Source organism: Rhodamnia argentea, chromosome 6 (assembly GCF_020921035.1).
Source record: "Rhodamnia argentea isolate NSW1041297 chromosome 6, ASM2092103v1, whole genome shotgun sequence".
In the NCBI taxonomy this organism is placed as follows: domain Eukaryota; kingdom Viridiplantae; phylum Streptophyta; class Magnoliopsida; order Myrtales; family Myrtaceae; genus Rhodamnia; species Rhodamnia argentea.
The window spans coordinates 1,670,698-1,814,876 of record NC_063155.1 but is presented as its reverse complement, the minus strand read 5'-3'; the positions used below and the strand labels follow the sequence as shown (position 1 = coordinate 1,814,876).

The window sequence follows — 144,179 nt, the reverse complement described above, 5'->3', positions numbered from 1 at the left end:
CTCATGGATCTAGCCCATTTAACAAGCACACAATACCCTAATAGTAGCTATTTTCATCGATTTCACTTATAAATTTCGATTTTAATGGAAAAATGTTTGGGAATCTTTCAAATGTTTCTCAGCCCACGCATAATCGTGTAAAGCATTTCAATTATTTTCAACTAAATACATGTTTTTCTTGAGGGAACTCGTTTTTTTTTTATGTAGCCCAAACAATTACTTAATCAATAGTTATAGCTAATTTAAGCTCCTCACTTTCGTGTAAAAGAGCACATTGCAACTACGTACATTAATACAAGCATCGTGCTTCTAGGCAAAGCAGTGGAATGCTGCACCACTAAAAAAGAAAATCATTTAAAAAAAATAGAATTCCCTCAAAACACGATACCAAGGTAAACTCATGTAAATACTCTAGAAAATGCCCTAAACCAATATTCGAGTATCAGCCTCCTATCGGAAAGTCTTGAATTAGACCAATGGAATTTTATGCAATACTAATAACTAAAAAAATAGTTTCACATGTACCTAGGTAAGATACTCACCATCAGGCCAAGAAATGATAAATTTTCTTCCATGAAGGAAGGTTCATCTCACTATTAATAAAAAGCAAACTCCAACTATATCCAAGCTCAAACATGAATAAGAAAAACTCTTAAAACTCCATTTACTTAGGCAATTTTTTCATGTAGTGTTCTCTTTTGTCTGATGGGCAATTTGGTTCTCAAACGTTTAATGTGTCAATTGTCCTAAACCTTTTGAAAATTTGTCAATAAACCTTTCAATTGTATCAATTTGGTCCCAAAACCTTTTGACAATTTGTTAATTCTGTCCTAAACCTTTTGAAAATTTGTCAATTTAGTCATTCCGACCAATTTTGATAGGAAATCGCTGTCATGTATGCCGGTTATTATATGTAGCACGACCAACACAGACTTGAATAAGTTTTCCATTTTTTTATAATTTGTCTTTGAATTTTTTATTGTTCCCTTTTTCTTTTCTATTTTTTCACATTTTCTTCTTCCTCTGGCCATCGAAGTAGACTTTGATGGCCTCGAGCAAGGCTCAACCTCATAGGCCTCCCTCTAGCAAGGTTGGCCTTGCTCGTCCAACAAGTCTCGATCCTCACCTAAGGCTAGCGAAGCTCAATTTTGATAGATCTAGTGAGGGCGAGCCTCGCCTAAGTCGGCGAGGCTGAGGCTAAGGTTGCCATTGGCCAGCAAGGCTCGACTCTTGCTAGCTCGCTAAGGCCCAGGAACCTGTGGAGGAAGAAAGAAAGGAAAAATTCAAAAAAAAATTCAAAAAATTGTACAAAAAAATATCCATGTCAACGTTAGTTATGCCATGTAGAACGGTCAACGCCGACCGGACCTTCGCATTACTATTTCTAACCAAAACTTACCCAAAGGACTAAATTGGCAAATCATAAAAAAGTTTAGCACTAAATCGGTACAACTAAAATATTTATAACTGAATCGGCCACTTCTGTTTATTACATTTTGGATAATTTTTCCTTTTACCAACAACTGTAAATGACTCAAAAAGGTTTGGGAAGATTGCCATTTTGCTTATTAAGTAGTTATTAAATTCAGCAGCGCAGTATATGACACGACATTCATCGAATAAGTGGACACCGAACCTCTTGCTCACATCGTTCTAATATTCAAAGATCATTTGAAGTAAAGAATAATAAATGTATTCAAAATTGAATAACTCTAATTGTAAACTCCCCAACTTTCTAGAATGAGTACTCTGAGTAACCACATAAGTTGGTGTCCATCCTTATCCGAGCATGCTAGCTAGGTCATTGTAGATGGCATTGGGTAGGTGTCCCCGTCGGTAGATGTGTTATTCGTGGATAAACTAGACACATATTTAGAGGTGGCAAAATGGGTCTAGAACCCATATTCAACCCATATTTGATGGTGGTGGGTCAAAAATGGGTTAGCTTAAGTGCTTAAATGAGTCATAAGTGGGTTATTTAGAAATCTAATGGGTTTTAAATGGGTCATAAATTAGTCAAGTAAAACAACTATCTTAAGAGAGTTAAAAATAAATTTTATGAATATTTCAAAAAAAATTCGAACATTTAATATTTTATTATAATATTAATTTTTTTCTTTTCTTTTTTTCTTTTTTTTTTTCTCTCCTGCCTTGGCCGCCACCGGCCTACGACGGCCACCGGCGAGCCTAGGGCGAGCTTGACCGGCTGAGATCTAGCGAGGCTCGAGGCTCGACCGAGGGCTGGCGACGACCATCGGCGAGCCTAGGGCGAGCTTGGCTGGCCGAGATCTAGCGAGCCTAGAGGTTCAGCCGATCTAGGCGACTCGAAGCTCGGCCTAAGCGTGCAAGCCTAGGCGAGCTCGAGTCGCTAGTCGGGATCCGATCGGGGTGAGCTTGTACTAGCCTAGGCGAGCTCGAGGCTTATCGGGATCCGGCCTCAAGTTGCCGGTTGGAATCGAGTGAGGCTCGAGCTCGCCAACATCGAGCTAGCTCGAGGCTCATCGGGATCCGGCCTCAAGTCGCCAGCCTGAATCGAGTGAGCCTCGCTGGGAAGCGGTCGGTTGCCAAGCTTCCCGCCGTCACCGAAGCCCTAAATATCGATGGACGGAGGAGGGAGGTTGCAGACGGAGTTGCAGACGTAGGTTGCAAACAAAGTTTGCGGACGAATGAGGGATGAGAAAGGAGGAAGGAGAAAAAAACAAAAAAGAAGAAAAAGAAAAGATAAAACGAAATAAAAATTAAAAACATTTTTTTGTCGAGAAATTAAAAACATTTTATAAAATTACAAAATTTAAAATATATATAATAAAAAAAACTTTCACAAAATTTGTATTGTATGATTTAGTTAAATATCATTTTTTTTATCCGGTATGATTTGGTTTAATATAGAATTGTTTAAGAAATACGAGTTGGGTATGGGGTGGGTCGAGTATGGGTCATAGAATTTGCATTGGATAAATATGGGTCAAAACAGGTTAAATGGGTTAATATGGGTCAGACTATATTCGACCCAACCCAAATCCGACCCGATCCACCCATTTGACACCTCTACTTATACTCAATCGGATGAGTAAGCGATGAGTAATCTTTGGGGCGAGAGGGCCTGAACAAGATGTGTCTCCTGATAGTCTTCTAGAGCGGTGTAGGGGATAGGAATAAACTAATCAACACATTAACTAGGGGAGTGCCGCTGCTGATACGAGCGTACAATGATAAGGATATCAATAGTTTAAGAGTGGGAGTTTGTGATTTATGACACCTCAAATCCAACATGGACGGCTATTCCTTGTGATATCATTCAAAGCAAACACGAACCTTCAATCAAAGTAGTGTATTTTTAGGATTTGTCCCACATGGATTGGACCTTGTCGTTACAATAATATCTTAAATAGTAAAAATTTAAATGAGAATCAATAGCTAACACAAAAAGACGTGAGCTCATTGACGAAGCAAAAAGCATAGCAAAAAGGTCATTTTGCTTCAAACTTTAAAGATGGTGGGACAAGTACAATACTTTTAACTTTGGTCGCTACTTATCTGTAAACACACGATTCTAAATTTTAGACATTCAAAATAATTTTGGTTGGTCCAAATACATTAAAAAATTAGTTAATAAGTACTTTTTATAATTAAACATAACATATCCAGAATATTTATCTACGACATAACTATTAGATCTAGTCGATCATACTACTACGTATAAGAAGAAGTATAATGTAATTGTCTATCTACATCTATTGAGATTTAAAGATGTTTCCTTTTAAACTTTCGCTTTGGCAAGATTATACATTTTTGTTTGGAAAAAAATGAAGGGGAAAATTTAAAACAAGGGCATGAAGTACCTTTATTTTCTCAAATAAGGGTCTAAAGTGGATTTTATTTCAAATGATAGCCTGAAGTGCTTTTATTATTTCAAAGAAGAGCCTCACCGAAGGATATTTTCGCCCTTTACTTTTTTTATTTCTTTTTCCTTTCTGTTTTCCTTTCCTTTTCTTTTTTTCTTTTTCCTATCTCTTTCCTCTCCCTTCCCCACGCTATAACCGACCTCCGAGGCCATTCTATCGAGCACAACAGTTGCAATAAATGTAAGAAATATCCGCCGATTGAATGAAATTATTACAACAAGATCATTTGTTCTTCATGGGATCCAAGATCCTAGAAGTTATACTAAATATTGAAAGCCAGCTCCATATGTTGCCGTCTTGGCTCTGGACTAGAGAAATACCAATTATTGGTAGTGCAGAGAAAAATGTAAATCTTAGTTGCCCTTGCGGGCATCGTTGCGAGGGTCACCCTCGCCTAGGCGAGCGAGAGCCGCTCTCGCCATTGGCACCCGCATTAACCCAGCTAGAAGTATTGGTGTTGTGGTCATTTTCAACTGGAAGAAATCTTGGGATGACCAAGTAATTCAAAATCATCAACACCCACCATCATAACTTTTCTTCTTGGTCATTAAATTTTGTCAATCATGTCATTCCGTTTAGTTTTCGCAATGGATCTTCCGGGTTGGACCTTTCATTGGGGCTGCAATAGCTGCATTCCATCGATTCGTCTCCAGAAAGCGATGAAGAGAGGAAAGAAACAAGAAAAAAGAGAATAACATTCAAGGCATATAATCGGGTTCAAGGCATATAATTAGGGAAAAGTACACTAAAAGTATCATAACTTTTGCACGGCATTCACTTGAGTGCCATAACTTTCAAAACGTTCACTTAAGTGCCATAACTTTCAAAAAGCGTTCACTTGAGTGCCATGTTGATGTGGACCCCGGAAAAGATGACGTGGCAGCCGGAAAACCGACGTGGCTCGCCGGAAAGTTGACGTGGCACGCTGAAAAAGTTACTGTAGCACTCAAGTGAACGATTTTGCCCCGATGTGACACTCAAGTGAACGATTTTTTAAAGTTATGGCACCTAAGTAAACGTTTTGAAAGTTATGACATTTAAGGGAACGCCGTACACAAGTTATGGCACTTATAGTATACTTATCCCCATATAATCTATATCGGTTGGTCCTCAAAGCAGGGGCCATCAAAGTACCAAGGTCTTGCTTGGACGGGCCATGAAAGCCAAAGATGGGGCGCAGAGTTGGCACAAGCTGCTTGGGGGAGTGTCAAAGTAGGGGCAGAGAGTTAGCTCTGATCAGCAGCCCAAGCCAACATCAAGGAGGCGGAGGGGAGCCTGCGGTTTCCAAGCACCGTGAAGTGGTCACGAGAAGCTGGGAAAGGGCAACGACGGCCCGAAACTCCCCCATAACATTTCTTCTTGTGGAGCTCTGCTGCTCTGGTATCGTCCTCAAGTACTGTGGTATCATACCGAAGACGGACGGGAGTCGGCAGGATAGGCGGGAGTCCAACGAGCGGATCTTTTGAACGACTAGTGAACAATCGATTGGTTGAAAACGGAGGAGGAACTAGAGGAGATGTGGAGGTTAGACGGGACGTGAAGGGGGTGGTCGAACAGTTTATTTTGGTTCAAGCGGGCAATGGCCAGGGGAGGAGAGAGGAAAAGGACAAAAAATAATGAAAAATAAAATGAAATAAAAATAAAAAATAAAAAAGTAAAGGACGAAAATACGCTTCGACTAGACTCTTCTTTGAAACAATAAGGGCGGTTCAGGCCATTATTTGAAAGAAAAAAAAAAAAAAAAGAGTCCACTTTACATTCTTATTTGAGAAAAAAGACACTTCATGCCCTTATTTGAAATTTTCCCAAAATGAAGTGTACTTTGCAGAGTCTTTTATCTTTAAAAATTTGTGAAATATCTTTGAAATTGGAAACGTTTCTTCCTTAGTCTTGCCTATTCAATTTGGATGAAGAAAAAAGTAAGTACTTCTATGTGTTTGCTACACAATTTTACGAATAAATTTAAATATAGATTACATTTTTCCAAACCCACCTTGAATAATAAATTCTTCATATACTTGTATTTGCATAGATGTATGTATGTGTTTGTGTATTAGATTAGCACATTCTCGTTTTCTTAAAAGTCAATAATCGAGCTACTAATGGCAATCGTCAAGCTAAAATTTTGGAAAACATTACTCAATCAATCTGAAGTTTATTACAAGAATGCCAATTCAATCTTGAACTTCTCGATCTTTCCAATTTAATCCTAAATTTTTGTGTGAAATTTCAATGTAGCTCTTCTAGCCAATTTTCGTTGAAAGTTGCTGATATGGCTATCCAATAATCACCGGCCATCCTACGTGGCACACCGTCACGTTAGTGATTTTTTGCAAAAAAATGGCTTGAAAGGACTAAATTGAATTTCGTGCAAAGATTTAGAATTAAATTGGTAAAATCGAAAAGTTTAAGATTGAATTAGCATATGTGCTTACGTTTACGAATGATTGGATAATTTCCCCAAAATTTTATGCAGGGGGCTATAAAGAAAAAAGAAAGATCAGTTTTATTTGGGAGAAATTACATCCACGACAATATAACTTTTGCCAATTAACCCTCGATCATTAAGAATAGAGATTTATGTTCCTAAACTTTTCTTGTACGTTATTTTCCCCAATGATCTTCATTTGCATTGCACAGGGCTCAGAATTTAGCCACTAGATTAAGTTCGCCACAAATGGTTTCATAACCCTAGAAACTACTGCCACAGTGACCTTTGAGTATGAATATCCTTGGAGTTTACGACACGTTAAAGTACTTTAAGTTCAATGAAAATTAGTGTTAAAAAACAAAAATTACCCAAGAATTTAAATAATAGTTCTTTCATGCTATAAGTTGCATTGCAATCTACTTATAAAATCGACATAATGATATAAACATAATCTAAAATATATTTAAATCCTCGTAATGACTCACATTTTTACAACTTATAATTAGAGACTGAATACCAAAGTTTTTTTTGTCAAAACTGTCGCACAATGTCTTTGAACCAGGAGTACATCGTCGACAAATCGGTTCAAAGACATTGTGCAAAGCACAGATCGACGACGCTTGAGTCGAAGCTTCGATTATTCACCCCAAGCGTGGGACGCTACTATACAACCTTACTTGGATGTAGTCATCCGAAGATGAAGTAAAGTCTACCTTCCCACCATCACTTTCTAAATTGCGAGAAAATATTTTTCTTCTCTTCATCCCAAAGAATACCCCCAAAATATTTTTTGTTTCAATAGGACTCCATATGAGCGGTATTTCTATCTACCATTTTCTAAAAATAATCAAGTTATTAATGACTAGACGAAACCAAGAAATAACACCTCACGTATGAAATTATAAAAGATCCCATTTAAGATCATATTATTTCATCGAACTAAGTGTAATTATATGCGTGATAACATCTACTGTATCGGGAATATCAATGAATCTAATTATTACAATTGCTTAGGAAACCCTTTTTTAGCTTCAAGAATTTATTTCTTAGCTCAAAATCCCTCTTACAAGTTGGAATCAAAGAATTAGTAGATCTGCTTTGCCCAAAATGAAAATGGGGTAGGGTTATGAACTTATAATCCATAATCCGACTATCGAGTTAATTCCATAATTATAAGTTCATAGGAAAATTCCAATTAAGAGCTCCAAGTGTCTTGATTTTGTCAAATAAAGGCACGAAGTAGATGTTGTTTCAAATAAGAGCTTGAAATGCACTCTTTACTCCTAGCCGAAGCGCATTTTCGTCCTTCACTCTTTTTGCAATTTTTTCTCTTTTTTTCTTTTTCTTTTTTCCTTTACTTTATCTTTTCCTTTTTCGTCTCCCCTCCCCCCTCCTCTCCTCTCCTCTCCTCCCCTCCCTTCCCCTCCCCCCACCATTGCGGGCCTCGGGCGATGATCGCTCTTCTGGCAAGCAACCCTCGCCCTCCCGCAGGCGAAGAAAGAAAGAGCAGTAAACTATCCAGGGGCCATCACTCCCTTAAAGAATCACAATGACAAGAACTAACAAAGAAATTAACAAAAGTGAGGAGAAACCCATACCTCATGTTGTTGAAAATGCAGCTCTTTCTTTCTCCGCGGTGATCATAAGAGGAACCAAAAGAAAAACAAGGCAACGAGGGAAACCGAAAGTTGAAAATGAAAATATGAAGGCAAAACCCATACCTTAAACGCTCGGGCTGGCATCGGGCGAGGGAAGCCTTAGCAAGGCGAGGGCTACCCTCGCCCGATGCTTGCGAGGCAACCCAAGTTTGAGTTCAGCAATGGCCATGAAAGAAAGTGGGAAAAAGGGAGAGAAAAAAACAGAAAAAGAAAAGGAAAACAGAAAAAATGAAAAAGAAAAAAGAACAGAAAAAGAAAAGAAGAACAGAAAAGAAAAAAATAAAAACTTGCAAAAAAGTAAAAGACAAAAATGTTCTTTGGTCGGGCCCTTATTTGAAGTAAGGTCTCGTTTAAGCCCTCATTTGAGAAAATGAAGGAACTTCGTGCTCTTATTTGAAATTTTCCCTAAATTCATTCCATACCAAACTTCTTTGGTAACAATTCTATTCTCGGGAACAATTTCCGAACAGAAATGGTTTTTTTAATTTTGTTCCCTGGAACATAGAAGTAGATTATTTCTTCTTCTTTTTTCTATTCCAAATCAGTTTTCTGGCCATTGATCTGTTCTTGGAATATAAGGATTAACTTGTTAGCGGTCTACCCTAGGAACTAATCAAGGTTGATGCTCTAACATTAGTTATGGATTAGGTTGTGTCGAAAAACGACATTCACTATATTTAGGTAGTCATAATATGTTGTTAGAGACCGCTTATGACTTGTGAGTCAAAAAGAGTTTTAAGCATACTGCTAATGTTTAGTGAACTTATAGGGTCGCACACAATAGCGAACTCGGTTTATATTTTCTATGTGCCTTGATCTACTTAAGAAGTATATTTTAATTTATTCTCATATTTTAAATATCTACGTGATCGTGCATGTTATGAGATAACGATAAAACGCACGATTGGAGATAGATGGTTTCGCGGGCCTGAATCACCCGGCCCCACTTCTTTTATTACGCGTAAATATTGAGGCTATATATAGACGTGGAAAAACCCTAGAGATGTCTATGAGAATAAAAAAAAATACAGAGAATCGTTCTCTGTTTTTAGATCTTTGAGAGAGTCTCGAACATCAAAAAGACGATCAAGGAAGAGGAGCTCCAAAATCTGTAAGCTAGCACTTGGATCGTTGGAGACTTCGGTTCGTGTGTGTGGATATCAGCAGAGGCGCAACACATGGGGCGCCGATCCGGACACAACCGATCGTCAATTTAACTTCGATATGCAAAAGGTACGCCTTGAACTTCTATTGATTTCAATATACGCATGGATCTTGTCTAGGGTTTCGGTTTAAATTTATATTCTACTGCGTTTTGACAATCCCAAAACCCCATCATAACTAACGTTACTAAACATATTTCTATTCTTTTTCTGTTCTCGGGAACAGAAAAACATGAATCAGAGAAACATAAACATTAGCAATCTAAGCGCGTGTTTGGCAACGTCTCCGTTCCTGGGAACAATTTACGAGCATAAATGATTTTTTTTTTAACTCCGTTCCCGAGTAGAGTTTCTAAGCAAAAAAACTTGTTTGGTAACAAACACGAAATTTCTATTTCATGAATAAAAAAAGAACATAAATGCATTTGGTACGCCCCTAGAAATTTCCATTCTCAATTTCTTTCATTTAATTATAAGAATGTCGGTAGAGGCGGTAGGTACCGACGAGTTATGGCAACAACCAGAGATCGACAATTGGCGGCAGCGGCAACCAACGATTGGATGCCGGTAATCGGCAAAAGTGGCGACCGGAGACCTGCTAGGGCATTGGAATTGTTAAGATGAGTATTAAGTTATGCTAAGCTTGTTTTTTAGAATGGCAATATTTAGTCTGCTCTAGAAAAGAAAGAAGCTACTTTTTTTTTCTTTTTGCTTATCTTCCAACTCCACTTGGAGGAACATTTTTGTTTTTGAGAATAAACATAATAATTGACGTTATTAAATAGATTTTTATTTATTTTTCCTCCTGATATTGAAAAAAAAAGGGGGGAGAATTTGTAATGTTTCAAAAAAAATGCCCTCAGTTGGGAAATAGTCCATCCAACGAGGAAAACATCCATAAAACCCTAGCAAAGAACGGAACATGCAATTGCAGGGCAACACTACCGTCGCGGCAAACCTCTGAAGAAGCTCAAATTCAAGAACGCGCGATGAGGACGCTGGACGAGAAGGAGACGACTCAGGTGTTCGAGAAGCTCTTCAAGTTCACCGGCAACAACCTCAAGAACATCGTCGAGAGCCCCTCCCACGAGGGCCCCGACCCGGACCCTGGCCGCTACTGCTTCCGCCTCTGCAAGAACCGGGTCTACTACGCCAGCGAGTCGCTGGTCAGGCGCGCCACCAACATCGGCCGCCACAACCTCGCCTCCCTCGGCACCTGCGTCGGCAAGTTCACCAAGGGCGGGAGCTTCCACCTGACGGTCCAGGCGCTGGGCATCTTGGCCGCGAACGCGAAGCACAAGGTCTGGCTCAAGCCCACCTCGGAGATGTCGTTCCTCTATGGGAATCACGTTTTGAAGGGCGGGTTGGGGAGGATCACGGAGAACATCAACCCAGGTGATGTGTCGATCTCCGCTAAGAGATTCTGCGAATTTTAGTTTTGCTAGGGTAATGTAATGTTTCCGCTTGAGGTGTGGAGGGGTTGTGTCTGGGTTTTGGAATGTGAGAGCGATTCAAAGCGGTGGGGTAGAAACTTAGATGGAAAGGAACGTCATTGGGGTAGCGAAATGAAGGAACTTCATCTGAAGTTTCATATGCTATTGTGTAAATTGAACTTGGGATTTTCACTTTGTGCTGATAGGGTATGTAGTCAATGTTTAAACTGGTGATGTACTGTGTCTTCCTGCTCTTTTTTATGGGGTGAAGAAGTATCTGGATAGACTGAAAATTCAGCTTGAGTCCCCTGTTTTTTCGGGTAGGTGTGTTAGGTTGAAGAGCCCGGTCAAGGCAACCCAGTTGATGGGAACATTTGCACATAGAACCGTAGGGAAATCTCATCCTTCGAGGAGGTTACAATATGATGGATCGACTGTAATTTGCTTGTAAAATGTAGCCTTGACGGAGATGATGGAAGGAACTCCTACTCTGACTAAAGTTGCGATATGTAATCGGGATTTTCAGGCATCTATCTCTTTTCTTTCCATGGCTCTATTTCTCTTGGCTTTGTCTCATTGTCCGTCTTGGTCATTTGATTCCGTCCAAATAAGCTCCTACTCCTCTTTTTACTTTACTCTTGACCCCTTTTTCATGTAACGTTTCTTGCTATGTGATTTTTTGGTTTGTTTTGCGAAATGTTGTTTTATTTCTGAATATTAAGCACCCTCAATTAAGTGAGAGGTGAAGATTGAGATTTTCTCTTTGTAGAAATTAAGGTTCTAGTCAGTTTAAATTGATTCACCTCTGTTTTTGTAGAAATTAAGGTTCTAGTCTGTTTAAATTGATTTACCTCTGTCTTTCTGCTCTTGGTTTTGGTTAGTCGCATATCTTGGTTCTTAGACAAAGGAAGATAGATTTTTTTCTGTCAAGATGAATGAAAACTTAAAAGTACAGTTATATCACTTGATGTTCAATATAAACTTCTGTTTATTGTTATTAAAGAATGACTAGTTGTAGCTTTGATGATGTTTGTTTTCCGCTTGTATTTAGACTTCTTAAAACTTGGTAAAATTAGGGACAAGAGATATTAAAGAATGACTAGTTGTAGCTTTGATGATGTTTGTTTTCCGCTTGTATTTAGACTTCTTAAAACTTGGTAAAATTAGGGACAAGAGATTAGGCCTCCCAGACCGATACTCAAGGAGTCCCCATTTCAGTTCGTCTTCCTCATCTACTTGTGTTGGGGAAAAATGGTTCATTAATCTATTGAAAGAGATCTGATAATTGAAGACAAATGTTTTGACAGGTGATGGAGTCGTGGTTTTTTCAATGTCCGACGTGCCTTTGGGATTTGGGATTTCGCAAAGATCGACACAGGATTGCAGGAAGTTGGATCCAAATGGGCTTGTTGTGCTACATCAGGCAGATATTGGAGAGTACTTGAGGATGGAGGATGAACTTTGAATGTGGGTTTGCTTATACATTGGTTTGTTTTGCTACTGTTGTTCAGATCTTTGTAAGAGCATTGTAACGGCAATGAATGACCATGATCTTGAGATATAAAAGAGATGAATTACGCAGTCATTCATTTTTGCCCTTTCCAACCTCGTGGAGTGGCTATATAGTTGGTTTTGCACCATGTCGATTTCTTTATAATTCATCTTTGCCCTTTCCAACTTTATGGAGTGGCTATTTTGTGGTTTTGCACCATGGTGATTTCTCTGACATGCTTCAAAGAAACATATTGTTCCAATATTATGGAATGATTGAGGCTTTAGAGATATTATTTGTCATGAACATTGCTTAAGATGCTGAGATATGCAAGTCTGGTAGATCTTTTTTATCATGTCGCTATGCCATGGAGTTAGCCAACTCCTGTTTTTCAGCTTTTTAAGTTGAAGATCATACTTTTGGGACGTTCAAACTTTTCAGCTCTTGGCAAACTGGTCGATAGAGCTCTTGCTTGCATATGCTCAACATGATTCTGTTAAGGTCTGTACTTCCAAAAATACAACTCCACAGTTCTTTAAAGGAAAGTTTAGCAGTTTTAAGGTTGCACTGCAGTGTGGTTCATGGTTGGTGTAAAAGTGGACATATGAAACTTGACTTGGCCGCCTTCATTAGTATGATGTGCTTTACTAGCCGAGTCTTCTGCTTCTTTTGTTGATATGTCTAAGAAAAGGGTAACCTACACTGGTCGGACCAAGTGGTGCAGGAAAAAATACAATCGTACAGCTACTGGCTCGCTTTTACGAGGTTTGTGATTTTTAGCATTTCTATCTTTTTTCTAACACTGAATCCTTATGCCATCCTTGGAAAATTATTTAATTGTTTTAATTTATGCAGCTGACCAAAGGTCGCATAGCTGTTGCAGGAGAGCATGTACAGACATTTGATAGATGTGAATGGGCCTGGGCTGTTTCCATGGTAAATCAAGTATTTTTGTCAATCTTTCATCTCTGATTTAGGATTTAAGCACCATATGAATCAAATGGGGGGATTACTTAAATACCATCGTCAATCCGTAGTCTCCATTGTGATTTAGCTGTCATCTGCAGTGACTGTTGTCTGACATTTACAATCAGCAATAAGAAAAGAAGTAAAAGAGCGTGGGTGTCCAAGAAAAGAGGTAAAAGGGTATTGATTTGCATTAACATTGTGCTGTAAGAAGAGAGCTATGTCCATGTACTATCCCATAAATGAGCATCACATGCTCACTGATGTTTATGTTTGAGAACATAAACATTTAAGTAGGATGGCTTGGTTCTAATGGTGACAGACCCTGTATTTGTGAGGGGGCGAACATGAATTGCACAAATACCCTATTAAAAAGAATAAATTCTTAACTTTTGAATATAAGTTCTAGAAACTAGTGTCTGCGTTTTGGCAAAATCTTTAATTCGACATGTCATCCTACACACTATCATGGGTTTAAAGAGTTGTGCTCCCTCTCCTTAGCTTTGCGGGTGTCTCACCTCGGAGGAATTGATGGTTTAGTTACCTTCTTTCTTGCCTTTGTAAAGCATTTGGAAACCAGAGTGCAGATGTTTGCAAGGTATTGCTTATCCTCCTATATCATATATCCAGCATCTTAAACCAGTTGAAGAGAGCCAATGGGATCTGGCTATCTTAAACCGGTCAAAGGGTATTATCTCCAGAATTTGCTCTTGTTAATCCTGTGCATTGCTTTTCGAAGGCTTGGAGGATGCATTGCTTTAGTTAGATGACTTGCTTTACAGGTGTTGAAGAGCTCGTCAAAAGGCCAACATCGGCATGAGTTCCGATGATACCTTTCACGGTCATTCGGCAACTATCAAGTGTAAGTTCCACATGCGGCTCCACTCATTCCTAATGAGAAAGCAAAGTGATGCCAGTCCTCATTTGAAGAAGATACCGCATGAGAGGATAGGCGCTTCAAGTCTGTTCATGCATGGTGCAATGGGTGTTCATCGATCGGTTTGGTGTCATCATATTGAAGTATACCTCTCCAAGTGAGCTTAAATCTGAGACTGTCAGATTTAGTCTCTCTGCAGTATCCGACTCTACTTTGCACTATTGGACCCTCTTCTCTTTAGTTAATGACTATGGAAGATTGAAGGATGTGTTAAGTCCTTAGTTACACAAGATGTGGTTGATAAATTTAAGGAACAAGCGTTTCCACGCAGGTTCATGTCCAAAATCTTGATATGGGCCTAAATGATCAGGTGATTGCCAAAAAGGCCCGAGAAAATCTCTGTCGACCGTCCGATTGTCTAGTGAGATTACAGAGTCATAACAACTTGTACAGTCACAATTCATTTTAAAGGGTTATTATTTACAGCCTTATATATAAGCATGTCAATATTTTTGTTGGCGACAATGAATGAATCATTCATTCATTTCGCTGATACCACCATACTATAGGTTCTCAGATTGCTATTCTCTTTGTAGTATTCAAAATGCATCTATTTACATAAGATAAAATTCACTGACTAATTATTTCATGAATGTTGTTAGCATATCTACGGAGATATGATGCAACACCAATTCTTCACTAAGTGGTTTTTCCCAGCACATTTTGTTTGACAAAATTAACATATCTGAATTCGTAATATAGATTTTTAAATTCGTGATAGGACATCTACCGTTGGTCATTGGATCTCAAGTCTTCATAATCTAGTAAGTATAATTAAGTGCCTATACCAATATGATATGTCAGATGTGTTTATACAATACTATTATCCGTAAATTCAAGAACGATTTTAATTTGTTGAAATTAGTACACTGAAGGGGTTAAATTTTATTCTTCACTCATTGTATTTCGTGCATCGCGTGTCTCGTTCCAGCATTAAATTAAATTAGTAAAAAAAAAAAAAAAGAGGAAAAGTGAGTATTGGCGGGGTGAGCGACATGTGTCAACTGTCAACTAGTTAGAACTCTGCTCTCACAGTATAGTGAAGATGAAGCCTTTCGGGCTAGAGCCCAGAATAACTAGCATGTCCAGATATTCCATCCTCCATTACCAAAGTAGGTGAGACCTCTTTCTCCATGGAAAAGTAACAATAATATTATAAATAAAAAAAAACCATGATGTCTTGTCTTAAATTCTTTTGATTCTAGATCCTCCATCTTTAAGACATTCTTCTTTTCCACGAAAATCGAAATACATAAAGTCGTTCGTTCCATTTCAAATGATAAAATCAATGATTGCTCGACGTAAGTTTTACGTATTCCACGCTTTCTGTCCTCCGATATAGTTAATTGTATATATAAAGATCTTGTCACTCTCATTCAAGCATGGAATTTTATCACCAAGTTATCCTAATATTCATTAGGGAATAAATACTACATTCCCAATGTCTAGTACTTTATTCCTTACATCAATGTGATTTTCCATCGTTATTATAATAAAAAGTTGGGCATAAACCCTACGCTAGAGAAGCAAAGTCTTTCTTTATTAGCTTTAACCATATTCCCTCCACAAATGCTTCTCCACAATCCAAGAATACCCTTATCATTGCCCAATAAGGCTTAGCAACAACTAATAATGAGTATTATGGGGAACAAATTCATATCCTTCCATAAGGGGCCCCAAATAATCGAATTAAAATTAGGGTTTTGCAATGAATTGTAGTGGAAAATTATTATGTGGGAGCTCACTTTAAAGGGAAAAATTCTCTTTATATATATAATTGAATTTTAGTTGCATAGTAATGGTGTATAGGTGCTTCAGTGCCACATATATAAGCTTTGAGTGAGAAAAATTACCCAATCAATCCCAAATCTATTATATGAGTGCCAATTCAATCCTAAACTTTTTAACTTAACAAATTTGGATCTAAACCTTTATGTGAAATTCCACTAGTAAAATAGTCGATATGGCGGTCCAGTATTCCCGATTGTCCTATGTGGCACACCACCACGTCGGTGATTCTCGACGAAAATTGATCAAAAGGACTACATTGAAATTTCGCATAAAGAGTTATGACTAAATTGAAAAAATAATTGAAAGCTTATGATTGAATAAATATCTGTACAATATGTTTAGGATTGAATGGACAATTCTTTCATTTTGAGCGCGTGGGAATCCAGAAAGGAAGCGGGAAAATGCACAAGGGAAACTACATTCATGGAACTCACATGGATTGGATACTTCATGTAGAATATCACTTGATGTTGAAATTTAAATTTTGTTAGAATATCACAATTTACAACCTAAACGTTTAGTGAATTAACGACATACGAACTTATGAATTCCTATTAAATTATATTGAAGTGTCTGAATCCTAAACACGAGTTTTTTTCCCCTGTTCTTCACCCAGCCGCTGCTTGCCTCCATGACTACCGCCAATCGCGCCTAGTTTCGAGTTGTCGCTGCAATCCACTGTATTCCCTTCATTTTTACATTAAAAGTTTCATTTTTGTCTCTAAACTTGTGCACTTTTTTTCCGATCAACTCCTTTAACTTTAAATTTGTCTACAATTTTTCTAATTAAGTCTCTCTTGAACTTGATTATATTGTGTAGTGTTCATCTTTGGGTTTTTTAGTCCAACGCATTAGCTGGTCAACATCGGACGTTTTCGGGTCAGAGGGACGTGTTAACTTTAATTAATTGGATGTAACGTCGGAGATATGCAATTAGAAAATTTATGCATGTTCAGTTAGGACGTGATTACACAAATTAAATGCGTTCAAGGACTTGATTGGAAAAATGCGCTGACTTCAGGGGCCAAAAAGGACTTTGATCTAAATTTACATCGTAAAAATTAATCTTTAGAAGAAGGTGCACACATTAGCTCATATGATTTCATCTGTTCAGATACATCATTTTGGTTTTCTTTTTTCCATTCTTCCTTTGTATTCCTCTCTCTCTCTCTCTCTCTCTCTCTCTCTCTCTCTCTCTCTCTCTCTCTCTCTCTCTCCGAGATCGCCACCTTCGGAGATCCTCGATAGGAAACCCCAAATTAGAGGTCGGTGGTCGTGACCACTTTGCCTTTTTCTTTTTTTTAGATAACGACGCAAATGGTTCCTAAATTTTGGCCAAATGTGCAATATGATCTTTAAACTTTTAATTTATTCCAATGTGGTCCTTAAATTTTGACCCAATATACAATATCGTCTCTAAACTCTTAATTTGTTCAATATGGTACTTGAACTTCTAGTTTATGTTCAATATAACTCTGAATTATATGAAAATGTTCAATATTGTTGTCCCTAAACTTGAATTAATGAAAGGACAATATTGAACAATTTCATATTATTTATTAACTAAATTGAATATATATAAAAAATTCAAGAGCTACATTGAACAAGTTTAAAGTTCATGAACCATAATGCACATTGGGCTAAAGTTATGGGACCGCATTAAACAAATTAAAAGTCTAAGGACCACGTTGCAATCGGACCAACATTCATGAACCAACTGTGTCATTCTTCCTTTTTTTCGACGAGAGAGAGAGAGGGAGGGAAGATTTTTCTTTTTGGACTTGTGTGTGTTACTTCTTTCGAAAGTGCGAGTGCATTTTGGTGAAGTTGGGTAACTAGATGATGTCATTGAATATGGATTGCCGTCGCTTAGGTTTTGTCGATGTACCGATCATAGATGGTAAACTTCAGTCGTAAACATTCCTTTCAAATTTTAGAGGAGATCAATTGCATCTTTTTCACGTTGATATTCAACGCGTAACCGTGTGTGAAGAGTCAAAATTTTAGAGAAGATTTTTCTTTTTGGACTTGTGTGTGTTACTTCTTTCGAAAGTGCGAGTGCATTTTGGTGAAGTTGGGTAACTAGATGATGTCATTGAATATGGATCACCGTCGCTTAGGTTTTGTCGATGTACCGATCATAGATGGTAAACTTCAGTCGTAAACATTCCTTTCAAATTTTAGAGGAGATCAATCGCATCTTTTTCACGTTGATATTCGACGCGTAATCGTGTGTGAAGAGTCAAAATTATCAGAAGAGGCATCCCAGCACGCTAGTACGTAAAGCCCTAATCGTGCTCGAAAGTCGAAATCAAGCATTAAGCACGAAACCAACAAGAATTCTTTCAGGACTGCGATGGATCATTGCTTCTTCCTTTTTTTTTGCCCCCTAGATGAGAAAAAGAAGAGGCCAATATGGAAAGGCATATGCTCTAAAAGGACGATACCCAGTATCTTGCTTAGATAATTTATCGGACTTCAAGTTTGGCTTTTTCTAAGGGACAGTCACATGGGCTTGTACTGACCCACTTTTTAAAATCTTTTAGGTGTAGATTGGGTTTGTACTTTTAAATTTTGTTCCCTTGGACATACAACTTCATTCCAATAAAGACAATGACTGCAACAACTCATTTTTATTCCCCCCAAAGAAAAGTGGGCATGTCTTGGAACTGATTTGATTTGCGCCACCTCATCCTGGTAAGTTCTGTTCTTGATTATTTATTCCTTCCGTAAGGGTTAGTGCATAAGATGCCAGACGGTATTCCAGCAAAAGGGAGTTCGTTGAAGGAGATGAATCAGAGAAGTTCATGTTACATGACATTATCGTCATGCTTTATCTGGTGTTTGTGGAGGTTAGGGTACTGGAAACTACAATGAAATCAAGATTGTGATTCCTTAGTTTTGGGGATAAGAACAATAGGATTGTCATAATATTCGTACGGTGCTCACTTAACGGCCACAACACTTAAGTGCCAGAAATTTGAAAAATCGATCATTTAAGTGACATCGGCGATTTATCTAGTAGGAAAATCCGATGTGATATTGCCAGTGCTAATATGGATAATTTTTCAAAATTTGTAATCTATTTTTCTTTTCTTTTCTTTTTGGCTTTTTGTATTTTGGCCAACGAGCGTCACCAGCTACCCTCGCCGGACACAAAGGTCCGAGAGAGGCCCCAAGGGCACGACGGCTCTCGCTAGATCCGGGAGAGGCCGCAAGGCCAAGGTGGCCTCGCCCGGATCCGGCGACAGCTACCTCGCCCTCATACGGGGCTTTCGTGGGTGATGAGGTTTGCTAACACCAAAAATAAAAGAAAAATCAAAAATAATAAATCAAAAATTCAAAATAACAATAAAAAGCCACGTGGTAAAGTTTTTATTTGAAAAATTTCACGTCAAATGAAAATTAAAGTAAAAATCCACATAGGTTAATTGGCTGAAAATGGTACTCAAATGATCGATTTTACTGCTATGTGGCACTTAAGTGAGCGAAAAAAAAAGTTATGGTACTCAAATGAGCTTTGTACATAATTAATAATACTCTTGTTGTTCTTGTCCCTTTAGTTTTGGAACGATTTGGAAAGTAGGGGTGTGCAACCGGACCGGGTCCATCCGGAAACCGGACCACTTGAAAACAGGTTCGGGAATAGGTTCTAATTTTTGGAAACCGATTGAAGTCAATCGTAACCAGTACGGTTCCCCGTTCCAAGTAAAGACCCACACGGGAATCGGACCGGTTTATTTACCAAAAAAAAAAAATCGTAGTCTAGCTCGCCTCAACCTCACCTCCTCTAATTAGTTTTTCCCAGCTCTTAGCCTCTCTCTCTCTCTCTCTCTCTCTCTCTCTCTCTCTCTCTCTCTCTCTCTCACACACACACACACAACGGAGCAAGCCAGCACCACAGGGAGGCAACCTAGGAAATAAAATCATATTATTTTGTTGGAATAAATGAAATCAGGAAAAAAAAATACACAAAGAAAACAGGTTCTCGAGTAAATCCTAAAACCGAACCGAAAAAGCAAGGTAGATTCCAAAACAAATTTCGAGACAAAAAGAGTTTTCATGTGTCAAAAGCTGAGAACTAGTTATAACGGGATCGGTTTCAGGTTTTAGATCTGGAACCTATCCATCCGGACCATGCTCACTCCTACTAGAAAGGGTCACTTTATTTTCGGAATATAGGTTTCCATTGATTAATACTCTTTGTGATCACTTTTATAGCCAAACAACTTTTTTGAGCTAGTGTATTCTAAATTCCATAGTTACATATATTGTAAATAACCGGGAAAAGTACATTAGAAGTATCATAACTTTTGTACAGCGTTTACTTGAGTGCCATAACTTTCAAAACGTTCCCTTAAGTGCTCTAACTTTCAAAAATCGTTCACTTGAGTGCTATGTTGACGTGGCAGTAGAAAAAGCTGACGTGGCAGCCAAAAAGTTACCGTAGCACGTCGGAAAGCCGACGTGGCATGCCGGAAAAGTTACTGTAGCACTCAAGTGAACGATTTTTGAAAGTTATGGCACTTAAGTGAATATTTTGAAAGTTATGGCACTCAAGTGAACACCGTACACAAGTTATAACACTTCTAGTGTACTTTTCTCGTAAATAATCTTATCTTATACATACATAAAATATGAAAAGATGAGGAATTGTGCAGCAAGTTGGACCACATCACATAAGATTTACAAACTAAAATATTGAGTCTATGAGACTGGTATTCACGTGAAGACATCTATGTCGTTTATTAGAACGCAATCATCTAATTGTGCGAGTTCGACAAATTATCCGTGAATGAATAAGTGGAAAATTCCAAAAAGAGGGCTGAAATTTCTTTATTTTCTTAAATAAGGGTATGAATTGGACCTTGTTTAAAATAAGAGCCTGAACTACCTTTATTGTTTCAAAAAAGAGCTTGATCAAGGGCATTTTCGTCATTTTCTTTTTTATGTTTTCTACTTTTTTTCCTTTTTTTTCCCTTTTTTTTTTCCGGTAGCTCCTCGCCGGTGGGCGGCTAGGCCGACGAGGACCGCCCTCTACTCTCCCAAGTGAGGCCGGTGAGGGCAGCCCTTGCCAATGGTCGGCCTTTGAGACCGGTCACCGCCTAGAAGCTAGGGCAAAAGAAAAGGAAAAAAATAGAAAAGGAAAAAAGAAAAGAAAACGGAAAGGAAAAGGAAGTAATGAAAATGCTTTTAGTCAGACCTTTCTTCAAAACAATGAGAGCATTTCAGTCCTTTATTTGAAATAAGATCAACTTCAGTTTCTTATTTGAGAAAATGATGGAATTTCAAGACCTTATTTGGATTTTTCCATGAATAAGTGAAGTGGCAAAGCGGTTGATAGACAACCCAAGATTCAACTTATGATTATATATGATTAGATATAACTTGTAGTTAACATTTAAACTCACTCGTACCTCTAAAGTCTGCACGTTCCATTACAGCAAAAAGCATTAGACTCTTTTGAGCATTGGTATCCTCATGATCAAGATCTGTCTTCCAAGTTAAGGCATCAATCCATCATCTATCAATCTATGCACTACTCTCAATCGCCACACCATATGAGGACCCGCCAATGCTACATTTCATACAAAACCAGCTAATAAGAAACCTCATTGACTTTCTTATAGGATTTTTGTTTGGACCAACCCCCCAAAAGTAAACATTAGATAGAAAATTCGGAGGTGGTCCAATTATAACAAGATCAGGAAGAATCTAGGAGTGTCATAATTAAATGGGTCGAATTGCACACAAAAACCAAGCACACAGATCCTTGTCAAGGCAAGAGGCAATGCTGGCCTAAAGAGGGTCAGTGAGAGCATGAGGAGGGCCATGTGTCACAAGGATAGTGAAGAAAAAGTTGGAGCAACTAGGCGACAATCTTGCTGGATAAAGAGAGAGTGCATACACTAAAGCCGCACACTCGCACACATCACCTGTTCCCCCTTGTTTTTATTTTATTTCTAGTGATTGGATATGTTAGATTCTACCCCCCCCCAAAAAAAAAAAAGGAAAGATGAAATGGTGTTAACTTATAAAGTATCAACATCATACTCTAGTAGTTTAAAATGGTAAAATGGTAGAGCACTCAAAACTTCACTATGGTATTGGAGTCGGACGTCTCGAGCTCAATTCCTCATGCCCACCTTTCATCCGTTTATGAGTTGTTGTTTTATTGTACACCGGGCTAAAATTTAAAGACCACATTGATCAAATTCAAAGTTCGGGGACCACATTGTGCATTTGCCCAAAATTCATGAACTATTTGTGTCATTTTTCCAATATTTTTTTTCATTTGCACTTGTGCTAACATGTGACTTTCCAAGGACAAAACTGTGACTCTTCTTATATTATAGTTAAGAATTGGTAAAACCACATTTTGTGCCTACACTTTTAAAATATATTGGACGATTCATAAGGTCAATGGTTTGGCAGGATATATAGTTTGTAGTTCTTTTCACTTTCGTTTTTTTTCTCTATTTAGGTAGGGGCATCTTCAACATGTCGGCAATCAATTTCAATTGGCATCTTTCTTTTTAACAACGCAGGCAAAGGTCCTAATCGTCGACCGACAACAAAGTAAACTAATTAGGGTTCTTCTGCGGTATTATTACCGGCCAGCCATACGAAATAAATAAAGAAAAACCAAGGGTTCTTCTCAAGTTTCCCTTGGAATAAGATATATATTTGAGAATATCATGCATGAATATTTTTTTTCTTCAACAAAAAGGTTATAACTTCTAGAGATGTTTCTCTTTTTTGCTTGCACGATCAATGTGAAAGGAAAATGCCGGAGAGAAGAAACTTTTCAGCTAAAGATTGCTACAAAAACCAATGAAAAGGAGCAATACTATATGATATATAGAGTGTAAATTAGTCAACAGTTAGGCAAAAACATGCATACGGGTGGCCAGACATTGGTACATAAATAACTAATATTCTGTAAGGCAAACCAAGATTTGAGAGAATCTCTTTCAATTTGGTCCACCCCCTCGTGCCAAACTGTGGTACATGATCTTTCCGGGCAACCATTCACACTTTTGTGGAAAAGGAGACACTGCCTTTCCTCCTCCTAACTCTCTCAATGGCCTGAGAATCACCTCCTTTTCCAGTTAGGGCATAATATTCCAGCGTTATATTCAATACTTTGCCTTTCCTATACAGTCATACAATACTCAAAAGTTACTGGAGTACCTTGCTAGGGCATAAAGATTTGTGTTTGCAAAACAATGTGCTGAACTCTTATGAAGTGTTTGAATGTGTCTCACTCGCTCGAATGCTCATTTTGAAGTAATCACTTCAGAAACCAACTTTTTTTAAGGTAAAACACCTCATTAACGGTAGTGCTTCTAGCATTATCGACCTTTTCTTTCTCATGAGTTTCTAGGTGGCTTTGAACCAAACTCGATATCTATTCCGCTATATATCATCTTAGGCTGTATTTGGTCATCAAGATAAAAATCAGGATATGATATGTTTTATCATATCCCATATATAGTCTGGAAAAAAAAATCCTAAAGGAGGGGGTGGGATAGGCTTGAATAGGATTTCTCAAGAGAGCAAACACGAGAAAATCCAAGTTTCCACTATCACCACCTCTCCTCCGCGTTGGGCCACCTTTTCATGGTGTCGGGCTACCTCTCCACGAAGGGGAGGTGGGTGACCGCCTCTCTAGTGGTGGCGACCGTAAAGTGTGGCCGCCTCTCCGGCGTTGCCATGCTGGGTTCTCCGGAAGTAAAGTCAAGTATCTCCACGACCTCGTTCTTTAATTGATAGTTTGTCGTGATATGAGATCGCATCCCTCATTCTTTAATCATTTGAACTTTTTCAACCCTCGAAAAGTGTCTCAATATGTTATGAAGAACTTGAGGTTGATCATCGACTTTCAAGGTAACTCTCTTGGACAACCTAAATGAATGCATCTTCAACTTACGAAAAGAGACTGAACAATTTCATTTTTCAACACTTGTTTACTCACTCGACAAGATAATGAGCAAAGCCAGCAGGTCATTTTCAAAGGATTCGACTCCAAATCAAGACCTTGGTTCTACTGGGTTTGCTCGATTGATCACGTGCCCGAATTTAGATGGCACAAATCTCTGCTCAACAATAACTCACTCATCAAAACTCATTACTGAATAATTTCTAAAGCATTTTGATGTTTCAGCAAAACATAGTCGATCTTAGCTGTGCTTTACCTCTACTTAACCGACACGATATATGTAGTTCACCAAATAGTAGATAGAATATAAAATCTTAGGGTTTCTCATCCTGTCCTATCCAGTTCTATCCTGACTAAAAATCCGGATATTTAGTAGGTTAACAAATGGGATGAATTTGATGTTGGCATTGACTTTTTTCTAGAGTGAATTTTCTACATGGTTTCTCGACAAGGAAACTCATTAGCTCGCGAAATAAGCTCTATCCTTTGGTTCCTAACTAAACCAAACCAACCACCACCACACCAACCCCTCCCCCACTTCCCCACCCCCCCGGGGGCGCGGCGGGGCAATGAGGCCATGGCTTATCTAGGCATTAATTTGGGCTAGGAGACTATGAGGTTGCTGGTCATGGTGGTCGGCAAAAGGTGGCTGGTGGCCTCTCTGAGAGAAGTTGGTGTTTGTCAATTGTTTCATGTGAATTTTTCATGTCTCTTATTATCACGAAGCAAAATTTAATGGAAAGCCTATAAAAAGCTGGTGGTTTCACTCAATTTTTTGTCTTTGATAGATGTATGGTAAAACTTGTAGGATTTATCCAGTTGAGAAAAAATTTCCATTAATGTCAATAATCTACGTGTAGAAGAAAGGAGGAGAATCTCTACAGTCGGGAGATATGCATATATGGACCATTTCCAATGACCAAACTATCCCACACACTTTTCTCCCTCTCGTTGTCTCCCTTTGCCTCCCCTGCTCGTCACTCTCAACCGCACCTCGCGAGTTCACCATCATTGTCACCCATCGCTCACATCCTACCGTCATCTCTCTCTCTCTCTCTCTCATGCCAAAGATATCTTAATATGGGTTGCAATCGGGGAGTGGGAGAGAGAGAGCAATGACAGCGATGGTGGCTGGGGAGGTGTTGGTGGTAATGGCCAGAGGTCGCAGCATTAGCCGTGGCCGGAGGCAAGAGTGCAGAAGGGTGTTTGCAATCCATAGAGGAAAATTGTCAAAAAAGTTTTAAACCTTTCACACTATAGCCATTTTAGTATTAAACCTTTTAAGTTTGTCGATTCAGTCCTAAACCTTTTTACTTTGTGTCGACTCAGTCCTATTCACCGGAAATCACCGACGTGGACATCGGCCGTCTTACATGGCATCCCCGATAATAATTTTTAATAATTATTTAAAAATTTTATTTAAAAAAAGTCAATTTTTTTTTATTCTTTGGTTTTCCGGCTTTAAGGCCGGCGACCCCCGCCGGATTCGGGCCGACGGGGATCGTCGGCCTCCGGACAAGGAGTGGCGGCGGGAGTCGCCAACCCCCGGGCGAGAACCGGCGGGGGCCGGCGACCCCCGCTGGTCCTTGGGTGAGGGCCGTGAATCCCTCGTGGCCCAAGGCGAGGGGTCGCGGCCTCGCCCTCGTAGGCCAAGGCGAGGGCATCGTGGCCCTCGCCTACCCTCAACAAGGCCGGACCTAGGCTGGCGGGGGTCGTCATGGCCAAATCGGGGCACGGCGAGGGCTGCAACGCCCTCGCCATGGCTCGCAAGGGCGAGGGATTCACGTCCCTTGCCCGGGGACTCACGGGGAACGCCGGCCCCTACTAGCTCTTGCCCGGGGGCCGGTGACCCCCGCCGCTAATTGCCCGGGGGTCGGGGACCCTTGCCGACCCTAATCCAGCAAGGGTCACCGGCCTTGAAGCCAACAAAGGAAAAAACAGGGAAAAAAAACAAAAAGAAAATAGATTTTTTAAAATAAAAATATTTAAAAATTATTCACGTCGGTACGGGCGGTGCCATGTAGGACGGCTGGCATCCACGTCAACGATTTTCGGAGAATAGGACCGAATTGGCGCAAAATGAAAAGATTTAGAACTAAATCGACAAACTTAAAAGTAGGGATGTGCATGGTCCGGGCCGGTCCGGTCCCGATATGGAACCAGGGACCGAACCGGTAGTCCCGGTCCCCAAATTTTCAGGACCACGGACCGGACCCGGACCGGACGAGACTCGAACCAGGCCGGGATCGGACAAGACCGGGACCGGTGGTTCGGTCCGGTCCCGATCCCCGCCCAGTGGGACCGCTAATATTAGCTACTTATAAAAATCCAACTCTTTGAATACAATATGCTTCAATTGCATGTTAATTTACAATCTATACCCCCGGTTGAATAAAAAAAAAACAAGTTGGAATATCATCATCTTGCTATGGAAAATGACATCACGTTAATGCTCTAGAAGTAAGGCTTCTAAATGGAAAAATGTGAAGGATCTTGAAAACAATGTAATTGCAAACATCAAAGTATAAAGCGCTAACAACATGGAGCGAAGAAATCAAGCATAACCATGAATTATTTAGTACATCTCCAAGAAATCATGAGATTCCGAAAGTTGACTATTCAGAACCTAATATTGTGATTCAAAGAGCAACTTCTCTAATGTTTATATTGATTATACTATTAAGTGATTATAGGTAAAAAAAAAGGCAATGAAGCAGAATTCCACAATCCAAAATATATATATATTCGCAATCCAAATTTGAAAGCAGAAGATTATGCTCAATTTCAAAGGCCAAAAGAACTAGAAAATTGATGATCTTCCATGGCTATTTCACCTGACGCTAAAAGGGCAAAATCTCACCTTTTTTAGTGGTTGAAAAAGGGAATTCACTAGGTTAGAGTTTTACTGATGTACCGATGCACAGTTGCACGGTTCGTGAAGATTATGTAACCCTTGCAAATCGAGAACCGCTTTTCGAGGAAAAAAGAAAAATGAAAAAGTTCCGCCATTCAATGATTATGGGGTTTTTACCCGAGATCAAAGCAAAAAAGTGAGGATGAAGGCAAGGAGAGGATGGAGCGAGAGGAGCAACGAGTTGATGGGAGGCGGGACTGCAAGAAGAGCAAGCGGAAAGGCGAATGTGAGACGTGAGCAGAGAAGCAACAACGAGACATGAGCGGAGAGGCAACAAGGAGACGCAAGCGAAGAGGACTTAGGAAAATTAGGTTAACTAGTTCATGTTAACTGATTCTTTTTTTCTTTTTTATTATTGGATTATATTGTTTGAAGTTAAACATTTCAAATTATTTTTATAATTTTACGAATCTATATATATATATATATATATATATATATATATGTTGAACGGTCCAATCCGGACCGGTCCCATCCACCATGGACTCGAGGACCGGACCTCCCGGTCACCGGTTCCATTTATTGGGACCGGGGACCAGACTGTCCCCCTCAAGGACCGGACCAACCTAGCCGGTCCAGTCCGATCCCGGTCCGGTCCGGTCCGGTTTGCACACCCCTACTTAAAAGGTTTAGGACTGAATTGGTAAAAGCGTGAAAGGTTTAGGACTTTTTAAACAATTTTCCCCAATCCATAGTGGGAAAAAAAGAGGTAGGAGGAAAAAAAAAAAAGGGACAAAACAACTTCAACGAGGTTGATTTGTCAATCGTATGGATAATATAAATTTACACTCATATTTCGGAAATCCAAATCTTAGAATGTATTACTTAGTATAATCAAATCTCTTCAAATGTCATCAAATGATGGTGCTTGTGTAAATAAATAGTCGGTGTATCCGTCAAATATCTTGATATAGTTAAATTAGGAAAATGATACTAATATGTTATAATTTTTGTTTGCCCTTCTCTTTGGCGTCATATCTTTTAATCACAGGAAAATTTTCCAAAAAGTCCTAAATCTATTGCACTTGTGCCAATTCAGTCCTAAACCTTTCAATTGTGCTAATTCAGTTCTAAACCTTTTGATAACTTGCCAATTCAGTCTTAAACTATTCAGGTATGCCAATTTGGTCCTAAACATTTTAACAATTTGCCAAACTAATCCTAAACCTTTTCACAAATTACCAATTTAGTCCTTCCGGCCAATTATTCAAACAATAGGTTTATGACTAAAATGGAAAAACTAAATTGACAAAATTTCAAAAGGTTTAGGATTGCATTAGCATAATTGAAAGGTTTAGGACTGAGTTGACATAAATGCAATAGGTTTATGACTTTTTTGGTAATTTCCCCTTTTAATCACTTAAATGCCGTAATTTTAGATTTCATTGACGATTTCTCTATATGAAATTTCTTACTTGACATTACATAAAAATAAATCATCCAATGTGGCTAGCCAAAGAGATGCTGACATCGAAAATGTTTCAAACCAACGACATGTAAGCCCTTTCTTGCCCAATTTGGGGATTTGAAACTAAATTAGGTTGCAATCCAAACCCTAACCCTATCTCTCTAGTCGGCGGTGCACACCATTTCTCTCCCCACAACCAGCCTCGACGTTGAACCTTCCAACAAGGCTCATGTTCGATTTCACCAATGCCTCACTAGCCGCGGGAAGATGGCCGCCTCGCCGCTAAACAATCCGTCCGGATTGAAATTAGAATTTGTGAATAGGGTTTTTGAAAAGAAAATAGGTTCATACGTAATCTCCTGTTTTCGGGAGAGATTTTGGGTTTAGGGTTTCGTTTATGTAGCAAATTAAACCTAATTTCTCAATGCCAGGTAAATTTGTGTTGCCAAACGACGTCATTTGATTTATATCTTAATGTCTCCATTGAGACACGTCAGGCGATTATTCTAAAGTAATGTCACATGTGATTTTCTTGTGCTTAAATTATCGCATGAAATATTATGACACCAAAGTGAAATCGCACCAAAGTTATGATACAGTAGTGTCTTTTTCCTTACATAAACCTAACACACAAACAAACAAAGTCACTTTCTTTGGTTGTCCTCTTCTAGAATGAGTCTCAATCTTTTTTTTTCCACCTCCAAACAAAGATTCTCATTGTGGGTTCTATGGCTTAGGAAAAAGAAAGATGGGATTCTTCTCAATCCGATCACGCCCATCTAAGATGGCAAAGTGTGTCCCCAAACTCCCTGACCCAGGATGTATCCTTTGACTATAAAATTCCCCTGGTGAGTGGAACTCCGAACCCACACCCAAACAAGGCACTTAACATGTATTTACCAACTCAACAATTATCATTAGAGAAATGACTATATAAGGATTTTTAATATACCGTAAAAATAACAGTCTGTTTTGAGTCACAAAAAATTAAATAATAAATAATTAAAAATCGTTGTAGGATCCACTCATTCAAGAATTTGTGATCCACAACGTACTGTTTTTCTCACAATCACACAAAAACTGTCATGCTAGCTAAGTCCTTATCATTATAAGCTGATAATATATACTTTCTCTGCATCACGTCCCTTGCCTATATATATGCCCCACCAAAGCCACAATCACTCGCCATCTCCCCAAAGAGCTAGCTCAATCAACCAATCTCACACAAACACGCCCTGTTTTCCTAGTCTCACATTCATAAAGATGTCCGGGGTTTGGGTGTTCAAGAACGGGGTCGTCCGGCTTGTGGAGAACCCGGGGGGCGAGGTGTCCGGCGGCATCGGGCGGCGGAAGGTGCTGGTCCACACCCCGACGAACGAGGCGATCACGTCGTATGCTGACCTCGAGAGGAAGCTGTCCTCGCTCGGTTGGGAGAGGTACTACGACGACCCGGAGCTCCTCCAGTTCCACAAGAGGTCCACCGTCCACCTCATCTCGCTCCCCAAGGACTTCAACAAGTTCAAGCCCATGCACATGTACGACATCGTCGTCAAGAACCGCAACATTTTTGAAGTCCGGGACGTGTGACTCACATCCACCCTGGCCATGGCCGGGGGTCGGAGCAGCGTCGCATGATTCCTTGGGTCTATAGAAGTTAGTCTCGCTCGGGGTCTATTGTTGTCTTCGTTTGCTCTAAAAAGATCGCTCTTTGAGCGGTCCTTGGTGGGGATTTTGCAAAAGGGGAGGGTTACTGCTTAGGATAGAGAAGAACTTGGCTGAGTTAGTGGGTGTGCGTCATGGTTCTGTGTAAATTGTGTTTTTGTGATTATCTGGCAATGAATTGTGTGTGATAAAGCTTCTCTTCTTCTTCTTCTTCTTCTTCTTCTTCTTCTTCTTCTTAGTTCTTGGTTTCTTTCAAACATAAGGAAGTTACTAGAACAACAATGATATAGATTCGGGCTGGGTGGCAGCTCTGAAGAATGCCATTCGGAAGTGATAGAGAGCAAATCGTTTGAAAGGGGGAGAGAAAGAAATAAAGATGAAATCCTCTTGGAGTCATATGTGCGTCCATGTATAAGACATGGCAATAGTAAGACTCATTTTGTTTTGCACAAAAATGAGTGATTTAGAGAAAGCTTTCCTAAAAATGACCGTGTGTATCGCTTGAGATAATCAATCGATGTGAAATATTCTCATTACCAATAATAATTTGTGTCAAAACATCTACGTAGATGATCAAAATATTTGTCCTTTATTCATTTTTAGTAAGCGATCGTTTTTATAAAAAAAATATTTCTAATTTACTCATTTTTCGCAAAACAAATGGAACCTTAAGTGGCGCATAAAACATCCTTGACAGCAGGAAGTGACGTGATTTGATGGTCAGCATGAAAAATGCAAATTCTTCTTGCTACGTTGGATTTGCCTCCCAACCATTCACATCTGTCTATCCGACTTGTGTGGAGAGAGTTCTGCCTCTCTCTCTCTACATCACAGTGAACTTATTCTTTTTAAGAAGTCTGACTTGATGCACCGTCTTTGAAGGAAAGAAATTCTAAGTACTTGATGAGAATTATATGTCTCTGTGGAATAATTTTTAGAAAAATAGGCCACTGAACGTGTGAAAGAGCTAATCATATGCCCAGAAGAGGCAAGGAGCATTTTGCCACCACCGGCACCACAGACTTACCGGGCATAGATTCATCTGATGAGGGAAGAACAGATACTCTATTCATGTGGTTGGTTCAGTCTCATCTGTCAAGAACTTCGATTTGTTATCAGTTTAGTCTGGTTGGCGTTTTTAGGCTTTCAGTACATGTCAATAGGCGAAATCTTGATAGATCAAAATCTGCACTTGGTTAGCATAATAAAGAAATTTTGACAGTCTCGGCAAGAACTAGGTGACGATAGGAAGACAGCCTATGAAATCAACTTAAGGGACATTGTCATCCCCGGACGCCGGGGAGGTTAAGGTTGCTACAGTCCACAATGAAAGAGCGGATCAAGGATTGAATGATTCAAGCACGGCTACTTATAATTTAGAAATTATGAACAGCACAACCCCCGGAACATACTACAGAGTCGATGTCAAGGTGCCAAACCTTCCGGTCAAAGTAAACTCTTGGACAATATCAGCCTGTTATATTTCCCATACATACGCAGGTGTGTGAATATTTTCATGAAGTTTAGGATAAGTAGGAACGCCCTATATTTGGGAACATTGTCACTTATTTTTTTCCCATTTTCTTATACTTTGGATGACTTACGATGAGAAATTCATTCATGCCATAACAAGATTCAGGATGACCTAACCTGTGTAGTTTCAGTCCGGAGAAGTTTAAAAGCGCCCTAGAAAAGCTATTATCTCTGTGAGAATACAACTTCACATATCACACCATGTAAATTTTATACTACTATCCTTATTAAAAAAACCAACAAGAAAAGTGATATGGAAAATTAAAGAACTAAGTTTAGTCCAAAAATTAGCAAGATTAGGCATATCTTTGTAATAAACTGTACTTATTACGTAGATAAACTTGACCCAACTTGGCATCAACGGTGTGTCACCGTCTCAGCCTACGACAGCACATCATCGTTGACTTCATCAATGTGATTCCCCAGTCCATTCCACTTTTGAAAATAATTGACCTTTTTTATAAAAATGATCCAGTAGTTGCTGAAATTCAGGGTTGTTTCCAACTTTTGTGGACTATACATATAGAAATATAGCCTAAAAAAAATTGGCATTTTGGGTAATAAATCAATATTAATAAGCCCCACAAAGATTAAATAAAATTTAACATTTTGTGGCATAGAGAGCTCTCAAAAAGTAACCTTAGAGTCCATACTCCATGTATGAATAAGACTTATAAAAAAAACCCTAGATTTCTCTCGGTTAGGAATTGAAGAACCCCACCTACCGTCGTACATGACATGGCGTTGGATTAGTATGGAGAAGAGTCTTATCAGAACATGCCCATGAATAAATCAGTCTGCCTAGGGTTTCAATGTGTTTTCTTTTTCCTTCACACCAGAGACCCAGAGACCCATTCCTAGTTTGAATGGGCATGTGATGGCCAATGCATTTGCTCTTTCACCTGCTAGTGACTAGTCAGTCTCCTCCAAATGGGGTTTCATAAAGGAACACCAAAGAATCTCTGATCTTTTGATTCTCATATATATCCTATCATCAAGGGAGAATGGGGCACGAGAGATACTCTCTCTCTCGATCGATCGAATAATTTTGTCTTGTCATGCTTACCCCCTTGTAGGCATATTGAGGGCTCAATGTATGGCCCCTGCTTGGTTCAGCATTGGAAGGGGCTTTGAAGCTCTACAGTTCCTTAATCAAATGCAAATGATGTTTGACTGCTTTTTCGACTAACTTTGGAGAGATGCAACTTTAGCTGAATGCAAGATTGGAGGTACCTTGGCTACTTTTCCAAATGACTTTATTTGCATGCCTTTCTTTTCTTCCTTAATTTATGGGAACTTTTGTTTGACTTCATCCATGTTAACAGACGCTTGAAACGTACCAATTATCCATTATCATGCCAATATATACCAAAAAGAGAAAATTAAGTTGCTTTATAAACATCCCTTTGGATAAGCATGGCTTTTACAATCCTTCTTTTGAGTTGCGCCTCACCAGTCCATTTGGATAAGCATAGCTTTTACAATCCTTCTCTACTACCCCAGCAACGTTCCCCTCGTATTGTCCCCCTTCTCCCCTCCCGCTCTCTCTCTCTCTCTCCCTCTGTCGAATCATCTCTGGCATTGAGCTCATCGCGAGTCGATGAAATGTCGAGCTTCTTCTCCGCCAATGATGGGCCACCGTCTCTGGAGGAGATGCCTCCATGGACGTGTCAACCTCTCCAGATTTAGAAGCGGCGACTCCTATGTGGCAATGAACACAGATGATGCCAAAGTCTCGACAGTCATTGAGGAGCCATCAAGATCGACGGAGGCTGTTACGACTAATATAGAATCGTGAACGAATGAAACCATTCAAGTAAGAAATAAATTACAGAAAAAGAAAAATCTAGACACGACGGATTTGTGCGTACTCCATGGGGAGAGATGGGCGAGATGGTTCACTATTATTTGCAAATGATCACAATAATCGCTCGAAACGCTCACACTCAAGTGTTGTCAAATCCTAAAACGCACTAGAACCCACAAGAAACATCATAAAAAAGGAGTATTCTCACACGTTTATCTCTTTTGGATGACAGTTTTAAAAAACTCTTTAGAATTGTCACAAGTTTATGATACAAATATGCTCCGATAATGAATTAAGGCTGCGTCAGAAGCCAGACGCCGGCTAAAATAGGCCCAGCCACCCAGCTACTACGCTAAAAAGAGCATAGCTACATGGCCCTATCTAGCATCCCGACCACTCCTTGGCCAAGCGCCTGCCTAGTGGCTTGGTGATTTTTTTGTTGACTTTGCATAACGTTTTTAGAGTACTGTCATGGACACCACGAAGCTCATGGAAAATAGGAGGAACAGTGCTGTTAGAGCCTTTCCCCTCTTATTCATCATGTTGCAATGAGTTTGAGAGGGCAAACTTTCAGCGTGCCTATCATCTCTCCGACAACTTTTTTGGGCAATTTTTGTTTTGATTTCTCGTAACTTTTCGAGAGGAATGTCAAGCGTAACACGTAACTTCTCGAAAATAGTAGGAATCATATTGTTAGAGCATATCTCTTATTATTCGACTAAAGTACGCTGTAAGTGCCAAAACTTGTATACGGCGTTCACTTTAGTATCAAAACTTTCAAAACGATCACTTAAGTGCTAATTTTTTTAAAAAATGCTCACTTCATGGCCAACTCTGATTTGAACTAGCGTGACTCACTGAAAATCCGATATGGCCTATTTTTTATTAATATTTGAGCTGACATGGCTCACCGGAGTTAGCACTAAAGGGAGCATTTTTCAAAAATTTTGGCACTTAAGTGATCATTTTGAAAGTTTTGGCATTGAAGTGATCGTTTTTCAAAAAATTTGTCATTTAAGTGTTCGTTTTGAAAGTTTTGGCACTAAAGTGAGCGTCGTACACAAATTTTGGCACTTATAGTGTATTTAAGCCCCTATTATTCATTTTATTACAATGAGTTTGAGAGGGCGAAGTTTTTGGCGTGCCCATCTCATTGCACCGACAACTTTTTGGGGTGATTTTTTTTGTTGATTCTGCATAACTTTTCGAGAGGAATGTCATGAATAGAACGAAGCTTATCGAAAATAGGATGAACCAGATTGTTAGAATGTTTCTCCTGTTATTAGTCCTGTTGCAATGAGTTTGAGATGACAAGATGCCATGCAGACTACCATTCTACATATGTAATCGCCTGTCTACGTCTGCGTGCCCCTTGCAAATACTCCGATCGTCCTTAAAATCCCGAGCTTGTGTTGATTCCAAATCGAATGGGACAATTTCAAGCCATAACTAATAAATCTCCACTTTGGCGAGAAGTCCAATTTTGTCCTCATTGATCGCCGTCTCACTCGAGCACCCGTGGGCTCCTTTCCTGCTACAGGAGTTGACCGTATTCGAATAGTATCGGACCTTGGTCAAAGGGATAGGCTTCATAAGCATGTCTATTGGATTATTTGCTGAGCACACTTTTTCAATGGATATAGTTTCTTGTGATACAATATCACGAATAAAATAGTGCTTGATATGAAAGTGTTTCGTCTGTTCGTAATACATTTGACTTTTAGTAAAATGTATTGGATCATGATTGTCCCAACAATCTTCCCCTGCCGCAATTACACATGATTAGCAAACCTCTTAGCCAATAGATTTCTTGATTGCCTTGGTTAACACCATATACTCTACTTGGTATACAACCCCCAAATTGAATACATAACCTGTCAAGGACCTCCGTTCATCCAAATCTCTAGCAAAACCTAAATCAATGTAGCTTGGTACACCTTTCAAAAGTCCGTCTCCTCCTAAAAGTCGAACCAATGTCTCTTGTCCTCTCAAAAAACTCAAAATCCATTTCACAGTTTCCTAGTGTGCCTTTCCGAGGTTACTTATTTACTTGCTAACAACAGGCAAAATACCTGGTCTATTGCAAATCATGACATACATAATAATACCTGCAGAACTAGTATAAGGGACAAGGGTCCCATATGCCTTATCTTGCTCTTACTGCGGTGCAAGATCAGCTAAAAGCCGAAGGGCGCAACTAGCGAGCACTCGCCGGTTTAACAATTTGCATGCTAAACCGCCTTGGCAATTTACGAATACCACCACCATGTGACAGCCGAAGCGCTCCCCTTAGACCTATCCGTTTATATCTTCAAATAGAATATCGTTTGCGTTGCACCTAAGCCTTTCATCTCAAACTCACTAGTCAATTTCCATTTCAGGTCATTAACTTCAGACATTTTTTTTTTGGTAAGGAAAAAAAAAAAAGATATGGAGTTGGATTTTTCCATACGCATATTCATATATCGATTTTCTAACTTTAAAAGGGTTGGCACAATTGGTGGCGATGTTGGGGGATTTCTTGCTTGCAATTGGAGATTATCCATTTGAATTCCACCAATTATGTGTAAACTCCTCCAAGTCAACGCCGCTTGCATTGGTCAAAAGTCTCGACTTAACCAATTCAAGTGAATTGCAAGGTATCCAATGTGCCTTCAGGTAGCCGAGTCTCCATGCCTGTGCTCCTGCTTTTCACACTCATGCTTCTGAATTATAAGATAACTTAAATTATCTTTTGGGAAAATTTAAAATAAATGCCTCAAGTGCTCTTATTTTCTCAAATAAGAGTCTAGAGTGAATCTTATTTCAAATAAGGGCATGAAATGGTTATGTTAGTCTCAAAGAAGGATATAACCTTCAAGTTGGTCAATGGCATTTTCATTTTTATTTTTTTCAATTCTTATATTGTTTTTTTTTTCCTTTTCTTTTCACTAGTGGTCGGTGATGCTCGGAGAGGGCTGGGTGAGGGCCATCCTCGCCCAATCTAGCAAGGGCCACTCGCACCTGCCATAGGCGAGGGCGGCCTCGCCCTAATGCGGCAAGGGCATGGGCAAGGGCTGCGATCCTCCCCAATGGCCATCGAGGGCTTGTAGGCCCTTGCCCGGTCGCCACCAAAGATCGTTGGGCCCTTGCCAGCTATAGAAAAGGAAAAAAATGAGAAATGAAAAAAAAAAATTTTTTTTTTTTTAGAATCAAAATTGTTTTGGACGAAAAGCTCTTAACCAGCCGGCGTCAAGCCCTTATTTGAAACTGTCATCACGTCTTCAAGCTCTTATTTGAAAAAAAAAAAAAGTATTTCATGTTTTTATTGGGAATTTTTCCTTATCTTTCTAAGTTTCATGAGACAATTAAAAGTGCTTTTTGGTTCGGTGTTAAACGGACCGACCATCAATTTACGAATTTCCATGACTGGCATCACAATCCTTTTTTCCTTTCTCCATTTTAACTATAAAGGTGAGAGAAGTTTAAGCTAAATTCTTTATCTTTCTTGTCCCACCTTTATAGGGAATGATCGTCTGTATAGATTTATTCAGTTCTCCAAATTTTTAAGTTATATCCAAGGATGTATGTCGACTTTCTAGTGTTTAGGCATGCTTCTTTCCGGCGCCTAACGTAACTTCATGGGGCTCGAGAAAAAAACGACATCATCTTCACCATATTGGAGCAATCTTCAAGGCGAAGGAAAACTTTCTCGTTAGCTTCGAGAGAGCCATAACTTGGGTTGGATGTTTCCTAGTGTCAAATCTAAGAAAGAAAAGAGAACAAATAATTTCATTTCTGTATAGCCCATTTTGTGTTTAACTCGCTTGTTTACCTTCTTAAACCGTGTTTGCTTATAATTTTAAGGGTAAAGGACACAAATGATCCCTAACTTTGACCTAATGTGCAATGCGGTCCGTGAACTTTACGCAATGCGGTCCGTGAACTTTACGTATGTTTAATGCGGTCCTTGAACTTTAGCCCAATATACAATGTCATTCTTGAATTTTTATTTGTTCGGTGTTGTCCCAAACTTTGTGGTACTTGTTCAATTTAGTCCATAGATAGTATGAAAATATTCAATTTTATTCTTCCATTAATTCAAGTTCATGGACAACATTTTCATACGGTTCGTGGACTCAATTGAACATGTGCCAAAAGTCTAGGGGCCACATTAAATAAATTAAAAGTTTAAGGATGACATTGCTTATTAGGCCAAAATTTAGAGATCACAGTGAATAAATTTAAAGTTTATGGACCATATTGCATATTGAGTCAAAATTTAGGAACTGTTTATGTCATTATCCCTAATTTTAACCCATATAATTCTTTTTATCCAAACAATGTATATAAAGTCTATTGATGTTACATTTGCTTGTAGTTGTATGCTTTCTAGAGTACTTTTATGAGAGCCATGATTTTGGGTGCCTAAAGCAGAAGATGACTTGGAAATTGAAGCATCGGAACTTGAGGTGCAAGCATAATTATGTTTTTCTTATGTATTTTTGTCAAAGATTGTCCTCCCAAAACACTTTTCAATTACCTAACATGAGAATAAATGCCAGGGTAAGTAAGCGGACCGGGACTCACAACTTGCTATTGTTTTCTAAGAGTCAACTTTAGGGGCTGTTTGCCTCTACTTCTATACAATTTCTGACTTGTATATTTTACTTTCTCTACGAAAGTGTAAAATGAAAAAAATACCATTCAAATTTAGAAAATTTGTACAAAAAGTAAAATTTTACGTGTCAATGTTTATATCTTTTGAAAGGTTTCAGGAGTTTCTGGTAAAATATAGGGCGAAGTGTGAGCTTCTCAATTTACAAAATAAATAAATAAATAAATAAATATCCAAAATTTAAAAAGAAAAGCCATTTTGATGAGGGAAAGAAAGTTGAAGTCCATTTCTATAAAGGATTCTTTTATGAGCGATGTTTCTTGTTAAGAGAATGTGCACGCATGTGTGTTGTAGTTGAGGTGAACCAAGTGTCGAGATTTTACGCATGCATTGCTCGTTTGAGTTGGGAAAATTTACCGAACCAGTTTCACCGATCGTATGGATATCAATTTAGTCCTAAAGTTTTCAATTTTGCTAATTTAATCTTAAACTCTATAACGAAATTCCAATATAGTCCTTTTAGCCAATTTTCTCGAAAAATCGCTAATGTGACGGTCCAATCATCGTTAACCGTCCTGCGCGACACATCGCCAAATCGGTCATTTCTGACGAAAATTGATCGAAATGACTAAAGTAAAATTTAACGCAAAGGATTAGCACTAAATTTGCAAAATTGAAAAAGTTTATGATTAAATGAGCATCCATGCAATAGATTTAGGAATGATTGGACAATTTTCCCTTTGAGTCACTTATAATTTATTTGTGGTCCTTATAACTAAACAACTAAATAAGCAAACTTTAGTTTCAACCCCCAAGGGATTGCTCAAGTGCTTTTAGAGAACTCATGGAGATGGACATTTCATTCTTTTTAAGTAAAGTTCTACTTTTTGTGATCATACAAGTTTTTTAAGATTGATTCTCATTATTTAGGAGGCAGAGCCTCCTCTAAGTTATACTCGTGGTGAGCCATATGCTATAGGACTTTGTTAGAGACTTGGTTCACTCCTGGTTTTACTATCGTTCCAACAGATTGTCGCTTTATCCTTCTCTTTGCATAATTAGTGAACAGATCCTGTACAAAAAGCTTACACTTTCCCAGTTTGCTCAATCTAAATGTAAAACACAACTGCTATTATGGCAATCGTGGTCCGGCAGCAAATCAGCCCCGTTCAAGCAAGGCTCGAGACCACAAGGCCCGAAGGATAAAAAAGCGCGAAAACTTCATTCTTTTCCTCTACTTTTTCATTACGTGATTAGACTTGAGTAACGGAGGGCCTGCCTCGACAGGGGCGATCACAAGTCCAATCCTTATTTTGTGTGCTATGCGGGTAAGGTTCGACTTACGCGAGAGAGACAGAACCAAAGAAATGACATGCTACGGATCTGTTCCTTCACGGTTCGAGTTTCTTGGGTCCTACACTAGTGTGATATATAGGGTGTTAAAAACTTGCAAGGTAGCAAAGCAACGGACCTTAACCTAAAGCAAGAATCTTACAAAGACAGAAATGACTCGTACAAGTCTCTAGAAAGGCCATAAAAACATGATGACGCGCACATTACCACATATGTTAGTCCCAAGTAACAACAGATGATGCATTTCTCTGCCAAAATAGGCACAAGACCTCTCTCTCTCTCTCTCTCTCTCTCTCTCTAATTGAAGCTGAAGCTTTCTATATGTGAAGATAATATGCTAGTTGGAGCAATCAAACCCATGGCAAATGGAAAGCCAAATTACAAGGATCAGAAATAATAAGATACCAAACACGACCAGCTTGATTTTCATGTTCTGGTACCACATCTTCCGCCGAATTTGCGTCCCTTGTTTCTTGTATGCTTGAGCCTAGTATTAGGGGCAAAGCTTATTCAATTTTCAAGAGAACAAAGGTTAATAAAAAGGAAATCTGAGGGACTAGGGATATGATATAAGCCACTTTACCTGATCACGCAGATTCTCTGTTTTGTCGGCTAGAATGGTCAGGTTCTCCCCTCTATCGATCGCCTGAAAAACGCACAATGAGAATACAAGAACAAAATACGGCTCCTCACACGGAATGCTTAACCAGTAGACATAATTTGATCAGATTCTGGACACACTAAACTAATTGAGCCATAAATTGAAAAACTGGGACACAATGTGATATAACAAGGAAAAAGGATGCCGCCTGAATGATTATTTGTCATTTCAGAAAGCAAATCCTACTCTGCGTAGGGGTAAAGACCGTTTCTGGAATAGGATTCAAAAGTCTCACCCAAACTTATAAATTCCACGCTCTAAAGTCTCACGAGTCCGCCACCAGTAACAAACTATCCAAGTCACATATCTAAACATGGAAGACATTCAACCTTCCTCCTCCTGTTTGGAAGACATCCAATCCAGACTTATGCCTAGCAGATTAGTCACGATCACAAGTGATGCATAAATAGCCAAACGCCAAGTTTAACTCATCTCTAGCAACTGTACTTAAAAGGGATATAGACTCCACAACCGTGGCTTATATTCTACAATATGGCCAATACATGGAGCTAGGGGTGAGCATGGTTCCAGGTAGAACCGAGAACCTAGAACCGGAACCCGTAGAATCGGGTCCGGGTCCAGGTTCCAAGGTATGTAGGGTAACTTCCAGGTTCCACTACCTAGAACCTGGACCCTAGATCATGAAATAAATTTTTATATTTTTCTTGGTATATGTTTTTACATGATCCTACAATGTTCTATGGTATCCGATAATGAGGGTATAATTTGGAGTCAAACAAATTTTTAGGTTTCAGGTTATAAAAAATGATAAATGTGTTCAAATTGATTGATTTTAGGTTCTAAATGTAATCAGTACGGAACCTAAAACCACCCATCTCTACTTTCTCTTAGATGTTGTAGTGTTCACTCTTATTTTGCTTAACTAAAAATAAAAAAATAAAATAAAATAAAATAAATTGATAGGTTTTCGGGTATCCTGGAACCGACCCTAGAACCTGTAACAGGGTAGGTTCCAAGTTTCAAGGTATGACGGGTAGGTTCCAAGTTCCAAAAAATGAGGAATGCGTTCCGACGGGTATGTTCCAGGTGGAACCTGTAAGGAACCCGGAACCGCTCACCCCTACATAGAGTACTTATATGCACACATGGCAAAGATAAGTGAGTTTGAATCTTAATATAGTCAACTACTCAATGCTATTCTTTAGCATTTCTTCACTCTCTCAATTGACCTCCAGCATTTGTGCCTCTTGATCAAGGAGAGATACTCAGTTGTCTACCCTAAGTTGGGGAGAGCAACTTTGAATTCAGTAATTACAAAGCTTAGAGGGTTTGACATCACTGTGTCAAAAGAGAAAAAAGCAAAAAACATCATCCTGGAAAGAAAGTTCAAAATGACTGCATATCCCCCCATAAATTGTCTGCCACAGTGTTACTACTCTAAATGAAACCTCGTCCAACATACATGCCCACCTTTTTTTATGTCACCCTGGGGGTACACCTACCTAAAACATGGGATACACACGCACAGTTTGGAAATCAAAGTAATCATCGTAAAAACAGGGGACTTATATTTATTTACCATGCTTTACATTAATTTACCAACAATGCAAAAGTGTACTACCACATTATAGATGGGCATACCACTGGGGAACTGCACACATGATCCATGTATGCGGAAAGGGAGAGAGAGAGAGAGAGAGAGAGGGGGGGGGGTGTTTTCAGCCCTTCCAAGCTAAATAAACCATGTACGTGCATGCAGGCCACTTCACGCTACGAATCTGCTTGCTCAAGGTATAACTGTGCTTTAATTGTGCATCTTGTAGCTGTGTAATGTGCTGTAGCACTAGTGTTGGCAACACGTGCTTCAAAGCAGGGTAGAGCAGCTTTCTATAAGCTGCCGATTGCTTCCCAAGCACCTCACAAAAGCTTCAGTTTCAAAGATAGCTGCTACAGTTGAGCAATATAGAACACCCTCTAAACATATTACGTGGTTATATAGACACTGTATATCTGTGCTTACAAATATAGACTTATAGCCAAAAGAAACTCTCCATCCAAAACCTTTTGCATATGAAGGAAGATGAATGCAATCCAAAGCCTAGCAGTGTGTAAAAGCAGCAAATGCAGAAACTTATATGAGTGTAAACTATCAGCAAACGAATCTCATACCCAGTGTAAAGCTACATAGACTTATGAACAATAAGAACCCTTCATATACCTTGTCAATATTCTCCAGCATTATACTTTTAACTTCTGAAACTTGAGCCTTCACTTTTATTAGCTTATCGATCTCTTCAGCGTGTTCAATAATGTACTTCATGTGCTCCTTCATAATTGGCCTGTAAAATGAAACTTAAATCAATCACTTTTCACTGAAACTCTTTACTAGATGGTGGATCAGAAATCATTTAGCAGCAGTCTCATGGTGACCCATACCCAAACTCCTTATTGAGACTTTTGGCAATAGCTGTATCTGCTTTGCCGCCGCCATATCGTTTCTTAAAGTCTGCTTTTACGCGCTCCAAAAATGCGATAGAGATTTGCTTGGCCACCGAGTCTTTGGCGACCACACAATAAGCTGAAAAGTGCAAAGACAATCATGACAGTGAGCCGGTAAAGAAATCAATAGTTTTCTATGCAAATCACAGGACAATGAGGTAATGTACTCTAAAAACAGAAAGACAAAATTGCATCAGTTGCTAATAGATGACATAGCTAAATTTACCAAAACAAATAGATAAAGAAAAACAACCACTGCATCTCCATTGCCAACAACTTAAGAATGAACTTACTAGACACCATGCAAAAGGGACAAAAAAGAACTCACAGAGAGGAAATACCCAACCTCGAAGAAAATGGGTCAGCCCCCAAAAGGAACACTCTAATGAGCACCCAGGAGGGGGCACATATGTATCATTTCACAACTGTTATTTCACTGTGGGATTTGAGGTGTTACAGACCAACCAATGCTAAGTTATCCTAGGTACTCTTTCTAGCACATAATTTATACAACTCCAATGATGTACAAGGCCATCAACCACCATGCTAGCTGCCACCATTCCGTCGAATGAGGGCACTAAAGATGAACTGGTCTCCACACTATAATTAGCCTGGCTCTTCTAATATTTGGCCCCATTTACTATGAAATGAGTAGACCAAGCTCCCAAAAAGGACTAATAGTGGAAGTAACTCTACCTGGTTGTAAAATCACCACATTAAATCTTCTCTTACACGGTTTACTTAATTACCTAAAAGCAGGAAATTAATGCGGTTGATGGAAACAAGATCTGCGGAAAATCCTCATTCCCCGACATACCCCAAATACGGGCACAAAGGTGTGTGAAGAACACATGGTAGTCTAAATCCTAATGCGCAAAGCCTATATCTGGTTATCACTAGACCACTACTAAACATTCTCAGAAACCTGATCAAATAAAGTGCCAACACTCAGAGAGCAGTACAAACTCCTGAAAAAGTTGGTACGACCAATTTGATAGGGCACCTATAAGTTAGGATCGAGAGATGAAGCAGGCACACTGAATCTTACTATTAATTTCAGTTCAAGTCCGATAAATTAGGATCTAGAGATGGATCAAGCACAAATGGTAGTCCCCATCCCAATGCGCAAAGTGCTAGTACTTAGTTCCCTGCTTGCCAACCATCTAGCAAGCTGCATGTGCACAGAGATGGAGCAGGCACACTGTATCTTACTGCTCAGGCATAAGATCAATGTCTTAGCAGATAAAAGTTTTTCATGGACCAAATCAGAAACTAATGTACTGAATCTGAAACACTGTGTCAGGACGTAATGTAAAAAGAGCTGAATAAATAGAAACCATTTTCCCCAGTTTCCCTATCTTCTGAATCGAGATGATAATTTCCGGGGCTCCAGGTACCCCTCTACCACAGTCAACCAAAACTTCAATTGCGTAAAAGCTCAACCAGGTTCGCTATTCAGCAAAAGATTCTGAAGTGGCAACATGGTGCTTTTATAGTTCAGAAATTACGAAACAACCCTCTTAGCCAAGGCAATCAATACTTACACTCTTGTTCCCCGTAAAACAAAAACCCCATGTTCAACTCAGCAAACACCACACCCTTTTCAGGAAATAATCTACCAGCTCATGAATCCACGTAAAATAATGACATCCTTCATTTTCCGCAAATGTTCAGCAAAAAGAAACATTCCAAATCTTCCTTCACTTTGCTCATTCCACCGCCCACAAACCCAGAATCCAAAAAACAGAATCAAAAAGGAAAAGGAAAAAAAGAATTACATGGCACGCAAATTCACCTAATTGTAGCTCCATAGCTCCAAAACGAACGAAAACCCAAGTCAGCAATCACCTCTAAACTCAAGATCCAACTACAATCACCAGCAGTTCGACCACCCCCAGCAAAGAGCGAATAAGAGAAACAGCCTTCAAACCGGGATGGAGAGAGAGAGAGACAGAGAGAGAGTTGTGCCCAAATGGCGACTGACCGTAACCATCTTCGAGGAGGAAATTGAAGGTGTGGTGGTCGCAGGAGTAGGTGAACTTGTTGTTGGAAGAAGGAAGCTTCTGGAGGCACTGAGCGGCTATGGCCGGGAAGTTGCCGGTGAACTCCGTGTACTCGGCCAGTATCATCGTCCCTCTCGCCACGAAGCTGTATATGAACGACTCCTCGCTCATCGTCTTCCTTCAGCTCTCAAGAACCGAGTTCACGGACGACCCAGCACAAGATCTTCAACTTCAACCCGGGGAAGAGAGGGAGAGAGAGAGAGAGAGATTCTATGTCTGTCTTGAGACTTTGTGCTCTTTTGTTCCACTATCACATCATGATTATTTCTGACCTTTGGAAGGAAGGAACAAATCTTCTTTTCGGGATTATGGTTTTGGCTTAAATAAACCTTTTTGGAGTGACTTTTATACATTTTTATTCTTTGCTTTTTCCTAGCAATTCTATCATTAATTTCATCAAACCCCCTCAAAATCTTCCAAAAAAAAAAAGAAATCTTTTCTAAACGGATTACAACTCTATCCTTTTTGTAATGTTCCATAAACACTTTATTGTAATTAACTCGATTTGATTATGAATATAATATTTCATTTATTAGTAAAAGAAAAGCAAATGTGATTTTCCCCGACATTTTAAGATTTGGAATAATCCAAAAAATTAGTTTTAAATTATGTGTCCTTTGAATAATTAGTCGAAAAAGACCGATAATTACTTTTTCTTGGCCTAATTATATATGTTTATGTTGTTTAAGTAGGAAAAATTTTCTTTTCTCATATTACGTCGACTATGCGAATCTTCGCGGCAACTCGATCAGTTCCGATGCATGTAAACCTTTTATTGAGTAAAATCCCATTTGGTAGAAATCAGCAAAAACATAATTTTAACACGAGAGATGTAGTGATTTTCATATATTGGATTCAATACATTCATATTTACATCTTTATTTTTTCCTCTTTTAGGCGACAGGAGAAATTGATCTTTACAATGAGCATGAGATATTCCAAATATAATGGACATAAACTAATAAGAAACTGGTCACTGCTTCTATAATTGATTGAAGTATAATAATAATAATAATAATAATAATGAGATAGATTGGCGTGCCAAAGTGGGGACAGAGACTCTTCATGGGATAATATTTTAATTGCATATCAATTATAAATTTAAAAAAAAAAAAAAAGGTGATTTCCTCTGTGTTTCTTTATCGTTGTCTGTTTGTCTGGTGCAACCCAAAAGCAATTTTCGGCGGCTTTTGCCAAATCGCAAGTTGGTCGTGTTTTCCGACTTTGCGGCCTCGTCTCCTGACCGCGAAGACAATTTAGAAAATTAAAAAATTGGTCTTTTTCTTGCGGACAGGGATGTTCGAATCTTTACTTGCGAGGTTGGCGAGCATTTCCCCGGGCAATATAATAACGTTTCACCATTTCAAAAAGTTGGTGTAGATATATATATATATATATATATATATATATATATATTTTTTTTTTTTTTTTTTTTTTTTGCATAATTAAACCCACCCGGAATTGATAGGACTTATACTGGTGATACATCTTTTGTCACATCACGCAAATAATTTCTTTGTCAAGATGAACTTTACATGATTCAATACGTAACTCTCGATTTGATTGCTATTGCTTAGAAGTAACATTGAATTTATAATCCGTCGATGTGATGCGATGAGACGAGTTCTTTTTTATTTTCTATGTGATGATAAATGTACAAGTCAGACCTTTCGTCACAATTTTATAGAAAATCGTTAGGTATAACTATATAAATATGTTAGATACGTGTGACTCGATTGGTTAAACTAGCATTGAATAAATCGGCCAATAAGGATATTTGTCGCTCTGTAATGAAAATTACATTAGTAGGAACATAAGCTGAAACATTTCCTAAATGGATCTCCACTATTGGTAAGCGGGTCATACTTCTTTTACCTAAAATTGAACTTAATTTAGCGGCTCTTTCTAAATGGCGTGGAATGTTAGGACGTTGGTCTTGTGCTCGCACACTTCAATTAGTCTTTGTTCCAAGCAACAAAAAAAAAATTAGTCTTTGTGTGATACATCTTTTGTCAAATCACGCAGATAATTTCTTTGTCAAGACGAATGTTACGTGGTTCAACACGCATCTCTCGATTTGGTTGCTATCGCTTAGAAGTAACATTGAATTTATAATCCATCGATGTGATGCGATGGGACGAGTTCTTTTTGTTTCTCTTTGTGATGATAAATGTACAAGTTAGACCTTTCGTCACAATTTTATGGAAAATCGTTAGGTATAACTATATAAATATGTTAGATACGTGTGACTCGATTGGTTAAACTAGTATTGAATAGATCGGCCAATAAGGATATTTGTCGCTATGTAATGAAAATTACATTAATAGGAACATAAGCTGAAACATCTCCTGAATGGATCTCCACTATTGGTAAGCGGGTCATACTTCTTTAACCTAAAAGTGAACTTAATTTAGCGGCTCTTTCTAAATGGCGTGGAATGTTAGGACGTTCGTCTTGTGCTCGTACACTTAAATTAGTCTTTTTTCCGACCAAAAAAAAAAAATTAGTCTTTGTGATTATTACATGATGGGCCATATTGTTTGACTGTGTCACAAGGCCCATATTTACCGGTAGCATTAATTTAATAATTCGTCAGCCACAAAGGTCTATCGCTTATTACGTCTAGATGAAAGTGTCGACAATATGTTTGTGCTTTGCACGTGTCGATTATATTTAATATATTACTCCAAATGTTGGTATCGACGTAAATTTATGTAAATTCTCCCTGACCTTAAATAAATAAAATAAAATTCCTGATGAAACTAATGGTATTCAAACTCTTCTTTCTTGATTGTTATATTATACGAGTACCGAAAGCATTTCTAGTGTACATCTATTTTAGCAAAGTGGAAGTTTAAACTTTCAGCCGCATTTTGTATGTTCCAAAATAGCGTAATGTGCAATTTACTAATAATAACGAATAAACCCATGTCAAAATACGTTAAACAATATCCGTCTGTATAAAGTGCCAGTCACATTATTATACCCTTATTATACGGGGTGTAAAATTAACAATAATACATCAAAATATTTCGTGCTATGAGAGATGATGATTAGAGCTGATGTTAACATCGCAATGCATGAATATATGCATCTCCCCTTGATAAAAAAAAAAAAAAAGATAGTACATACCTCACTACAAATTTAGACATAATAGAATTATAGGGAAAAGTATTTAAAAAGTCATAAATCTACAGCATTGATACCAATTTGATCTCTAAACATTTCAATTGGATCAATTTAGTCTTAAATCTTTTTGCATTGGTACCAATTCAATCCATCCAGCCAATTTATGCCGAAAATCACTAACGTGTATGTCGTCCATTCTACGTGGCATCGCTAGCACCGACGTGAATTTTTTATATTTTAAATTTTCTATTATTATTTTCCCTTTTCTTTTTCCTGACTTTTTTTTTTCCTTTCAGCCTTTTTTCTTCCCCCTATTCTTATTGATCAAATTGAAAGGTTTAGAAACTGAATTGGTACCAATGCAATAGGTTTATGACTTCTTTCGTACTTTCCCTTAGAAAAAAATATCAAAATGTGGAAAATATACATAATTCACATGCCACAAGATACACCATCGTTATGAATAGTTTCATGACCACTACAGACGTGGAATTTAAAAGAGGCAATGCCACATAAATAAAGTGGTAGCTGCATTAGTGAATAGTAAATAATGATTGTGCATGATAACGAGGAAAACTTTGAAATTACGATGAGATGCAACTGACAAAATTTTCTGGTTAAAGTGAACGTAGCATCTATATCCACCGATATATTACAAGAAAAATTCCAAAAAGTACCCCTAAAGAGATACAATAGAAATCATTTTCAAGAAAAATAATAGTTTTCATTTACTCGGTAGTATAGGGAAAGTGATTTTCTTATTGCCGGAAGGGAAATCATTTTTCCCAAATCTAAGTTTGTTGTTTCGGTAGATAAAAAGGCGTTTTCTGAATATCTATTAGTTTTCCGTCATCAAAATACTAGAAAGTTAAACAAAATCATTCAACAAAAACAATTTAATTCAAACAAATGAACCCTAAACCATTTTCACTGGATTACAACGTAACTTTAGGATGGTCATCAATCCTAAAAATTCCCCGTTTATTGCATAGTTCATATGATAAATATGGAGATGGATAGTTAAATCTTGATAGGTCGGTGCTTCTATTTATGTGGTAGAAAACTAGATCCACAAAAATGTTTGCTCCTAAAATCATTCGCAACACTTTACTTTGTATGTGCGATAGCCATGTCCCGAGACACATGACCTAACAAAAACTAATGATGTAAGGACTTGGTACTAATCCTGCAAATTGTAAGACTTAATTCCAAGGGAAAAAAAAATCAAAGATCAAATTGAATAAACAACTAACTTCATTCATGCACTATGCGCCTGCACGATTAGTTTTCATTCTTTACGCAACATTATAAGTTAATGACAAATTTCATCACCATAATTGCACGGTGAAATAATAATTACAAAAAACTTGACATTTTTTTTCTTATTTTACTATTATGCTTTATTATTTTCTAAAATAAAACAGTATATGAGCATTTTACTATTTTTTTCTATAATTACGGTTAAACATATATTTGCAATTCAAAAAATAGAAGAAAATGAGAGTATATTCTACGTTTCTCACGTAGAGTGTACGGGTGAAATTGATTACACTACAAGGACAATTATGTAATTTCACCAACTACATTGTAGAAATTTCTTTGTTTTACCTTTCTGACCTATACCTTTAGTCAGTTTTACCATTTTTTCCTCTTTGATTTACATTTGAAAAAATTGGTTTGTAAGGGTTCTAATTGAAAAAAAAACAAAACAAAAGTGAGACAGAACCCAATTTTGGCTCAATTAACTTCAAATCTCAGCTAAAAATTTTCATGGAACAAGGTATATCATAAAATATATAGAGCAGAAATGGATGAAATGGTAATTGTAAGTCGAAAACCAAAATAATAATTATTTCACTGATAAATTATAATATTATAAATTAGCTATATTTACATAATTTCGTGCTTGGCTAAGTAATAATTAGTCAATTACTGGCATCACCAGCGTGGTAAAAACTATGGTCCCAATCAAGTAGGACCGTAGACCTGCTTAATAGGCAAGCCTGAAGCTCCATCCACGCCCACCGGGCCACGCTTTTATATTTTTACTTTTAAAAATTTTCTGCAAAAAGATTAACAAATAGATGAAAAATAATTTTGGGCGCTTTGAATTATTTTATCTTAGCACATTACCTATTAGATTTTATATACAATATTTATCCCCTATATTAGAAACTTGGGCATCTTTCATTTATTGGTAATTATAAAACTCGTTCTTAGAAATTTTTTTTTTTCCTAAGCTTGCTCGGCGGGTCTAAAATTGCTAGCCGAAATCGCCAACATACGGGTGCGCTGAGGACCAGCGGGCCACCCTCCCTTTGATTAGGTTGACGGCCTTAATAACTGTTACATCTGTTTCGATTGCCGTAGGAACCAAATAAATTGTAGGCCAATACATGTAAAAGCATAGATGACTCGAGATTTGGAAAACCATTGCTTTGACCCAATTTCAAGGACTAAACTTAAATGGTGATTTTCTGAATTTTCATTTAGACTCATGTAAGACCTACATCGGATGAAATGTTCAACTATCACAACAAGGGCGAGTCCGAATGGACTTTTACTTTTTACTCAAGCTTCGTTTGTTTCGTAAAAAATAAATGGTTTTAAAAAATATTTTATTCCAAAAATGACCTGTTTATATTGCTTGAAATAAGTTGTTAACAAAAAATGCTTTTCATTATCAACGACAATTTGTCTAAAAATTTTCGTGGATGATGAAAATATTTTTCGTGTAGACTAATTATTGCAAGCCAATATAAACATCATTTCCAGAAAATTGTTCGTTCAAATCATTTCGATCAATATTCCGTGGCTCGGGCATTTCGACTCCATTTAAAAATACTTGAAATTTTCACCATAAATAATTTCTTTTACGATAATTTGAAATTCCAAGTACAACATAATTTCCTATTTGGTCCACGTGTCAACAGATTTCCCCCACGGCGTCATTCCTCGGACGGCAACCGTCGAGGATGTCTCTCGTATTCTACGTCGTTTTGCTTTGTTTCTTTCTATAATGTCCGGAGAAAGCGCCAGACGGAAGATTTTGCCCGCCCAAATCAAACTCTCACCCCCCAAAAACCCTAGATTTCAAAATTGAACCTGCCATTCAAAAACCACTCTTTCTCTCTCTCTCTCTCTCTGACAGTTCGGGCTCTGATCTGTTCATTGAACACCCAGAATCGATACTGCTTAGCGACAATCCTCGAAGATCTGATCTCTAAGAATGGCCGACTCCGAATCAACCCCATCTCTCCATGTTTCTGCTCCCCTCTCATCCGTAATCTCTCTCTCTCTCTCTCTGGCTTGCAGACGCACTTGATTTCCATAGTGAGATTGTGTGTTTGATGGGGTGTTTGTTGCTTGGTTTTGCAGAGGAAGGAGAACGTTGCTCCCATGAGCTCGAAAATCACGGTATGTTTTTGTTCAATTTATCTTCTTTTCCTGTTCTGTTCGTGACTTCATGTGGTCGTGCTTCAATGGAGATACCGTGAGATGATTAATTGGATCGTGGGCGTAAAGTGAACTTCTTTGTGCCCAATTAAGTTCAGATCCTGGAACTTTGCTTGACTGGTCTTTCCCGCGTGCTTTTTACTTGTTCTTGTTTCTGGGTTCCAGGAGTTGAATGAGTCGAGGTCGGAGCTTCTTACTCGAATCCAAAGCCTGAAGCAGGTGAAAAATTCGGATCCCTTTTTTCCGTTGCTAGAGCAGTTTCTAATTGCTTGTTTTGTGTCTATTGTGTTATCGATAGGATCTGTTGTCTGGAGTCCTGAAAGAGGGTAGTGTCCGATTTTAATTCTGCTCTGCTTATGTAGGATTTGCAAAGTTGGAGGTCGAAGTTGGATACCCAAGTCAAGATCTACAAAGATGTAAGCCTTCTCTTGCTGTGGATTGCATTAAACTATGTATTTCTTAAAGTGTTGTGCAGATAAGTATAACAAAGCATGGCATGGCCTACGTTTCTAATCGTGCCCAAGTAAGCCATATTAGGATCCAGTTTTCGACCACAAAAACGTTTTGTTCACGTCAAAATCATCACCTTTCTCACTTTGACTGGATTTGGCAATAACTGATATGTTCTATGTTCTTCAAGTATGGGCTGCAAGACTGAACTTATCCCTGTACATCGGTCTCCTATTAATGTTCCGCATGACTTGTACCACTTTCATCCTTGATTTTGGTGGATTTGTCGCTTTAAGTTTTTATGGATGGTCAAGTGCTACATCACTTACTATGAACACTAGAACTTTCTGAGTTAGTCGCATCATCGTGTCGCGCTTTTCTTTACTGGTTTTGCATGCCCATGTCATTGGAATCCTTAAGTTGAATTAGCAGTCATTACAAACTTTTGCAATAGCAATTCAAATCTTGGTTTGGACTTATGTAGTGGCGTGCAAATTTTCTAACCCCTTTTTTGTCGTCTTCATCTCTTTCTGCCATATATCCAAAGCAGCAAGCGAAGGTAGCAGGCAGGTTGTTAAGCATTGTTGTACGGGTGTTTCAGTTGATGTGATGCCCAAGCAGCATGTAGTATTGTAACTTGAAACTTTGAGGCATATCGATTCATGGAAATTTTGAAGGGCATAATTAGGGATGAGACATCTTATTTGAGAAAAGAGCATATCTTTCTGGTGGTGGAACCTAATTGCCTTGTGTCCCGCAGAAAATACTTATCTGAAGAATGTATCGGCAGATAAATTTTGTTATGGAATTTCACCTTCATGGCCTGAAATTAATCACTGTTTTGTGGCAGAGGGCCTTTGATCTACAACTTAATTGGAAAAAAGTTCTCAAGTCTTATGTTACCCTATAAGAAGGATTGTTTTATGCTACATTACAAATGAGATTTCTTTGCGGAGTCACTAAATGTTTTACACACCAAATATGAATGGTATTGAAAAGCCATCCTCACGAATTAGTTATGATGCAGGAACTTTCAGAACTTAAGAAATCACTTAACGTTGAGGTGGAACAACTCAGATCGGTCGGTGATGATTTAGCTATTTCACCGCCTTCTTCATCTTTTTTTTTTTTGATGTAATCTTTCTTGTTCTGACTGTTTCTTCTGCAATGTATCCAGGAATTTCAGGAACTCAGGACTACTCTTCAGCAGCAACAGGAGGATGTCACCGCTAGTTTAAGGAATCTTGGGGTACTATCTTTGGGCATGAGATTTTCTAAACCTAATGGGACCTTTTGCATCTCATGGTGCAGATGCGCGCCTATTCCCATGTAAATTGATCTGCTGATTGATATACCTACAAATGTGCAGTTGCAGGATGTTTCAGAAGATACCAAGGACAGTGTGATCCAAAGTCCAATTGTCAAAGAAAGAGAGGATGGTGCGGATGCTGGGCATGTTCCAACAGTAGTCATAAAAAAGGAAGATCCCGAATACTGAATAGTCTTCATGTTGAGGTCCATCTCTTGGGAAGAAGAGAATATTACTTTCTTTGTATGACAAATAAATCAGTCACGTCCACTGTTATGTCCGAAATTTGTTGCAGTGTACAATCAACTTATGGCGTAACGCCGCATTTGAATCAATTAAAGTAAGAGTCGCTCTCTTAATTCATAAAACGAATGTCTCTTGTGAATTTTCCTATACAATTGATTTTGTAAGATTCTCTTTTCAACCAAGTGTCTAAATTTTTTGTGGACTGTTTCCAAATGTTCTTGTGTAAACCAACGTTTCACTTTGGAGGACTAGCAAGGTCACAGTGCGCACTTGAACAATAGTTTTTGACATCTTTATACATCAACTCTGCTGCGAGCTGCAACCTGCAAAAAGTTGATATTTGGCGCATTTTACTCCACACCTCCACCGAGTCACTGGAACTTAACATTTGAAATATGATCACCTTGTACTGCGACTAGGATTTGTTTTAATCAGAATTGGAGATTCAAGCATTGACATAGAGAACAAAAAGGATTTTGCAAGGAAAATCTACGTCTTAGAAGCAGTGGTCAACGAGATTTCGCATACCCATGGAAAGATTTGACGTACACAAACACAGGACATTTACCGAAAAGATAAGCAGGAAAAGGAGAGTGCACCACTTCATTTGCAGAAATAGGACTGGAGCTAATTACATGGAGCTTGTGATAAAAAATTTTATCCAACAGTCTGTCTGATGTTTCCATATGTACACTTGCAAATTTCTCTGTTTTCTTTTTCCTAACAGAAGAGAAGCAGGGACTATCTGCTGTGGTATTACATAACTAGGATAATTACGATATATAGAATCTTATACACATGTCGATGCTTTGGAAGTGCGCTGATTTGTTCCGAGGATTATCACAATAACAGTTACGTCGTCGTGATACTTCCTCCTCCTCCCTGGAGGAATTCTCATCAATTCCTCCATACTGAAACCTGCAACGATAAAGTAAATGTATCAAAAAATGCTGACCAAGTAATTGTAATTTAGTCATCAAATGGAGAATGGCTGCATAGATTAGTCAGCCTTGCTATTTGCTTTAAGAAGCTTTTACACCATCCAAAAGATGGGTAACTTTGTTTACATATGTCAGCAAGTGCAATCCACTCACTCCTCATCCAATATTTCAATTGCCAGTTCTTCCTTTACCCTCATAATCTAGCAAAACAATTAAATTTCTCTCTCTCAATGGCACTAACCAAGTCTTTTAGCTCCCTAGATTTAATTCGGCAGAGGATGCATTGGTTTAGAATAACAGTTCTGCCATGTGCAAGCTAAAGCTGTAGCAATAAGAATGCAGAGGTGTAACACTTTAGGAATATAAAACCTAGGTCTGTGATGACAAACCTCCCCTGTTCTTTCATAATAAATAGTTATTAAACGAGGCAAGTCCAAATGCAATGCATGACACAAGTAAAAGTTATGCTAGCAGTCTATATAAGAGCAGGTGACTCAACAAAAGGAAAAAAAATTCGGAGTAGACAAGGATCACTAATAGGATATCACGTTGCATTAGTAACCCAGGTTCCATGCTGAAACAGGGTCAATCATAAATAGACATATAGATATACAAGGCTTCCACCAAAAAAGAAGAAATACTGCGGCCCGCGTATCTGTTAATACAGGTGGAATAAATATTATAAAGATTCACTACTTTCAGCACATGCAACTTAACCTACAATGGAAAACAACCATATGAGTATGGGTAAAAACAAGTGACTAGACTGACTATCCCTGTCGCCATTAGAAAAATTGACTGGAATAAGTCTGCAATTACGCAAAGGGAGAATTGGTTCTCACTGAGTTCAAATCAATACAAGATACTAACTCTCACAACTAATAGTGCACACTTTCATGTGCCCGGATTGTATTCATTTTTTATGGAGAAAAACTTTAGAAGGACAGAGTCAGCTTATTATTAGATTAACACACAAAAAAAAAAAAAAAAATTGGAAAGAATCAAGCAAGAACAAGTAGCACGAAGTCTACCTGCAGAATTGGCTGCTCTCAACATGAGCTGCTCCACTATATATTTTGCTGGATCAGCAGAAGGGTTGCATTGGATATAGGAATTCACAATTTCTACAACCTCATCATTGCTGAAGAAATCAAACAGACCATCACTTGCAACTATGACAAAGTGATCGTCTTTCGAAATTCTGTGCACATTCACTGATGGTATGGTAGAAACATATGGAGGGCTTATAAGATCACGGACACGAAGGATACCCATGAGTGCATCATTTAGAATCTTCTGCAGATGTAAGAGGATCATTAGCATTGCCACATACCATATACACATGACCAGCATGTGTACAGACTAGTCATTGAACTCTACCACTAATGATGATACTACATCGATATAGTTCAAACACCATGGAAAATCTTTTATGTACTCAACAATGTCCACGTAAAAGTTTCTTGGGTCAGCACAACCTGAGTTAAAGTCAAATGGGTGCCGAGATTATTCTTAAAATAAAGATGCTGACAGCAAAATTGTTCATCATTCAGGGTTTCCTTTCTGCAAATCACAAGGACATGCCCTGTGGTAAGATCAACAGAGTGGCTGCTCGTGATCATCAGTAGCGGTTCTGAAAGCATTATCTTGTAAAAAAACGCATATTTACCAAACTTTGCCACCTGACTAAGAAATGGTCATGCTGTAAGTGAGGATCCATGTATTTCAACCAAGCATAATATCATGCATTTTCATGTGTATTTGCTCTGCTCACATAATGCAATTTGACTAAACGTAGTGATTGAGAATGAGAAACCACCTTCTTCAAGTATCCGACTCCAATGGCCCGTGTGACTTTCAACTTGCCTTTGACCTTCCCCATTGAAATGGTCATGGAGTCATCAGGATGATCACACAGAAGTCGAGCTCTTTCGACTTCGTTGTCAACAGTGTGGCTCTCAGTGAGCTGGATGGCTTTCAACTCCTCGCTGCCATTATTGACATGTTGTTCATATGTAGCCAAAACAGCTCTACTATCCCCAAGACCGAGTGTGTACAAGTCATCGCCATGCAGAAGCACAACCAAAACACAAGAACCAACAGAAACTAGATCTGGACGATCTTCCATTTCCTGCTCAACCATGTATAAGAAATCATTTTCTGCCTGATTTAAAGCATGTTGAAGACAATCTACTACACCTCTCTGAAAAGATTCTGACGGCATATTCATGCGAAAATTTTGAGCATTCTTCATGAAGTTCTCGGGATTTGGATTCTCAAAATTGCAGTTCTTTGTAAGCAAATTCTTCCCATGAGAAGTGTAACTATTATCCTCCAGAATGTATTGGAGAGGCCCATATGCATCTGAACTATCAAAAGCTTTCAGGTACTCCTGCTTTGACTCCCAATCTAAAGAAGCATTGAAGAAACTAGTGAAGGTGTCATATAATGTCCCAGCAAGAAAATCAGCTGCATCTCTTCCATTGAATCCATCATAAATTCCACAGTAGAGCCATCCATTCTCTTCAGAACAAACAGCTTGCACCCTGTCCTCCCCAGCTGCTCCACCAGCTACTTGAACTTCCGTTGCATTCAGAAAAGTGTCACCTTTTGAAGGAGCGCTCATTGCCTTTAAAAACGAGTCACTTTCAAAAGAGTCACTTTGACAAGGTGGACTACAGCTTAAGTTAGATGTACTGCTCTGAAAAGAGGATGATAACATGTCCAACTTTGAGAGGGATGGTGATGAGGAAATCTTGCGAAATGAATTTGGAGAATCCCAAGCAGGAAGTATTTCTTCCCCTATCACCCCGTTGCAGATATTTGTATTTGCCAAGGTGGCATTGGCACTTACAGCAGCACCAGATAAGCAGGAGAATGAGAAGCCACAGGGTCTTTGCGTTTTAATTCCACGAAGTATATCATACCCATTAGAAACATCATAGGGATCAAACTTGTTTCCATTGCATTGATAGCCAAAACTCACTTTAAGTTCTGTATCATGTTTTATTGCAGTTGCCCCTTCCATGATGATTCCTGTGACAGTGCAAAGTTGCATATATGAACAACAAATGTGGAAACAGTAAAAAGGAGGACAAAGAGACAAAAGGTCCATGTCTGGAATCTAATATTATCTATGTGCAATAAAAAATCACCTCTTACGTACTCCTTTTCAATAGAACACCCTGCATGACAGAGAGATATAATCCTGATGAAGGAAAGAGTCCAGTGATGGTCCGTGTGATTGAATTTTAAAAGTTCTCTTTTTCTTAAGACATTTTAACATAACAGATTTTCTTAAAAAAAAGAAATACACTGCCAAAAATTTCCAATGAGTAAATTTGTGATTATAATGACTCTTCATGGATCTGTAGAAAGTAGAGTGTATCTCCACTTTCCTTCACATTACACATCTCAACCAAGTTTTTGCCATGGCAATCCAAGTAAAGAGTGCAAGGCGCATAACAGTTTAGTTGAGGTGTGCTCTCCTCTTTGTCACCGAATTTCGAATGTTAAACTTAAAAAATCTACATCTTAAAAGACATGCATCTAAGTCCCATGACTAAAGAAATTTTGAAAACTAAAACTTCCATGAAAAGAAAGGCAAAAAACATAGAGTATTTAATGTCGTTGACTATTATTTAACGTCACGGTTTTGGTATTCAGAAAAAAGCTGTTTAACAGATCAAACAAGTATACCAATACAGAGGGTACCATCCATAATCTCGTATCATTAAAACTTACATGAGAGGTCACTTAAGTTTAACTGACTCTCAAACTGGCCGTTTTCAACTTCCAGTTTTTATCTCTGAACTTTGGTTTACCAGGGTCACGTCGGCAACCAGCCAACCAAAATCACACTGGAATTTTGTGGACAACAGAAAATCCACGGCAGCACTAGGTCACTCTATATATTTCATGGCATGTCAATCAACTTTACATTCGGTACCGAAGAAGCCACGACTTCAGATCAACATTAAGGGTGCGTTTTCTTTGCCGAAAATGAATTGATATTTGGAAAACATTTTCATAAAAAGTGATAGCTCATATCGCTCACAAAAACGAAGAAGGAAAACTATTTCCATTGTCCACGAATAGGTTTAAACATAAATTATTGTCAATAGTAAAAACATTTTCTATTAAACAACCATTTCAAGCGACATAAGCAATCATTCTTATGAAAATGTTTTCCAAATCCTAGGTACAGATCAAATAAGCCATTTAATCACGTTGAAAGTTGAGTGACCTGTAAGTTAAATCCCACACAAGTTTACCAATGTGAACAGAGCAAACGAATCAGAAACCGAAAACAAACTTGCAGCCGCAAGTTTGAACATCTCCAACAACGCGTGAACAAACAAACCAACATCAATCGGCTCTTTTTTTATTTTTTTTCCTCCACGAGGCTCCTTTTCTCACGCAAGATCCCAGAAAATCCTCTCCTCATTAGCTTCGATCCGCGGGAAAAGAAAAAAAACAACGCAAAGCACACGACAGAACGGCAAAGACGACATCGCGGGACCAAGCATCTCCAAGCGCGAGCTACACACGAGAGAAACGCGAGCAAACGAAGAGCACACGAACCGCACCTCGAATCCGATCGCCGGCGGCGGAACGAGGTCAGAAACCGGAGCAGAACCGGAATGCGGCCATGGCAAGGCGGCGGCGGCGGCGGCGGCTGCTGCTTCTTCTTCTTCTCCGTCGTCGAGAGAGAAGCCAGAGAGAGATGGAGGAGATTTGCGAGGAAGGAGGGACAGAATCTGGGGCCGTTATGGAAGAGCTTTTACTCTCTGCCATATATATATATGAGCGAGAAAAAATTAAAATTAAAAATAAAAAAATAAAAAGGAGAGGAAGAAAATTCGGATGGTGGAGAAGAGAGGGATGGCGAGAGCGGGTCAATCACTCAAACCCGCCTTTATAGACAAATCCTAAAGGAACCTCCATGCACTTTTCTTTTTAACATAGAAAAAACTTTTCCACCAAAAAAATAAACATATCTATAAGAAATCAAATTTAAATCAACGAAATCCGATTTGATTGACCGATCGAACAATCGAGACTTCATCTTTCTATCAAGAATAGAGGGGAATTCAATTCCGATTCTCGACCGCTACGATCCACACGACGGCATGTCATGGGATGGAAATTGTCGGAAGCTTTGAACAACATAAGTGATTGTGAGTTCGAGTTCCCATCTACAATCGAATTCGGGAAGTTTCTGCTCGTAAGATGTTATAGACGTAACCGAAATAAGTACCATGGCCGGAAAGGCCGTGGTCGTGAGTTCGATTCGCAATTCCATGATCATGACCGGAAATAAATGACGAAATAATGATATACTATAGTCCGTACGGACCGTCCAAAAATTACCTTGTGAGCACCATTGAAAATATTTACGATTATTGAGAGAGTGACAATCGAAAGAGGATAATTGAGGTTCATGTGATCTAAAAAGTTTATCGATTTAAAAACCATTCAGAAAAGTAAATAGGATGTTTAAGAATATTATGTGAAATCAAAATCGAATTAATGATAAAAAAAAGATAAAAACAAAATCGCCTAAGATTCTAGATATTGTCTAAAAATCAAATTGGTTATCTATATAAAGCAAAATCACAAATTGGCTATCCAGCAGCGTAATTTTGTCTTAGTTTAGGAAGAGAATTCTTTTTTAGCAAAAAGCAAATATCGACAAATTTAATTTATTTGTATTTAAATTGATAAGTGAAAACGACGCCCAAATTAAAAAGCTTGACCCGGCTCTTTTGTGTTTTGTGGTGCAACACAAAGCATCAGACCAAAACACGGGGATTTTAACTTTTAGTCCTCATTTATTTCGCGAAAAATAGATGATTTCGAAAATATTTCCATAAAAAATATCGCTCGTACCGCCCATAAAAAAAAAATTGAACAAGCCAAAAATATTTCCATTATCCAAAAAAATATTTAAATATAAATTACTGTAGATAATGAAAAAAATAATTATATCTTTTAACTTTTTTCTGGACAAAAAATCAGATGTTCGGGTCATTGATGCTGATTGCTGATGGACAGCCAAGAGCCCACGACCACCGGAAATCCAATTATTGAACAGGCAAATTTTAAGCTACTTTATCAGATTCTCGAATTAATTTGGCGGTCCACGATTTTTTCCACGTATTAAAAGTTGACCACTTGCTTTAAGACATTGATAGTTTGACTTGATTACGTTCAGTGAGCTGACCACATAAAGGAAGCCTTCTTTAATCATGCAAAGGACGGATACGATGTAGTAATCACGATGATCGGCTGTCAAAATTTAAAAAATATATATATGGAAAAAGAAATAATTAATTGAGAAAACAATTCGTAAAAATGATTTTACGATCATTTTTTCCTTTGTCAACGCCAACACGTGTGGAGTCGAAGAAATGCGAATAGTTTGAAGACTAAAAAATATCAATGGAAGCAAAATGGTGGCAACCCGGTTTGCCGGGTCCGGTTGTTCCTCTAGGTCGACAGCCATAGAAACCCTTGACGGGCTAGACCTGTGGAGCCGGGTTGAACAATTGGGGATCGGACTGTTGGCAACCTGGAAACGGCCGCCAAGGCCGTCGGGTCTAGGGAGCGATAGCCTCCGGAACTTCAGGTGCTGCCCTAGAGCCCGTGCTTTTTTCCCGGCAATGACAAAAGCGGAGTGAATTCCCAAAACCGACATCTGCTTCGTGTAAAGTGAAAATATTTTTCGATGATTAATTTTTTTAGAAGGCGTCGGAGCATCGAAAGATAAGAAAAATACTTTTGGATTAGAGCATTTCGACGAAATAAGCAGATCCCATCCACGCGTCCTTTCGGTCGCATTCATAAGATTTTCTCAGAAACTTATCCGCATGAAGGGACGCTAAGTGAAACGAGCGGCGCTGGAGCAGCACAAGAGGGACAAATACACCTGAGAAGAGTGGAGCCCCGACTGACACCCCCCATCCAGTTGATGTATGGACCACAACGCATCTCTCAGGACTGCCTCAAGTTCAGCCGTCCGCCGATTTTCCGAAGTGGCTGATGCTCGCATCGGATCGTTGTCCCGTCCCGTCGCCACCAGAACAAGCTCACACGAATTACCAACGTGGACTTCAACCTACCGCTCAGCAGGAACGATCCAAAACACGATCAATGTCGATAGGAGCTGAAACTGCATGTGTCAACTAAGGGTGCGCATGACAACACTTATGTTTCAGAAGCAGAAATTGCTTTTTCTACTTCTACTTCATAAATTGATTTACGACAAAAAAAAAAAAAAACGTTTGATAACGGGACAAAATTTCTACGAAAAATTATTGATCATAACCTAAAATGCATTTTATTCAAGAAAAGTCAAATGCAAATATCGACGGGTTTTCATGCAATTCGGAAGACTAATCCTACCAATTACATTCAATAAAATAAATGCGTAATCAAGTTCACAGAGAAAGCATATCAAACACAAATCAAGGCTTCCCTAATATGGCTCTAAGGGTTTAGAGAATGTGTGATTAGAGTTCATGAGTGAATTGGGAGAAATTGGAGACAATTTATCAAGAAGGGTAAAATCGTCAATTTGGAAAGATCGGGGTCAAAAAATCCAAAATAGGTCTTGGCTAGTTGATTGTGGCCATTTTCTATTTTTTGGGATTTTTTTACTGAATTTTTTGTTACGTTTGGAAATTTTTATGAAATTTTTATACTTTTTAATGATTTTTTTATTTATATTTAAATTTTTTATTATTAAAATATTTTCCGAACCGGGTCAACCGGCCGCACCTCGAGAGAGAGAGAGAGAGAGAGAGAGAGAGAGAGAGAGAGAGAGAGCCCTCGTAAATAAAAGAAAATATGAAGAGGGAGGAGTGAAAATAAAAAAAATAGCTTTCGATGGTGAGACGTAAATTTTTTTTTACTTCTCAAAAGTGCTGCAAAAATCACTTCTGAAGTAAACAGTTGTTTTAGAAGTAGAAATTTAAAGTTCTAAACCAAACGGATTTCTGCTTCAAAAGTTAAGTTACCAAACGGATTTTTGCTCCAAAAGTGTTATCATGCGCGCCCTAAATATTTGATTGGCGACGCCTCATGGGATCTTGAAGGGGTTTCGGGATTGTTAAAACGCAGCGGAATATATTTATAAACCCAAACCCTAGACAGGATCCGTGCATATATTGAAATCAATAGGAGTTCAAGACGTACCTTTTGCGGATCGAAGATAAATTGATAAGCGGTTGTGTCCGGATTAGCGCCTCAAGTGTTGTGCCTCTATCGGTATTCACACACATGAACCGAAGTTTCCAACGGTCCAAGTGCTAGCTTACGGTGGAATTCCTCTTGCTTGATTGTCTTTGATCTTTGAGACTCTTTTAAAAATCTAAGATCGGAGAACGATTCTCCATCTATTTTTCTCCTTCGAAATAAGACGACCTTAATACTGTTCGGCGTCTTTAGGGTTTTTCCCTATCTATATATAACTCAAATATTTACGCGCAACAAAAGAAGTGGGGCCGGGCGATTCGGGCCCGCCAAACCGTCTATCTCCAATCGTGCATTTAATCGTTATCTCATAACATGCACGATCGCGTAGATATTTAGAATAAGAGAATAAATTAAAATCTACTTCTTAAGTAGATTAAGGCACATAAAAAATATGAATTCAGTTCACTATTGTATGCAATTCTATAGGTTCACTAAATATTAGCAATGTGCTCAAAATCCTTTTTGGCCCACAAGTCATAAGCGATCTTTAGCAATACATTATGACTACCTAAGTATAGTGAAGGTCGTTTTTCGACACAACCTAATCCATAACTAATGTTAGAGTATCAATCTTGATTAGTTTTTAGGGTAGACTGTTAACAGATCTGTGATGCATCTAGGGTAAAATCCTGACAGAAGAGTAGCTTCCAGCTAGGCCGGGAAGCGAGGATACCGGTTCCTAACTTCGCGGCTAATCTGCTGTCGTGAAGCATAAACGAAATACAATGACAATCACTAGTAACTAAATGAGCCCACAGCCACCAAATGGCATGGCATCCTGTTCTCTGCCTAGGAGAAAGGATCGTATTATGCGTATATTCCAGAACTCGTCTTAACGCGACTGGTGATAAGGAGCATATCATCTCATCTTTCTTGAAGTTCCATCCATGAAAGCACCACCATTGACGACAACTTAAAGAGCTTGTTCAGAGAGAGAGATGTAACAATGGAACTTCCATACAATAAGAGAATGTTGAACTGTTACTTCCAAACTCATTTACCAAAAGTCCAAATTTTGAAAACACCCACCAAGGGACCAATGTACCCGATAAGATAGGGCATACCTAACTATAGGCTCCATATCATTTTGATTTCTGTTCCTATAATCAAGCCATCATACATTCGATACAAACATGAAGAGCTCTGGACCGAAATCACCCCACAGTATAGGAAACTTTTGTCACACCTTTCTTCGTGCGAATTTGGGAAACCTGAACAAATATCGAAGAGCCTTAGTACACAGACACAGACGGCAGTGAAACATTGAAACACAACATAACCGACGAAGTTAAGAGACATTGGACTTGATTCTAATAGTTTTTCTACTGTCATACAAGACCTTGAGGGGGGTATAGTCTCATCGTACTCTTGTTTTCACTTTTAAAGTAGTAAAAGTAATTAAATCAGGTACTAACAGTCCCATAGTTATTATTCAGAGTATGTGCAGTGGAATACTTGCCTTCATGCTTATTATCTCTGATAGATTATGAACATGGGTACCGCCACATGGACAACCAGGATTAGTTCCCAATTTCACAATGCGAGGAGTGCTTTCCTGCAATGGTTGCAATATATTGGTCATATGAAAGACTCTGCATATACAATGGAAACCACCAGTAACCATAGGAGCAAACAAGATGATTTATCTACGATATACTTCATGCAACGCGCATCTACAATTAGCAGCCGAAACCGTAAAATCAATGATATCCACATCTTCTTTTGGAGCGTTGCAGCTTAATACTATTGACGCCCCGTTTGGTTAAGTGGAAGAAACAATTGAAATGAAGTAAGAAGAATTAGAATAAACATTTGGTAACCTGAATTCTAAGTAGAGTTTAAACTATCATACTTCGTAACACCTAGGAATTGGAATTGAGGTTTTTATGATTGGAAACGTGATCAAAACTTACCATATAACAAAGAACCATTTAATACAAATTCACTTCAAAAGTTGCCGAAAGGAATAAAAAAAAAAAAAAAAAAAAAAGAGAAGAGAGATATCATGCCATGCTTCTTCATTTATTTGTTGGTATGCCATAAAATGTTTTACTATTTATGGAATTTCCATTTTTCATTAAGTCAGAGCAATTCCTTCAAATTCATTCACATCATTCCCCCGCATTAATGAGAATGCGGTAAAAAAGTCTCTTTCTCAATATCCATTTCATTCGATGTTATTCCAAGTCACCAAGCACCAAATGAACATGAATGAAACATCTCATTCTCACTTGACTCTTCTCATTCACAGTAAACGGGTGTGCCAACTGATCATCAAGGGATTTGTATGAATATTTAATAGTTTGAGTGAAAAATAGAAAACAGGCAGTAGGCAGCACATTATTTTAAATAATGTTGTTAAACCCCAGACCAGCGTAAAACCCAGTTGATTCGCTGTTCAACCAGTTAAACCAACAATTCCATTTTCAGATGTTAGACAAGCAGGCAAACAAATACTGTCCAGAAGGAATGGCAGGGAAGCGCACATGTTATTGTTTTTTTTTGGGGGTGGGGGTGGGGTTGGGTGGGGTGTGATGGGGTGTTATGGGGTGTGATGGGCTGGTGGGGGGTGTGGCAAGATTGATTCCCATCAGCACCATCTTACAAAATTTTCCAGTGGGACTAACTAAATTACTCTTTAGAATAATAGACTAAAACTTTTCCTTATAGATATCAATGAGGTCTCTGGTAATGAGTAGACTGCTTTATAAGAATTGCACGAAGAAGTTTGGCTGCTGGTTATGCCCAGTAATCCCAAGTGGGGAGATGTTCGATTCCCGGTCCTTGCATTTCACTTTCACCCATCAAAAAAGCCCTAGAATGGTCAAATCGGGTTCAACAGTTTGTCTAGTTGAAATCCCCATTGCAATCTGTTTTGTAACAATATCATTTGTGTACGTAAGAAAAGTAGCAGATCAAGGACCGGTTTGGAAACTTTGCTTCTCATCACAAAGCATAAAGCTTAACAATGCAGGACGATATCTAAGCAAAAGGCAGCAGGGGCAATAGTTGTTGTATATGAACTCCTGACCTTGGGAATATAATCAGGAAGGGAACCGCCGCATTGCTCTAAAGCTTCATCGTAAGGTAATAGCGCAGCAGCAACCTGTAAGGTATCATGAAATCAGTAAGATTTTCATATGAAGCAACAAAACCAACCATTTAAAGTCTATATATTTCAACACAAGGAAAAGTAAAGTAGAATCTTACTTCCTCTCCTTTAGATATCAATGCATTAGCTTCTGTCTCCAATTCCTTCTGCTTGTTAGATATTTCACTTGGTGGAATAACGCCTTTATATTCAACGAATGGTCTGGAAAAAAGTCTATCTAAGAACTAGCTCCAGTAAAACAACATATGGGCTCATATTCAACAAATGGCCTGGGCAAAAAATAACACAAAAACCAATTCCAGACAGCCAGCAGAAACAAGAAGCTTTCCTTCTCAGAAAGCTACTTCTGGAACAGCCGAACTAGAAGTCCTAAGGAGTAAAATGAGATATAGGCCCATGTACACCTAAATTTTGCCTATTTAGCAGGATCTTGCATTTCAATAAAGGGAATGGCCTGGTTCATCACTGGTACACTATTCCACTACCCAAATATCCAAAATGGCACGAAAATGCCACATCCACAAAATTTGAAGACTGGTAATAATGCATGGGGAAAAAGAAATAGTTCAAGTTCAATCCTCCAAGTATTACAAGCAACAAGATGATACCCGGAAAGCATGAATCTAAGTAAACTGCACAAGTTACAAATCCTTAAAGTCCCACTCTTTGGATGAGTTTTCTGTTTTGGCCAATGACTCTTTGGATTAATTTACTAGTCTTATAACTTATGTCCAAAGTGCAATTGCATCCTTGAACTTTTCTTTCATGCAAATAACTCCTACGACTTTTCTTTGGTGCAAATTAGTCCTAAAAATTTCATCTAAAGATCAAACAAGTCCTTTATTAAATTGGTTAGTTAACTTCCATGGGGATCCTATGCGTAGGACTGTCAGTGCACTGCCACGTATAGGAATCTGTCAAATTTTAACAGAATGACTTTATCAAACATTTGCTAAAGCTTGGAGGACTTAATTGAAAATATGAAAAGCTTTAAATTCAATTGCACTTTGGCAAGGTATTTTAGAACTCTTGTTGTGATTGTTCTCAAAATTACATGATGCACATATAGCATCAAATCAAGTTCAGGGTAATACACAATGAGAAATGATGACTACCAAGCTTAAACTACATATTGTCCTCACACAATAACTGAATTATTGAAGGCTTTATATCTATATCATGCGATTTTTAAGGTAGATATGATGGACTAAATTAACATAGATCATACCCATCCGGGAAATGGTAACCCTTGCCTGGCTCCAAATCAAGTCCCACATTCTTCATACATACATCCAGTAAATGCCCAGCGGAATGTAACCTGCTTGAGTCATCAGATCATTTAAATAGACCACATTATTACGGCAAAACAGCACCAAAGGGAATCCCAAAAAATTAACCAAGAGATAGCTGCAGGTAGTAGAGTTCGACTTTGACTCCATATCATGTAGACTTCAGCGATGCAACAAGGTACTGAAAGTAATGATTAAATGAGCATGACAAGTGTGAAACTCTTTTTTGATTTGGATTCTATTCAAGGACAGAATATTGTATAGTGAGGCCTAACGCAGGGGAAATAGGATGCTGGTTCTTTTGATGCAGAAAAAACCATATGCGGACAAAGTTATGTTACATAACAAATATTATATGTTTCACGAACATGTTGGAACATATGATTAAGGAAAAAAATCCACTGATCATCAAGACTATCTCTTTGATATTTCCTCGTATGAAGATACCGGGAGTTGAGCTTGCGCCTAGGTTCGTCCACGTGCAAGCGAACCTCATTTCCTGTCTCAAATTCCACCACACCATTCCCAGCCAAATTCTCAACGTGACCATAATGATAAACCTAGAGGAGGAGGAGAAGCAACTCAACCAACGTCAAAAACTTGAATATTACGAAATTGCAAAAAAAAAAAAAGAAAAAAAAAAGGGGCATTCGACAAGCATAACAAGACGAAGTGCCTTGAGTCGTACAATTCCATCTCTCAGCCGGACATCTTCCACGACAAACTTCAGCTCCTGATCCCCGACCGCGATAAAGCCGGTATCCGCCGGCTGTCCGCCGCCTTGGGGATGAAAGATCGTAGAGTCCAGTACCAAAGCACTCCTACCATCATCGCCCTTCCCAAAAACAGAATAGACAAGAAAAAAAAAAAAGTCAACTTCAACACCGATTGATCGCACAGGGATTACATTTGATCAACTAGACTTCTCAACTCGATCGCACAGGGATTACATTTGCTGCAGCAGTTACAAGACAAATCCCCCCCAAAACGGAAATACCCAAGTAGCTATCCGGTGAGAAACAACATGCAGAAAGCAGAATCGAAGCGCCGAATCGAAATGCACGAGCCTCGGATTTCTCAGAGGCCAGAGGAATGGGAAGCGACTGACCTTGAGGAAGGAGACGATCGTGGACTTGGAGCGGAGCCTCCACATGTCGGCGTAGTAATCGAGCTTCGTTGGGCGCGAATCCATGGTTTCCAGCGAGTTTCAGCTCTCGAATTGAGTTGCCACGATTGTTTGGCGGCTCCATTGCTGTTTGCTCTCAAGTGTTCAGTCCGCTCACGGCGGAGAAGGAAACAGAAGAGTCAAATATGATGGGCTGACACGTGGTATCCTACGATTCGGCCCAACCGGTCCATTATATTGGCTCGGCCCAAAAGAGGTTTTTCTCTTTTGTTCTTATTTTATTTTATTTTTAAAATAAAAGTCACCAAAAACCTAAATTATGTCATGTGACATATTTACCTTAAATTTTTCGTAGCATGAATACCCTCAAAACTATGATCATTGTGACATATTTATCATAAATTTTTTCCTATGACGTCAAAAATTTCAAACTCGCGTGTGATACGTTTACTCTCATTATGATTCCGTTAGATGATTTTTTAGCCAAAGCAACATTTTCATTTTATTTAAGCTAGGTGGGCATCATATCAAGATCAACAATGTTACTTTCCGTCGTCCATATAGGTAGATTTTGAGTAGTGGTCATTGACAGAACTTTGGTGGAGAGAGTAAATATGTCACACATATATAATTTTGAGATTATTGGCATCACAAAAACATATAATACAGTATAGTTTGAGATTTTTAGTGATAAATTCACTTTTTTTTCCTTAAAAACCTATGAACTCCACATTGTGGTGTGAACTTTTGCGGTTGCGATGACTACTAATATCGTGACACATATATATTGAATGCTCACATGAAGATATCATTATTCGTATGTGTTGATTTCATTTTTCTGTAACTGATTTCAAATAAATCTATGTATGCATGTGATTTGCTTTATCTCGAAAAATAATACTGCAAAAATCTTGACCAAAAACAAAATACCCTAAAAGATAAAAATATTTCTGATATTTATAAAGAAAGCTCAGAAAATTATGAGTTTTTACATGTGTGGTGTCTCTAATGTTTAACTTGTTAGATAGCGCAACACAAATTTGATGTAATCAATAATCTAGTACAATACAACATGATAAATCTATTACTATTTATGTAGTACGGATTTAGAGTCTCAAGGGACAACTCATGTGGTAAGCTCCGTTTGTTTAATGAAAAATGAATTATTTGAAAAACATTTCCCTAAAAACAATCTTCTGTATCGCTTATAAAAATGAGCAAACAAAAAACATCGTCATCCTTGAAAAATGTTTAGACAAGCGGTGCAGCTGCGGTGCTCACAAAGATGGCGAACTTGGCCGAGAATTTGAGTAGTGGTGATGGATGATGTAGGTAGAAGCAACTCGTTGGCCAAGCAACGGATGATTGCTACGAGGATCTCAATTGTGACGAGGAATCTGTAGCCGTCTGGTGTTTGTGATAAATCAAATTTGCTTGTGTGCAAAGTGCACTTGCAGATGATGAAGGTTTTCGAAAGATAGTCCTTGAAGGGGACAATAAAGTTGCCTCCCTAAGATGAATGAAAAAAAAAAAATACAAAAAAAAAAATCGATCAATTCCTGCATATAAGTCTACTTGAAATGACATTTTTGTTTTTTTTTTTTTGGGTCGAAACTTGAAATGGTTCAAATGTGCTATAAAGCAATTCACTCTCTCCCGCCATCACTAGTTCAAACTCTACCAAGAATCGAAGAAATGGCAGAAAGCATATGCTAGAAGACAAATTAGTTGATTTTTGTTTTTTACAAACCTTTACCCCAAAAAAAAAAAAAAAATTTGATGAACAAGGGAGAAGCTAGAGAACGAAGGAAGAAGATGAACAATATCAATGCTTGGGCACTTTTGTCATTTTACTTCAGTAGGGTGTGGATTGAGTCAATGTAGAAGTGGAATTAACACGGCTATAGTTTTATTAAGAGAGAGAGAGGGGGGGTAATTTTACTTATAAATATTGAACCAAATCCTTGTATATGAAAGTAATTTGGCTAGTTAACATAAGAATAGAGTGCTTTAGTCAAAATGGGTGCGAAATTAGTGCCACCCTTTTGATTTCATTTTGATTCACGGCAAGCTTAGTTCCCAAAAATATGAAAGGTATTCATTGCTAGAGGAGTTGAAGCCCGATAAAAGGGATTTGAAGATTACCATTTGTTTCGTAGAAAACTTACAGTCGAAAAACATTTTCCTCATTTTCGGACATTTTGATTGCTTGGGAAAATGAGTTGACAGAAATCATGTACTTAAATTAGGAAATTTAATTTTCTCTTCTAAAAATCAGAAATCATTTTTTCAAAGTACGATTAGACTTCGGCGCTTGAGCACGGGACCTTGATGCCTATACTAAAGCCATTGGTGGCCACGACTAAGTCCCTCAAGTATGGGTCCAAGACCTCGGTGCCTACTCCGAGTACTCGGCTCCAGTGCCTATGCCCGGTTCCTGACGAGAGCCCAAGAAACTTTGGCTCCTGCGGGCAAAACCCTAGTGCCGAGTTTGGGTACCTCGGCGGTTGGGCCAGAGTCCCCTAAAGCCTGTACGTAGTACCCCGACACCCAAGCGTTGGGCCCTTGGCACCTTGGTCCAAGATCTTGGGGGGATCGGGTCCGGGTCCGGGTCCGGGTCCCTGAGGCAAGAGATGAATTTGGAACACTTTCCATCTTTAAAGTCGAAGATTTCGAGAAACATTAATGCTTCGGGGTCGAATGGGATGCGAGAAACAAAAAAACAGCAGCTTGGCGTATGTGTGCTTCAACATGTTGAAAAATTTTCTGGTCTCACCTCATTTTATTCTAGATGGGTGGACAAGATATGCACAAACTGAATGCAGGTGGAAAAATCAAAAGAAAAATGCATACGAGAAGGACATTGCGAATGCGACACGCAAAAAAAAAAAAACAAATGGAACAGGTCTCCTTAAATAGTTAGCTATTATCATAAGGTGAAAAAAGGAAGCTAGCTTGGTTTGTTCGCCCCGGGTGGTGAACCATCGATCAAAACAAGGCAAGTCGTTCAATTCACGATTAGGATTATCGCATAACATATAAAAAATTATAATAATTTCATTTTTTTTTTCAATTGGGACACTTCTTTCAACCTTAAGGAAAAAGAAATGCTGATAGAAAAATCATAAGAAGGAAAAAGATAAGTTGTTTACAATCTATAAACATATTAATGTTATAAAAAATTTAATCCAATAAAACTTAAAATTAAAATTTGATGATGCAACATCTGTAGCCTTTTATCGCGCAGTAAAGCTCGTCCCTTTAGGAAAATAAGGAAGATAAAAGCAGGTTGTCCTTTTCAATCCACAAAAAATAATTTAAGATTTTAGTCAAATATAAGAAAATATTGCCATTTCGTCAAAAAATAAATTTTTGTAAAACATTTTTTAGAAATTGCAAATTTTACTTGAAATAAGCGAAATATGAAATTATAATTTCTCGATTTTGAAACATGTTTTACTTAAAAAAAAAATAATGACATTATAAGCATAGATACGGTACTCATCGATATCGAGGTATTTTTAACTCTTCCTCTTTCATTTCATTTCTTACTTTTTTATTTTTTATGAGCTTCTTTTTTAGCTTCTTCACCTTAAGTACATCCTTGCCATGTCCCTTTTAAGTCGTCTACTACTTATAAATTGGAAATATTATTCTTGTGCCAGTTAATTCGCCGGCAACGACAAATATAAAGTATAACTAATAACATGCCACGCGAGCACTTAGGTTCAAGATTCCAAAATGTAGATTGTATCCAAAGTCTAAGCGCCAAAAGCCCTAATCATGATGTTTCAATAAAAGCACAAACTAACCAATTTTTTCTCTCTCCGTCATGATTTGAAAACATTCTTCTGATTTTAACAACTTACAAAATAATAATAATAATAATAATAATAACTATACGTGAATCCATTTGCCAAAGGAGGGATGCCGTGAAAGCTGCGGCTGTTACAATAAGTCAAAAGTGCATCCGTCGCAAGATTTAATTTTAGTGAAATATAAAAAGTAAAAAAAAGTTAATCACATGGATTACGTTTACAGTTGAATGAATAGCGGCGGACTACCGATTATGAAATATTTAAACTTCGTTTGTTTCACGAAAAATGTTACATGACTGGAGATTATTTTTAGGAAGTCCCTTTTCAAGAAAATAATAATATTTTTCGGTGTTTAACTGAAACCTAAAAAAAGAACTTAAAAATATTTTTTGTCTTGTGAAAAGGAAAATATGATTTGATTTTTTCTAAATACAAATACCCTATTCCGGTGCTACTAACTTACGCATGGACGCTGGGATCCCTAGTCTAGCCTAGATAGACCTTAACCCGTGCTAGATAATCCAAACACATGTGTTCGGGCTATCTATATTACTTAGGGCTGTCAAACAAAAAAAGTGCTAGCCCGGCCCGAACCGACCCAATTCGGCACGGCCTGAAAATTTAGGAAATTTTCGAGCGTAACACCGATATTGTTTCAATACAAGCCGATACCATTAGACCCTAACTTAGGCCCAAAATTTAAAAAGCCTACCACGGCGTCTCGCTCACCTTCAAGCTTTCGGTCAGCCAAAAACCCTAAGTAGAGAGATGACAACCCTTTCTCTCTCCTCTTTGAACTTGCTCTCTCTCTCTCTCTTCCATCACATCAACAAGAACCCGCCACTTCTCTCTCTGAGACCTCCGCTGGGCGTCATCGACAACCGCTCACCATTTCTCCCTCCCCGCGCCAGCTCCCTCGCTTACAACCCGCTCAGATCTTTCTCGTCTGTCTTGAATTCGTTGGTTTAGTCACCATCGATCTTGGAGACGTACCTAGTAATGAGCTGGCTTCAAGACTAATGTGGGTCGTTTTGTCCGATGGTTTATGCTAGATATTTGGTTGAGTGCGAGAGGATGGCTTTGACCAAGAGAAAGACGAAGAGGAGTGGAGGCGTTGGCATTTTTTCCTACGTTGCGCTTCTCACTGTCTATAATCTTCCATGGATATCCACCACTAGAGGCGAACGGCTCCAGGTTCCTTACATGTTTCACCTAGAACCTGGAACCTACCCGTTGGAACAGGTTCCTCATTTTTTGGAACCCGAAACCTACCCATCATACCTTCGAACCCGGAACCTACCCCGTCACAAGTTTTAAGGTCGGTTTCAAAGTACCCGAGAACCTATCAATTTATTTTATTTTATTTTATTTTTTCATTTTTAGTTACGCAAAAAGAGGATGAACGCTACGACATTTAATAAAAAGTAGAGGTAAGTGGTTTTAGGTTCCGTACAGGTTACATTTAGAACCCGAAACCAATATATTGAAACATGTTCATCATTTTTTTGAACCCGAAACCTAAAAATTTGTTTGGCTCCACATTATACACTCATCATCAAATGCCATAGAACATTGTAGGACCATGCAAAAATATATACCAAGAAAAATATAAAAATTTATTTCAGGATCTAGGGTCTAGGTTCCAAGTTCCGGGTTCTAGGTAGTGGAACCTGGAACCTACCCGTTGGAATAGGTTCCTCAATTTTTGAAACCCGGAACCTACCCCGCATACCTTAGAACACGGAACTAAACCAGATCCTACGGGTTCCGGTTTCGGGTTCTCGGTTTTACTCTAGAACCATGCTCACCCCTATCCACCACCTCTTCCGCGTGAGACTTTCTCTTTTGCCTCTCTGTAATAGCGTTTTTGATGAATGCTGTGACATTTCCTCTCAATGCTAGTTAAAAACAAAGCGATTGTTTTCTTGGAGTCATTTTGGGTGTGGCTTTTTCGTTTTCTGTATGGTCGGAGCCTGGTTTTCTGACGATGGGTTCGTTTAAGAACATAACCTAGTTTCGTTTTGTGCATGTTTGGTTACAATTGAGCTAAGCTATGGAAACCGACCTAATATACTTGGTCCTTAGTGATCATGGACAAGAAATATGAAACATGTTAATAGCTATGCACTATTATGGATTGATTCAAAAAATAAAAATAAAAAGGGAACCAACTCAGCCCGGCCTGGTTGGGACATATCCGTTCGGGGCATAATCATTCGAGGCACATAGCCGGCCCCCATCCGCTTCCCTCTCGACAATTTGAAGCACTCTTTGACTCTCTTTTCAAAGTCCTTTTCATCTTTCCCTCGTTGTACTTGTTTGCAATCGGTCTCTCACCCATATTTTACCTTGGATGGAATTTACCGCCCGATTATGGCTGCATTCCCAAACAACCCGACTCGCCGATGGTGCCTCGTGGTGCGACAGAGTCCGGACACAATGAGGCTCTCACCCTCTCTAGTGCCCCCTTCCAAGGAACTTGGGCCCGGTCCGTTGTTGAGGATGCTTCTCCAGACTACAATTCGAACGCCAAGGGCGCTCAATTCTCATGCTAGGCTCTTCCCGGTTCACTTGTCGTTACTAGGGGAATCCTTGTTAGTTTCTTTTTCTCCGCTTATTGATATGGTTAAACTTAGTGGGTAGCCCCACTTGACCTGGGATCGCGTTAGTAAAGAGTAGATTCGCGGAGCGCCCGCACGGGCGACATGCATGACATTGATCATTGGGGTCTCATTAACCATCGAATGTCGTGGTACCGATCGCTCCAGTGCTCGATTTTGGGCCAACTGGGACGAGATTGTCGCGGTAGGCCAACATATGCACCTGAGTTCTGCCTGCCCAATTAAAGGCGAGGGATTAGGGGCAACGGCGTGTGTAACACCCAGGCAAACATACCCTCGACCGAATGGCTTCGGGCTGAACTTACATTCAAAGACTTGATGGTTCACGGGACTCTAGAATTCACACCAAGTATCATAGTTCACTACATTCTTCATCGATGCGAGAGCCGGGATATCCGTTGTTGAGAGTCGTTATGAATAATAGGAGATTGCATGGCATCCCAAGCATGCACCATGTCCGGAGTGATAGGAGCACCGCTCTCTTGTTCAAGTTCCTTGGCGCATTCCGCGCTGGGGTTTGTTGTGTTGCTGAGAAAGCCCGAGCGCTCTAGGTGCCTATGCGATCCCGGCGTCGAGGGACGGTGGGAAAAGACCCATCGGCCCCATTGAGTTCGTTACGAGTTCTCTGGTCATTCCGCTAGGCAACATTCGACAATGATCCTCCCGTAGGTTCACCTATGGAAACCTTGTTACGACTTCTCCTTCCTATAAATGATAAGGTTCGGTGGACTTCTCGCAACGTCATTGGCGGCGAACCGCCCACGTCGCCGCGATCCGAACACTTCACCGGACCATTCAATTGGTAGAAGCGACGGACGGTGTGTACAAAGGGCAAGGACGTAGTCAACGCGAGCTGATGACTCGCGCTTACTAGGAATTCATCGTTGAAGACCAACAATTGCAATGATCTATCCCCATCACGATGAAATTCCAAAGATTACCTAGGCCTGTCGGCCAAGGCTATAGACTCGTTGAATACATCGGTGTAGTGTGCATGTGGCCCCGAACATCTAAGGACATCATAGACCTGTTATTGCCTCAAACTTCCTTGGCCTAAGCGGCCATAATGCCTCTAAGAAGCTGGTCGTGGAGATGTACATCCACATAGCTAGTTAGAAGGCCGAGGTCTCGCCCGTTATCGAAATTAACCGGACAAATCGCTCTACCAACTAAGAATAGCCATGCACCACCACCCATAGAATCAAGAAAGAGCTCTCGGTCCGTCAATCCTTACTATGTCTAGACCTGGTAAGTTTCCTCGTGTTGAGTCAAATTAAGCCGCAGGCTCCACTCCTGGTGGTGTCATTCCGTTAATTCCTTTAAGTTTCAGCCTTGCGACCATACTCCCCTCGGAACCCAAAAAATTTGATTTCTCATAAGGTGCCGGCAAAGTCCTAAAAGCAACATCCGTCGATCCCTAGTCGGTATTGTTTATGGTTGAGATTAGGACGGTATCAAATCGTCTTCAAGCCCCCAACTTTCATTATTGATTAATGAAAGCATCCTTGGCAAATGCTTTCGCAGTTGTTTTGTTTTTGTTTTTGTTTTTGGTAAGGTAAGGTGTATATTGACTTTTCAAAAGCGCTACTTACAAAAGAAACCAAATACAAACCTCGTACTCGTAGAAACACGGATATGTGTTAATCGGTACAAAGTTGTATAGGCATAAAAGAAAACTATACAAAAACACACTTGGCCGGACTAGATACACGTACTAGTAAATAAGTCACCGAATATAAAAGGCCTAAAAAATGGCCAAGCCAAGCAGAAAAGCATGAAAAAATAAGGGACAATATATTAAGACAACTCCGCTCGGTCCCCGAAGATGGAAAAGGATATACCCCACTTTGACTGGATACGCCTGTTGCGTCGATTGTCCTTAATGCAGCCAAAGATGAGTCCTTTGTCCCTTATTATCTTTAGTAGATGCTCGATGATACCCGGTATAAACACCGTCTTCTGCCTAAATAAGATGCTGTTTCTTTCCGTCCAAATGAGGTGACATAGCGCTCCGAGAGAGAAATGTGCAATGCATTGAGGGAAAGAATGGCCACCCAACCGAGGGATAATCCAACGTAAAAAATCCTGCCATGCCTGGTTGACCCACGCGATATTACAATTAGAAGCCCAGAATAATGCAAGTGAAGATGTAACAGAACATCCAAAAACATATGGTCTATGGAATCGGGTCTACAATTGCAAAAGGCACATAAACCTTTAGTGATTCTATGATAATTGAGCAACACCACTTGAGTTGGCAATCGATTACGAGATGCAAGCCACAATAGAAAGGCGTGTCTCGGTGCAATGGCTTTATCCCAAATAAATGAATGCCAAAAAACCACTTGACCCTGTGCTCTAATAGTTTCCCAGGCCGACGAAACAGAGAAGGAACTAGAGGAGTTGCCTTGCCAAATCATGTTATCCTCTCTATCTTCAATAAACACCGGAGCAGCAACACCCCAACCTGTGAATGTTTCCGGGACAGAGGATGGCTGCCAAAAGGATGTGAAGAAGTCAAGCACAAATGCATTGCGAGGGACACCAGAATAGAATATTTCTCGATTGGTGAATAATCTATACAGCGGGCTAAGGTTATGCCACGCATCAAACCAAAAAGATGTGGAGAAGCCATTTTTGATTCTCCATTTAAAGTGCATATAAGACTCAGCCCGCAAATCCATCGACTTCTTCCAGGACCAAGAATAAAACGTAGGTTTAGAGACAACCCAAAAATTCTTGTTCTTTCAAAATGTGGAATGTATCCATTTGCACTATAAAGATTCTTTGTCATTAAATAGAATACAAATATGCTTCAGAGCAAGAGCCTTATTACAATTAAGGAGTCTACGGATACCCAATCCCCCTTCTTCCTTAGGAAGACAGATCTCAACCTAAGGAACTTTAGCTCCTCCTACTCCCAATTCAGGACCTTTCCATAGAAATTGCCTCATGATAAGCTCAATTCGGGAGATAACAGATTTTGGAAGGTTAAATACACTCGCCCAAAAGACATGAATGGCATGTAAAACTGATTTAATGAGTTGCAAACGGTCAACAAAACAGAGAAAGCGTTGGGACCAAGATCGAGCTCTAGCTGTTATAGTATTAACCAAAGCAACACAATCTGCCTTACTCAACCGAGAGGAAATGATTGATACTCCAAGGTATCGGAAAGGTAGCGTACCTTCATGGAAACAAAACAAGAGCTGGATGCTATCATGGAGGTCCATCAATCCACCCGAAAAGAACAGCTCACTTTTTGCAGCATTAGGCATCAAACCGGAGCAGCTTGAGAAGATGTCCAAAGCCTCCTTAAGCAATGTTGTGGAAACTATATTTGCCTCGGAAAATAACACCACATCATCAGTAAAAAATAGGTACGACAACCGAGAGGACTTGCAACGCCAAAAGAATTTAAATCCAGGGGATGATGTCTTAGCACTAATAATACCAGAGAAAACTTCCATGATAAAAGTGAAGAGATAAGGGGACATCGGGTCTCCCCGCCGAATACCTCTACTGCTAGAGAAAAAACCATGTAATTCTCCATTGATAGCAATAAAGAACTTCGGAGTAGTGACACATTCCATAACCCACCTAATAAATATGGTGGCAAAACCAAAAGCTTGCAAAGACAATTGAAGAAATTCCCAGTCTAAAGTATCATACGCCTTTCGAAAGTCAACTTTAATAGCACATTTTGGGAGGTAAGGATCGTGCTGGAACCCCGCAAAAAGTTCCTAAGCCAACATGATATTATTGCTTATTCTTCTTCCTTTAACAAACGCATTTTGAGGCCGACTAATAATGGATGGCAAAACACTAGCAATCTGGTTAGCTAGGATCTTCATGATACATTTATAGATCGTATTACGGTAGGCAATAGGATGAAAACCATCCATCCTCGAAGTGTTGGGAATCTTGAGAACTAGGGAGAGGATGGTAGTATTAGTCTCCTTCAGTAGCTTTCCAGAGTCAAAAAAATCTTTTACCGCCAACAAAACTGAAGGCCCTACAACATCCCAAGATTTTAGAAAAAAATCAACATTATAGCTATCCGGTTCCGGGGCTTTACCTCTAGCCAACAAGAAGATGGAATCTCGTATCTCCTCATCCGTGACTTGCCTGGATAGGGAGTGCACTTGGTTGACATCCAACCTATGCTCAATGAAAGGCCCGATCTGCAAGACACCTTGACAAGTAGTAGGAGGGCCATTGGAAAGGAGAGCTTCAAAGTCTTGTACCACATGCCGATGAATTAGAGCTGGTTTAGTAATAACAGTGCCTTCAGCATCGGTGATGGACACAATACAATTTTTAAGATGTCGTTTATTAACGAAGTGGTGGAAGTACTTCGTATTTAGGTTCCCCTCCTTGAGCCAATTAATTCTAGATTTTTGCTTGAAGAAGGATTCTTCTTGGAGTCCGAGTACCGTGAAGTTTCTGAGCTGTACCTTTTCAAGGTCCGCAAGTTCAAGGTTCCGAGGGTCATCGACAAGAGCATCTTAGGCAGCTGTAAGGGCCAACCTGGCTTGCGTAGTACGAGAGGAGATATCGGAAAAGAATTCGCTATTGAGTTGTTTAAGCTTCCCTTTAAGGATCTTCAACTTCGGACACAAAACAAACATAGGTATTCCTTCAACCCAAGAAAGCCACACCCGAGAAACTAAGTCTGCATAAGAAGGGTGAGATATCCAGCAGTTGAAAAATTTAAAGGGTTTCCCGAGCATAGGGGGTGGCACTACTCTTACCACCATCGGGCAATGGTCCGAGACCTCCCGGAGCCGAAATATTGCCTCCGAGAAGGAAAAAGCAGAAGTCCAAAAATCATTGACTAGAACCCGATCAATTTTCCTTTGCTTATGAGATGTACCCGATGATGTAGACCAAGTATATCCGTGCCCCACATACCCGAGGTCATCAAGTCCAGCTTGAATTAACTAGTCACCAAGTTCTTCAAAGGCTGGAATCCAACCGATTGAGCTTCCTATTTTGTCCGAGTGGTCACGAATGGCGTTGAAGTCTCCAGCAACCAACCAGGGCTCCTCACAAGAGCTAAACCGCACAAGATCCGACCACAATGACCTATGTAATATAAACGTATGATCCCCATACACCACCAAGACTAAGCAGGTCTTGTTCCATGTTAAAATTCTCACTATGCCATGAATTACTTGAGCAGAAGATGAGAGAACCACACATTCAACCAACGGCGGATCCCAACCAAACCATATCCTCCCACGGGAGGAGTGTTCATAATTATTAGTCCACCTCCAGCCCGGAATTAAGACAGTAGTAATGTTTAAAAAGAAAGAAGGGTTAACCTTTATCTCCAAAATATCGATGCAAGAAAGGCGATTATATTTAACAAAAGACCTAACTTCCACTTGTTTAATAGGGTCAACAAGACCCCTAATATTCCAAAAGCCAAAAAACATATATAAACAAAGGCTCTAGATGGGTCGGGACCATTTTTTCTTACCCTACTTCTTCTTGGATTTGGGGTTAGCAGTTTTGGAAGAAGATGGACTGCTTTCTGCGCTATTAATAGAAGGTATCCGAGGAATAAAAGGCTCCTTGTGCTGTTCTCGTAGATCAAAAGTCAGAGCAATGACAATGGCCCTAGATCGAGTGTGGGGAGGAAAGGGGGAGGGGGTCATCCTCTACTTCACCGCCAATATTACTAGCCACTTCAATGCCATCTTCCTTAGATTCCGATAAAGCTATAGATTCGGAATGAGGGCTCCCAGCACAAAGTGGATTATTCTACACCCCCGCATTAGCAATGCCAATTTTGTGCTTGACAGGGACCTGTCTTGCATCAGCGAGCATATCCACATTCACCCTAATTTTAGATGAGCTTGATTTACTCTTCACCTGCTCCCATTTATCTTCAGCTTGTGTCCGAGCAAGAGAGACTAACTTAACAACAAACGAGGCAGACGCAACACCCATAGGAGAAGGGGTGGCCGTGTGACAAAGATGACCGGGAGTGTCCTTTTTATGCCCAAAGCACCCACAGACACAACAGGACAGAGGTCTCCATTCATATTTAACTTCGATAGTAGTAATCTCTACATCCCAACGGATATCAACCGAATCAAGAAGAGGTTGAGTAGCCATGATTTCAATGCATACTCTAGCATAAAAGATTCTCTTCATTTGTTCTGTCTACACATCAACAAATAAAGGTTTGCCTAGTGCACTAGCAATAGCACTTATACTAGAAGCGGACCATAAAGCATATAGTATTGATTGTAGCCTAACCTAGGTTGGTAATGCCTTATGTTGACCTTTCTTTAGTTCCAGCTTGGGATACCACTGTTGGAGCAATATAGAGACCTTAAGCACTGTGATTGGACCTCCGTCAAGGACCTTACACCGAAAGGTATCATCCGGGATGTGGAAAAAAAAGAATCCATTCTCATTTATTCTGACATCCATCACGTGGTTGCCCCAAGCTTTCCTAATAGCTTCTTCCGTTAACTTAAAAGCTAGCTTTCGACCAATGAAATAGCCTACTAGACACTCCTTCCATATATGATTATCATCCTCAATTATAGCTGTCGAGATATCCACCACAGGCCTACCATTTTCATTAGCGGGAGGCACATATGACAGATTGTATCCCTTCTCCATTGATCTTGCTACGGTAGCCTAAGAGCGGGGTTGAGATTGTTGGCTTTTAACACCAAGTCGAGTGGCTTCAACATAAGTCGTACCCCTGCTATGACTATGTTTACCCCCAACAACTTTCACAACAGATGGGCCATTGTCGGGCATCTTAGCTTGAGAATCTATATACAAAGGGGTTGGGAGGACTTTCTTGAAAGAGGCCTTCCCTACTATGACTCCTACCGGGCTTATGAGCAATACCAGGTGCTTTATCCACACCAGCCATTTGGCCAACAACATTTATATCAGAAGCACCTCTACTCGTAGAGTCTATATTCTTCCCCAATCCGGATACGATCTCGACACTAGCATCACGGGCCATAATAACAGGAAGAGAGGGATTTACCTCGGTGTGTTTGCCTTTGCTAAGGGCCACAGAGGCAAGAGAATCCTTGAAACAATCAATCCTTTCAGCCATAGAGACATGGAAGCAAGACACGAGTATAACAAGTAGTAAGAGTTCCACAAGAGGCCACCAGAGTCACAATCAATCAAGACAAGCTGTGGGATGGAGCGGACGACCACCCTGAAATGTCGCTCAGCTCAATTGCACCGGATGTAGCTTAAACGGAATACCACCCACAACAACCACGCCAAAACTCACGAAACCTAGATATGTTCCACTGCTCTAGATATCAAGCAAAAAGAGAAATCAACCGGAGGGATTCAAGAGAGATGAGAGGCAACCATATACCGTTAGAATTAGGCCCGCCTACCGGGTGAATTGGTCGAAAATAACCTTCCGAAGGATGATGAACGTGAGCAACGCCAAAACGGCCGAGAGGATAATCTGTGAACAGTACCACGGGATTGAGGCGCAAATGAAAAGTTATGCTTTCGCAGTTTATTTTTTTTTGTAAAGTAAGTGTGTATTGAACTTTTCAAAGGGCTAGGTACAAGTAAAAATCCAAACACAAAAACCATGAACCATGGATGACACCATTATGTGCTACGGAGGGTTCAACGGTGAACCGGTTGAAAGATACACAATAGCATCTAGGACGCATCCACCCAAGGCAAAGCCGACCAAAAGGAGCAAAAACAAGCTAAACATACAGCCCTAACAAAAGGAAAGAACTACGGGAGAACAGAGCCTTATAACATAAAAAAGACTGAAACTACAACATGAAAGAACAGACCCCACATCACCGAATACAGCAGCACGGATATATAGAGGTCTCCAAGCAGCAAGAAGTAGTCCACAAAAGGCAGCATTAGGTGTTGGTCATGGAAAGTGCAAGCACAGGCAGCAGAATCCACAACATTGGTATAACACCAAAAGAACTTCAAAGAAAAATAGAAACCGAAGGACCCCAAGAGAGAAATAGAGTCGAAGAAGGGAGCAAACAAATTAAAGAGCCAGCAACAATGGATTTTAACCACCGAGCATCAGCAATAATGTAGGCTCCTAAGCATCAATGGGGGGAGCATTCCAAAAGCAACAGTAGGCATCGGGCAGTAAGGAAACAACAACAACAGCAGCAACATGTTACATAGGAGGCGTCCAAATAAGGTAGAGAGGAGGGCCAATAGCGGGAGAAGACCAATGTGCAGCCCAGGGTATCGTAACAAATCGGGAAATGCAGAATCTTCACAACAGAGGAAGAACCGCAATAGCAGAAGTAAACATATAGCCCAAATAGAAGGATAAAAGCTACGGGTGTACAAAGCCTTAAGACATCAAAGAGGATGGAAACTAATACAATAGGAAATAACAGACCCCACAGTATTAAATAATATATGGAGGTCACCGGGCATCAGAAAGTAGTCCAAAAGAAGCAGCATCAAGCATTGATCGGCACCAGCAGTACCTCAAAGCAAAATAGAAACCGAGACCCCAAGAAAAATTGGAGTCCAAGAAGGAGACAATCAAAATAGCAAGCCAAGAGCAAGGTATTTTCAACAGAAGCTTGAAGCACCGAGCATCAGCAACAATGTAGGCTCCCAAGCAGCAAGGTGTGAAGGGAGTAGTCCAAAAGCATCGATAGGTGTCGAGCAAGAATGAAGCAGCAACATAGTAGTAAGAACATGTTGCATAGAAGGTGTAGAGCAAAGTAGAGAGGAGGGTCAGCAAATTGAGCGGACCGATGTCCAGCCCAGAGTAGTAGAACATATCGAAAAGTACAGCATCTTTAAAGTAAGCATTCACAGTAGAAGTGGTGTAGTAACAGGAGAACCTCCCAAAATCAACTAACCGACCCCACAATAAGCCAAGAGTGAAAGTCGGGAGCATCAAGAGGCTATAGAAGTAGTATCCACAGCACAAAACAACCACAAAAAAGGTGAGATATGCATCTCCCAAGACAAAAAAGGCCACAGAAACGTGGGCTTGGCTTTCAGTAGATGGGAGAGTAGCAACAAAATAAAGAAGCAAGTAGCAACAAACCAGCACTTTAGCGGGAAGAAACAGCATACGTTGAACAGGGAGTCGGGCCGGGGGGAAACTATGAAGCATGTCGGTGATCTTCAAAAATGATGGGAGATAAACCCCAATTTCTCTATATACTTCTATTGCGAGGGTGGTCACAAAGGGGACCAAGGGAGACAGCTTCGTCTTTAACTATTTTGGTGAGGTGCAAAATAATAGCCATTGTAAAGAGAGGTTTGTTTCAAAAAATAATATTATTCCTCTTTGTCCAAATGATATGGCATAGGGCATCAAGAGAGAACCTGGCAATGTGGTGCCAAAAGGATCGGCTACCTATATGTTGCTTGGCTCACCGAATGTGATCATCCCACGGACGATTGCACCAACTCAAATTACAATTGGATGCCCAAATAGATGCAAGACTATGCGTGATAGCGTATCCAAAGTAAAGATGATTTATTGAATCGGGTCTACGTCGACAGAAAGCGCACATACCAATATCAATTCTACGATGCTCGAGCAACAATACCTAAGTAGATAGTCGGTTGTGGGAGGGTAGCCACATAAGAAAGGCGTCTCGCGGTGCAAATGTATTGTCCCATACAAAAGAGTGCCAATGGGCACGATGTCTATGGATTCTAAGGAAGTCCCATGCTGATGAAATCGAGAACTCCCCGGAAGAATGGGATGTCCAAGAGAGTCTATCTTCCTTATTTTCTACAACGGTAGGTGATGGCCCCAACCAATGCAATATACCGTCCAGCACACTAGACCAAGACCAATCGGTGAAGTAAAAGTCTCGAACCGTCACCTCACAAGGTATTCTAGAGCGATATATGTCTCCAGCCGTGAAGTGCTTAAAGATGGGTCCATTATCATGCCAATGATCAAACCAGAAAGATGTCAAGTGACCATTACCAATCCTCCATTTTAACCGTAGGTAGAAATCCAATCGGAGGTCTAGAATTTTCTTCCAAGCCCAAGAACACACAGTGGGTCTATTGACTATCCAAAAGTTGGATTTCTTCGGGAAGGTGGAGTGGATCCATTTACACCATAGCGACTCTTTGTCGGTGAAGAGGATCTAAATATGCTTGAGAGTGAATGTCTTGTTGCAATCCAATAGCTTACGAATCCCTAGTCCCCCCTCATCCTTGGGAAGATAAATATCCCTCCAAGACACCTTAGCCCCTCCAACCCCTAAGTCCAAGCCTTTCCACAAGAACTGCCTTAAAATAAGCTCAATCCTATACAAGATTAACTTCGGAAGAGTGAAGACCGAAGCCCAATATACATGAATAGAATGCAAGACGGATTTTAGCATTTGCGGGCAACCGGCATAAGACAAATATCTTTGGGACCAAGATCGCACTCTAGAAGTGATAGCATTTACTAGTGCAATACAATCAGACTTGGAAATCCTTGAAGTAATAACAAGGACTCCTAAGTACCGAAAAGGAAGTGTACCTTCTTGGAAGTTCGGGCATTACCGAATTTACTCATGGAGTGTAGTGTTACTTCCCGAAAAGAAAATTTCGCTCTTCATGTGATTCGGTGAGAGACTCGACCAGCTAGAGAAGTGGTATAATCCCTCCTTTTATAGCTTGATGGTGTCAAGGTTTCCTTCGACAAACAAAAGAACATCGTTGGCGAAGAATAAGTGTGAGACTCGAGAAGTCTTGCAACGCCAATAATACTTAAAGCCCGGTAGAGTAGTCTTAATGTGTATAATGCCGGAAAGAACTTCCATAATCAAGGTGAATAGGTATAGAGATAACGAATCCCCTTGTCGAATACCACGTGTATTGGAGAAAAACCCATGTAACTTCCCATTAATAGCAACCGAAAACTTAGGCGTGGATACACATTCCATGATCGGTTTGATAAGAAAAATCGGGAATCGGAAAGCTTGAAGAACCAACTCAAGGAAGACCCAATCCACCATGATGTAAGCTTTACGGAAGTCCACCTTGATGGCACATTTAGGGAGATATAGTACATGGTGAAAATCTGCGAACAACTCTTGCGCCAACATAATATTGTTACTAATCCTTCTACCTTGTACAAAAGTTGTTTGAGAAGGAGATATGATGGAAGGCAATAAAGGAGCTATCCGGTTGGCTAGAATCTTAGCAATGCATTTGTAGATAGTGTTGCAACATGCAATAGGCTGGAAGTCATACATAACCAAGGCATTAGGAGTTTTCGGCACAAGAGATAAAATGGTAGCATTAGTTTCTTTTAGCAACTGCTCGGATCTAAAGAAGTCTTTAATTGCCGAAACTACCGAAGAACCAACGACATCCTAGGAGGATATAAAAAATTCAATATTAAAGCCATCGGGTCCAGGAGCTTTACCTTTGGCTAAAGAGAAGAAAGTGGATCGTATTTCCTCCTTCGTTACAAGCTGCGAAAGGGACTCAATTTGGTCTTCATGTAGCATGCACCAATGTAACCATGAATGTCAAGCATTTTAGGACGAAAAGATGTGGAGCTTCCATTCGGTAGTTCTTCAAAGTGCCGAGTGATATGAGACCGAACTTGATTTGGTTCCGTGAAGAGCTCACTAACCGAAGTAGAAACCGATAAGATACAATTTTGAAGCCGCTTCTTGTTGACAAAGTGGTGGAAAATTTTAATATTTAGGTCACCCTCCTTTAGTCACCTAATTCTCGATTTACGCTTAAAGAAAGATTCCTCTTGAAGTCTTAGCGTAGAGTAGTTCCGAAGGCACTCCACTTCACGGCTTAGAAGAGTCCGATTTCCGAAGTTAAGTTCTAAAGCATCTTGGACTGAGGCAAGGTCTAATCGAGCTTGTTCGGTGCGTTACGAAATGTTAGAAAAAGAGCTTCTATTCAGCTGTTTAAGACGGCCCTTAAGTAGGTTAAGCTTGCTACATACAACGAACATAGGAGTGCCGCTAATAGGGGTTGCCCTCACCAGCGCAACTATATCCATGAAGGAGGGGTGAGAAAACCAGTAATTAAAGAATTTAAACGGCCTTTTGGAGGCGGGAGCATGCATAACTCTGACCACCATGGGGTATGGTCAGAAATACTAGGGGCCAATAATATAGCCTCGTAGAAAGAAAAGATGTGGCTCTAATGCTCATTGATCAAGACAAGGTCAATCTTATGTTGCTTTCTTGATTCACCCGAAGCGATAGTCCAAGTGAATTGGTAGCCAACATATCTAAAGTCATCCAGAGCCGCTTGTGCTAAACAATCCCCAAATTCATCAAAAGCTAGAATCTAAACATTAGAGCCACCCATCATGTCCGAATGATCTCGAATCGCATTGAAGTCCCCAGCAACCATCCATGGATCCTCACAAGCACTTAATTGAATGAGATTAGCCCAAAGATCTCTCCGAGAGATGAAAGTGTGATCGCCATAAACAATCGTTAGGAGACACGACTTATTCATGGCGACAAATGAAAGGTGGGCATGTATCATCCGAGACGAGGTCGAAATAACTAATACATCAATCAATTGGGGATCCTAACCAATCCATATCCTACCACGAGAAGAGAATTCATAATTGGCTAACCAACACCACCCCGGAATGAGAGTAGTAGAAATAGCCCAAAACGAGACTGTTTGACTTTTGTCTCCAAAATGCCAATGCAAGAAAGGCGACTATTTCTTATAAATGCTCTAATCTCAACTTGTCTAAAGGGGTCTACAAGGCCCCTAATATTCCACACTCCTAAGATCATATTTACAAGGAGAGAGGAGGGGTGTTACCATTTTTTCCGACCTTTCTTTCTCTTAGACTTAGGCTTGGCTGTCTTTGAGGAAGAGGGGCTATTTCCATCATCAAGAGAAAGATGCTCCACGGCTTCGGCATTCACTAGTACCGGTAGAGCATACACCGTCGATTGTGATCTAGTAATTGGAGGGGATGGAGAGGAGATGTCTTTCTCAAAATCCGTGGCTATGTCACTCACATTACCATCACCATTCTCAAATTGAGATGAGTAAATGGAAGAGGTCTATGAGTTTTCCACTTAGTACAACGATTCTTGCTGCAAGGCAAGGGTGAATAAAGCTTCTGTTGGTATGTTCTTGATCCCAGTTTCGGTAGGCTCGAGTTTCTGATTTGGAGAGGCAACATGGTGAAGTTGGACCTGGGCAGCCGTCTCTATGGAGTTAGCCTCCACATGAGGGGAAGCCGCAACGGGTTGAGGGAGAGCCACATCGGGTTGAGGGGAGCTCGTGGCCATGAATTTGCACATAGTTTTCCTATGGACTTGCTGCCATTCTTCTCTATTTTGGGGCTGAGTAGGGTCTTCAGCTTGTTTGTCCATCGGAGCGTCAACAGTGGTGGCACAAGGAAAACCAGTCATCCCAAGTTTGTGGCCATAAACTCTACAAGAATCACATGAGAGAGGCTTCCATTCATATTCTATTCCAATCGGGATCAACACACCATCCCAACATATTTTAATCCAATCAAGGCAGCGTTGAGTTGCCTTGATTTCCATGCATACTCGAGCAAAATAGAGCCTCTTCATTCCCTTCGTTTAGGCATCAACAAATAGAGGGTTGCCAGTGGCACTAGCAATACGACCAATCCCCGATCGTGACCAAAGAGATAATGGGACATCCTTAAGTCTAATCCAAATCGGAAGGGTGTCATGAGCATTCTTCTTGAGCTTCAATTTAGAGTGCCAATTTTGGAGCATCATTGTACAATTTTGGATGGAAATATGACCCATGTCCAAGACTTTTCTCCTAAAAGAATCACTCGGAATATTAATGAAATAGTAGCCACTATCATGCATACGCACATCCACAACTTGAGCTCCCCAAGTCTTCTCGATCACCTCCTCGGTCAATTTGAAATAGAGATTCATCCCCAAGAATCGACCTACAACACATTGATTCAACAAAGGATTTTCATCCGCCACAATGTCAAGCGTAATGTCCACAATAGGCTCCCCATCCACTATTGAAGGGGCGACATAAGCAAGGTTATAGCCCTTAGTTATCATCCTAGCGTCATTTGCCCATGAGCGAGGCTATGCACCCTAAGGTTTGTTCTTACTTCTTTCATCAGCCTTAGTCTTAGAAGGACCAGAATCTGAATGGCCTTTTTGCTCACTAATATGTGCAGGAGGAGGCCTAGATTTCCTACCACACGATCTTCCCCTGTTTCGTCTTGGGTCATGCTCAATCCGCCGTTTAGTTTCAATAACATCCCTACCATCAACTGCAGCCACTACATTCATTGCAGCATCTATAACAAGTTTTCCTTTATTTTGCACAACATTAGGACCAGTATTTAGGCCACCACCATCCACTATAGATTGGGAAATGATTTCGAGAACGTAAGAAGGAATTACCTCATCACTAGACGCCATGTATGTGGTCGGATTCCAGAAGTATAGCAACAACTTCAACCACCATTCAATAATGCGTTCCGGCCAACTACCGGTCAAGAAAACGAGGTAGAGCAGGGCTTATAAATAGCAATAGGATGCAGAATATACAAAGCGAGGTAGTCCACCGTAAAGGAACAAGATGAACATCCACAATAATATCGAGTAGCAGAAACACCAGAATACCATAGTAGGTTCACCGATATAGCAGAGAAAGACCAACTTCGGAAGATCTGTTCCTCATCCACCAGAAGAACTCTATTCAAGGATCCGGATGGTGGAGTTGGAGAGGGGGTTGTGTCAACCACTGTCACAAAATTGTAGCTTGACCCACCGGTCGAAGTAGCCGGGGTGCCACGGAACAGCCAATCTTCTCCGGACGCAACAGAAGAGAAACAAGAATTGGTAGATCTGTTCCTCGGGTAACAAGAGCGTTTCTTTGGAAGATTCGAACGGTGAGATTGTAGGGAGGGATGCAACCACCTTCACCGTTAAGAATCAGCCAGATCCAACGGAGGAATCATCCAAAATCAACAAATTCCCGCCGAGTGAACAATACCCGCGAGAATGGATCGCAAGAGCATTTGCGGGAGGCGTGTGGATAACACTCGCATGCAACCTAGGCCAAATGAAAAGTTATATGCTTTCGCAGTTTTTTTTTTTTAGTAAGATAATTATGTATAAACTTTTCAAAGCGCAAAGTAACAAGGATGGGTTGAACACAAAAACCTTGACCCAATTTGGACACAAGAAATTGTCCTAGAGGGGTCAAAGGTAGTGCATCGCAAAAAGAACGTGAGGGAGTAAGAGAAAGTCCCAAAAAGGCCAAACAAGCAGCCAAGCCAAGAGGTGCTAAAGCTACTAAACCAACCAAAACAGCAGCCAATAACCAACTAACTATTTAGCCAAAACAATGGCCAACAGAGGAGAAAAATCTACAAAGAATCCTAGGGACTAACCTCAAAGATGGCTGAAGAGAGACCCTAGCTTGTTTGTAAACGATGATTCCGGGGAGTATCGTTGATGCCGCCAAGGGAAAGGGCTTTGTCCTTGACTACCTTTGTCCTTGACCACCTTGATGATGTGTTTGACCATACCCGGCACAAAAAGAGGCTTGTCTCGAAAAAGAATGTCGTTCCTCTCGATCCATATAAGATGACAAAGCGCCGCAAGCGAGAATCTGGAGATCCGGTGGGAAAAGGACCGGCCACCTATGTGTTTTATGGCCCAACGAATATAGTCTTGCCACGGGCTGTTTCTCCAAACCAAATGGCACTTAGCTGCCCGTGAGTTGGCCAAACCGCCCGTAATCGAGCACCCAAAGAAGAGGTGGTCCATGGAGTTCGGTCTCCGCCGGCAGAAGGCACAAGTCCCTTCGGTAAACCTATAATTTTGGAGCAAAATAACCTGGGTAGGTAAGCGATTGAGAGTAACTAACCACATGAGGAAGGCATGCCGAGTAGTAATAGCTCGATCCCATACAAAAGCGTGCCATGGAACGGCCCGGCCTTTCACCCGGATGAACTCCCAAGCCAACGCCACAGAGAAAGCACGCGACGGGTGAGCTTGCCAGGTGAGTTTGTCCATTTTATCATCAACAAATGAGGGGGCGGGGTCCGGCCATCCCGCATGGTGTCCAATGCAAGTGGACGGAAGCCAATCCGAGTCATAGAATGATCGCACGGACGCATCATGGGGAATCCTAGAACGGTAGATATCCCTACTAGAAAAGAGTTTGTAAAGGGGGCCTCTATCATGCCACCAATCATACCAAAAAGCCGTCGTACGTCCATTCCCTAGTTTCCATCGAAAATGTGAGGAGAAATCTAGGCGGAGGTCCAAAATCTTCTTCCAAGCTCACGAACAAAAAGTGGGTCCGGTGGCCACCCAAAAGTTGGTGTTCTTCAAGAAGGTCGAATGGATCCACTTATACCATAGAGACTCTTTATCAGCAAATAAAGTCCAAATATTTTTGAGAGTTATGGCTTTGTTGCAATCGACAAGCCTACAAATCCCCAAACTCCCTAATCTTTGGGAACACAAATGTCCGCCCAGGATACCTTAGCCCCTCAACCCCAAGGTCAAGACCTTTCCAAAGAAACCGCCTAAGGATAAGCTTAATATCGTGGAAGATGGACTTTGGAAGGGTGAACATGCTAGCCCAATAAACATGGATCGAATGTAATACAGACTTGATTAGTTGAAGGCGACCAGCATAAGATAAAAACCTTTGGGCCCGGGACCGTACTCTAGCCGTAATGGAGTCCACTAGTGCCTTACAATCAGCCTTGCTCGGTCTAGATGCAATAATAGGTACCCCTAGATAGCGAAACAGAAGAGTACCTTGTTGGAAGTCGAAGGATTCCCGGATCCGATCATGGAAGGCCGAAGTGCCACCCGAGAAGAAGACGTTGCTTTTGTGTCGGTTCGGTTTGAATCCAGACCACCCCGAGAAAATATCCAGCCCCTCCTTCAATAGCTGTGCCGAACCGATGTGTGCCTCGGTGAATAGAAGGACATCATCCGCAAAGAATAAATGCGAAAGTCGAGAGGATTTACACCTCCAAAAATATTTGAAACCCGGGAGACTTGTCTTAGCGCGGAGGATACCGGAGAAGACTTCCATAATCAAAGTGAATAAGTAGGGGGATAGAGGGTCACCTTGTCTAATCCCTCTACTACTGGAGAAGAAGCCATGAAGCTCACCGTTAATAGCAATGGAAAACCGTGGCGAGGAGACAAATTCCATGATCAATCTAACAAGAAAAGCTGGGAAGCGAAATGCTAGTAGCACCATCTCAAGGAAAGACCAATCCACCGTATCATAAGCCTTTCGGAAGTCAACCTTGATTACACATTTAGGAAGATAAAGCCCATGATGAAAGTTCGCAAACAACTCTTGAGCAAGCAAAATGTTATCACTAATCCTTCTCCCCTTGACAAAAGCCATTTGTGATGGATCAATAATAGAAGGCAAGACACAAGCAATCCGGTTAGTAATGATCTTGGTAATACATTTGTAAATCGTGTTACAACACGCAATAGGATGAAAATCGCCCATGGCCGAGGCATTGGGTGTCTTGGGTACTAGAGATAGGATGGTTGTGTTGGTCTCTTTGAGGAGACAACCAATAGAGAAAAAGTCTTTTATGGCCAAAGTTATCGACGGACCAACAGTTTCCCAAGAAGATATAAAGAATTCAGCATTGAAATCATCGGGACTAGGGGCTTTACCTCTAGCAAGAGAGAAGAAGGTGTGCCGGATCTCCTCGTCCGTAACAAGCTGAGAAAGGGTGCTGATTTGGTCTTCATCAAGGGTATCGCCAATGAAAATACGGATATCCGAAATTCCAGGGCAATTGGATGCTGAGTCCCTATTGAGTAACTGCTGGAAGTGGTGAACAATATGTTCCCGAACCCGACTTGGTTCGATCAATACCACACCAGCCGAATCTACCACAGAGAGGATACGGTTGCGGTGGTGCCTTTTGTTGATAAAGTGATGGAAGTATCTCGTATTTTGGTCCCCCTCTTTAAGCCACCGAATTCTGGACTTCTATTTGTAGAATGATTCATCCCGAAGTCTAAGATCCAAGAATGCCCGTAGGTGTTCCAACTCTCAATCAACCAAGCTGCGATTTGTGGGATCAAGTTCAAGAGCATCCCGAACTAGAGATAGGGCTGACCTTGCTTGTTCGGTTCGAGTAGAGACGTCGGAGAACGAGCTTGCATTTAGTTGTTTGAGTCGAGCTTTGAGGAGCTTGAGCTTGCAACACACCGAATGCATAGGAGTGCCTCGGCTGGAAGTGCTCCAAACCCGTGACACAATATCCTTATGGGAGGAGCGATCTTGACCACCATAGGAGTGTGATCAGAGATGCGGGTGCTAAGGAAGTTGCCTCAGAAAAGGAAAAAACACGGCTCCGGTGTTCGTTGATTAGGACCCGATCAATCTTGCGTTGCTTGTGAGAATCCCCCGAAGAGGTAGCCCACGTGAATCTATGCTCTACGTACTTGAGATCATCAAGTCCCGCCCGTGCTAAGCATTCTCCAAATTTGTCAAAGGCTGGGATCCAAGCATTGGAGCTATCCATCCCGTCCGTATGGTCCCGAATGGCATTGAAATCCCCCGTTACCATCCATGGGTTCTCTCCTCCACCGAGCTGAATAAGGTCAGCCCAAAGGGCTCTTCGCGCCACGAAAGTGTGCTTGCCATAGGCAACCGAAACATAACAGGACTTGCTCAAGGTAATGAACTTAAGATGGATATGAATCAACGGAGCAGAGGTGAAGCAAACAAGAATATCAACCTCATGAGGATCCCATCCAAACTAGATCCCGCCCCTTGCCGAATAGTCATAGTTGGAAGTCCAACACCAACCCGGTAATAAGGCAAAGGATAGAGAACGAAAAAGAGAAGGCTTTACCTTAGTCTCCAGAATTCCTATACAAGAAAGCCGGTTGATCCTTACTAGGGACTGGATTTCAGCTTGTCTAAGGGGGTCAACAAAGCCCCTAATATTCTAAAAAGTAAGAAACATATATACAAGGAAGGAGAGACGGGTTACCAGTACTTCTTCTTGGCCTTCTTCTTCTTAGACTTTGGGCCTGTCTTGGAAGAAGAAGGGCTATCTTCCTTCCGAGGAATGGCCGGCTCCGTACGGGCTGCATTCCGGACGGTCCAATTGTGGTCCTCCACAAGAGCACGAGACGTGGCACGAGCTCTAGTAACGGGAGGGGAGAGGGAGGATATATCCTCCTTAGAGTCGCCGCTAATAATACTCCCCGTGTCATCGCCATTTTCCAAGGTCGAAGAGTGGACAACAGAGTCCCGTTGAAAGTTACCGGAGTGTAGGGGCTGCTGGTTCATTGCTGGTGCGTGGTGAACCGGAGATGCATGAAGCGGTGTAGGGTCGTCCACAAGAAGATGCAATGTCCCGCAGTTGGGGCCTAAAGAGCTGGGACCAATTCTGCGAAGGTTTAACTTAGGGGATGGTTCATTTCGTTCTTGTGCGGGTTGGAGGGCCGAGCAGAGATTCTGCTGAGCAGTTGTGATTACACAGCCTATGTTAGCTGCGTGGAGTGGTGCCGAGTCCCTTTGTAAGGGCTCTAATGCAGCAGATTTCAAGGCACGAGATGTGGGGGCTATCTTTGTATCAACAGCAGAGGTTAAATCCACCTAAGGCATTACAGCTTTCACGACGGATGTAGCACCCGATTGGGGCTGTTTTGGCTCCCCATTACGACGGCCTTTCCTCCCTTGCACTTGTTGCCACATACCTTCAGGTTGGGGGCGAGAGATAGGAGCCGGCTGATTGTTCTTAGGTGGTCTATGTTCACTTGCACAAGGTGACCATTGGCCCCCAATTTATGGCCAACGATGCCGTAAACATCACATGAGATGGGCTTCCGTTCAAACTCAACTTCAATGATGATCAACTCTACATCCCATCGAATTTTGACCGACTCAAGATGAGGTTGGGATGCCTTGATCTCCACACAAACCCGAGCAAAAGATAGTCTCTTCATTTGTTCCGTTTGGGCATCCACATGGAGGGGGTTTCCAATCGCACTAGCGACGCGCCCAATAGCTTGGGATGACCATAGGGCAAGTGGTACATCCCTCAATCTAACCCACACCGGGAGGGTGTCATTCGCATCTTTCTTAAGCTTCAATTTCGGATGCCGGGGTTGTAATACCATAGTGCTATTAAGGATAGTAATAGGTCTATGTCTAAGACCTTCCTCCTAAATGTTTCATCCGGGACATGGATGAAATAGAATCCATTTTCATGCATTCGGACACTCATGACATGAGCCCCCCAAGCCTTTTTAATGGCTTCCTCGGTAATCTTGAAGAAAATCTTCTTTCCCAAGGAGTACCCCACAATACATTCCCTCAAGATCGGGTTCTCATTGGCTACAATGTTAGGGGTGATGTCAACAATCAACTCCCCATCCACCACCAAGGGCTCTACATAAGAGAGATTATAGCCTTTAGCCAATACTTTGGCGATATTGGCCCAAGTTTGCGGTTGTAGTTGCTGTGCCGGCCGGGAAGGGCCAATTGCCAAACGACCTTTTTCCCCGCCATTTTAGGCCATTGAAGGCTTGGACTTCCTCCTAAGTGATCTCCCCCCACTTCGGCTTCACCTTGGGTCATGTTCAATCCTTCGTGTCGTCTCAGCAACAACCTTTCCAACACTAGTAGTAGGTACACCAGTAGCAATAGCAACATTTTTCCCCTTCACATTCGAGGCATCATGTCCACCACCCGGGACACCAACATCAGCTAAGGGCTGGGACACATTTTTAGGTATAGAGGAAGGAATTACTTCATCCAAAGAAGCCATACATGTAGGCCGGTCAAGCAAGAACAGCGTTGTATTCCCAGTTGAGTCCACAGCAGACATTCAACCCCAACAACCGAGAAGGCAGCCACCAATTAGAGGCTCCACCCACCAATCAAAACCGCAGGTCCAATGCCTTTAAAAGAGTGGCCAAAGATCCGAGAGACACCACAAATACCGAGCCACACAGAGGAATCAATAGAAAATCCTTCTACCGAGCAGAGTATTACAGCTATTTTGTAGATCTACTCCACAAATGTAATCCCTCGATGACTATACAAACCGTTTATAAGGGATGTAGAAGGAACATATACGACCTTCAAGATGAAAGATGAGCCGAAGGCGCCGGCTAGAAAAGCCAGAAACCACCTCAGACAACCAAATAGACCGTAGAAGGCACAACAGAAAAATCGAGTCTTGCGAAGGCAATACGGGCAAGAAGACCCCACGTCCGGTCACCAGATTTTGAGGGTAAGTGGAGGAGAGGAGGAGGAGCTTTGTCTCCAAAGATCAGCCCCAATGGCCGCGGGACGGGACGGGAATCGCACTCGATGAGCAGACTGTCTGAGGAAGAACAACGCCGCAGTAGGCACAAGTTGCGGGGGCTCTACAGACTAGATTACTCCACGAAAGTTCACCAAATTTGGAAGGATGATAGAGGAGATGAAGAGCAACTCACCCTCCAAAAATCAGCCCTAACGGTCACCGGAGCTAGTCGGAATAAGAAGAAATCCGACAGGTGAACAGTATGCTTTGGCGGTTTTTTTTTTTTTTTTTGGGTGAAAGTAAGAATTATATTGACTTTTGGAAAGGGCAATGTATAGAAGCATTGATAGACTCTAAGAACAACAGAATCGGTAAGAAAGTGGAAGATCCCACAGAGATCGGGGCCTCAAAAAAGGTAGATTACATAGAAAACAAAAGGGGACAACACGAGGCAAGAAAAGCCAAAAATGAAGAGACAAAAGCGAGCTCCAAAACATCCGTAGCAAGAAATGTAGTGAACCAAAAGAGTGGAAGCATTCAAGGCAAGCATGAATAAAGAAGCCTGTAAAGTAGCCCGGCGTGGAAAGAGGAAACCCGGAGCGCCATAAAGCATCGTATAGTATGAACTTCAAGATTAACAACCTCTCGCAAGAGGGATATACGTCATTCTCGTGAAGTATAGCCACGTAAGTATGGTCTGTAGCCAATGGGGACAACAGAAGATCGAACAAGAGGTAGCGACCCGGTGTGTCATTTGCAAACCAACGGGTAGTGTACGGGTTTGAACCATGAATGGTCTATATAGAATCTCGGCGATCTTCAAAAATGGTGGTAGATAAACCCCATTTCCTCTGTAAAGTTCTATTACAAGGGCTGTCACAAATAGGGGCAATAGATACGACTTTGTCTTTAACCATTTTGGTGAGATGCAACATGATAGCTGGTGTAAAGAGGAGTTTGTTTCGGAAGATAATGTTATTACGTTCGTCCGAGATGATATGGCATAAAGCTCCAAAGGAGAACCTAGCAATGCGGTGCCAAAAAGATCGGGTACCTATCTGCTGTTTGGCCCACCGAATGTGATCCATCCACGATCGGTTGCACCAGGTCAAGTTGCACTTGGATGCCCACTCCGCTGCAAGGCCGTGAGTAATGGGGCATCCAAAGTAGAGATGGTTCACCGAATCCGGTCCGCATCGACAAAAAGCACATACACCAATATCAATCATACGGTATCGGAGTAGTAATACCCGAGTAGGTAGTCGATTGTGGGAAGCAAGCCACATAAGAAAGGCATGTTTCGGTGCAAACTCCTTGTCTCATATAAAAGAGTGCTAATGGGTGTGATGTCCTTGGATTCTTAGGAAGTTCCATGCGAAAGAAACTGTGAAGTCCCCGGAGGAGTAGGGTGTCTAGGAAAATTTATCTTCCTTATCCTCTACAAAGGTGGGTGAAGGCCCCAACCAATGTAGAATGCCGTCGAGTATAGTAGAGGAAGACCAATCCGTATGGCAGAAATCCCGAACCGTCACCTTGTGAGGTATTCTAGAGCGATAAATGTCGCTAGCCGTGAAGTGTTTGAAGAGCAATCCATTATGATGCCAATGATCAAACCAGAAAGATGTGGAATGACCATTACCTATTCTCCATCCGAATTGCAAATAAAAGTCCGCCCGGAGATCTAGGATTTCTTCCAAGCCCAAGAACATATGGTGGGTCTGCTGGTTATCCAAAAGTTGGAGTTCTTAAGGAATGTGGAGTGTATCCACTTGCACCATAACGATTCTTTGTCGGTAAAAAGGATCCAGATATGCTTAAGAGTGAGTGATGTGTTGCAATCCAATAGCCTACGAATGTCGAGTCCCTCCTCATCCTTGGGAAAGCAAATATTCCTCCAAGACACTTTAGCCCCTCCAACCCCCAAGTCCGGGCCTTTCCACAAGAATTGCCTTAGGATAGTCTCAATCCCATGCAAGATTGACCTTGGAAGGGTGAAAACCGAGGCTCAATACACATGTATAGAATGTAAAACTGATTTTACCAATTGCAAATGTCCATCGTAAAACAAATATCTTTGGGTCCAAGATCGCACTCTAGACGTCACAGCATTTACTAGTGCAACACAATCAGTTTTTGAAATCCTTGAAGCAATAACCGGGACTCCTAAGTACCGAAAAGGTAGTGTACCTTCTTGAAAATCAAGGCAATGCCGAATCTGCTCTCGAAGGGTACTGCTCCCTCCCGAAAGGTAGATTTCACTCTTCAAATGATTCGGTTGTAAACCCGACCAACCGGAAAAGAGCTAAAGTCCTTCCTTTAATAGTTTGATGGTGTCGAGGTTTCCTTCGGCGAGCAAGAGGACATTGTCGGCGAAGAATAAGTGTGATACCCTAGAAGATTTACAACGCCAATAATACTTGAATCCCGGTAGAGTAGCCTTGGCGTGTATGATGCCCGATAAAACTTCCATGATAAAGGTGAATAGATATGGAGATAAAGGATCTCCTTGCCGAATACCACGCTTACTTGAGAAAAATCCATGTAGCTCCCCATTAATGGCAATCGAAAACTTAGGAGTGGAAACACATTCCATGATGACTTTGATTATAAAATCCGGGAACCGGAAAGCTTGAAGCACCAACTCAAGAAAGGCCCAATCCACCGTGTCAGAAGCTTTGCGGAAGTCCACTTTGATAACACATTTAGGAAGGTAAGGAACATGGTCGAAGTCCGCAAATAACTCTTGCGCCAACATAATATTGTCGCTAATCCTTCTACCTTGGACAAAGGCCGTTTGCGATGGAGATAAGATGGAAGACAATTAGCAGCTATCCGGTTGGCTAGTATCTTGGTTATGCATTTGTAGATGGTGTTGCAACATGCAATAGGCCGGAAGTCGTACATATTCAAGACGTTTGGAATTTTCGGCACAAGGCATAAAATGGTAGCATTTGTTTCTTTGAGTATCCGTCCGTATGTGAAGAAATCTTTAATTGCAGAGACTACGGACGGGCTAACTACATCCCAGGAGGCTATGAAAAATTCTACATTAAAGCCATCGGGTCCAGGAGCTTTACCTTTGGCTAGAGAGAAGAGAGTTGCTCGAATCTCGTCCTCCGTTACAGCACGGGAAATGAGCTGGATTTCGTCTTCCTGAAGTGCACAGCCAATGTATTCACGAATGGCATGAACTCCAGGATGAGAGGATGCTGAACTCCCATTTAATAGTTCTTCAAAATGCCAAGTAATAAGGGATCGAACCCGAGTAGGTTCCGTAAGAAGCTCACCACCTGGAGTGGCGACCGAGAGGATGCGGTTTTGAAGCCGTCTCTTATTGACGGAGTGGTGGAAAAATTTCATATCCATGTCGCCCTCCTTAAGCCATCTAATTCTTGATTTCCGCTTGAAGAATGACTCCTCCCGAAGTCTTAGCGTAGAATATTTGCGAATGCATTCCACTTCAAGGTCTAGTAGAGTTTGATTTCTAAAATCAAGCTGCAGCTCATCTTGTACCGAGGCAAGTTATAGTCGAGCTTGTTCAGCTCATTTCGAAATGTCAAAAAAGGAGCTCCTATTCAGTTGCTTAAGGCGGCCCTTGAGTAGCTTGAGTTTGTCACATACAATGAACATCGGAGTGCCGCCAATCGGAGTTGCCCCCACCTGCGCGACTATCTCCAAGAAGGAAGGATGAGAAGACCAATAATTAAAGAATTTAAACGGCCTTTTAGAGGTAGGAGGGTGCATAACCTTCACCACCATAGGGCTATGATTAGAAATACCAGGGGTCAAGAAAGTAGCCTCATAATACGAATATAATTGGCTTCAATGCTCATTGATCAAGACACGGTCAATCTTGCGTTGCTTTCTTGCTTCACCCGATGCGGTAGACCAAATGAATCGATGGCCAATATATCCGAGGCCGTGAAGAGCCGCTTGTGCCAAACAATCCCCGAGTTCGTCAAAAGATGGGAGCCATGCATTAGAGCCACCCATCCTATTCGAATGGTCTCGAATCGTATTAAAGTCCCCGGCAACCATCCACGGTTCATGGCAAGCACTTAATCGAATAAGATCCGCCCATAGAGCTCTACGGGATATAAAGGTATGATCGCCATAGACAATCGTTAGAAGACACGACTTATTAATGGCAATAAAGGAAAGGTGGGCATGGATCATCCGAGAGGTAGCCGAGATAAGCAATAGATCAATCACCTATGGATCCCAACCGATCCAAATCCTACCACGAGGCGAAAATTCATAATTGGCTAGCCAACGCCACCTCGGAAGGAGACTAGCAGAAATAGCTGCAAAACGGGATTGCTTTACCTTTGTCTCTAAGATGCCAATGCAAGAGAGGCCTCTATTTCTTATAAGAGCTGTAATCTCAGCTTGTCTAAGGGGGTCTACAAGACCCCTAATATTCCATACTCCTACAAACATATGTACAAGGAGAGAGGAGGTGTGTTACCATTTTTTCCGACCTTTCTTCCTCTTAGACTTAGGCTTGGTAGTTTTGGAGGAAGAGGAGCTATCTCCATCATCAAGAGTAGGATATTCCACAGCTTCGGCAATGACCGGTACCGGTAGAGCATACATCGTCGCATGTGATCTAGTAATTAGAGGAGATGAAGAGGAAAGGTCATCCTCGGGTTCCGTAGGTACATCACCGACATTCCCATCGCCATTCTCGGATTGGGACGAATGAATGGAGGAAGTCCGTGAATTATCAACAGAGTGTATTGGTTGCTGCTGTAGGGCGGGGGCAATAGGGTCTTCAACAGCAAGGTTTTGTGACGGTGTCCCACGTTGAGGAATGGCCCGAGCAGCGGTGTTTGTGGCATGAGTCCGCACCTAAGAGAAAACCACAGCAGGTTGAGGGGGAGGCACATCAGGTTGGGGAGTAGCCGTAGCAAGTTGAGGAGAGCTCGATTTGCGCTGAGTTTTCCTATGGACCTACTACTACTCTTGTCTGTTTTGGGGCTGAGTAGGGGCATCAAGTTGCTTGTCCACATGAGCATCAGCAGTGGTAACACAGGGAAAGCCAGTCGTCCCAGATTTGTGTCCATATATTCCACATGAGGTGCGGGAAAGGGGCTTTCATTCATACTCTATTTCAATAGGGATTAGCTCACCATCCCACCGTATTTTAATACTGTCAAGGCGAGGCTGAGTTTCCTTGATTTCTATACATACTCGGGCAAAGGAGAGTCTCTTCATGCCCTCCGTTTGTGCATCGACATATAGTGGCTTGCCAATGGCACTCGCAATACGACTAATCCCCAATTGCGACCAAAGAGCTAAGGGGATGTCCATTAGTCTAATCCAAATCGGAAGGGTATCATGATCATCCTTTTTAAGCTTCAATTTAGAATGCCAAATCTGCAGCATCATTGTACAGTTTTGAATGGAGATGTGTCCCATGTCCAAGACTTTCCTTCGAAAGGAATCATCCGGAATATGTATGAAGTAGTATCCACTATCATGCATACGTACATCGACAACTTGAGCCCCCCAAGTCTCCTTGATCACCTCCTCTGTCAACTTGAAGTAAACTTTTCTCCCCAAGAAACGTCCCACAACACATTGGGTGAGCAATGGATTTTCATCCACCACTATGTCAGGTGTAATGTCTACTATAGGTTCTCCATCCACCATTGAAGGGGCAACATAGGCAAGGTTATATCCCTTTGTCATCATCCTAGCGACATTCGCCCAAGAGTGAGGTTGAGACCCCTTGGGTCCGCTCTTGCTTCTGTGGTCCCCTTGGTTCTCATTCACGACAGATTTGGGTGCACTATCATTGTGATCACCATCCTTAGTCCTAGAAGGACCAGCAGTTGAAGGGTCTTTATTCTCTCCCCAGTGGGTCGTAGGAGGCCTGGATTTCCTACCCCGTGATCTTCCCCTGCTACGCCTCGGGTTACGTTCAGCCCGTCGCTCAATTTCAATAGCATCCCTACCATCAATTATGTCAACTACTTCTGTCGTAGCATCTAAGACAGCCTTTCCTTTGGTAAGTAAAACATTAGGGCCAGTGTTTGGGACACTCCCATCCATTAAGTCTTGAGAGATTAGTTCGAGAACAGAGGATGGAATTATCTCATCATTAGACTCCATTAAGAGGTCTAATTGCAGCAATGAATTGGCGACTCCAACCACCAATCAATAATGCATATAGGCAACCACCATTCAAGAAACCAGATACAGTAGGGTTTATATATAGCACAAGATGTAGAGGTAAAAGCAAAGTAGTTCACCGCAAAGGACCAAGAAGGTCAGTCACTATAATCGACCAGCAGAAAAACAGAGGGCCCGAGTTTATTTACCTGTTCATCATCCACCAGAGTGAATGTACCGAAGAATCCAGGTGGTGGAGTTGATGAGGGGGGTGCGACGACCACTATGACAGAGACGTAGCTTAATCCACCGGTGTAAGAAGTCTAGGTGTCGCGAATCAGCCAAATTTCCAGACCCAGCAGAAATGGATCTCGAATTGTAGATATGATCCCCAGGAAAAACAAGTGGTCGAATGGAGAATCCGAACGGCTTGATTACGAAGCGGGAAGCAGCGAACTTCACGGCCAAAAATCAAGCAAATCCAACAGAGGAGTCGGCTGGAATCAAGAGAAATCCACCGAGTGAATAGTACCCACGTGGGAGACCGACGGGAGCATTTGGGAGTGACGCGTGAACGATGCCTGCGCGACCTAGGCCAAAATGCTTTCGCAGTTGTTTTTTTTTTTTTTTGGTAAGGTAAGTATGTATTAACTTTCCAAAGCACTAGGAACAAAAGAAACCGGACACAAAAACCCCGAACCCATGATGGCAATATGATGCCAAGATGGGTTCAACGATGTACCGGTTGTAAGATACAACGATGAGCATGGTGCACCCAAAATAAAGTCAAGCACGACTAAGGACTCAAAATCAGTAGAGTGAGAGGGTCAAACAACGACCAAAAGGAAAAATTAGGCACCACGGTACTAGCGGGAAAGTGGTGGGACGCCAAAAAAGAACTCATCCCACACAGTAGCCATGGAGTGTGAAACGTAACATATAATAGGCCTAAGGTCAGCAAAAACCGGTAAAGCGGTGATCCCAAGAGGCTCCGCTACAATCTCGTAATAGGGCTATAGCCACGAGAAATGTCAATGTAGCGAACAAATAGAACCGTCTCAGCCATGGTAGATGCAGCATGGGGATAAAACATCTAAGCAGAAACCGTGTATATTGGTGTCGCTAGGACTTGCAAATAGCGATAAACCCGGGCCACCCAATTACCACGGCGAAGGAATGCTAGACGTAACATCTAAGGACAGCAAACAGGACCAAGGCGGTGGTGGAGAAGCTCCGCCGAAATCATGGCAGCGGGTGTATGTTGCGGGAGATCGGCTTCGGTGAGAAAACAAATGAGCAGAGAACCGACAATGCATGAGTGTTGGGGATGGTGAGTTCTGCATGTCCCGTAGGGAACCTCAGCTTCCCAAGTACTACAACCTAGAAAGCATCCCCTCATGTATTTAGGGTATTTCAAATATGGTAGGGGAGAGATTCCAATTCCGCTGGATAAGTCCGTTGCGAGGGGTGTCTTGCACGGGGCTAAGCGATACGGCTTTATCTTTAATCATCTTTGTAAGATGCATGATAATAGAGGGCACAAAGAGGTCCTTGGCACGAAATAAGATGTTGTTCCGTTCAATCCGGATAATGTGGCATAGGGCACCAAGGGAGTACCTGGCTATTCGGCTAAAGAAGGATCGGTTGACGATGTGGTTTTGTGCCCAACAAATAAGGTCCCTCCATGGACGGTTTCTCCAAGTCGGGTTACATTTGGATGCCCAAGTGGATGTTAATTGGCTAGTGGCCGCACATCCAAAGAATAGGTGGTTGATCGAATCCGATCGATGGTGGCAAAAGGCGCAGGAACCATCATGGATCCTATGGTATCGGAGCAAGAGGGCTTGTGTGGGAAGCCGATCAAGGAGTGCTAACCATCATAGGAAAGCATGTCGTGGCGCAAATGCAGGGTCCCATATGAAAGAGTGCCATCGCACCTTGCTCTTTTTTGGCCCGATGAAGTCCCATGCCGACGCAATAGAAAACTCCCCGGATGAATGTTCTGTCCAAGTGACTACGTCCGCCTTGTCTTCTACGAAGGGGGGGCATTCCCATCCAGGATATGAGCGTGTGGAGCACCGTAGAGGGGGGCCAATCCGAGGAAAAGAATTCCCGAACTGTTGAGGCTCGAGGAATCTTGGATTGGTATATGTCCCGAGGGGTGAAGAGTTTGTAGAGTGGGCCTCTATCATGCCAGTGGTCAAACCAAAATGCCGTCAAACAGCCATTGCTAATCCTCCATTTGAAATGTAGCTGAAACTTCGGTCGCAACTCCAGAATTTTCTTCCCGGTCCAGGAGCAGAAAGTTGGTTTGGTAGCCACCCGGAAGTTAGTATTCTTTAAGAAGGTGGAATGGATCCACTTGCACCATAATGATTCCTTATCGTAGAAGAGAAGCCATATGTGCTTGAGGGTCATCGCCTTATTGCAATCGGCCAATCTGCGTATCCCTAATCCTCCCTCCTCCTTGGGAAGGTATAAATCACTCCGGGCGACCTTAGCACCCCCAATGCCGAGGTCGGATCCCTTCCATAGGAATTGTCGAAAAGTAAGCTCAATTTTATTCGATACTGACTCGGGTAGTGAGAATACGGTAGCCCAAGAAACATGTATAGAGTGCAAGACGGATCTAATGAGCTGCAACCTTCCCGCATATGATAGGAATCTACGAGACCAAGATCGTGCTCTAGCAGTAATAGTACTTACCAAGGTGTCACAATCTGCCTTGCATAATCGAGAAGAGATAATGAGGACGCCGAGGTATCGGAAGGGAAGAGTATCTTCTTGGAACTCCAAGCACCGGAGGATCCGATCTCTTATCAAAGTGGAACCCCCCGAGAAGAATATATCACTCTTCCGAGGGTTTGGTGTAAGGCCCGACCATGAAGAGAATAGGTGGAGTCCCTCCTTAAGTAGCTTGATAGCCTGGAGGTTCCCTTATGCAAAAAGTAGCACATCATCTGCAAAAAACAGGTGAGACAACCGAGTAGCCTTACATCTCCGGAAGTACTTGAAGTCCGGCGAGGACTTCCATAATCAAAGTGAATAGATATGGAGATAGCGGATCACCCCGACGAATACCTCTAGAGCTCGAGAAGAAGCCGTGCAACTCCCCATTTATAGCAATAAAGAACTTGGCCGTGGAAACACACTCCAAGATGAGGTCGATCATGAAGTCCGGGAAGCGAAAAGCTTGTAAAACCATGCGAAGAAATCTCCAGTCTACCGTGTCATAAGCCTTGCGGAAGTCAACCTTGATGGCACATTTGGGAAGGTACGGCTCGTGGTGAAAATCGATGAACAATTCCCGGGCAAGCATAATGTTATCACTGATTCTTCTCCCCCTAACAAAAGTTGCCTGTGAGGGTGAAATTACAGATAGCAAGAGCTCTGCTACCCAATTAGATAGGATCTTGGTAATGCACTTGTAGAATGTATTGCAACAAGCGATCGGGCGGAAGTCTTGCATAGCCGAGGCATTAGGAGTCTTCGGTACCAAAGAGATTATGGTTGCATTAGTCTCCTTAAGGAGCCTTCCCGTTCGAAAAAACTCCCGAATAGCTAAGATAACCGAAGGGCCAACAATATCCCACGTCAAAGTAAAGAATTCAACATTGAAACCATCGGGGCTAGGAGCCTTACCTTTTGCAAGGGAGAAAAGTGTACCGCGGATTTCGTCATCCGTGATGGGCCGTGACAAAGAGAGTATCTGTTCATCATTAAGGGTGCAATGTAAATAGCGACGAATCTCAAAGATGGATGGTGAAGAAACCGAGGGGTCCCCATTCGGTAGGCCTCCGAAGTAGCCGATGATATGCTGATGTATCTGTGCGGGTTCGGTGAGGGCCACTCCAGAAGCATCCGCGACGGATAATATCCGGTTTTGGAGATGCCTCTTGCTAACAAAATGGTGGAAGTATCGAGTGTTGAGGTCACCTTCCTTTAACCATATGATTCGCGATTTCTGTCTATAGAATGCTTCCTCCCGCAACCGAAGTGTTGAGAAGACGCGCAAGTGATCCACCTCCCCGTCCGCCAACTCCTGGTTCATGGGGTCAAGCCGGAGGTCATCCTGCACCGAAGTGAGGGCTAGGCGGGCTTGCTCAATCCGATGGGAGATGTTAGAGAAAGTGTTTCTGTTAAGTTGCTTTAGGCGTGCTTTTAGTAGCTTAAGCTTACAGCATACTACATACATAGGAGTGCCACGGATTGGGGTGTCCCACGCTTGCTTGACGATGTCCTTGAAGTTAGGGTATGTCATCCAGAAATCGTAGAACTTAAATGGCTTCCGGGAGGATGGGGGGGCTGCAATTCTAACCAGCATGGGAGTGTGGTCAGAGATCCTAGGGGCGAGGAAAGACGCTTCTGAGTATGAGAAGGAGTGGCTCTATGGCTCATTGATAAGCAACCGATCAATCTTGCGTTGCTGCCGCGAATTTCCCGAAGATGTAGACCAAGTGAATCTATGACCCACATATCTTAAATCATCCAACCCCGCATGAGCGAGGCATTCACCGAACTCGTCAAAGGCCGGTATCCAAGTGTTTGAACTACCCAACCTGTCCGATTGATCTTTTATGGCGTTGAAATCGCCGGTCACCAGCCATGGTTCCCGAGTATCACTTAAGCGGAGAAGGTCAGCCCGGAGGTTACGCCTAGAGCTGAAGGTGTGGCCACCATATACAACCGAAAATACACAATTTTTCTTCATGTCAATGAGCCTTAGCTGTGTATGAATCAATTGAGAAGAGACCGATAGTACAATCAAATCAATCACGTTAGGATCCCAACCGATCCAAATCCGGCCAAGAGGTGAGTGATCATAATTAGCTAGCCAACGCCAACCAGGACAAAGAGTACCCGAGATCCTATCAAAGGAGGGGACCTTGACTTTCGTCTCTAAAATGCCAATGAGGGAGAGACGAGTTGTACAAATGAGAGATCTAATCTCCGCTTGCCGGAGGGGGTCAACTAGACCCCTAATATTCCAAATGCCAAAAAACATATGTACAAAGGAGGGGGTAGAAGTGGGTTACCAGCCTTTCTTACGGCCCTTCTTCTTCCTAGACTTTTGGTTGCCCGTCTTGGAAGATGAGGGGTTGTTGCCATTCCCAACAACGGGTTACGGAGCCGTTGTAACCTGCTGGAGCTGCGGCTATTGCTGGCCACCCGGGAGAGCACAAACCGTGGCCCTTGATCCGGTAAAAGGAGGAGAAGGAGAGGAGATGTCATCCTCCGTGTCGCTACCAACGTTATCGACCGAGTTAGCCTCATTTTCGACCCCCGAGGACAAGACGGACACTGCCTTGGGAGAACGGTCCGAGAGAGATGGTTGTTGTGGGTTCACCCAGAAAGGTTGAGGAGGTTGTAGAAGCGAAGTCTAAGCAGCAGGATGGGGAGCTGCTGGGGATTGGTTCTGGAGTCTAGCGGTTGGCAAAGGATCCCTTAGGATCATTGGCATAGGCGGGCATGCCCGATCGGGCTTGGGTTGAACCGAAGTGCCCCGAGGGTGTTACGTGGCTCTCTTTCTTCGTTTATTCTTCCGTGTAACTTGTTGCCATTCATCCGTAGGTTGCTGTTGGGGCCGTAAATCCAAGAATTTCACCTCTGACTATGAAATACGAATGCCGGCATCGCTGGAACGATCAGCACCACGACATTCGGTGGTTGATGAGACCCCAATGATCAATATCATGCATATTGCTCATGCAGGTGCTCCATGAATCTACTCTTTACCAATGTGACCCCGGGTCAAGTGGGGCTACCCGCTAAGTTTAAACATATCAATAAGTGGAGGAAAAGAACTAACAAGGATTTCCCTAGTAACGGCGAGCGTCTCGGTCGAGCCAACATCAAACCATGACCGAGGCCTTAATCTGTCAAGGGGAGCGGCAATTGAGGCAAGATATGGTCGAAAATCAAAGTGATGACTAAGCTGTGATCGGCACATAATCTTGGTGTTTCGCGTCTAGCGGTGCGGATGTGGCCTTATTTGATGAGTCCGTGTGCTCCTTTAGTTTTCATGCTTGAGGAGCCACAGATTGGTTGACTTGGTTTACTTCCAATGTATGCGATGGCATGTGAGAGATGATGAGATTGTGTGTGTTGGTAGGCTCCATGCCGGTGCATCGATCTGCTTACCTCACTTTTGATCAAGTTTTGCTCGCGTCATGTTCACGAGTAGAATTCAATTCCTCTCGGCTACTGACCCCGATGTATTGTTCACCCGCTGCAGAAATGGCTATTTCGGCTAGCTCTAATGGTGAAAAGGACTAGTTTTTTTACACAACCTTCCTCTCCATCTCTTCTTCCATCCCTCAAAATTTGGTGAAGTTTGGTGGAGTATTCTGCGAGATCTAGCTCTCGTAAGTTGCGGCTTCTCTAGTGAGTCTAGATCTGGTGGCCGGGTGGTTGGAGGCAGATTTCGGCCAACTCCGATGGCGGAAAAGCTATAACTACGGCACTCCACTCCTCTCATCCTTCTTTATTTCTCCTCAAAGTTTGGTGATCGGACGTGGAGTATTCCAACTAGTAGAGCCTCTGGAATCCACAATTCTCTAGTGTGCTTTGCATAGCTTACCCGGTGGATAGAGGCCGTTTACGGCCAAACCAGCGAGCGCCTTCATACAAACTTCGGTCTTGTGAGTCGTCTACCTCCCCCTCACATCCTCTACGAACAGTTTCTTTATTGGTTCGGGCAATAGACTCGTGGAGCAAATCTACCACCAAGCTCTGCCTGTGCTGCAGCAGTACTGTCATTCGTATTTCGTTAGTGGCTTGTGTTGGTCAAGGGCTCTTGCGGCTATATAGGCACTCCCATTGCTGTGTTGACTGTGGGTGAGCTCTTCTTCTTGGCTGGTAGCTCGGTAGTTGGGGCTTAATGGCCACGGTGAGCCTAACTTCCCCTCTGCTGGAACCACCAATCAGTATGGCATCCTTGGATGAGGTAATCCCTTCCTCTATTCCTACTTCCCAACCTAGAGTTGATGCTACTGCTCCGGGTAATGGACACATTATCGACAAATCCAATGACATAGCTAAAGGCAAATCGGTAATTGTTGGGGTACCTCCTGTTCTTGGTTCACATGTTATTGAATCTCGCCCGGGCCTGGATGCTAAACTAAGTTGTGGTGTCTACGTGGGTGAACATACTGAGCAGATGGCTGCTGCTAATGTGCGTATAGTCGAAAAGACTACTTGCCCTATAATGGGGACTAAGCTAAATGGACAATGAAGGATGGATCGGGACCCCCGACATAGTCGAAGTCGAGGTAGATCCTTTAGGCGTGCCTCTCGACCTCACCAAAATCATGGTGCTAACTTAGGGGCTCAGAAAGGTCCGGCGATGGGTGGTTCTTCCAGAACCATAGCTGACATTATCAAGAGCGGGGGTAGGAGTTCTAGCCGACCGATTGGCGAACCGAGACAAGGGCAACCGCCAACATGGGCCAAGGTGGCCAAAGTGATGACCAAAGGATACAATCTTACTTATGTTCCGTCATTGATGGAGGATGGGGAACCTATAGTTGACATTACTCCGGACATCGTGGCACATGAAAATCCCTTTCTACGGGAGTGCATAGTTGGATGCTTCCTCGGGAGAAAGGTCTACTTCAAACTATCAGAGAAAATTATCAAGAAGACTTGGGGCGCTCATGTTGTTGACATATGGCTCCATGAAAGTCGCTTCTACTTCTTCCATATTCCGGATGAAAGTTTTAGAAGGAAAATCCTTGAATTGGGACCGATCTCCATCCTAAATAGTACTATTTTACTCCAAGCATGGAATCCTAAATTGAAGCTCAAGAAAGGAATTTATGATGCTCTTCCGATTTGGGTTCGCCTAAAGGATGTCTCGCTCTCTCTATGGTCCTCATCGGGTATTAGCCGCATTGCGAGTGTCATCGGGAAACTCCTCTATGTAGACCAACACATGGAACAAATGAAGTGACTTTCATTTGCTAGAGTTTGTATAGAGATTCAGGCTACCCAACCTCGTCCCGAAGTGATCAAGATGAGATGGGATGGAGAACGAATCGAGATAGGGGTGGAGTATGAATGGCAGCCCCTCGCCTACCTTTCTTGCTTTGTTTTTTGCCATAAGCGGGGCTTTAGCTCCTTTCCTTGCGCTATTCCTTGCGCTGTCCAGGAAGCATCGCCCCAAAATGCTCCGATTCCATGTCCTCAGCAACAACCTATAGAAGAATCGCAACAGGTCAAGAGGAAGAATGAAAGGCGGAAGAAAACTTGAGAACAACTTGACGAAGCACCGATCGGCTCTCATAATGCCCAGGATTGCTCTCCTTCGCCAGCCCCCGTGGTCTTGCGGGACCATCCCACACCCGAAGGACCTCGAAACCAACCCCCTACAGCTCTCCGCATTGCTGCTCGGCCTGTGCACTCGCAGCCCCTTCAACCTCCCCGAATGGATGTACAGGAACCTTCTCTCTCGGATTGTTCTCCCGGGGCGGTTTCTGTTTTATCTTCGGGTTCAGAAAATGAGGGATAATCGGTTAGCAATATTGCCAGTGATATTGATGATGACATTTCCTCCCCATCCCCTCCTATCACTAGATCGCGAGCTATGGTATGTGCTCTCCCTGGTGGAATCCAACAGCAACATTTCCAATCGAATGTCACGGCTCCAAAGCCGATCATTGGTGAAGGTAACAGCCCCTCCTCTTCCAAGACGAGCAACCCAAAGCCTAGGAAGAAGAAGGGCCGCAAGAAAGGGTGGTAACTTCCTTCCGCTTCTCTTTGTACATATGTTTTTTAGTTGTTGGAATGTTATGGGTCTAGTTGACCCCCTCCGACAAGCGGAGATTCGATCTTTTATTCGTACACATCGTCTTTCCCTTATTGGTATCTTAGAGACTAAAGTCACGGCCCCCTCCTTTGAAATGATCTCTGGTATCTTTGTTCTAATTGGCAATGGCTAGCCAATTATGACCACTTACCACTTGGCCGGATATGGATTGGGTGGAATCCTCATCCGATTGAGTTACGTATGCTGTCCGCTTCTTCTCGGTTTATCCATACGCAAGTGCGATTGATTGATATGAATGGAACCTGTTTGATCTCGTTTGTCTATGCGGAATCTTTGGACTGACCTTGTTTGCCTAAGTGCTTCCCGGGAACCGTAGTTGGTGGCTGGAGATTTTAACGCCATTAGAGACCACTCGGATAGGTTAGGCGGCTTCAACATTTGGATACCAGCTTTCGATGAGTTTGGTGAATGTCTCGCTCGGGCGGGCCTGGATGACTTAAGGTATGTGGGCCACAGACACTTGGTCTACATCCTCGGGTACTTTGTGCAAGCAACGCAAGATTGATCGGGTGCTTGTTAATGAACACTGGAGTTACTTCTTCTCCTACTCGGAAGTTACATTCCTCGCCCCGAGGATCTCCGATCGTACCCCTATGATGGTTTGGATTGCGGTTCCCCTCTCCTCGCGGAAGCCATTCAAGTTCTATGATTATTGGACGACTCACCCAAACTTTAAAGACATTGTCAAGCAAGCCTAGGACTCCCCGGTTCGTGGTGCTCCCATGTATGTGCTTTGCTGCAGACTTAGGCTCCTAAAAGGACATCTCAAACAACTCAACAGAAGCATATTCTCCGATATTTCCCTTTGCACCGAACAAGCTCGATTGGCCCTCACCTCGATCCAAGATCATCTTCAGCTTGATCCCATAAATCGGGATCCGGTAGATAGTGAGATGGAGCACTTGCATGTTTTCTTAGTATTTCGGTTACATGAGGAATCCTTCTACCGTCGAAAATCAAGAATTAGACGGTTACAGGAGGGCGACCGCAATACCCGATACTTCCATCACTTTGTTAACAAAAGCCACCTCCAAAATCAGATCCTCTCTGTTATGGACTCATCTGTAGTGACTATTACTGTCACGTCCCGTGCCCGACCGGCCGACCAACATCCCGCAAGGTCACCGGAGAACTCGCAACTCACCAGGATCCACAACGAACGTAATGTATGCGAGATGCAATGCAAGCGGAACGATAAAAACAACCTAGACAACATAAACAACAGAATGACATAGAGCACAACGTTAACGGACATGGAACACAACTAGGTAAAGTCAAGGTTCATACGGACCACCGTAAATACAACGACTACGACTCGAGACACGACACGGGGAACACAAAAAGAAACCACCTAAACAAAAGTCGCTCGTCGGCACACGAGGATACAAAAGAGGGGATGAGGGTCTCTAAACTCCTAAGGGTTAAACGTCCTCATCGGTGGTCTCATCGGTGGTCTCATCGGCAGGGGGAGCATCTTACGGACGGAAATTCGCTTCAAGGGTGTCGTCCGTCTCTGGCGCCGGCTCCTCCTCGAGCTCCGGGTCCTCCTCGATCTCCAGCTCGTCCTCTACCTCGGACTCTCCATCGGGCTCGCCCATCTGCTAGTCCCGCTCGGGATCTACGACATGGACTACGTTCGGGACAGGCTCGGGAAACATCGGGGGTCCATCCGCCGGCCTATCGGGCTCCAAGATCCCTCCATCCAAAGCGGGCAGTCCCGGTATGGGAGACCTCGGCTCGGGAACCGGTCCGACTACGGGTCTAAGGACGGGGAGTCTCGAGGGTGAGGCTATCGGAAATCTAGGTCCGGCAGCATCCAGTACATACTCGGGAATCACTTCCTCCCTTAGTGGCCCGGATACAAAGTCCCCATCCTTATAGGTCCAAGAGAGAAAGGAAAAGGGGGTCGGGAGTCCTCTCGCGTCGTCTATCCATAAGGTGCTAATCCTCCGATAATAGGCCCGATCGGGTCCCACTCTGTACTCGGTGATCACGGGCTCGAACCGAGTCGGCAGTCCAAAAAGTAGCGGCATCGCGGCGGTCGGGAGCGAGGATCCGAAAATGTGGGTCCTACAAGGGGTGAGATAACATCCCAGTAAGGTAGGTCTAAGCCAACCCTAGGTTACGATACCTCCAAGCAATCTAATCTATGACATACTATCAGACATCCACCGACGCACCAAATATGCGGGAATTATGAACATAAGCTAACACATTGAAACTTTCAATTCAATCATCGAACCTTCTACGATACATCTCAACCACGCATGGCATCAACCTTAGGCAATTCAAACATTTAGGCCGCGTTTCTACGCTTCGGGCTCATAGCATAAGATCTCAACGAATAGGCCCGCGTAAAAACGCATCGGGCTATACGATATACGTATACATATATATGAATGAGCTTAATTCATGGACCCGCGTGATAACGCCTCGGGTCGATCCCGCGTTTAACGCATCGGGACGGGCACAACCCCGCGTTTAACGCATCAGGGTACAATGTGCATACAGATATGTCATAGCATAATATGATCGCTCATAAACCCCGCGTTTAACGCATCAGGGTATCATTGCACACAAATCCACTAGGAAATTCCATTCACAACTTCATTAACATGACAATCCGATCGTATTATCAATCATAGGTCCACGCATCACAATTTAGACCAAATTCAATCATGACATAACCAAGGATCACACATACCATTAAAATGGTCATGGCACACCGTAATGCATAGAAATTCTACTTGGTTCAAGCAAATCACATGAGAGTCCAATTAGTCCGAATTGAGTCTAATTTTTCCCATCGCATTTTTGACGCTCCATACCACATCCCACATTTTCATTGGACTACATAGGGTCCCAACTCAGCAATTGCGCCATTGTCCCTCATTAAATTCAGCCATTACACACATCTCCACAAAACAAGTCATTTTGAGCCCAAACACACCCAAACAAGAATCCCACATGCACAACCCATAACCACCACTTTAGACCCCTCTTCTACCCCCAAACTAACATAGAAACAAGCTCATTTCACTCACCAAAATTTCGGGTCTTAACCGAGCACTCCAAATCAGAACCGGTTTCTCCTCCAATCTCACACAATCAGCCTCTATTAGGTCCAAATTCACAATCTAACATGCTCTTTAGTACTTGCAAGCCTAAGGAAGGATTAGAACTACTTACCCTTGATATGGCTAAGGAGATTTCCATGGGAGAGGCGCCAACGAGCGGCGTGGGTTCTGACCGGCGACGGTTTGGAAGGGTTCCGGCCAAAAATCAAGAAAAATCACTCCTTGCTCTCTAAAAGTGAAACCACAACTAACCAAGGAAAAGCAACCCTCAAGCTGAGTTCAAAGTGGTCTTACCGAAGGAGATGAGGCTTTAAACGACGAGGAAGTGGCCCTAGGAACACTAGCTTCGATTCTGGTCTTTCGGCGCTCGTAAGAGGTCTCTCGGCTCTCCGGGGTTTCGGTGACCCCACGGCGGCTTCAACGGGCAAGGGGGTTGGTCCGGTGATGTAGGAGCTTCTAGGAGGGTGCTGGTAATGGTGCTTTCCTCGGCGGCAAGATGCCGGAAAGGGGCGGCGATCGGGCGGCGGAGAGAGAGGAACCAAGAGGGAGAGAATGAGAAGGAGAAGAGAAAAATGAGGGGAGTGAGGAGGAGATGGTCGGCCGAATGAGGAGGAGAAAGAAGGGAGAAGAAGAAGAAGAGAGAGGGAAGGAAAAGTGTTTCCAAAGCTTTGCACAAACTCTCATGGTGAATAGTGATGGAAGGTTGTCAATCAAGAGGACTATTCTAGTCAATCAAGGGCATTGTCTCCTAGTCCATCAAGTTGTGTCCATGGGTTCAAGGGTTTGTCCTATCTTGAAATCTAAGAGCACATGGGGTTTTGGTGGCTTCTAAAATTTCGACTAACATGGGGGATTAATGTTCCCTAAACGCGATTAACCTTACTCTAAGTAATTAGGCCCTAAATCGATCGAGATTAAGGGTTAACCAAATTTTAAACCCTTTTTTTTTATTCTTAAGGGGTATTCTAAGGTCCAAATCTTCGATGAGATGATGTCTAAAATTTATTCATTGGACCTCTCCAAATTCGATCCCCGAATCCAATTCCAATTTCACTTCCGAATACCGCCAATCTTGATTCCAATTTATCTCGAACTAACGGGCGGCTTATTAGGCACGTATGCGTAGCAACCTCGTGATTCTCATCACTATTTAGAATACTCGAGATTTGGCGACCTCGATTGTCCCAGGAATGCGTGGGTTCGTCGCTAGTTCCGATTATCCCGATCGTCATAGTTCAAATTAAAGAGATTTTGGCAAATTGTACGTTGGCGAGCGGAACCACCTGCGACCCAATCGTACAACACTAGCCATATGTTCCTTAATCGTTCTTAGACCGGTCCTTAACGGTCCAAAACTTTTCCTCGACAATTCCTAGGGTCTAAGTGCCATTTCTCACGCGAGTTTCCTAGGTCTACGTCGTACCTCCCGGTCGGCCTTTCCCCTTCGGTTAGTCAACCCATGAGTGATCGGTTCAGGGCGAGATATAACTGGAATACATCGTCGGATATTCATTCATTCATTAGTTCTGAATCGGGTCGAAATTTGGGATGTCACAATTACCGAACTCCCACAAATCTAGGACCACATTGTCACTCATTTTCTGGAGCTGCTATATGGAGATCCACCCGCATCCCGGCCTTCTATATTTGACATCCGGGGTTATCTACACCGTACCCTAGATGACGATCAAATACACTCTTTGTCTTGCCCCGTTACAAATGAGGAAGTCCGCAAAACTTTCTTCTCCCTTGCAAAAGATGAGGCTCCTGGCCTTGAAGGTTTCAATGTCGAGTTTTTTACTTCGTCTTGGGATATTGTTGGCCCCTCCATTATTTTAGCTATCCAAGAGTTCTTTCGGTCGGGGGGCCTCCTCAAAGAGATTAATGCAACCATACTTTCTTTGGTGCCGAAGACCCCCAATGCCGTAGACATACAAGATTTATGCCCGATTGCTTGTTGCAATACACTTTGTAAGTGCATCACGAAGATCCTCTCCAATCGAGTAGCAGTTCACTTGCCATCCATAATCTCAACATCCCGGACGGCTTTTGTTAGGGGAAGACGCATCGGTGATAACATCATGCTGGCCTAAGAGTTGTTCACCGATTTCCACCATGAGCCATACCTTCCCAAGTGTGCCGTAAAGGTTGATTTTCGCAAGGCTTATGACACGGTCGACCGGGGATTCCTTCGCATGGTTTTACAAGCTTTTCGGATCTCGAACTTCATGGTCAACCTCATTATGGAGTGTATCTCCACGCCTAAGTTCTCCATTGCCATAAACAGGGAATTACGGGGTTTCTTTTCCAGCTCTAGAGGCATTCGTCGGGGTGACTCCCTGTCTCAATACCTCTTCACTTTGGTTATGGAAGTCTTGTCCGACATCCTCCACGCCAAGACTTCTCTTCCAGGCTTCAAGTACTTTTGGAGATGTAAGGCCACTCGACTCTCTCACTTATTCTTTGCAAATGGTGTCCTACTTTTTGCGAGAAGGTAATCTTCAGCTGTCGCGTTACTCAAAGAGGGGCTCCACAATTCTCCGCATGGTCGAGACTTACACCGAACCCTCGGAAGAGTGACACCTTCTTCTCGGGAGGCTCTGACATCGTTAGAAACCAAATCCGCCGGTGCCTAGATTTTCGGGAAGGTATTCTCCCCTTCCATTACCTTGGAGTTCCTATTATTTCTTCCCGTATTTGCAAGGCTAATTGCGACTTCTTAGTAAGTGAGATTACTGCTAAAGGTCGCTCATGGTCTCAAAGATTCCTATCCTATGTGAGACGATTGCAGCTTATCAAATCAGACTTGCACTATATACATGTCTATTGGGCTATTGTTTTTACTTTGCCCAAGTCGGTCTTGAACAGGATTGAGCTTATCCTTCGACAATTTCTTTGGAAAGGACTCGACCTTGGCATTGGAGGTGCTAAGGTTGCTTGGGGTGACATTTGCCTACCCATGGATGAGGGTGGATTAGGTATTCGCAGATTGGCGGATTGTAACAAGGCCATGACTCTGAAACATATTTGGGTTCTCTTCTCTGACAAGGAATCTTTTTGGTGCAAGTGGATTCACTCTACCTTTTTAAAGAACACCATTTTCTAGGTGGCCACCTGACCCACCTTCTGCTCTTGGACATGGAAGAAGATCCTGGAGTTACGGTCCGAGTTTCACCTACATTTCAGGTGGAGGATTGGCAATGGACACTCGACGTTATTTTGGTTTGGCCATTGGCATGAGTGAGGCCCCGTTCTACAAGCTCTTCACCGTTCGAGACATCTACGAGTCTAGAATTCCTCGTAGGATAACAGCTTAGGGAGTTCTTTGTCTCGATTGGCCCTCCTCTAGTGTTCTTGACACACTTATACACTGGATGGACCTGGCACCATCCCTAGTGGAAAGAAAGGATGACGTATTTACTTGAAGTGGACATGCATCCGGGGATTTCTCTATTGCTTGGGCATGGGATACCATCAGGCTAAAAGGGACTAGGGTGCAATGGCACTCTTTCATATGGGATTCCACCTTTACGCCGCGTCATGGCTTTCTCCTATGGCTAGCTCTCCTCAACCGGCTCCTTATGTAAGTCCTCTTATTACACTACCGTAGAATTCAAGATGGTTCTTGTGCCTTCTGTCATCGTCGCCTAGATTCAGTGAATCACCTTTTCTTTGGTTGTGAGGTCACGGGCCAACTAGCATCTACTTGGGCATCCAAGTGCAATCTCACTTGGAGGAACCGTCCATGGAGGAACTTCATTCGGTGAGCACAAATTCATATTGGCGGCCAATCTTTTTTAGTCGAATTGCCGGGTATTCGCTTGGTGCTTTATGCCACATCATTTGAATTGAAAGGAATAATATCTTATTTCGTGGCAAGAACTTTTTTGTGCCCTCTATTGTCATGCACCTTACAAAAATGATTAAGGACAAAGCCTTGTCGCTTAGCCCTATTCGGGACACTCCATGCAACTGACTACTTCAAAGAAATTGGACCCTCTCCCCTAGCATCTTTGAAGTACCCTAACGCCATATGTAGCTGCTGCCACCCGCTGCTGCTATTGCGTGTTATGCTTCAGGATACCCGATTCTTGTTCTATGTCCCATCGCTACCCTGCTACCGCTGCTACATTAGGGGCTACTTTCTAGGCTACTACAATATGGAGGCCGAGGTTCCTAAACTCCTAACGCCGCTGGCATGCACCGATTGGCGGTCTTCTCTGCTCAAGTGGTTTGGTTCCACGCTCCCACCGAAGATGATCATGCTGCCATAGCTCAGATAGTGCTGGTTGGTCGCTGCATTGCCACATAGCCATCATCGGTTCCTTGCTGGTTTTCATTTCCGTCTTCTTCCTTTGTTATGTGTAGCATCTTTTTGCTACGGTGTGGGACGAGTTTTAGCCATTCTTTTTTGTCGTCCCACCCCTTCCTTGCTAATACCTTGGTTGCTTAGATTTGTCCTTTTAGTTACTGTATTGACCTTTCTCATTTTGCTGCTTTTAGAGTTTCTCTACCGATGTTGGCCGGGGCTTGGGTGCACTTTGATCATCTTTGTATCTTGCAACCGGCACACCGTTGAACCCCTTTTGGCATCAACACTGTTATCATGGGTTCAAGGTTTTTGTGTCCGGTTCTACTTTTGTACCTAGCGCTTTGAAAAGTTAATACGTACTTACCTTACCAAAAAAAAAAAAAACAACTGCGAAAGCATACTTTTCATTCGGCCTAGGGTTCGCGCGCGTACTATTCACGCGTGGAATTCAATTCCTCTTGGCTGCAGACCCCGTGGTACTGTTCACCCGCTGCAGAAATGGAAATTTCGGCCAACTCCGATGGCAAAAAGGTTTGATTTTTTTATACAACTTTCCTCTCCATCTCTTCTTCCATCCCTCAAAATTTGGTGAAGTTTGGTGGAGTATTCTATGAGATCTTGCTCCCGCATGTTGCGGCTTCTTTGGTGAGTCTAGATCTGGCGGCCGGGTAGTTGGAGACAGATTCCCGCCAACTCCGATGGCAAAAAAAGCTATAACTACGGCACTCCACTCCTCTCGTCCTCCTTTATTTCTCCTCAAAGTTTGGTAACTAGACGTGGAGTATTCCGACCGGTAGAGCCTCCGGAATCCACGTTTCTGCGGCGTGGTTTGCACGGTTTACCCGGTGGACGGAGGCGGTTTCTGGCCAATCCAGCTGGCGCCTTCATACAAACTTTGACCTTGTGAGTCGCCTACCTCCTCTTCACATCCTCTACAAACGATTTATTTGTTGCTTCAGGCAATAGATCCGTGGAGCAGATTTAATTCCAAGCTCTGCTTCTACTGCAGCATCTCCGTCATTCGTATTTCGTTGGTAGCTTGTCTTGGTCAAGGGCTCTTGCGGCTATATAGGCACTCCTATTACTGTGTTGACTAGTGGGTGAGCTTTTCTTGGTAGCTGATAGCTCGGTAGTTAGGGCTTGATGGCCACAATGAGCCCAACTTCCCCTCTGCTAGAACCGCTAATCTTTATGGCATCCTTAGATGAGGTAATCCCTTCCTCTATTCCTACTTCCCAACCTAGAGTTGATGCTAGTGCTCTGGGTAGTGGACACATTATCGATAAATCCAATAACATAGCTAAAGGCAAATCGGTAATTGTTGGGTACCTACCGTTGTTGGCTCACATGCTATTGAAGCTCGCCCGGGGCCAGATCTTGGACTAGGTTGCAATGTCGCCGTAGGTGAACATACTAAGCGGATGGTTGCTGCTAATGTGCCTATGGTCAAAAAGACTACTGGCTCTATAATGGGGACCGAGCTAAATGGACAACGAAGGATGGATTGGGGCCCCCGACGTAGTCAAAGCCGAGGTAGATCCCTTTGGCGTGCCTCTCGACCTCACCAAAATCATGGTGCTACCTTAGGGGCTCGAAAGGCCCATCGGGTGGGTGGTTCTTCTAGAACCATGGGTGACATTATCAAGGGCGGGGGTAGGAGTTCCAACCGACCGAATGGCCAATCGGGACAAGGGCAGCCACCAACATGGGCCAAGGTGGCCAAAGTGATGACCAAAGGATACAATCTTACTTATGTTCCATCATTGATGGAGGATGGGGAACCCATAGTTGACATTACTCCGGACATCATGGCACATGAAAATCCCTTTCTACGGGAGCGCATAGTTGGATGCTTCCTTGGAAGAAAGGTCTACTTCAAACTAACGGAGGAAATTATCAAGAAGACTTGGGGCACTCATGTTGTTGACGTCTGGCTCCATGAAAGTGGCTTCTACTTCATCCATATTCCGGATTAAAGTTTTAGGAGAAAAATCCTTGAATTGGGACCTATCTCCATCCTAAATAGTACCATGTTACTCCAAGCATGGAATCCTAGATTGAAGCTCAAGAAAGGAATTTATGATGCTCTTTCGATTTGGGTACACCTAAAGGATGTCCCGCTCTCTCTATGGTCCTTGTCGAGTATTAGCCGCATTGCGAGTGTCATCACGAACACCCTTTATGTAGACCAACACACGGAACAAATGAAGCGACTCTCATTTGCCAGAGTTTGTATAGAGATTCAGGCTACCCGGCCTCGTCCCGAAGTGATCAAGATGAGATGGCATGGAGAACTAACCGAGATAGGGGTGGCGTATGAATGGCAGCCCCCGCCCTGCCCTTCTTGCTCGTTTTTTTTGCCATAAGCAAGGCTCCGCCTCCTTTCCTTGCGCTGTCCGGGAAGCATCGCCCCATAATGCTTCGATTCCATGTCCCCAGCAACAACCTACGTAAGAATGGCAATAGGTCAAGAGGAAGAATGAAAGGCGGAAGAAAACTTCAGAACAACTTGACGAAGCACCCGATCAGCCTCATAATGCCCAGGATTGCTCTCCTCCGCCAGCCCTCGTGGTCTTGCGGGACCATCTCACACCTAAAGGACCTTGAAACCAACCCCCCGCAGCTCTTCACATTGCTACTCAGCCTGTGCATTCGCAACCCCTTCAACCTCCACGAGTGGATGAATAGCAACCTTCTCTCTCGGATTGTTCTCCCAAGGCAATTTATGTTTTATCTTTGGGTTCGAAAAATGAGGGACAATCGATTAGCAATATTGGCAGTGATACCGATGATGACATTTCCTCCCCATCCCCTCCTATCACTAGATCGCGAGCTACGATAGGTGCTCTCCTTGGTGAAATCGAGCATTTGCATTTCCAACAAAATGTCACGACTCCAGAGCCGATCATTGGTGAAGGTAACAGCCCCTCTACTTCCAAGACGGGCAACCCAAAGCCTAGGAAGAAGAAGGGCCGTAAGAAAGGGTGGTAACTTCCTTCCACCTCTCTTTATACATGTGTTTTTTGGTTGTTGGAATATGAGGGGTCTAGTTGACCCCCCTCGGCAAGCGAAGATTCGATCTCTTATTCGTGCACATCGTATTTCCCTTATTGGTATCCTAGAGACTAAAGTCAAGGGCCACTCCTTTGAAATGATCTCCGGTACTCTTTGTTTTAATTGGCAATGGCTAACCAATTATGACCACTCACCACTTGGCCGAATATGGATTGGGTGGAATCTCCATCTGATTGAGTTACGTATGTTGTCCGCCTCTTCTCGGTTCATCCATATGCAAGTGCGATTGATTGATATGAATAGAACCTGTTTGATCTCGTTTGTCTACGGTGGTCAACTTTTACTTCCAGTGCGAAATCTTTGGGTGACCTTGTTTGCCTAAGTGCTTCCTAGGAACTGTGGTTGGTGGCTGGAGATTTTAACGCCATCAGAGACCACCCGGATAGGTTGGGCAGCTCCAACACTTGAATACCAGCATTTGATGAGTTTGGTGAATGCCTCGCTCAAGCGGGCCTAGATAACTTAAGGTGTGTGGGCCACAGATACACTTGGTTTACATCCTCGGGTACTTTGTGCAAGCAACAAAAGATTAGGAAGTTCGCAAAACTTTCTTCTCCCTTGCAAAAGGTAAGGCTCCTGGCCCCGACGGTTTCAATGTCGAGTTTTTTACTTTGTCTTGGGATATTGTTGGCCCCTCCATTATCTTGGCTATCCAAGAGTTCTTTTAGTCGAGGAGCCTCCTCAAAGAGATTAATGCAGCCATACTTTCTTTGGTGCCAAAGACCCCCAATGCCGCGGACATGCAAGATTTCCGCCTAATTGCTTGTTGTAGTACACTTTATAAGTGCATCACCAAGATCCTCTCCAACCGGGTAGCGGTTCACCCGCCATCCATAATCTCAACATCCTAGACAACTTTTGTTAGGGGAAGACGCATCAATGATAACATCATGTTGGCCCATGAGTTGTTCACTGATTTCCACCATGAGCCCTACCTTCCCAAGTATGCCGTAAAGGTTGATTTTCACAAGGCTTATGACACGGTCAACTGGGGATTCCTTCGCATGGTTTTACAAGCTTTTCGGTTCCCGGACTTCATGGTCAACCTCATTATGGAGTTTGTCTCCACGCCTAAGTTCTCTATTGCCATAAACGGGGAATTGCGCGGTTTCTTTTCCAGCTCTAGAGGCATTCGTCGGGGTGACCCCCTTTCTCCATACCTCTTCACTTTGGTTATGGAAGTCTTATCTGGTATTCTCTACGCCAAGACTTCTCTTCCGGGCTTCAAGTACTTTTGGAGATGTAAGGCCATTTGACTATCTCACTTGTTATTTGCAGATGATGTCCTACTTTTTGTAGAAGGTAATCTTCCGGCTGTCACATTACTCAAAGAGGGGCTCCACATATTCTCTGCCTGGTCGAGACTTACATCGAACCCTCGGAAGAGTGACATCTTCTTCTCGGGAGGCTCTGACATCGTTAGGAACCAAATCCGCTAGTGCCTAGATTTTCGGGAAGGTACTCTTTCATTCCATTACCTTGGAGTTCCTATTATTTCTTCCCGTATTCGCAAGGCTAATTGCGACTTCTTAGTAAGTGTGATTACTGCTAGAGCTCGCTCATGGTCTTAGAGATTCCTATCCTATACGGGATGATTGTAGCTTATCAAATCTGTATTGCACTCTATACATGTCTATTGGGCTACTGTTTTTACTTTGCCCAAGTCAATCTTGAACAGGATTGAGCTTATCCTTCGACAATTTCTTTGGAAAAGACCCGACCTTAGCATTGGAAGTGCTAAGGTTGCTTGGTGTGACATTTGCCTACCCAAGGATGAGGGTGGATTAGGTATTCGCAGATTGGCGGATTGTAACAATGCCATGACTCTAAAACATATTTGGGTTCTCTTCTCTAATAAGGAATCCCTTTGGTGCAAGTTGATTCACTCTACCTTTTTAAAGAACACCAATTTCTATGTGGCCACCCGACTCACCTTCCGCTCTTGGACTTGGAAGAAGATCTTAGAGTTACGGTCCGAGTTTCGCCTACATTTCAGGTGGAAGATTGGCGATGGACACTCGACGTCATTTTAATTTGACCATTGGCATGAGAGAGGCCCGCTCTATAAGCTCTTCACCGCCCGAGACATCTACCAGTCTAAGATCCCTCATGGGATAATAGTTAGGGAGTTCTTTGTCTCCGATTAGCCCTCCTCCAGTGTTCTTGACACACTTATACACTGGATGGATCCAGCACCATCCTTAGTGGAAAGAAAGGACGACTTATTTACTTGGAGTGGTGCATCCGGGGATTTCTCTATTGCTTGGGCATGGGATACCATCAGGCTAAAAGGGACTAGGGTGCAATGGCACTCTTTCATATGGGATTCCATCTTTGCGTCGCGTCATGCCTTTCTCCTATGGCTAGCTCTCCTCAACCGGCTCCCTACGCAAGTCCTCTTATTGTACTACCATAGAATTCAAGATGGTTCTTGTGCCTTCTGTCATCGTTGCCCGGATTCGGTGAATCACCTTTTCTTTGGTTGTGAGGTCACGGGCCACCTAGCATCTACTTGGGCATCCAAGTGCAATCTCACTTGGAGGAACCGTCCATGGAGGGACTTCATCCGGTGGGCATAAATTAATATTGGCGGCCAATCATTTTCTAGCCGAATTGCCGGGTATTCGCTTGGTGCTTTATGCCACATCATTTGGACTGAAAGGAATAATATCTCATTTCGTGGCAAGAACCTTTTTGTGCCCTCTATTGTCATGCACCTTACAAAAATGATTAAGGACAAAGCCTTGTCGCTTAACCCTATTCGGGACATTCCCCGCAACAAACTACTTCGGAGAAATTGGACCCTCTCCCTTAGCATCTTTGAAGTACCCTAAGGTTATATGTAGCTGCTGCCTTAGCCGAAAAGCGTCATTAAAATTATGCTGAGCTCGTTGTTATCCGCTGCTACTGTGCGTGTTATGCTTCATGATACTCGATTCTTGTTCTATCACCCATTGCTACCCTGCTACCGCCGCTACATTGGGGGCTACTTTCTAGGCCGCCGTAATCTGGAGGCCGAGGTTCCCAAGCTCCTAACGCCGCCAGCATTCACCGATTGGCGGTCTTCTCTGCTCAAGCGGTTTGGTTCCATGCTCCCACCGAAGATGATCATGCTGACATGGCTCGAATGGTGCTGGTTAGTTGCCGCAATAATCTACAAGTACAAATCCAGCTTAATTGCTAGCCGTTGTGATGATATAATATGTCCATTAAATCATATTGAAATAAATCTCTTGATAATATAGTCGTTGCATATGAAATACTCTCTCAGAGCTTGAGCATCATTTCAATGTTTGACCTCACCACTCATTGTTTGATCTCGATACAATGTCCGAGTTCCTCGTAACATCGTCTAAGCATATCTTGCCAGATTCAATCCCATGTATCGTAATCCATACATCTTTGGATAATCTACAAAATAATATTTCACAGGATTAACTTAGATATTAGAGATTATGGATTGTTTTGTCAACTTCAAAATCAATTAGGGATTTTTTTTTCAATGACAGACACTTGGGTCTAGAGCAAGAGCATAGGCACCGATCTCAAGTCCACAAAAGCAAGGCCAGAGCCTAGATCCCTAGCGCCCGGGCCCCGCTCCACAAAAACAAAGCGCAGGCTCCCGATGCCTATGCTTGGGACTGAGTCCAAGTAGACGGGCTAGGGACTCGGCGCTTGAGCTCAAGACCTTCGTACCTAGGCTCGGCCCCATCAAGGTCGGGCTAGAGGCTGCCCATCCAACAAAATCCTCGATGCCTATTGTCGCGACCCTCCGGAAATTTCTTCCGGACGGAATAGGGCTAACAAGCCGATCCCTTAATTTTTTATAACCCCGGTTGTCGGCGGGGTATTTTATTAAGGATCGCGGGTCTCTCCCAAGACCCATTACTCGAATCGCGATGTCGGGTAAAATTTATCAAGTATCGAAATTGACCTTGTGTGGTCGGGTGGCATGTGCGAGATGTACATGCAATTTGGAGTCGCCACCGATCGATTTATTAGAAGGTACGATCGGAAAACCTTACCGAGTAGTCGGGAGAAACCGTTCGGTTCCGCGAAAACCCGAGATTTTGGGTCCGGGGACTTGGTTACGCCAAATTTCATATTTGACGCCCTTTCGGTTACCGATGTTGATTGTTTTTCTAACCTAAGAATTCATGCAGATGCGATATCGGGTGAGGTAGGCCCTAACAATTCTAAGTTTTCATGCGGATGGGAATTTTCTATCCTAATCAATCACAATCGAAAAAATTTAATGCGCAATCAAAATCATTACAAGCAATCAAATCAATCAATCAAGGTTTGATATGTCTAAAATGGCCCTATCGGCCCACACAAAAATCAAATTTGGGTATTGGGGTGATTTGGTAAAAATTTGGGGCGGAAGGCCCGGAAGGGTAGAATGGTCATTTTTGGGAGTTTGGGACCCGAAAATCACAAAATTGGGGTCGGGCCAGTTGAATGTGGCCATTTCCTATTTTTTGTGATTTTATGGAATTTTTCTAATTTTTTCTATTTTTTTGGAATTTTCATTTATTTTTTAAAAATATTGGAAATTTTCCGGATCGAAATTAATCGACCCTCGTAATCTCAAAAATTTCCGATCCAGACTTTATGAGTCCCAAATCGATCTACAAATTTTTAGAAATTTTTTATGAAAATTTGGGAATTTTTATGAATTTTCTAAGTATTGTTGCAATTTTTTGGATTTTTGGAAATTTCTTTTTATTTATTTATTATTTTTTATTAATAAACCGGACCGGGTCAACCCGGTCAACGGCCGGTCAACCCGGTCCGACCGCCCGCAGACCACTCATCACCCAAAACGACGACGTCCCCTATTTATGTAATATTTTTTTGATTTTCTAATATTAATTCCTAATATCCGAATATATCAAAATGGATGGACGGCCGAGATCAATCTGCGAATCGATCTCAACCGTCGGCCTTTTACTAAACAAAACGACGCCGCATCTTTTGAAATGAACGGACGGTCACGATTAGATCCCGAGACTTCATCGTGACCGTCGATCCGCTTAACCATGAAACGACATCGTATCAATTAACAGTGTGGACGGTCGGGATCTAACCTAGATTCAATCCCGGCCGTTCGTTCTCGATCCGCCCTAAACGACGACGCATCCCCTACACTAAACGGCGCCGTTTTACTATTTTCTAATTTCTATCTAATATATCTAATATCCGAAAATAAGAAAATACTAATCTAACGGTCCTAAATCAAACTAACCTAATATTCCTAGCCGTCCGATCGGATCCGACTTAGCTCGCGCGCCAACGGCCGAGCCGAGTCGGCGACCACCTGGACCAATCTACACGTGACACCTGGATTTTGACCCTTTGACCAAGCCACGTCATCTTCTTCTTCTCCGTTGCGACGACCAGAAATGGACGGACGAGAACATTCTGGCGAGATCCAACGGTGAGATCTCGCCGGAATATCCTCAAACCAACACCGATCGACTCCATTCGACCTCTAGATTAATATACTCAAAAATCAAAAAATTTTATCCGCGGAATCAACAGGAATCAAGCTTAGACAGTCTCGGCATCTCAAATCTCAATCACGCAATATCGAGCATAACAATGCAATCAAAGCTTCAAACACGCTTAGATTAGGTCGAGAACACTTACCTCGGGCTCCGATCGAGCCCGGAGTTGCTGGATTCGCCTGGCCAAAGTCCGGCCAGGTCGTGGATGGCCGGAGGTTTGACTCGACTCGATCGGGCAAAATCAATGCAAAAGGACAATGCGATGGTGGTTAGGGATGCACAAGGATGAAAAGGCACAAATCAATTGTAAAAATCGTGCTTGCAGAAGTGATATGCCATGATCGCACCGTGAGGGAAACCGAAGCTCGACTCACTTGATTTGGACGTTTCAAGCAGATTGAGCTGGTGCGATCGACTCGTCCGAGCTTGGAGGAAGTTCCGGTGACGATCCGCCGCGCCGATTTGGCCTGGATTGGCCGGACCGAAGTACTTGCGGACTTGCTCGAAGCTCCGGCGATGGAAACCACTCGAGAACTTCTCTCTCTATCTATCTCACTCTCTCTCTATTCGGTTGGATCTCGCGAGCACAATGAGCCTCTCCCTCTAGTCCGGAATCTTCTTGGCCTTTTATACTCAATTTTTGAAAAAATGGCGCGTCGGATGTGAGCTCGCCGACTCACCTCGCACGTGCCCATGCGTGCGAAATGAGTCGGACGGCGTGCGGAACGGAATGGGATTCCGTCCGGTCCCGTTTGGTACTCCGACGACACGCATTATGCTCGAATTTGGCTACTTGTTCAGAATGTTGACTTTCGGGGCCTTTGAACCTTTGACCGGCCGCCCCACCCTATTCCGGCGACGATGATTCTCAAAGCTGGTGGCGATCGACGGTCCTTGACCTGGGGGACAAAAGGCCCACGTCAATCGAACCAATTAACATCGATTAGCTTGTCAATTTGATCATTAAAATCCAACTAAACACTGTTCATATGCACGAGTGTTCCGTGAGGAAGATGAAGCACTGCACTGGACAGGTTCGACCGGTCCGACCGGCGATCGGACCGGTCCGAACCGGTTCAGACAATGAACTTCGTGCAATTTTCAAAATTAAACAAAATTGACTTGGAATTTTTGCAATTAATCTTCAAAATTGGACTTAGGGCCCCGAATATTATCTAGAAATGCCATTTCGCCCAAAAGTTCTTATCAATTTGCACAAAAACCCCAAATTTTTCAATTTGCCCAAATTGGGGAAAAGTTCAATTGAGTGTCAATTTGACCAAATTGGACCATGAGACCCATTCCAATCAATTCTAAATGTATGAAAACATAGGGTGACAGTCCAATTTTACCATGAGAGTCCCTCAATAAAAAGTAATTTCAAAAATTGGCCAATTGAGGGACTAAATTGCAAAAAATTTGGGGATTCTTGTCTAATTCGTGCAATTCGTGCAATTGAGGGTGCAATTGATCAAATTTAAATTCAAAGGGACCACAATTGAATGTCTAGACTCCAAATGTGCAAAAATTGCAAATAAAAAGACTCAATTGGTATTTTTTATGAAAATTCTACTCTAGGTGTTGTGAAGGAACTCCTAAAATTGAACTCAATTTTTGATTTTTCTTGAGGTCAATATTAAAAGGGAATTAAAATAAAAATATTGGATATTTTTGTGTATTTTTGTGACCTCGAAAAGTATTTTGTATGATTTTTCAAAGATTTTTCTATTTTTCGAAAATATTAAAAAAAATGTGAAAAATATGAAAAATTATTTTTTGTTCCAAATTGGTTCCTTATGCTTGGCCAAGGCTTCCAATGTTGATTTTTCAATTTTTTATTTTTTGTGAATTTTTTATGAATTTTGGAAAATAAAACTAAAGAAAACTCGACTAAAAATTCGGTGTCAACACCTATGCCTTGATGGACTTGACCATTGGCATTGGGATCTCGAGCCACAACCTCAATAGACCAAGGCTCGAGCTGCGTGGTGTTGGGACCGAGCGTTGGGGACCTAAACATGGCATCCGGGTTCCGAGCCTTAGCTTCATGGACAGACTCGGGCACGGGGATTCAAGCAGAAGCACCGGGGTCCCGGGTTCCGCCTTCATAGACCCGAGCTCGGTCTTGATGGACTTAGGCCCAAGCATCAAGGACTTAGGAATGACATCTAGGTTTCAGGTCTCAACTTCATAGACCCACTTGGGCACGAGGGATTCAAGCACATGCATTGAGGTCCTAGGCTCGGCCTCCATGGACTCGGGTAGGGCCTTTGTGGGCCCGAGCTCAAGTGGTGGGGCATTGGGTAGGCAACAGGGCTTTTTTAGAAAATAATTTCTAATTTTTTATAGAATAAATCATTTTATTTTCTTTAAGCATGGTTTTCTATTTATTACGAAAATATTTTTCGTTGACTCATTTTCCTTAACGATCCAAATCTCGAAAAATTAGGAAAATGCTTCCCCGCAAAATATATTATGCGAAACAAATGGAGTCTTAAATCCTCAACTAATCCAACCTAGCTTTGTTTATTTAAAGGTAGAAACCCAGGAGCTTTAATTTCGGAGGTTAATAACTCCGAGTTAAACTAGCTGCAACTGAAGGCTCAAATTCGTAAGCCGTGCTCGCTCACAATTTAAGTCTTGAATGTATCAATCGGTTCAATTGAATCCTCAACTACTATCAAAAATGCAATTTAAGGATGCCACGTGAGCATTTTCTATTGAACTTGATTATGTTCCTTTTTTTATACAAATGTTTTAAGATTTAATTGAACTGGCGAGAAAGATTAATTAATAGATTAACTGTGGGGTACACGAGTCCGTCACTGTCGAGTTCAACCCCCAAAAAATCCGGGGCTATGGTGAGGACATGAGGCCACGAAGACGCGGTTGTCCCTTGTCCCTATCAAGCGCCGTGCTTTTCGCCACTCGGGCTTTCGCCCATCGACCGAGCTGGGCCCCACAACGCGTCTTCAATCAAAAGGCGTTTGTCTGCTTCACTCGTTAGTGTCGGGGTTAGACTGCAGAGCCCTTTCAAAGGCGGTCCTTTTCTCACGTTGGCTGTCTGATATCTGGCCTCCTCCTTCTCCAAGCCGTTCACACCCTTTTCTGTATTAATTTTTTATTTTTTGTCCCAAGGCATAATTCTGTTCTCGTCGGCAAAAAATCCGAGCCGGCCGCGTTGTTAGGACCGAATCGTGTGTGCCATCTGCCACGTATTTACATAGTTAAGAGATTTCGATGTTGCGTAATTGAATTCTAGTACTTTATATCGTGACAGCTGTTCTTCATCGACAATGATGGGTATCTTTTTGTTACCGCGGAAAAATAGAAAAATTCTTTACGTAAAAGTATTGCATTCGAAACTTGAAAAGGAAAAGCCTTTATGTCTGCAAAAAAAAAAAAAAAAAAAAACATTTCTTAAAGAGATGATTCCGGCATCTTTGTAAATAGTTAAAGCATGTCTTTATTTTTAAAGGGTTAGAGACAAAAGCGCTTTGCATAACTGTCACAGCCAAAAAGCAATCATCATCGGCCTGCCCCTCAACCAATCTTTTTATGTGCTTCAATTGATTTATAATAACTTTTGAAAATCCATCTCACCCACCGTCAAGGTATTAAGGGTTTTATAACATACAATATCGAACGGATAAATTAAAATGCTTTATATATTGCACATGTATACCAGAGCTCGATACATCCACAATGATATCGGATACGTAAGTCCGTTGTGCATTGTACATCTTATTGTTATTATTATTATAATTGGTTTGATAACATAAATGTTCTTTTTGCAAAAAAGAACAAGAAAAATCATGAATGTTCACTGGACACTTGTCAAACAAATTAATTAGTGAAATTTTTGTAGTTTTTAATGCACTAATATTTTTTGGTAATGTGTTTAAACTGTCCTATGTTAAAATATGTTTAAAGGGCTCAAGGGCAAGAATCCCTGTTTTTTTTTTATAAAATTTTCTGAGATATTGCGTAATTCTAACGTCCATCCTTTTCAAATGAGCTGGGGAAGAAAAAAAATAAAAGAGAAAGATAAGAAAAGGATCACATAAAGTCAAACCGTGGTACACCTGTAAATAAGGCCTCAACCCAGGGGCACACGTGCACCAGCTGTTACCTTTCTTTAAACTCAACAGCCTTACCCCTTCTCTTTCATTTTCCTCTCTCTCTCTCTCTCTCTCTCTCTCTCTCACTTTCCTCCTACTCCCTTCTTCGACCGACAAAAACGCCTGCAAAATTCAGAAAAAAAAAAATGAGAAAAACGACCGGCGCGGTCCAGCTCTTCCGAGGTCTCCTCATCCTCGCCGTCTGCCTGGCCCCGTCCGCCCGCGCGTCGGCCTTCTCGCCCCTCGATTTCGCCGCCGTCATGCCTTACTCCGCCGGCGAGTGCCGGGGCTCGATCGCCGAGTGCTTGGCCGCCGGCGCAGGGGACGGCGAGTGGGGGGAGGAGCTGGCGATGGACTCGGAGACGAACCGGCGCATCCTGGCGACGACGCGCTACATCAGCTACGGGGCGCTGAGGCGGAACACGGTCCCCTGCTCGAGGCGCGGCGTGTCGTACTACAACTGCCGCACCGGCGCTCCGGCCAACCCCTACACTCGCGCGTGCAGCAGGATCACGCGCTGCAGGGGCTGAAGCGGAAAATTCTGTATTTATCATTTCCTCTTTCATATAAGTATTAAGTAGGAATTCAATGTGGGTTCTTCGAATTATTGGAATGAGGGAGCGTATTATTCGTGGGAGGGTATAATTGGGTTTTCCTATTTGGTGCAACTTTTCTATATGTGCAATATTTATTCTTATTCTAGTGTCAAATGAAGGGAATGCACATCAATAAATTTATATATATTGACGAGGACGCAATGATTAGTTGGTCGAAATGAGAGAAAATTTCATATATATCTTCGAGAATTTTTCTTTCAATTTTGTATGTTATGAAATGATCACCATAAAATGTACAATTATCACAGAATTGATCTGTTTTGGGGGAGGTCGACTGATAAAAATTTAGCTCTTGATATATTCATGATGTAATAGGGAAGAGTAAATGAATTGTCAGAATGCAGTAAAAAAAATGCTGCCAAAATTTAGAGAAATATATGTTGAGATTTGATAGATTAAATAAAATCATGTAATGGCGAAATGTTTGAATTATTACCTAATGGAAAGGAAATTACTGCCAGAATTTAGAGAAAAATATTTTGAGATTTGAGATCTTGAAAATTTTAGTATTAAGAAATATGAAAGTTGACGTGGGGTCTCTCTTCCCAATCCAATTGGAGGGTGCAATATGATCCGACATATCTCTTCACGGTTGGGAGATGAGCGCGAGATAGAGGGAGTCCGACGATGCAATAAAGGAAGAGTGGTAGATGAGCAAGCAATATACGGAATTAGAGATTTTTGCGTCCCTTGATTTCAATTTCTTGACATTGATGAGAACAATACGGCAATGCTTTTCTTTCACCAAAAATTTCGCAATAAAAGCAAACATCTTTTATGATTTAAAGGAAAGTGATTAGCTTTTGTGACTTCGATAATTTAGGGAAATTGATTTACTTCTTATAAGAGGAGAAGTCATTTTTGCTTAATCTAAATTTGTTGGCTTCGGTCCATCGAAAACTAGGTATCAACATGGTTTCATAGTAGAATAGAGAATTTGAGAACCGAATCGATAAAAATAGGGTAGGTTTTAGATTTCATGATATGCATGGTAAGTTTCACATTTTAAAATTTGAAAAACCGATATCGATGGATATGATCCAGGTTCCACCTTATGGAACCTAAAACTCGGAACTTGGAACAAGTCATTGTGTGTGTGTGTTTTTTTTTTTTTTTTTGGTTATGTCTTCAAGCAATCTTGCAGTATTCCATAGCGTCCGACTATGAGCATGTAACATGGAATATGAGCTTTCAATTTCGGTGATATCCATAACTAATTTTTTTTACTTTGTTAAATTTTCATATTTTTTTCCTTTTCTAAACATCGGCTATGATGAGTGTATTGTAGCAATAAATGATGGCCATTACATGTGATGATTCAATGCAATCATTCGATTAATAATAGAAGTTGAACCTAGGTCAATTCGGGAACCAACCCTAAAACTTGTGGCATGGTAAATTTCAGGTATACGGGGTAGCTTTTAGGTTTCAAAAAATGAGGAATTGATTTTGACGGGTAAATTTCAGGTTCCAGATAGAACCTAACCCGCTCACCCTTATCAACAATGTTTTTCGTGAATTGATTAGTTTTTCATCGTTCAAATCACCGAACATTTAGAAAATATATTCTCGAAAAAGTTTTCTCCGAACAAACGGACGTACCCTAAATGGAAAATTAGTTCGTAGAAATTATAAAATGGGTTTTGAAGCGCACTTTATTTGATCTAACTTGAAAATACGCTTAACATGATTAGCTCGCATTCTATCAATAACCATGGGTGAACAAGTCGGTTATTGACATTGTGCGAAGCACACGTCTACCTAGCGGGAAGTCGAAATTTTTTTCTTTTTAACTTTAGGCGTGGGAGATTACCGTATCTGTCTATCCAGCAATCGCTAGCTTGAGCTAATATAAGGTCTACCAACCCCGGCCAGAGGCCCATAAATTCCCTTCAAATTTTTTTCTTTCTTAAAAAGAAGAAATACAGAGGGAATTTATGGGGAATTTTCTTCACCGTGTCGGGAAGTTCTTTCCTATGTTTTTCCTAGAACGTTCTAAGGATCTGCTCTAATCCAGGGTAGGCATAATTTTTTTTTTTTTTTTTTTTTTTTGGTCGGAAGGTTAGGCGTAATCTACACGGCCGTTTTCTCTCGTCTTTTTCCTAGACATGTGCTTAAAGATGATTAACCGAACCTTACGGAGGAAGCTAACCTCTCTTTTGATGATTTCCATCACAATCAAATTTCTCGAAAGGCCAATCGAATTCCCCCAGAATTGACGCAACAAATTGCGCACTCAAATCGGCCCCATTACTATGATGTCTGCGCCCGACCTCGACAAGACGGAAATAATTACATTTGACTATGTCTCCCCTCTCATCATACATGTCGCCACTTGGCATTCAGCTACTCCTCCTCGTTACACGTGGCCAAGGGTTATAAGCGCCTCCTCTCTATTCAAGCATTTGCGATTTCCATGTCAATTTCATCATCGCCGTGAAAGAACTCTCGAGAAAGACATTATTTCCATCTCCGATCTCGACGAAACCCCCGGCAAAATTGTCGGATTAATTTTAAAGTCTTTTTATATAGATGTTAATTATATCTCGAACTTTTAAATTTTATTAATTTACGTGAAATTCTAATGTAGTCTTTCCAACTAATTTTCACTAAAAATCGTTAACTTGACAATGCATCTTGTGGGATGGCTGACAATAACTAGACCGTCACATCGGCGATAATGAAAATTAACCAAAATGATTAAATAAAAAAAAACTTATAACTGAATTGGTGTCCGGGCAATACGTCCGCGTACTCCGGATCCTCTCTCTACATTCTCATCAATCATTTGATTTAAACAATTCTCGAGTGGCCGTCGAATTGATCGAATTCTTCCACAAGCGTACCCAGATTTAGATGCATTGCGCTGTGATTGTTTTTTTCTTTTTCCCCTTCTTTTTTTGGGTCGAAAGCTGTCGCTGTTGACATCACATGGAAAAAGGTGTGTTGTTTCTTCATCCAATTGCCTCTACGCACACGCAGGAGTCGCCACGGCAAAGGCCCTTTTTGGAACAGAGGGACAGTTTGCATAATTGGCACATCTCAATTTCCCATCGTAAGCGCACTTCTACCCAAATCCAGCTTCGAAAAAGTTCGATTTGTCCGAAATCAACCTATTCTAACGACACTAATCTTCCGTAGGCCATCATACTTTATCGACATTAGACATTTCAATGCAAAAGACAAAAGGGTAAGCGACCCAAGAACCAAACAATGTTTTTTCTTTTCTTTTTTTTCCTTTTTTTGGCCTTTTGGGTGGGGGGTGGCCATACCCATAATGGTGCTCAACAAAGGGGCTCCAGCTACATGGAAAACAACATCTGGAGGAATCTTCGGCCTATTCATTGAATGGAAGTGCTCGTGTGCACCGTCCTTATTCCTGTGAAGGCTCAGGGCAGTTCAGACGTCCCTGTCAATTGCGAGCTCCACCATTTAGCCAGACGGTTGCAAGTGCGCGAGGACCCACCATTTGATGGGGACGGACGCCAACCGCTTTGCCCTCGCAGCCCCCGCTCCCTCCCTCTCCCGAGAGAAAATTTTGGATTGGTTATGGCGCATGAGTGTCCGATTCCACATGGATTATCAGATGGAGCGGGCATCACATTGGACCCACCTAATCGAAGTCGTGTGAGCCAAGCCGACACACATCGGGTACGGGCATCAATCTCCTCTCCCCACATGGGACTCACGAAAATTATGATGTATGAGAGTCTGATTCATCCTCGATCATCTGATGAAGCGAAGCTTCACATACGATCAACCTAATCTAAGGTTCATGTGAGCTAAGCCGACACACATCGCATACACAGACAATAACAACTCCAACACCCACCCCCACCACCCTAATCCTCATTCTCTACTTTTAAGTAGCGATGATGTGGTACCTTCGTGCAATGTTTCGTGTACTATGAATTTATGATGCGATACATGCATAGCCTATTTTCAGGAAAAATTACGAGGCTCTGTCCAACCAAGATTGTGCAATCTGAATCTATCCCCACTCCGTAGCCTAGGATTAACACGCTTTTTACGCAGACTTAACCCATCTGAAGGACGACGCCAAACGTGGGACAGGACGAGTTCTTCTTATCTCTGCTCTCGATCGAGCTCTCGATCGCCGGGCATTACTAGGTCACGAACAAGGAACACGCGAGTCTGCTTGGTGTGTTTTCCTTCTCATTCCTAACTCCACCGATCAGCAGAAAAGGATCAAGGCATCCAAGTTAAAAAGGATACCCCAAAAAGGTTGAGCATTTGAAAAAGCACAAGACCAGCAAAAAGAACCAAAGAATATATCTAGGACAATTCGAGCATGTATTAGGCTCCGTTTCTTTCGCAAAAAATATGATGTTTTCGAAAAATATTTTTCGGAAAGTCATTTTCTTGAAAAGTGACAATATTTTTTGATGTTTGGTTAAGAATTAAAAATGAATTTGGAAAACGATTTTCATCATTTGTCCAGGGATTGATTTTCCTAAAAAAATTTAATAAATAAATTATTTATTATTTATTATTTTAATTATTATTTTAATTTTTTTTTTTCATTCTTCCTTCTTTAATTTCTTCTCAGCTGGTCATCCACCACAGGCCAAGCTCGGCCTCGAGCGAGGCTGAGGCTCGCGTCGCCAAGCTTCAAGCTCGCCCGCCCGCGTGTCAATCAAAGATTGCACATCCCAACCTCAACTGACGGGTTACAGATTTTAGGAATAACCGAGCTACGAGGCCTGCATATGCCGGTCGCAACATCACCCGACTTAAGCATACTGATCAGAAAGCTTATTTAAAGCCCCGATCGGACGTGGATGAGTTCGTTCGTCGGCCTGTAAATCGACTCCCGACCTCGACTTGCTAGAACTCGTTTATTTCGTCCATTTGCTATTCCCTTGCTACTTCAATTAGCTTGGGGTCTATGTGGGACTTAGGTTATTAGGGGGTTTGTCCATGGGCTTCTTGTCTCTCTTTGAAAACATTACAAAGCCAGTCGCCGAATGACTTTTGATTGCCAATTCTGCATGTGCACAACCCTGATTTCTCATGTTCAGCATTTCAAGCTCACAGGCCACTTGGGTGCCTTGAGTGGGTGGTGATGAAGGACAAGAGCTCATCGGCCGTCCATGTCGCTAGGGAGAGGTTGCGCAGAAGGCTCACCGATTCCTCGTTCAGCACAGAGCGCGTCGATAAACAACTTGACGAGAGAAATGGATTAATGGAGATTCAAGCAGGGAACGAAATGTAGATCTTTGGTGTGGAACGTGCTGAAACACAGGTGCTGGCATTCTGTGATGCTTTAATCTGAAGGGATGAGTTACCGAAGACTTATCACCAAACGGCCACGATAAATCTGAAGAATTAGATGGTACCAGAATCATTCGCTTTTGTCATCCCGGATGGAAAAGATGTATTTCTGTGATAGTTTGATACGGGGACAAGTACCTGGAGCCTTGACGAGATTTAGAAGCTGAGGATGATGCCAAGACTCTCTCCTCCAGGGCTCTATCAAAGTTCAATGACTTCAGCATCTGTGGCATTAAAATCGAGCACGCCTCCAACCGCAGACCTCCGTCTTCTACCAAATGGAGAAATCCACTCAGCCATGAGACAGTGACGACGGCAGCTCGCACCGATACGGGGATACCATTTTCGATTGCACCAACGAAAGGGCCATCAAGAACCTCATTCTGCCGTTCCTGAGCAAGACGAGCTGTTTTCCTTAGCCAGTTCTCCGTTTCCTCTTCCTCTTCGTACTAAAAATTGCAGCATTGATTAGCCCAACAGAAATGTTCTTGGTTATAGTCAGAGCACAACTTACTTTTCCACAAAACAGAGACAAGGAAGTACATTTTATTTGTTAAGAGTTGCTAGTTTGAAACTGATTTGGGCTTTCCAGGGTGAAACAGGCGGTGGAAAACCGGGTGGCCCGAAGATGGACCGGTCGATGCAACCCGGGTCGAAGAAAAGACATCTTTTGTCTGGTTCCTTTCTTTTTTCCTTTTTTTTCTTTTGATAAATGACGAGATAAATTAAGTCTTCTTATTTTAATTGAAATACTAATGTAGTAATAATTATTTGGTGACAATTTGAACAAGTCGGAATAATGCCCTTTAGTGTTATTATGTCGGTCAAAAGCAAAAATACTTTTTGCTGCACTTTTGTTTTTTTTTTTTGGTATTTTGGTTTATCACGTGGTGTTCTTCCCTGAATGTGACAATAACAAAGGAAAACACCACAAAAAACTCTAAACTATACTTACTGTGATACATTTATCCTAAAATTTTTTTTTTGTGATACCAAAGACCTCAAACTTGTATCCGTAAGACAAATTTATCCCAAATATTTTTTTGTGACACAAAAAATCCCAAACTTATACCCATGTGACACATTTATCCTAAATTATCTTTTTGTGACACAAAAAATCTCAAACTTATACCCATGTGACACATTTGTCCTAAATTATCTTTTTGTGACACCAAAAGCCCCAAACTCATAGGCATGTGGCACATTTACTTCAAATTTTTGAGGTAATTGTGTCACACGGATACAAATTTAGGATTTTTAGTGTCACAAGAAAAAGTTTGGGATAAATGTGTCATATGGATATAAGTTTTGGGTAAATATGTCACATTGGTAAAAGTTTGGGATTTTTTTGTGCAATAAAAAATAGTTTAGGATCGATGTGTTACAATAGGTATAGTTTAGGGTTTTCGCTAGCTTTTTCCCTAAATAACAAATACTAGTCAAACATTTAAGTTGAATATTTTGAAAATTTCACCCCATCCTACGGAAATTTCTAACTCTCGTGCGGTTCGTGATCCCTATTTGGAGATCAAGCAAGGGTGGTAACTAGGCTTGGTGAGGCGGTGTCATGCTCTCTCAAAACGATTATGGTCGCGGATTCTTGCCGGAGAGCAAGGTGGCGAGGGGTGGCAGCCCTCACATTCACGATGGCTATGATCAGGAAACCTCGCTCGAGTTGATATAGAGGATTGGCGATCCTCGGCAAGATCTAGGCAGGAGCGTACTTTCGCTTGCATCCTCTCACTCTCTCACAAGCTTCTGCAAATCCGCGCAATGTAGTCATTCCGTTAAGTATATCGCCAAAGGACGCGGGCCCTTTTTGAATATTGGGCCAACATAATGAGTCATTTTGCCAAGTCAACAAAACTTCATGATCTAGTAAAAAATTATGGCCAAGTTAGCAAACGGTGTTAGAATTTTTAAATGCGAGAACTGTTATATTGAGAAAAAAAGTTCAGGTCTCATATTGAATATTGAAGAAAAACACATAATGCCCATGTCATTATACCTAAATTTCTATGATACAATGCAGGAAGATATCTAAGCCAAAGGCAGCAGGGGCGATAGTTTGTTGTATATGAACTCCTGACCTTGGGAATATAATCAGGAAGGGAACCGCCGCATTCCTCTACAGCTTCGTCGTAAGGTAATAGCGCAACAGCAACCTGTAAGGTATCATGAAAACAGTAAGATTTTCATATGAAGCAACAAAACCAACCATTTAAAGTTTATATATTTCAACACAAGGAAAAGAAAAGTAGAATCTTACTTCCCCTCCTTTAGATATCAATGCATTAGCTTCCGTCTCCAATTCCTTCTGCTTGTTAGATATTTCACTTGGTGGAATAACGCCTTTATATTCAACGAATGGTCTGGAAAAAAGTCTATCTAAAAACCAGCTCCAGTCAAACAACAAATGGGCTCATATTCAACAAATGGCCTGGGCAAAAAATAACACAAAAGCCAATTCCAGGCATCCAGCAGAAACAAGAAGCTTTCCTTCTCAGAAAGCTACTTCTGGAACAGCCAAACTAGAAGTCTTAAGGAGTAAAATGAGATATAGGCTCATGTACACCTAAATTTTACCTATCTAGCAGGATCTTGCATTTCAATAAAGGGAATGGCCTGGTTCATCGTTGGTACACTATTCCACTACCCAAATATCCAAAATGACATGAAAATGCCACATCCAGAAAATTTGAAGACTGGTCATAATGCATGGGGAAAAAGAAATAGTTCAAGTTCAATTCTACAAGTATTACAAGCAACAATATGATACCCGGTAAGCATAAATCTAAGTAAACTGCACAAGTTACAAATCCTTAAAGTCCCACTCTTTGGATGAGTTTTCTGTTTTGGCCAATGACACTTTGAATTAATTTACTAGTCTTATAACTTATGTCCAAAGTGCAATTGCATCCTTAAACTTTTCTTTCATGCAAATAACTCCTACGACTTTTCTTTGGTGCAAATTACCCCTAAAACTTTCATCTAAAGACCAAACAAGTCCTTTATTAAATTGGTCGGTTAGGGTGCGCAAGAAATCACTTCTGATTTCTCATTTCTCTACCAGAAGCCCATCCGGTAAAGAAATGTGTTTGATAAAAACCTGATTGAAGTAGAAATCCGTTTGGTAAAAAAATTGACTTCCGGTAGGAATTTTCACTTATGGCAAGATTTTTTACTTCTGACAAGATTTTCGGCCACTTTTGAGAAGTAAAAAATTTTAACTTCTTGGCTCCAGAATCACTTCTTGGACCACACCCGCCTTCGCCGTCCACTGCCCACCCACCGCCGCTCGTCGCCGCTGCTGCCGGCCGCCCCACCGGCCGCCCACCATCGCCGCGACCGCCGCCGCCACCGCCGCCAACCACCCACCATCGCCGCAACCTCCACCGTCGCCTCCACCGTCGCGACCGCCGCCGCCGGCCGCCCACCACCGCCCAATCGCCGCCGGCGGCCACCGACCACCGCCGCCGCCAACCACCGACCATCGCCGCGGCCGCCGACCACCTCCGTCGCCGACCACCGCCGTCGCCGACCACCGCCGTCGCCGACCACCGCCGTTGTCGACGGCCACCGACAGCCGCCAACCGCCGCTGCGGCCACCGACCGCCGCCGCCGACAACCGCCACCGTCGACCATCGTTGCCGCCGCCGACCCCCACCGCCGCCACCAACTATCGCCGCCGAAAATTTTGTTAATAATGTTTCAAAAATATAAATTTTCAACTGTTACCAAACGAATTTTTCTGATCAAAAGTCAATCCGGAGCGTAAGTAGAAAAATCAACTTTTTCTTTTGAGGAGAAGTAGAGAAATCAATTTCTGATCAGAAGTTGATTTCTTGGTCAGAAGTGATTTCATGCGCACCCTTAACTTCCATGGAGATCCTATGTGTTGGACTGTCGGTGCAATGCCACGTATAGGACTCTGTCAAATTTTAACAGAATGACTTTATCAAGCATTCACTAAAGGTTGGAGGACTCAATTGAAAATATGAAAAGCTTTAAATTCAATTGCACTCCGGCAAAGTATTTTAGAACTCTTGTTGTGAAAATTCTCAAAATTACATGATGCACATATAGCATCAAATCAAGTTCGGGGTAATACACAATGAGAAATGATGACTACCAAGCTAAAACTACATATTGTCCTCACACAATAACTGAATTATTGAAGGCTTTATATCTATATCATGCGGATTTTAAGGTAGATACGATGGACTAAATTAACATAGATCATACCCATCTGGGAAATGGTAACCCTTGCCTGGCTCCAAACCAAGCCCCACATTCTTCATACATATGTCCAGTAAATGCCCAGCTGAATGCAACCTGCTAGAGTCAACAGATCATTTAATTAGACCGCATTATAACAGCAAAACAGCACCAAAGGGAATCCCAGAAAATTAAACGAGAGATTGCTCCAGATAATTGGGTTCCACTTTGACTCAATATCATGTAGAATTCAGCAATGCAACAAGGTACTGAAAGTAATGATTAAATGAGCATGACAAGTGTGAAACTCTGTTTTGATTTGGATTCGATTCAAGGACAGAATATGGTACATCGAGGCCCAACGCAGGGGACAAAGGATTCTGGTTCTTTTGATGCGGAAAAAACCATGTGCGGACAAAGTTATGTCAAATAGAAAATATAATATGTTTTACTAGCATATTGGAACACATGATTAAGGAAAAAAATCACTGATCATCAGACTATCTCATCCATATTTCCTCGTTTGAAGATACCGGGAGTTGAGCTTGCGCCTAGATTCGTCCACGTGCAAGCGAACCTCCTTTCCTGTTTCAGATTCCACCGCACCATCCCCAGCCAAAGTCTCAACGTAACCATAATGATAAACCTAGAGGAGAAGGAGAAGCAACTTAACCAACGTCAAAAACTTGAATATTACGAAATTACAAAAAAAAGGCATTCGACAAGCATAACAAGACGAAGTGCATTGAGTCGTACAATTCCATCTCTCAGCCGGACATCTTCCACGACAAACTTCAGCTCCTGATCCCCGACCGCAATAAAGCCGGTATCTGCCGGCTGTCCGCCACCTTGGGGATGAAAGATCGTAGAGTCCAGTACCAATGCACTCCTACCATCATCGCCCTTCCCAAAAACAGAAGAGACAGAAAGGGAAAAAAAAAGAGGTCAACTTCAACCCCGATTGATCAACAAGACTGCTCAACTCGATCACACAGGGATTACATTTGCTGCAGCAGTTACGAGACAAATCCCCCCAAAACGGAAATACCCAAGTAGCTATCCGGCGAGAAACAACGTACAGAAAGCAGAATTGAAGCGCGGAATCGAAATGCACGAACCTCGGAAAGGAATGGGAAGCGACTGACCTTGAGGAAGGAGACGATCGTGGACTCGGAGCGGAGCCTCCACATGTCGGCGTAGTAATCGAGCTTCGTCGGGTGCGAATCCATGGCTTCCAGCGAGTTTCAGCTCTCGAACTGAGTCGCTACGATTGTTTGGTGGCTCCATTGCCATTTGCTCTCAAGTGCTCAGTCCGCTCACGGCGGGAACAGAAAAGTCAAATATGATGGACTGACACGTGGTATCCTACGACTCGGCCCAACCAGTCCTAGCGCATATGTCAAAAAATTCCTTATCTAATTCAACAAAAATTTTGATTTCTTTAACCGAACCAATTTGATCCTACAATTGTTTGAGTAAACTTTACTTTGAGAAAAAGTAAGATCGCCATTAAACTTAATCAATTCTTGAAAGTGTCACAATTTGATCAAATTGATGAACAAGCTAAAAAATCAGAATTTCACTTCCCAAAAAAATCCAATTTTTAGTTCTTGATGCCTGAATTATCTTTAAAAATTTTACTATATCTAAGAGTAGTAAATAGTCTTCAATCTATGCAAATCAGCATAAAAAAAATGTAAAATACCTACCTTTACGCTCCCACTAAGATCTACATGATTTGAGGTCATGGAATAGGCAAACACAACTTGAATTGAATAAAGAACATGCGAACAGCATCAAAACAGCATCAAATACATGAGGATCAACAACTAAAACAATCTTTTCAGCGCTCGTGAAAACCTTGGCGAGTTAGTGACCATAAACCAAGCAAAATTAGGCATTTTCATATCAAACAACATGTATATAAATCGTCGCTACCCGTTGTGGTACCCATGCCGGTGGTATCTCTACAATCCTTACTAAAGAATTCATGTTCTCGATCCAGCCCTTGATGTCGAAATCTAGCCTTCGTCCAATCGTTGACACAACTTGAGCTTCCACAGACTCCGGACTTAATCTTGAATGGCGAAAGTCCAAAACTAATCCTCCAACGCTAAATGCTTGTTCAACCGCAACTGTTGAAGAAATGGTTACTAATATCTAGCAAGCGATGAGGGCGAGAACCGAGTAATCGATTGAGTGACTCTTCCACCACTCTAGGATTTGGAAATCTGTACTGTGTTCGCAATTACGAAACTCAAATTGAGTGGTTAAATATTTTTCTAATTCAGAAATACTACCCGTTGCCCCCCCTTTTTTTTTTGTCTACTCTTGAGCATATTGTACCCTCTATTGAGTGAATCACCAGCTTCGCTTTGTGAGGTAGTAGATTGTAAAAATCCACAATCACTTAAATTATATCAACTACAAAATTCTTCATATAATACTATTATAGATTCTTTAACCTCTCCTTATATATTTGAAATATTTATTGCGTCTTCTAAATGTAAACAATCATAATAATATACATTCAGATAATCTAGTAAACCAACTAATTTAATACGTGGATAAAAAATAATACCAACTAAATAGATAAGAAGAATTTTGAAATAATAATGCAACCATTTTTCTCGCATTACTAAAATAATCCGAGCTAATTCATTATCTTTTTCATATTCACTAAAAACACCACCAATATTAACACACTTTATTAAAAATAAATGAGTAGTAGGATAATAAATATTAGATCAAGTATTAGTAGCATTGTTAAAAATTTTCAAAAATTCTAATTTTTTTTTTACAAACATCCCAATGTTGCGGAAGTAAAGTAATTTCGGGAATATTTTGTGAAATAAACATACATAATAAATCTTTGTAATAAAAAATTTAACGAAGCAACTCGTACGTAAAATTCCAACTAGTCGGAATATCTTTTGGAAATCTTTTTACCCTTCTCCTATGTTATTTACAAAATTTTCCCCATGCTTTCATAAAATAGACATGACTCCATAAAAATTTAATTGCACCCTTTATTGGGGCGAGAGAAGTCTCAAGAGTTCGTAAACCATCTTGTACACATAAATTTAAAACATGACAAACACATCTAATGTGAAAAAATTGTCTGTCAAAAGAGGGTTTACAAATATTTTCTAAATCGGGAATGGAAGCAAGATTTGCGGTGGTATTATCAAAACCAATTGAAAATGCTTTATTTATCAAATTATATTTTTCTAAAACTTGCATAATTATTCTATAAACATTATGAGCCGAATGCTTTTCATTAAAAACTCGAAATGCAATAAGTTTTTTTTGAATGGTCTAGTCGTCACCTATCCAATGACATGTGACACTCATATAAAAATGAATTTGTCAAGGATCACTCCAAATATCGCTACCTAAATGCATACATCCATCAAATTCTACAGAAAATTTTGCCAATTTTTTTTTTTAATAAATATGCAAAAGTTCGCGTTTAAGAGTAGTTTTCGAAATAGTTGATGCTTGCGGAACCAACGCAGTATTTATCAAATATTTCAAATTAAAATTTTCACCAGTAGTAAATGGAGCATGATTAAGGGCAACATATTCAGCTAATGTTTGTTTATGAAGTGCATCACTCAGAATAAAGATAAAGGATGAGTATTAGGATTGGCATATCCGGTGTCGATCCCCGCTTGCGTTGGATGTTTTTTTGTCGGATACCGACGGAATGTTCCATAGCCGTCTCATTTGGTAAATTTGTATGTTTGCGAACAATATTTACAATTTATATTATACTTACCTTCACTTTCATCATATACCTTGTCGAAGTGC

At 41.6% G+C, this 144,179-nt stretch overlaps 7 protein-coding genes, 2 long non-coding RNA genes and 1 pseudogene across 13 annotated transcripts; 5 read left to right on the top strand and 5 right to left on the bottom strand.

The window, feature by feature from the left end:
- Positions 1-10,050: 10,050 nt before the first annotated feature.
- LOC115755967 (60S ribosome subunit biogenesis protein NIP7 homolog) lies at positions 10,051-12,173 on the top strand. The gene is made up of 2 exons (XM_030695616.2): positions 10,051-10,552; positions 11,898-12,173. Exons 1-2 carry the CDS (start codon positions 10,147-10,149, stop codon positions 12,053-12,055), a joined length of 564 nt encoding a protein of 187 aa, XP_030551476.1. The 5' UTR covers positions 10,051-10,146; the 3' UTR covers positions 12,056-12,173.
- Positions 12,174-29,233: 17,060 nt separating this feature from the next.
- LOC115755974 (flowering-promoting factor 1-like protein 3) lies at positions 29,234-29,888 on the top strand. The gene has a single exon (XM_048280225.1). It carries the CDS (start codon positions 29,304-29,306, stop codon positions 29,625-29,627), a length of 324 nt encoding a protein of 107 aa, XP_048136182.1. The 5' UTR covers positions 29,234-29,303; the 3' UTR covers positions 29,628-29,888.
- A 9,223-nt stretch (positions 29,889-39,111) lies between these two features.
- Positions 39,112-44,443, bottom strand: LOC115755972 (vesicle-associated membrane protein 724). Its single transcript, XM_030695624.2, has 5 exons — positions 44,098-44,443; positions 42,051-42,192; positions 41,833-41,953; positions 39,576-39,638; positions 39,112-39,479 (listed from the first exon to the last, which is right to left on the bottom strand). The coding sequence occupies exons 1-5, from the start codon at positions 44,285-44,287 to the stop codon at positions 39,330-39,332; spliced, it is 666 nt and encodes a 221-aa protein (XP_030551484.1). The 5' UTR covers positions 44,288-44,443; the 3' UTR covers positions 39,112-39,329.
- Positions 39,645-41,824, bottom strand: LOC115755977. Its single transcript, XR_004017185.2, has 3 exons — positions 40,739-41,824; positions 40,019-40,162; positions 39,645-39,982 (listed from the first exon to the last, which is right to left on the bottom strand). It is a non-coding gene; the product is annotated as an uncharacterized LOC115755977 (long non-coding RNA).
- A 5,858-nt stretch (positions 44,444-50,301) lies between the features above and the next one.
- LOC115755973 (CAP-Gly domain-containing linker protein 1) lies at positions 50,302-52,944 on the top strand. Its single transcript, XM_030695625.2, has 7 exons — positions 50,302-50,588; positions 50,684-50,722; positions 50,927-50,980; positions 51,124-51,177; positions 52,239-52,292; positions 52,389-52,460; positions 52,581-52,944. Exons 1-7 carry the CDS (start codon positions 50,535-50,537, stop codon positions 52,707-52,709), a joined length of 456 nt encoding a protein of 151 aa, XP_030551485.1. The 5' UTR covers positions 50,302-50,534; the 3' UTR covers positions 52,710-52,944.
- Positions 52,945-53,372: 428 nt separating this feature from the next.
- On the bottom strand, positions 53,373-58,442 carry LOC115755969 (probable protein phosphatase 2C 40). 3 transcript variants are annotated; one of them, XM_048280177.1, is made up of 5 exons: positions 57,479-57,732; positions 55,527-56,743; positions 54,739-55,003; positions 53,554-53,684; positions 53,373-53,505 (listed from the first exon to the last, which is right to left on the bottom strand). In XM_048280177.1, the coding sequence occupies exons 2-4, from the start codon at positions 56,733-56,735 to the stop codon at positions 53,557-53,559; spliced, it is 1,602 nt and encodes a 533-aa protein (XP_048136134.1). In that variant the 5' UTR covers positions 56,736-56,743; positions 57,479-57,732; the 3' UTR covers positions 53,373-53,505; positions 53,554-53,556. The 3 variants fall into 3 exon arrangements, with proteins under 3 accessions (XP_048136134.1, XP_030551478.1, XP_048136133.1); XM_030695618.2 differs by lacking the exon at positions 57,479-57,732 and adding an exon at positions 58,297-58,442 and having other exon boundaries at positions 53,373-53,684; XM_048280176.1 differs by having other exon boundaries at positions 53,373-53,684; positions 57,479-57,731.
- A 4,463-nt stretch (positions 58,443-62,905) lies between these two features.
- LOC115755971 (alanine--tRNA ligase) lies at positions 62,906-141,681 on the bottom strand. Of its 3 annotated transcripts, none has more exons than XM_030695622.2 (8): positions 141,512-141,679; positions 141,123-141,269; positions 140,900-141,012; positions 140,394-140,483; positions 138,418-138,520; positions 138,239-138,313; positions 63,426-63,521; positions 62,906-63,177 (listed from the first exon to the last, which is right to left on the bottom strand). In XM_030695622.2, exons 1-8 carry the CDS (start codon positions 141,593-141,595, stop codon positions 63,121-63,123), a joined length of 765 nt encoding a protein of 254 aa, XP_030551482.1. In that variant the 5' UTR covers positions 141,596-141,679; the 3' UTR covers positions 62,906-63,120. The 3 variants fall into 3 exon arrangements, with proteins under 3 accessions (XP_030551482.1, XP_030551483.1, XP_048136170.1); XM_030695623.2 differs by lacking the exons at positions 138,239-138,313; positions 138,418-138,520; positions 140,394-140,483; ... (1 more) ...; positions 141,123-141,269; positions 141,512-141,679 and adding exons at positions 64,998-65,072; positions 65,177-65,279; positions 66,307-66,396; ... (1 more) ...; positions 67,056-67,202; positions 67,476-67,654; XM_048280213.1 differs by lacking the exons at positions 62,906-63,177; positions 63,426-63,521 and adding an exon at positions 64,576-64,767 and having other exon boundaries at positions 141,512-141,681.
- Positions 74,187-74,342, bottom strand: LOC115755978 (annotated as a pseudogene).
- On the top strand, positions 130,313-130,776 carry LOC115755975 (rapid alkalinization factor 23-like). The gene has a single exon (XM_030695626.2). It carries the CDS (start codon positions 130,383-130,385, stop codon positions 130,764-130,766), a length of 384 nt encoding a protein of 127 aa, XP_030551486.1. The 5' UTR covers positions 130,313-130,382; the 3' UTR covers positions 130,767-130,776.
- Positions 138,423-138,776, top strand: LOC125315407. Its single transcript, XR_007198663.1, has 2 exons — positions 138,423-138,552; positions 138,622-138,776. It is a non-coding gene; the product is annotated as an uncharacterized LOC125315407 (long non-coding RNA).
- Positions 141,682-144,179: the final 2,498 nt, after the last annotated feature.

What these genes read in the sequence shown, in the direction of transcription:
- LOC115755967 (XM_030695616.2), top strand. Translation starts at nt 10,147, where the DNA reads ATGAGGACGCTGGACGAGAAGGAGACGACTCAGGTGTTCGAGAAGCTC. An exon ending in CACGGAGAACATCAACCCAG is followed by an intron (nt 10,553 to 11,897) that starts GTGATGTGTCGA and finishes ATGTTTTGACAG; the next exon opens with GTGATGGAGTCGTGGTTTTT.
- LOC115755974 (XM_048280225.1), top strand. Translation starts at nt 29,304, where the DNA reads ATGTCCGGGGTTTGGGTGTTCAAGAACGGGGTCGTCCGGCTTGTGGAG.
- LOC115755972 (XM_030695624.2), bottom strand. Translation starts at nt 44,287, where the DNA reads ATGAGCGAGGAGTCGTTCATATACAGCTTCGTGGCGAGAGGGACGATG. An exon ending in CCTCCTCGAAGATGGTTACG is followed by an intron (nt 42,193 to 44,097) that starts GTCAGTCGCCAT and finishes TGCACTTTTCAG; the next exon opens with CTTATTGTGTGGTCGCCAAA. An exon ending in AGTCTCAATAAGGAGTTTGG is followed by an intron (nt 41,954 to 42,050) that starts GTATGGGTCACC and finishes TTCATTTTACAG; the next exon opens with GCCAATTATGAAGGAGCACA.
- LOC115755973 (XM_030695625.2), top strand. Translation starts at nt 50,535, where the DNA reads ATGGCCGACTCCGAATCAACCCCATCTCTCCATGTTTCTGCTCCCCTC. An exon ending in GAATCCAAAGCCTGAAGCAG is followed by an intron (nt 50,981 to 51,123) that starts GTGAAAAATTCG and finishes CTGCTTATGTAG; the next exon opens with GATTTGCAAAGTTGGAGGTC. An exon ending in CTAGTTTAAGGAATCTTGGG is followed by an intron (nt 52,461 to 52,580) that starts GTACTATCTTTG and finishes ACAAATGTGCAG; the next exon opens with TTGCAGGATGTTTCAGAAGA.
- LOC115755969 (XM_030695618.2), bottom strand. Translation starts at nt 56,735, where the DNA reads ATGGAAGGGGCAACTGCAATAAAACATGATACAGAACTTAAAGTGAGT. An exon ending in GAGTCGGATACTTGAAGAAG is followed by an intron (nt 55,004 to 55,526) that starts GTGGTTTCTCAT and finishes TTACATCTGCAG; the next exon opens with AAGATTCTAAATGATGCACT. An exon ending in GAGAGCAGCCAATTCTGCAG is followed by an intron (nt 53,685 to 54,738) that starts GTAGACTTCGTG and finishes TTATCGTTGCAG; the next exon opens with GTTTCAGTATGGAGGAATTG.
- LOC115755975 (XM_030695626.2), top strand. Translation starts at nt 130,383, where the DNA reads ATGAGAAAAACGACCGGCGCGGTCCAGCTCTTCCGAGGTCTCCTCATC.
- LOC115755971 (XM_030695622.2), bottom strand. Translation starts at nt 141,595, where the DNA reads ATGGATTCGCACCCGACGAAGCTCGATTACTACGCCGACATGTGGAGG. An exon ending in CGATCGTCTCCTTCCTCAAG is followed by an intron (nt 141,270 to 141,511) that starts GTCAGTCGCTTC and finishes GTTTTTGGGAAG; the next exon opens with GGCGATGATGGTAGGAGTGC. An exon ending in GGTTACCATTTCCCAGATGG is followed by an intron (nt 138,521 to 140,393) that starts GTATGATCTATG and finishes ACTTTTTTCCAG; the next exon opens with ACCATTCGTTGAATATAAAG.